The sequence below is a fragment of the Amblyraja radiata genome, chromosome 12 (assembly GCF_010909765.2).
Source record: "Amblyraja radiata isolate CabotCenter1 chromosome 12, sAmbRad1.1.pri, whole genome shotgun sequence".
NCBI classification, from domain to species: domain Eukaryota; kingdom Metazoa; phylum Chordata; class Chondrichthyes; order Rajiformes; family Rajidae; genus Amblyraja; species Amblyraja radiata.
In genome coordinates, this window is record NC_045967.1 from 1,362,891 (window position 1) to 1,507,069 (window position 144,179).

Below are 144,179 nucleotides of genomic sequence, written 5' to 3' on the forward strand. Positions count from 1 at the left end.
CTACAAGTTCCCCCTCTTGTTCCCTGGTGAAGTTATATGGCTTTACCTTCTGCCATCTTCCCTTTACATAAGCGTCTGTAGAGGCTATTCCTACAACGGCTACTGGGGAGGCAATCTGAATTGCACCTTGCTCACCCTCTCCCTGCTCCAAGGAGCCCACAGGCAGTGTTATCTGTGGCATCTCCTGTTGCCTCTCCACCTGTCTCTCTTGCTGCGTCTCCTCCTCATTCTCCTGCATGGCAAAAACATCTCTGACCCGCTTTTCCCCCTTCCTTTGAGATTTTCTGGGAGCCATCTCTGCAAGTGTTCCTGTTAAAAAGATTATCCAACAATGACAATTAGGTGGGACGTCCTCGAAGGACACATGTTCCCATGTGTCCTTTTGAGACCACCTTTTTTAATCACCTTCTGTCCCCTCTGTCCAGCTTCCGGGTTCACCGTTCGCAGGAGTTCCCACGGTACCCGCAAGAGTTATTACGGATATCGCACGGATATCGCACTGGCCACTACGTTCATATAATGTTGCAATACTCAACCACAAGTGTACAAGTCACTCTTGGAGAAATTCCAATTTTCTTGAATTTTCTCCCGAGTGACCAAGTTACACGATGACCTGCCGTTAGCGCTACGGTGGTCCACGGTGGTCCACGAATGCCGCACTGTTATCGCACGAGGTTCCCACGATGTTGAACTCTGGTTAACTCTTGCGTCAAGTCGCCTCGTCAGTTGCCCCGCGAAAGGAGGTGAGGCAGTCCCCTACCACACGAGGGCTGCACGGGTTTGTTAGGCCACCTGACAGATATGGCGACTTTGTGTCACATTGCCAGTGTAATCTTTATATTCCCCCATCATAGGCATATTTCAGGCACCATAGTTTCTTTATAAAGAAGAGATGTAGATCGGCTATTGCATGCTAGCCAATCATAGTGCTTGTCAGTAGAAGCCCACCCTATACATGCTTTATAATATCAGTACTCGCCTACGTCAGGCAGTAGATGTAGCAGCTAGAAATGTAACGTACTACAGATCCTGCACTGTAAGTGCTTCATAAAGATATGTTGTATCTTTACATGTGTTTGAGTCGTAGCAGTTATAGAAACCTTGAATCTTTCTCCTGGTCTGTTATGTGTCAGCCTTCACTGCCTTCACGTCCCAGACATGGAGCTCACGAGAAGCCAACACTGACAGTGCTTGTAACCAAAGGAGAACGTGATCTCCACTGAACCAGATGTTGGGAGGAGAAAACAATGGATGGATGGGACTAATAAACAAAGTGCTTGGGTAACTCAGCAAGACAGGCCGCATCTCTGGAGAGAAGGAATGGGTGACGTTTTGAGTCGAGACCCTTCTTCAGACATCTCAACCCGAAACGTCACCCATACCTTCTCTCCAGAGATGCTGCCTGTCCTGCTGAATTACTCCAGCATTCTGTGTCTATCTTCGGTTTAAACCAGCATCTGCAGCTCCTTCCTACACACAGTATCTGTGGAGGGAATGGATAGATGACATTTTGGTTTTGGACCCTTCTTCAGACTGATTGTATTGAGTGTGGTGAAACCTGTAATAGAGGTGTGGGCAAGACAAAGCTTGGCAAATGATAGGTGGATGCAGGTGATGGTGGATTGATTGGTAGATGGGACCACTGTGCTGATTCAATGTTAAGAGACAAAATATAACGTTATCCCCATGGTTCCTAATGAAGTCTGCACATTTTGTACTGTTTTTGGAGCCTAGCTGTGGCTTGATCAATATTAAATGGTAAAGAATAGTTAGCTTTCAGGATTAATTACAACTCCCATCAGCAACTGTTGCATATTACTATATTTCAAATGAGCCTGACAACAAGGAGATGTTTACTTGGAATAGAAAGAAAATACTGGAAATACTTTGAAGCTCGGGCTGCATCTGTGAGAAGAGAAACAGAGTTAATATTTCAGGTCAAAGACCCTTCATCAAAGTTTTATCTGCTTTTATTTTAGATTTCTTACCTCTGCAATGTGTTTTAATTTTTACTTCAATGTTTACTTGGAAAGGTATTCCCAGTCAGCAGAGCTAAATGTTTTATAAAGTACGACTGTACTCTGGAATGAATTTCAGAATCTAAGTGCAATGAAATGAAGCTACTTAACGTGTTTAGGTTTATTGTCCTGGGATGAACTGAGGCAAACGTCTTTCTAATGCACTGAAAAATAATGGCAAGCAATAATGTCCAGACCAGTATCATCCAGAGCCACTTGCCAAACCACTCCTTCAACTCTGTAGCATCAGACTTGTACATGTGTTCATTTCACTGTCCAAACATCATCTCAAGTGAAAGACATTTGAAACATTATCCAATGAAAGTACTGAGAAGATCACAATATTTATTCCTAAAGCAAATACTTTAAGTGAACTGACACAATCACGAAAATAACCTACCAGGGTTATTTTGGGGCGAGTGCTTTAAATATTTGTGTCTTTATTTTTGCACAAGGCATGTTGATATCCAAGCCTGTTCTGATCTGCCTCCAAAGAAAGTTAAAGGTTAGATTTTTGTAGGTGTTCCCCCATTAACTTCAACATTTGAACTAAGGAAACCTCAAAGACCTGCTGCAAAAGGCAATGCTGCCATTTGCTGGTGTTTCTTCTCTCCTTGTCTAAAGATCTGGTGAACAAGTTTGGTGGCATGGTGGCACAGCAGTAAAGTTGCTGCCTTCAGGGCCGGATTTACGTATAAGCTAAACAAGCTTAAGCTTAGGGCCTCAAGATCTAGGGGGGCCTCGGCCCGCTCCACCAAGGTGTATAAAACTTTTGACATAGGGGCGTTGTCACAAACCCTGCCATCAGTGACGCTGTGCTTGCGATTCCGGAGGCTTCGGAGTGGGGAGGAGGGGGAGGGATTAAAATGTAGGTGAGATTTATATTTGTTGTGGAGAGGACCTCCTACTCTTTGCCCGCTGACCCTGGCCACTCCACTGCCCTCCAGCAGCCCGCAGCCGTCACCTTACCTGCAGCCTGGACTCAGCACCGGGCCTGAAGCCTCCACGCTGCAGATTCCCACTCCCCTGGGTTTGACTGCACTGGGTCCTAGTGCTAGTCCCCCCAACCCTGGAACGTCAGTGGCTGTTCCACTGGGTCTTCCCCATTACCCTCAAAGTATGTGACCCCAGCTCTTCCCCACCCACACTACAGTCCTCATACCCCCCCCCCCCCACCCACCACCCCTCCACCATACATCGCCTTGGCCTCAGTCCACTCACCTGCCTTCCTCCGGCCCCAACCCCCATCCCTGCCATGTGTTCACCATCCCCCCTGACCTCCCCCTCTCAGATACCGAATGGTCTGCCCTCAGCAGAGGCCTCACCTTTGTCCCCCTCCATCCCCACCTCAATGAGTTCTGTGCCTGCTGCGATTTGGAGCTCTTCTTCCGTCACCTCCGCCTCACATTGTTCTTCCATGGGAACGAGTCCTCGTCCCCATTGATGATCCCTTTTCCCGTCTCCAACGGACCCCCTCCTCTTGGACCCCCCTCATGGCCATTGGTACAATTAAATTTGGGGGTCACCATCCGACGTCGGAACAGGAGAACATGCTCAGCGGCTTGGATTTCCGAATCGGCCACTTCCTACCGGAGATCGTGGCTCCTGAAGTCCACAGGCTGAGCTGGGCGGAGATTCACGCTGGCGGCTCTCGGTAAAGGGATCCCAGGGCTCCGCGATATTGAAGTCAGCGCGGCCCGAGGCTGGGAGCTCCGCAAACCACAGCTCCATGATGTTGAAGCAGCAGGCCCAACACTCCAGAGCTTCAAACGGCAATCCAGGTAATGCATCACCCCTCCGCGGTACAGTAGGATCTAAAAGTGTCACACTGTCACTGTCGGGTAGTCATGGTCCTCTAGTCGTGGGGGTGGGGGATTGGGGGGCTTACAAGTGAAATAGCTTAGGGCCTCTCTTCATCTAAATCTGGCACTGGCTGCCTTGGAGCGCCAGGGACCCAGGTTTGATCCCGACTAAGGGTGCACAGTGTGTACAGAGTTTGTTCTCCCCGTGACCTGTGTGTGTTTTCTCCGGTATCTCCGGTTTCCTCCCACACTCCAAAGACATGCAGGTTTCTAGGGTAAATTGTAAATCATCCCTAATGTGTGTAGGATATTGTTAGTGTGTGGAGATCACTGTTTGCATGGACTCAGTGGGCCAAAGGGCCTGTTTCTGCGCTGTATCTCTGAACTAAACAAAAATTGGAGTACGTACTCAGGGCTGTTATTGTACTCGTGGACATTTTTCATCATGCTGAAAAAGCATCCCGACTTACCTGATGCCCAGAGTACCTACAGCTGGCATAACGAGCTACTACGATGTATCCACAGACTCCTACGGACTCGTTACGAACATTCTGCGAGTTTGAAAACTCGGGAGAATTCGTGAATAACTCGGGAAAGTGGGACAGACCCTTAAGTGAATTGGTGTGGGCTGATACAGTGTACCAATAAGAAAGTGACCATGCAATCAATACAAATCAGTTAAGGCTGCAATGTTGGTGACATGATGTTTGAGACTGGATCGGCTGATCAATATTTTCAGATCCTTCTTGCCTCTTCAACCTTATAGCAGGTTGGTTCTGTGGGTCCTGACAAACTTACATGGGTTTGTCCATTTTTTAATGATCAATACTTTATGGCACAGGCTATTTAGCCGATCAAATCTAATACATTTGGCCCATTGAAAGCAATTCACTTCCTTTAGTCCAGCAAATTATTTCATTTTTTAAAGTCAGGACTGACTCAGTTTCCATGGTCTTTGCAAGCAATGAGTTCCAGATCCCAATAATTTTCTGCATAAAACGTTTTTCCCCACAACTCCCCTGTATCATTTATACATCACTTTAACGCTGGAGTTCCTGCTCTTCATAGTCAGTATCAATGACCTGCATGGGGTTCACAAGTTATAGGAGTAGAATTAGACCATTCGGCCCATCGAGTCCACTCCGCCATTCAATCATGGCTGATCTCTGCCTTCTCCCCAGTACCCTTGACATCTGTTCTAATCAAGAATTTATCTATCTCTGCCTTAAAAATATCCACCGACTTGGCCTCCACAGCCCTCTGTGACATTGAGTTCCACAGATTAACTACCCTCCGACTAAAGAAGTTCCTCCTCACCTCAAAAGAACAGCCTTTAATTCTGAGGATATGACCTCTGGTACTAGACTCACTCACAAGCAGAAACATCCTTTCCACATCCACTCTATCTATGCCTTTCATTTTCCTGTAAATTTCAATGAGGCCCACCCTCAACGTTCTAAACTCCAGCGAGTAGAGGCCCAGCGTTGTGAAACGTTAAACATATGCTAACCCTATGCTAAACGTATGACAATGATGGGCGGTGATGTTTAAGGTCTTTAAAATGATGAGAGGGATAGACAGAGTTGATGTGGATAAGCTTTTCCCTTTGAGAATAGGGAAGATTCAAACAAGAGGACATGACTTCAGAATTAAGGGACAGAAGTTTAGGGGTAACATGAGGGGGAACTTCTTTACTCAGAGAGTGGTAGCGGTGTGGAATGAGCTTCCAGTGGAAGTGGTGGAGGCAGGTTCGTTGGTATCATTTAAAAATAAATTGGGTAGGCATATGGATGAGAAGGGAATGGAGGGTTATGGTATGAGTGCAGGCAGGTGGGACTAAGGGAAAATAATTGTTCAGCGCGGACTTGTAGGGCCGAGATGGCCTGTTTCCGTGCTGTAATTGTTATATGGTTATATGGTTAAGATGCAGAGAGGACTCATGAGTATATGGACAGGATAACGGAAGGAAGTGAACATGGTTGATGAAAATAACGTTGAAAAATATGAGGTCAACCACATTGGTGGAGAAAAGTAGACAAAATTGTGTATGTTTTAAATGGAGAGCAATTAAAACATCTTAGTGTACAGGGAAAGCTGGTGTCATTGTACACAGATCACTGAAAGATAATGGGAAAGTGTAGGAATTAGGAAGGCAACCAAAGTGCTCACCATTATTGCAAGAGGTTATTTGTTAACAGTTTATTATTGTCATGTGTACAAAGATACAACAAAACACGTTGTTTTGCTTGCTATCCAGTCAAATCATGCCACACATGAGCACAATCAAGCCATTCACAACTATCACAGGTAGTGAGTGCAAAGAGAAACATCACCAGAGTACAGAATATAGAGCTGTAGTGTTACAGCTACAGAGAAAGTGCAGATAAAAACAAGTGAAAGGGCCGTAATGAGGTAGTTTGGGAGATAAACACCCTCAGTTTCTGAAATTCAGTCGTCCGCTAACACTGGGGAAGGAGCTGTTTCTGAATCTGGTGGTATGTGTTTAAGCCTTTATATCTTCTGCCCGACAGGAAAGGGGATAAGAGAGAATGACTAAGGTGTGAATCATCCTTGAATATATTGGCTGCTTTTCTGATCCAGTCTCGATGGTCTGTGTGATGGACTGGACTGCACAGCTCTCTGCAACTTCATGGGGTCTCAGGAAGAAACCACAATAAATTGTTGCCGAGATCAATAGATCAATAGTTGTTGAGATAGCAAGGGATTTGATAGATCTGCGATTTGTGCAGGAAAGTGGCTCTCAGCTGGAAGATTAGGGCTGATTTCATTCAATCAGGAAGCAGCAGCTTTGCCTGAAACAGCTTCTTTATCTAATGCTCTGAGATAACCTTTCACTGGTCCATCAATTACATAGAAACATAGACAATAGGTGCAGGAGGAGGCCATTCGGCCCTTCGAGCTAGCACCGCCATTCATTGGGATCATTGCCTGCCTTCTCCCCATATCCCTTGACTCCACTAGCCCCTAGAGCTCTATCTAACTCTCTCTTAAATCCATCCAGTGACTTGGCCTCCACTGCCCTCTGTGGCAGGGAATTCCATAAATTCACAATTCTCTGGGTGAAAACGTTTTTTCTCACCTCAGTCTTAAATGACCTCCCCTTTATTCTAAGACAGTGGCCCCTGGTTCTGGACTCGCCCAACATTGGGAACATTTTTCCTGCATCTAGCTTGTCCAGTCCTTTTATAATGTTATATGTTTTTATAAGATCTCCCCTCATCCTTCTAAACTCCAGTGAATACAAACCTAGTCTTTTCAATCTTTCCTCATATGACAGTCCCGCCATCCCAGGGATCAATCTCTTGAACCTACGCTGCATTGCCTCAAACATAAGGATGTCCTTCCTCAAATTAGGAGACCAAAACTGTACACAATACTCCAGATGTGGTCTCACCAGGGCCCTATACAACTGCAGAAGAACCTCTTTACTCCTGTACTGAAATCCTCTTGTTGTGAAGGCCAACATTCCATTAGCTTTCTTCACTGCCTGCTGTACCTGTAAGCCAACTTTCAGTGACCAGTGTACAAGGACGCCCAGGTCTCGCTGCACCTCCCCCTTACCTAACCTAACCCCATTGAGATAATAATCTGCCCCCTTGTTTTTGCCGCCAAAGTGGATAACCTCACATTTATCTATATTATACTGCATCTGCCACGCATCTGCCCACTCACTCAACCTGTCCAGGTCACCCTGCAACCTCCTAACATCCTCCTCACAGTTCACATTGCCACCCAGCTTTGTGTCATCCGCAAACTTGCTAGTGTTGCTCCTAATTCCCTCTTCCAAATCATTAATATATATGGTAAACAGTTGCGGCCTCAACACCGAGCCTTGCGGCACTCCACTCGCCACTGCCTGCCATTCTGAAAAGAACCCGTTCACTCCTACTCTTTGCTTCCGGTCTGCCAACCAATTTTCTATCCACGTCAACACCCTACCCCCAATACCTGTCAATGACCTGTCAATGGAAATTGCTCCCACCAATTTCCCTCTCTAAACCTACAAAGATCTCACCCATCTCTGCTCTCCTCTTCCATTGCTCCAAGAAGAACTGCCTCAACTTCTATGTTTAACCCAGCAGCTGAAGTCCCTCACGTAGACCACTGTAGACTCACCAGTCAACATTGCTATAAGCTGGAGACACAAGGAACTACAGATGCTGGTTAACAAAAAAAAAAAAAAGTGCTGGAGTAACTCAGAGGGCGGCATGGTGGCGCAGGGTTGGGTTGCTTCTTTACAGCGTAAGAGACCCAGGTTCGATCCTGACTACGGGTGCTGTCAGTACAGAGTTTGTATGCTCTCCCTGTGACTGCGTGGGTTTTCTCCGAGTGCTCAGGTTTCCTCCCACACTCCAAAGATGTACAAGGTTGTAAGTTAATTGGCTTCAGTAAAATAAATTATATATTGTCCCTAGTGGTAGTGCTTGCTGGTCGGCGTGGACTCGGTGGGCTGAAGGGCCTGTATCCGAGCTGTAATTCTAAAGGGTCAGACAGCATCTCTGGAGAACTTGAATAGGTGACGTTTCGGTTTGGGACCCTCGGGTTTGACGAAGGGTCCCGACCTGAAACGTCACGTCACCTATTCGCTGTTTATAAGCAGCAATGGTTTAATGATTATTTTTTCACTCTGAACGTTTTCAAATGCTGTACAATGTTGCCAAATATTACCCTGATTTCAATGGCATGAAAACTGAGCAGATTGCATATCATAGTCATTCTGCTCTTTTAGTGCTACTCATTTGAATTCATTCCTTTGATGCATTAACAATGGAACACATGCCTCTGCAGACTAAAGAGCTTAAATCTGAAGCTCAGCATCAAATGACTTTATTATGATTCAGCTCATTCTGTTCACCAACCTTTACTGCTCAATCTGACATCGCCAACTATAAAGTAAAATATCCCTGGGCACCATTTGCTTGTTACCAAACAAAACTTACCTTCCAGCCACATAGATTATATGAGGGCAGGTGATCATAAGCTAAATAAAAGAGTCATACAGCATGTAAACAGGCCCCACGGCCCAATATTCATGCCAACTGAGATGCCCTATCTAAACTAGCTCAACGTGCACATTTGGCTCATATCACTCTAAATCCTTCTGATAATAGACAATAGACAATAGACAATAGGTGCAGGAGTAGGCCATTCAGCCCTTTGAGCCTGCACCGCCATTCAATGTGATCATGGCTGATCATCCCCAATCAGTACCCCGTTCCTGCCTTCTCCCCATATCCCCTGACTCCGCTATTTTTATGAGCCCTATCTAGCTCTCTCTTGAAAGCATCCAGAGAACCGGCCTCCACTGCCCTCTGAGGCAGAGAATTCCACAGACTTACCACTCTCTGTGAGAAAAAGTGTTTCCTCGTCTCCGTTCTAAATGGCTTACTCCTTACCTCCTTACCAATCTACAAACCTCTCCAAGCGTCTTTTAAATGCTGCTATAATACCTGCTTCAACTACCTCCTCTGGCAGCTCGTTCCATACATCCACCATCCTGAGTGAAAAAGTTGCCCCTCAGTTTTGTGTTAAATCTTGCCCCTCTCACCTGAAACATCTCCTCTTGTTGTTTTCTCCCACTCACTGGGTCAAAGACTCCGTGCATTCACCCTGTGAATTCCCCTTGTGATTTTATACACCTCTATAAGATCCCTCCCTCAGCCTCTTGCTTTCCAAGGAATAAAGTTCTAGCCTGCGCAACTTCAGCCCGTCAAATCTTGGTAACATAAATCGTCTCCGTATTCTTCACAATTTAATGATATCCTTCCCATAACAGTGTCCAAAATTGAACACAATACTCCAAATATGGCCTCATCAACGTCTTATATAAATATCACATTTGTCCCAACCTCTATACTCTGACTGATGAAAGCCATTGAAACGAAAGTCTTCTTTACTACCATACCATCCTGTGACATGACTTTCAAAGAGACTGTGCTCTCCAATGCACTCCAGAGCCCTGACATTCACTGTGAAGGTTCTGCCCTGGTTTAACTTCCAAAAATGTAACACCTCGCACTTACCTGCATTGGACTCCATTACATCGAGTGATACAGCTGTTGTCCACAATACCAATCAACCACCCAATTTACATCCTACAATCATCACATTTTATCCCTCCCCACATTCTCATTAACACGCTGCAAGATTCTACCACTCACCTACATATGATGGGTAAGAATCTGGTAAGAATAATTAAGAATCATTAAGAAACATCATTCGTAGGGCGGCACAGTGGCACAATTGTAAGCTGCTGCCTCACTGCGCCAGAGACCTGGGTTCGATCCTGACCTCGGGTGCTGTCTGGGTGGGGTATGCGCATACTCTCTGTGACAGGGTAGGTTTCCTCCAGGTGCTCCCGTTTCCTCCCATATCCCAAAGACATGCAGGTTTGTAGGTTAATTGTTTTTTTTAAAATTTGCTCCTAGTATGTAGGGAGCAAGATACATAGAAACATAGAAACATAGAAATTAGGTGCAGGAGTAGGCCATTCGGCCCTTCGAGCCTGCACCGCCATTCAATATGACCATGGCTGATACATTGAACTCATGTGAATGGGTGATGGTCGGCATGGACTAAGTGGGCTGAAGGGCCTGATTCCATGCTGTATCCCTAAACTAATCTAAACTAGACACTAGACATTTTTCCATAATCTCAAGATCACTTCTTGGTGAAGGTAGATATTGATGATAAAATTCACCCCTGCTTTTAATGCATTAGTTGAGAAACAGGGTACTTGGAGATCACAACTTCAGACCTGGTGCTAAAACTTATGGTCTGCCTCTCTGCCCTCCTGTAAGCTTCTGAGACCATGACTACCTCAGGCGTACCAATTACTAGGTCTTTAATTGTGTAGGCGACGCCGCCTTTCGGGTAGGTGGCGTTTCGACAGAGCGGCCATTCGGTAAGTTTGCTTTTAGGCGACACAGCTTTTCGGTTTGTTTGCTTTTAGGCGTCCCGCCCTTTCTGTTAGTTTGCATTTAGGCATCCCATCCTTTCGGTTAGTAGGCGTTTCGTCTTCGTACTCTTTCGGTTTACTGGCGTTTCGGCCTCGTTTCCATTCGGTTCTTTGGCTTTGACTTCTTTGCTTCGGCCTCTCGTCTGTCAGCGCCACGTCCGGGTACCGCTAAATATAAGCTGATCTTGCACTCAAGAAAAATATTTTCAGTCATCAACAAACTAGAGAAGGTGCATTACTTTGTTTTGGAAGAACAACAAATCATACCTATAATTGTTCCAAAGAAGTGTACACAGTCTCTCCTCATAACTTTATTTCTCCAAGCCTGGTAAAGCCTTGATAAATTGTGCCCTCTCCTGTGTTGCATTGCCCTGTGGTGAAACATAATGACCACCACTCTTCACAGTACACTGGTTGTGGCCTGAATAATGCCTGACTAACATCCGAGATCTGTGTTTCATCATGCTGGTTATCATCAGTACACAGTGGCTGTCTTAATTTTAAGGGACTGTATGATTCCTATCCAGATGAGCCAGATGTTTGATTTGAGCATGAGAGCACAAGATGACCATTGATCTTGTTTTGAGCTGTTGGTACTGTGATGGCCGTTTTGCTTTTGATGGAGTAAGTAGGGGTAGACTCTGAGGTTGGGGGGGTGGGGGGGAGACACAAATTGATGGGAATGTGGAGAGGATAAAACAGGTGTAGTGCGAATGGGTGCTTGATGCTCAGCATGGACTTTACAGAAGGCTATGTTCAGGCTAGCAGAGAAGGGGGTGAAAGACCGATTCCCCCTTTATGGACACAATACCACCTGATGTAGTACTTTAGACTTTAGACATACAGTGCGGAAACAGCTGTGTCTACCTTTAATTTAAACCGGCATCTGCAGTTATTTCTTACACACAGGGAAGAAACGGTTGACTCCATTGATCTCTCAAGCTATTCACCAACAACATGGCTACAATGTTGAAGAAAATAATCACCGACCCGACTGGTACTCTTTAACAGATATTGTGAACTTCGCTGTATCACTGAATTACACTGGAGAGGTGAAAGGATGAACGAGGCATGGTTAGGGTGAATGTACACAATCTTTTTCCCAGGGCTGGAGAATCAAGAAGTAACGGTTCAAGGTGATGCGGCGGTACTGTGTACTGCATGACTCCATGATTCTCTAACTCTATATGGCTGTGTAGTGAAGTCTTATTCTGCTTCATTACTCTGTTACAGATGGCTTTACAGTACTTAATGGGCACTGTGAAGAGTTTTACTCCATGTCTAATATGCATGAGAGTGTCTGATGATGACAGTAGCCTAGAAATTACAATCCATTTGTTAACTGCATGTTGCTTAAGCATCAAGCTCATTAATCAATCATTTTGTCATTTATAGAAGTGCAGTAAAACTTGCGCTTTTAATGTCACTCAACAGACATCCAGTGAAAAAGCTCATTTACTGGCTTGGATTTTTACTTGCGCTCTCCAGTATGGCTGCCAGGACCTTAATTCATGTGTGTTTGGTTGCCCATTAAAACTGGCAGGACGTCTGACCATTGTTCCTAGACGGACTGGATGCACCCAAAGACACATTACAACCCTGGAGTTAAGCTTATCCATTTAGATTTAATGTAAAATATAGCATTCACAAACAGATTTTTCACTTATTTGTACAGATGCTGCATGGAAGCAGGTCCTATGGCTCACCGAGTCCACACTGACCAGCGATCACCCATTCACACTACGTCAGAGGAAAGGTCCCGACCCGAAACGTCACTTGTCCATTTTCACCAGAGATGCTGCCTGACCTGCTGAGTTACTGCAGCTTTTTGTGTCTTTCACATTAAATGTATGCTATCTTACTTTCTCATTCACTCCGTATACACCAGGGCCATTTACAGAGACCAATTAACCTACAAACCCACATTTCAGGACGGTGGGGGGGCTGCGAGACGGCTGCCTTGCCAGCAGCATGTCCGTTATTTATACTTTTTTGGTTTTTTTAGTGTGTCCAAATGTTTGTTTTCATGTCTCTCGGTGTGTCTTGGGTGGGGAGTGGTGAGGGGGGGCGAGGGGGGGCAAGGGGGGAACCGCTTTTGGTCACCTCCTCCACGGAGAGGCAACTTTTTCCATGTCGCCTCCCTTGCGGCCTAACACCATGGATTAGAGCGGCCTTTCCCGGAGTCGGGCGCAGCGTGGACTTTTCATCGCGGAGCGGGCGAGGCCTTGTCGGGGTCGCTAGAAGGGAGTGCTCCGATTGCTGGCCCGCGGACTGTTACATCCTGAAGCCGCAGTCTGCGGAGCTTCTAGCCACGGGTGCGGCGTCCGGAGCCTGGGATCCCTCATTGGGGATCCCTGGAGAAGAGCTCTGATTACCAACCCGTGGCCTATGACATCCTGAAGCCGCGGTCTGCGGAGCTTCTAGCCGCGGGTGCGGCGTGGACTCACTTGCCGGGGACAGCCAGAGAAGAGCTCCGACCGCCAGCCTGCGGCCTACAACATCCTGAAGCCGTGGTCTCCGGTAGGAAAACACCGATTCGGGACCTCCAAGTGTGTTCGACTGTCCCGACGAGAGGGCCTGTACATCGTGCCGTCCATAGCGGCGACTGAGGTTTATGGTCCCGACCACGTGTGAACAATGGAGTAGGACTGACTGTACTTTGTGCCTTCTACCATAGTGAAGAATGCAGTAGTGGATGTTTGTGTTACATTTTATTGTGAATTGTGTGTTTTTTTTTTGACTGCTGGCAAATTCATTTCACTGCACTTATATGTGTATGTGTTTGTGATTATTTGGGATGTGGAAGACCACCAGAGCCCCCGGAGGAAACCCATGTGGTCACAGGGAGTAAGGATAAATGAAGAGTGAGATGGCTTGAAGATGGCGGCTCAGTGGCTTTGCGCTCTCTGGACCAATTCAATTTGGAGCAGCCCAGTACCGAACGCAGCTGTGGAAACAAGGTACTTAAAACCCCTAGAAACCCCAGTAAGGGACTCACCACCAGGACGGGGAAATCCAGTACCCGCACCAAAATCCCCACAGGTTGCACATGGAGCAGAACGGAACTGCTCAACATCGGACGTGGCTGCGAGAAACTGGCTTGTGAGTACTACAGTACCCTCACCAAAATGCCGATGAAGCTTGGCATAACAGCCCCCTGGATCACCACTCAGGGGGGGAGGGGACGGCGCAAGCGCCGGGAGAGAAAGCAGTAACGAGGAAGGCGAGCGGGGGTGCAGGACAGGCTACGGAGGGCTCCACAAAGACCATCGCTACCAAGCGTCGTTCTCGCAAATGTCGGGTCACTCACCAACAAGCTGGATGAGGTAAGGCTGTGGATCAACACCCAGCGATCCCTGAAAGACTGCTGTGTGCTGATCTTCACAGAGACCTGGCTCAGCGCGCTAGTTCCCGATGGGGCTGTGGACCTAACCAACCATCGTGCTGATAGAACAAAGGACTCCGGTAAGAGCAAGGGTGGCGGGCTCTGTATCTACATCAACAATGACTGGTGCACCATCCACACTGCTGTAAAGAGCTACTGTTCCCCAGACCTGGAATACCTAGTGATTAAATGTAGGCCGTTTTACCTGCCTCGGGAGTTTACTGTGTGTAGCGCTTCTTTGCCCTCTACATGAGCTGCGCCCCAGGTTTGTAAACTTTAATTCCCTTATAGGTGTTAGTTAACCCTTAATTTAAGTATTTATGCACTCTTTTAATTTGGACAATAGGGCACCTTTAATTTCAATATTAAATGGTATACCTTACTGTAGAAACAGTTAAAATAAATCAACTGACAACTATGTTCCAATGAATTACCTTCACATTTATTCTATTAATTTAAATAAATGATATGTTGGTCAGGGAAATACAAAATAAAATATCAATAACCAAAAATATGGTGTTTTACTGGTATTTCTCACACAGATATTCAAACAACACCACTCAATAAATCAATCTTTTATAGTACCTTTAAGTATTAATTACTATGTGGGCCCACACACTCACTCACACAAGCCGGCAACATTAAAAACAAAACAAGAATAACCCCACGTTGCCTCAGGAAGGCCGTCAGCATCCACAAAGACGCCTTACACCCTTGCAATAGACTGTTTGAACTTCTACCATCCGACAGACGTTACAAGGCCTTCTACGCCTGCACCTCCAGACTCAGGAACAGCTTCATCCCCAGAGCTATAGCTGCTCTGAACCGGCCCTGCTGAGTGCCCCCCACCCCCATGAACTGTCTCCCTCGGATGGTCACGTCGCACATCGACCCGGCACAGACCTATTTGCACTGTTTTTTCTTTGTTTTTTTTTATAAATCATGTTTCTCTGGGTAACTAAATGTTTAGTTGTTTAAGTTATGATATTGGATGGAAGCTGCATACCAAATCTCGTTGCACCTATGTGCAATGACTATAAAAGATATTATTATTATTATTATTATTATTATTATTATTATTATTATTATGTGGGTCAAACACAAATGGAAGTAGCATAGATGGGCATCTAGGATAACATGGACGCAGTGGGCTGAAATGCCCATTTTCATTCTGTGTGATCTCATGATTCTGATTACTGCTTCATTATTTACAGTATCATCACTCACGAGCCTGCTGTTAACCCTCCATTTCACTGTCTAGTTTATTTTTTGTTTAGAGATACAGCACAGATACATGCCCTTCCCTCCACCGAGTTCGCACTGACCAGCAATCCCTGTACACTAGCACTATCTTACACACTAGGGATAATTTACAATCTTTACTGAAGCCAATTAACCTGCAAACCTGTACGTCCTTGGAGTGTGGGAGGAAACCAGAGCACCCGGAGAAAACCCACACAGTCACGGGGAGAACGTACAAATCATACAGACAGCATCCGTAGTCAGGATCGAACCCGGAACTCTGGCGCTGTAAGGCCGCATCTCTACTGCTGCACCACCATGCCTCCCTGTCTGGCAATTACAGCTCTGAAGTGCACTTTCATGCCTCGTACTCAGACCCACTATTGCAACCTTGACTCGCCCACAGTTCATTATCTTTATTGTAGAAAAAGTCTAAAGTATCTGATGTTCCGTTCACAGTTTTGGAAGGGTATACCATGAAAGTGTGGCTGTGAGTTGCAGAGCTAGTGACACACCAGCCCCTAACTGAGGCACATGTGTATTCCATAGCACAATGTCTTAAATAGAGTTTCCATACACATCTAGAGGACTTCCAAATGCAAGAAAACTTACTGACTTTGTTTCATGGGTTGTTCAATTAATAATAATGAAAGCATGAATTCAAGATATATTGTTACACACAAGATGCATTAAGGGCCTGTCCCACTTACTTGATTTTTTCGGTGACTTGCCGACACCCATCATAGTCGCAGCAGGTCGGTGAAAATCCAGCGGCGACCAGCAAAAGGTACGACTCTTTGGGCGACTACTCACGACCATACAGGCGCCACCCCGTGACATGTCCATACAGACAGCATCCGTGGTCTCTGTTGCTCTCAGGCAGCAACTCCACTGCTGTGCCACTGTGCCGCCCGTATGGTGTAGTAGGAAGTAGTACAGTAATAGGAAGATGACGTGACTTAAAATATTCTCTGCAGGTCATTATACAGAAAGAGCAAACAGTCAAAATCTTAGTGGGGGATGTAGATCAATCACTATTGCTGATTTGATCCATGTCTGGTTTTGCTATTTAGGACCCGATCCCTAATCCATGTCGGGTTTCCATCGTGCCATCCTGTGGAATATAAGCAACCATACTTCCAGTTTAGAGCTATGATTTTGAGCCTACAGTACCTGGTGTTATGGTCTCTGTATGTATTCTAAATAAAGTACTTATTATGAAGTTCTATGACTCAGTGTTAACAGTACTTTACACAGGGGAAATAATAGAGACCGTGGATCGATTGAAAACTAGAAACGAATAAGATCTGAAAATGCTGATTATGTTTAATATTAACGAGACACTTCATGGAGAAGGGATGCATCTCAGGTCATTGACAAACTGGGGTTGAGAAGGCAGGAAAACTGACTATAATCTTTCAGTGTTTCCGAACTTTGAGGGAGGTGCCAGAGCCTACAGAATGAGTGCAGCTCAAAAGGAGGTATAAGGATATACACATCTAACAACCTGCAGTTAGGCTTTTACCTTCAGTGCTGCTGATGCTCTTGGAAAGAACAATCATGGAAAGAGAATAAGAGGCACTTAGAGGTGAAGTTGAATAAAGGGCTTTTAGGATACAATAATCAGAATGCACCAGTGCTACAGTACAAAGTCAACAGCACATTCAACCTGTTGTGTTTATGTCCCACCTGATCTTCCACACTGTTAGCTTTGATGAAGATGGAGGTGACCAAGGGACACTGTCTGATTTGTGCTGCAACTCACGGTGAATTAGTGAAACTGAACCAGTAAAAGCTATTTTTAAAAAGATTTTGAAAAGAATGACAGTAACAAATTTCTTAAAGAAACGATTAATTGGGATCTTTGATGGAATGTTTTTCCACACAGAATGGTTGGAATCTGGAATGTGCTGGCCAAGTAAATGGAGGAAGCAGACACTCCCATGGCTTTTAAGAAGCATCTAAACAAGTATTTGAATTGCAAAGGCACAGAAAACTATAGGACAAATGCTGGTAAATAGGACTAGTACAATACTATCTGCTGTTGGGTCAGGTTGTGGAGGGACAGGGACAGGCAATGTTTAGGGTCAAGATCCTTCTTCATTCTGTCTATTTCCCTCCACCGATGCTGCCTGACCCGCTGAGTTCCCCCAACGATTTGCTTTTTACTCAAGATTTCAGCATCTGCAGTCTCTTGGTGTCTCCAGATAAGTACAATGTTCAGTCTGAACATGGTGGGCCATTTCTGCAGTGCATGGTTCACCAGAGAAAACTGAATGCAGAGCACATTTCCATTTAAATCTGTTGAAAACTGTTTTCAACCACTTGGGTCTAATTTGTAGCAGCATTGAGCAATCTACACATATGTTTGGAAGATGCAGAGCAAACTTAGCCCTGAATATAATCTGTGCTACCTGGGTATATTTGATTAGACAACACTGAATTACTAGCAACCTTGCATCTGACCCAAGAGTGATTGATGGTAAAGAAGTGTGGGAAAAAGGCAGGCTGCTTCCTCACCTTAATTCTTATGTCTTTTATTTCAGTTGGAGTAAAATAAGGCTTGGGGGCAGATCTGAACCTAATACATTACAAACAGGACCCTTGCATCTAGCAGCTAGACTTTCATCCCATGAAGTCTGCAGTCTGGTCCCAGTGGTTTCAATGTTCCCTGAAACCAGATTAAAAAGCACTGCTGCAGAACTTCACAAATCTGTGCCAGCCTGTTACTGAATAAAACAAATAGGCTGATGGCGAAAGATGCACGACTGAAAGAAAGGAAAACTACCCCTTATTTAAACAGCACATTTTGCACGTGCTGTCGAAGGAGTGATATGGTAAAAATCATTCATTATGCAAACATTGAGCACCAAAGAGATCAATGTTAGATCACTGAATCAAAGCCAAGAGGGCAAAGCGAGGGGAATGCTGGTACATTACAATGTGTTCAGATGCCATAGGAATGTCAAATAGTTTGGATATAGCCTTATGTCTTGTGTGTGCATAACCTTCATTTTAGAAACTAGTAGGAAAACATACAGGGCAAGATTAGCAAGTTTGCTGATGATACAAAAGTGGGTGGTTTTGCAGATAGTGAAGATGGTTGTGAAAGACTGCAGCAGGATCTTGATTGATTGGGCAGGTGGGCTGAGGAATGGTTGATGGAATTTAATACAGAGAGGTGTGAGGTGTTGCATTTTGGGACGTCTAACAAGGGCAGGACCTACACAGTGAATGGTAGGCCTCTGGGAGGTGTTGCAGAGCAGAGGGATCTAGGAGTGCAGGTGCATGGTTCCTTGAGTCGCAGGTAGATAAGGTGGTCAAAAAGGTATTTGGCACATTGGCCTTCATCAGTCAGAGTATTGAGTGTAGAAGGTGGGAGGTCATGTTGCAGTTGTATAAGACGTTGGTGAGACCATATTTAGAGTATTGTGTTCAGTTCTGGGCACCATGTTATAGGAAATATATTGTCAAGCTTGAAAGGGTTCAGAGAAGATTTACAAGAATGTTGTCAGAACTAGAGGGTGTGAGCTATAGGGAGAGGTTGATAGGCTGAGTCTCTATTCCTTGGAGCGCAGGAGGATGAGGGGTAATCTTATAGAGGTGTATAAAATCATGAGAGGAATAAATCGGGTAGATGCACAGAATCTCTTGCCCCGAGTAGGGGAATCGAGGACCACTGGACATAGGTTCAAGGTGAAGGGGAAAGGTTTTAATAGGAATCTGAGGGGTAACCTTTTCACACAAAGGGTGGTGGGTGGCTGGAACAAGCTTCCAGAGGAGGTTGTTGAGTCTAGTTAGACAGGTTTGGTGGGATATGGACCAAGCGCAGACAGGTGGGACTGGTGTAGCTGGGACATGTTGGCCGGTGTTGGTAATTTGGGCCGAAGGTCCTGTTTCCACACTGTACCACTCTATGACTCTATTCACAAATTTGGGACTTGGATCTATTGGGACCTGACCCTATAAGAACTCATCCTTAGTTATTTCATTAGTCTGCTTGCCTGTCTGCATAAACAGGCAGCATTGATCTGTAAAATGATATTTTGCTATATAATAAAAATGGATTTCACACACTTAAAAGGGACAGTGCTCTAATGCAGATTTCATGCCAGTTTCAGTAGTGCATATCTCCCACAATAAGCACATCTTCTGTTAAGTTTAGTTTAGGGATACAGCATGGAAGTAGGCTGAGTCCACGCCAACCATTGACCACCTGTTCACGATAGTTCTAGTAAACCCATTTCACATCTACTCATCTATATACGAGGGGCAATTTAGAGAGATCAATTAACTTACAAAGCCTCATGTATTTGGGATGTTGGAGGAAAATGGAGCACACAGAGGAAAAATTAACGCTATCACATGGAGAAAGTACACGCTCCACACGGACAGCACCCGAGGTCAGGATTGTTCCCGATTGCTCCCGATGTTGGGGGAGCCCAGCATCAGGGGCCACAGTTTAAGAATAAGGAGTAAGCCATTTAGAACGGAGACGAGGAAACACTTTTTCTCACAGAGATTTGTGAGTCTGTGGAATTCTTTGCCTCAGAGAGGCCGGTTCTCTGGATACTTTCAAGAGAGAGCTAGATCGGGCTCTTAAAGATAGCGGAGTCAGGGGATATGGGGAGAAGGCAGGAACAGGGTACTGATTGGGGATGATCAGCCATGATCACATTGAATGGCGGTGCTGGCTCGAAGGGCCGAATGGCCTACTCCTGCACCTATTGTCTATTGAACTTGGGTCTCTGGTGCTGTGAGGCAAATGACAAGGTGCTAAATGGTGAGCCATCTTATCATTTCAGTGCAACATTAAAGTCCCACTCTGTTTATTTACCATTGGTAAGGTAAAGATGCATCCTCAACAGTCTACCATTAACTCAAATATTCCCCGAAAACAGTGAGACATGCTGAAAAACAAAAGGCAGAAAGAAAGGAACGTGAGACAGAGGGAGGTTTGGAGGGCACATTATAACCTTGAAAATTATTACACGCGATATTACAATTGGTATAAATGATCCTCTCCATTTTAATAATTTATGTGTGTTAAAACATTCAATTAAAATATATAATATTAACCCAGAAAGTTCTAACCAAGCAAGCAAGAATGTAACAAAGCTAAAACAAGATAAAGTCCAAAGTAAATGAAAATCCAAAATAACCTGTAGTTGGTGGAAATCTGAACCAAATATAGAAAATATCTTTAGGCAGCATTTTTCATGGTCTTCAAAGTGATTTGTAACCACGATTCTCTTTCCACGGGTGCTGCTTGATCTGCTAAGTGTTCCCAGCAACAATATCTTAATTACAAGGCTAGAGTAAATGAAAATAAGGCAGAAATGAGATGGAGATGGAGATATATTTTGTGCAAGCAACTGACAAGAGATGACAGTCAAGGGAGTCAGGGTGAGAAGAAAATCTTCAGGTGTATTTTCATGCACTGTGTTTGTTGTTGGCCTCACAGGTGACACAGCTTCCAAATGTTAATTTGGTCCCTGAGCATAAATGCATAAGATTTGCAGGAAGCCTATATATATAAAAAATAAGTAGAAGGTTGATGCATGATCTTGACTTGAAATGTCGGGCCTCCTCTTCAGATTGATTGTAGGTGGGCAAAACCTGAACACTTGTGTTCAGTCCACCAAGACCTACTGAATCTCCCAGTTGCTAATCATTTTAACTCCTCTTCCCTTTCTGAGCTTGATGGCCTGGGCCTCCTCCATTGCCAAAGTGAGGCCACACTCAAACTAGAGGAACAACACCTCGCATTCCACTCGGGCAGTTTAGAAACATAGAAACATAGAAACATAGAAAATAGGTGCAGGAGTAGGCCATTCGGCCCTTCGAGCCTGCACCGCCATTTGATATGATCATGGCTGATCATCCAACTCAGTATCCCATCACATTTACAATCCAAAGGTTTTGTTTTAGTTTAGGGATACAGCACGGAAACAGGCCCTTCAGCCCACTGAGTCTGTACTGACCAGCGATCACCCAGTACACCAACACTACCCTACACACACTAGGAACAATTTTCAATTTTACCAATCCAATTAGCCTACAAACCTGTACATCTTTGGAGTGTGGGAGGAGACTGGAGCACCCGAAACATCACCTATTCTCCCCACAGGTCACGGGGAGAACGTGCAAACTCTGTCAGGACAGCACCGCATCAGGATTAAACCCAGGTCTCTGGCGCTGTAAGGCAGCAACTCTACTACTCTACCTGCTGGTATGAGCATTGAATTCTCCAATGTTAGGTAACAAAACCTCTTCCCTTTCTTCCTCCTCTCCTCCCTACCCTCCCTTTCCTCTTCCCCACCTGGCAACTATTTATTCCCCCTCCTCCTCCCCTTCCACCTTCATTCCTTCCTCTCACTTCACAATTTGCAATTTTTCAATCTTTTTGTCACAACTCCTGTCTTTTCATCTCCAGCCTTTTCAACCATCTCCCTATCAAAAACTCTCCTCACATGCATCTATCTATTTCCTGCCAGGATTTGGCCTGCTCTTTCTCTCTTCTAGCTTTCTCCCCTCATCCCCTACAATCAATCTGAAGAATGGTCCCGACCTGAAACATCACCTATTCACATTCTCCAGAGATGCTGCCTGACAGTTGAGTTACTCCAGCACTTTTTTTCTGCCATATTTTCTATTAATTCCTGAAAATGCATGCTTCACTAGCAAGACCAAAATTAAATGGACAATAACATTATTGCAGAATATTCCTCTTGACTGCCATTCTTCCTTCTCCTCCCTTCCTTCTCCTCCCTTCCTTGAATAAGTTAGGTCTTTATTCTCTGGAGTGCAGAAGGTTAAGGGGGGACTTGATAGAGGTCTTTAAAATGATGAGAGGGATAGACAGAGTTGATGTGGACAAGCTTTTCCCTTTGAGAATAGGGAAGATTCAAACAAGAGGAAATGACTTCAGAATTAAGGGACAGAAGTTTAGGGGTGACATGAGGGGGAACTTCTTTACTCAGAGAGTGGTGGCTGTGTGGAATGAGCTTCCAGTGGAAGTGGTGGAGGCAGGTTCGATGGTATCATTTAAAAATAAATTGGATAGGCATATGGATGAGAAGGGAATGGAGGGTTATGGCATGAGTGCGGGCAGGTGGGACTAAGGGAATATAATTGTTCGGCGCGGACTTGTAGGGCCGAGATGGCCTGTTTCCGTGCTGTAATTGTTATATGGTTATATGGTTATCCACCCACCATGTTGGTGGATCTGAAGTCATAGATAGGTCAGGTAAGAACACAGATATGCTTCCTTGAAGGACCTCGGTGAAGGAGATATGTTTTTGCAATAAGCCACTGTTACTGAGACTAGTTTTATTTGATTTCTTCAGGTTTTGTCCCAATTACTTTAACTTAAATCTCAAGCACGTCAATGAGATATAGACTTGTCTTTGAATCAGTGATCCAGAACTGTGCTTGTCTGGCGATTAAAGGATGGATATAGATTCAACACCAGAGGTGAATCTCCACCTGTGGACCACCAGATTAGATAAGAAGGGAGTCAGCAAGTTTTGCCGATCAGACATTTCTTCAATCTAGGTGTCCCTTCCCATAATATTGTAAAGCAGCTGGTGAAAGGGGCTGGAAATGATTACAGTCCCATTTCTGGAGGCTCACGCATATTGCGAGCCATGGAAACAATGTTCGGAAGAGAAAAGGAAAGCCTTATTCACTTCACCACTCAGACATGCGATTTCTTGCAATTTGGCAAATTCTGAGAAGACCTGGATAGCTTCAACACTATTAAAAACGTCTCCATGAAAAAAAAAACAGGAAACCAGTGAAGCATTTATTGGAAACATGCTGAACATTTTGAAATGAACTTGGGGGAAAATCAGTACACAACTTTCATTTTGAGTCCAGGAGGCTCTGCGAGTGATACATGTTAGCAGCAGTCTGTGATATAATACATGCCAAGACTTTTTGTAAATAGTGTGAAAGAGCATTGTATCTTCAGTATCTTGGTAAACAATTCCACAAATATTTATTTCCCAGTTACTATACAGTAATGATTTGTGGGTGACAAAAATAACTCAGCCGTCCTCTCTTTCATGTCCATAAACCCTAAGCCAAGGTAAAAATATGCTGAACTAAACTCGAAGGAACAAAACTATTTTTCTTCCAGCTTTGCTCTAACATGCCACGATGAATAAAACAAAAAGCTTGCCCTTATACAAGGAGCTGAGACATGCAAAGTTAGTTAGCCACCAAGGAAGTACTCTGCAAGTGTGGTCATTATTGAAATGCAGTCACTACTGTTAGTAACAGACCCACAAATAGCCATGTGATTAAAATGTGGATTCAACATTCCAGGGATGTGAGTTAAGGGATACAGATGTCAGGGGTTATGGGGAGAGGGCAGGCAAATGGGGTTAGGAGGAAGAGATAGATCAGCCATGATTGAAAGGTGGAGTAGACTTAATGGCCCGAATGGCCTATTCTTTCTGATAAATATTTGTTAAGTCAAGTTTATTTGTCACATACACATACAAGATGTGCAGTGAAATGAAAGTGACAATGCCTGCGGATTGTGCAAATAACTACAGAGCAGAATAGAACAGAATCAGTATTTACATATTAGAAACAAAAACAGCAATTTTAAAAAGACACCACACAACAGTAAATTAGTAAATTAGTTCCTGGTGAGATAAGAGTTTACAGTCCAGTTTCTTCCCACAGGCCATCAGGACTGTAAACTCTTATCTCACCAGGGCGTAATTTACTAATTTACTGTTGTGTGGTGTCTTTTTAAAATTGCTGTTTTTGTTTCTAATATGTAAATACTGATTCTGTTCTATTCTGTTCTGTTGTTTTTGCACAATCCGCAGGCATTGTCACTTTCATTTCACTGCACATCTTGTATGTGTATGTGACAAATAAACAAATATGTGACAAGGTGGTGTTGTCGTTAGTCGGCAGACCTGGGGTGATGTTGCCCGTTTCGAATCGTGCGTAGAAAGAGTTCAGGTCATCAGCTAGAGAGGTGCCGTCACTTCCAGTTGAGGGGGGGCTGCTCCGGTAGTTAGTTATAGTCCGTAGCCCCTGCCACAGGCGTCTGGTGTCCTGCTGCTCCATCTGTGACTCCATCTTGTCCCTGTACCTCCTTTTTGTGTCCTTCACCGCCCTTCGCAGTCGGTAGGACTCTACCTTGTGGACATCCATATTTCCGGATGCCAGGCCCGAGTTGTAAGCAGCGGTGCGAGCATTCAAGGCAACACGAATGGACCTGTCCACCCAGGGTTTTTGATTAGGAAAGATGCTTACCCTTACCGTGGGGACGATGTTGTCGGTTACTGTTGCGATGAAGCCCGTGACTGCTTCCGCGAACTCACTGACGTCACTGGAACTTGCTTGGAACATATTCCAGTCGACATCGCTCAGTGCATCTTGCAGCATGGCCTCTGACTGGTCGGACCACCGCGTTACATCCCTCGTCACTCCCGCTTCCCGAACTATCTGTTCTTTAGACTCCGGCAGCAGGAAAATGGCAGCGTGGTCAGATTTTCCAAAAGAATGGAGTGAAACGGCCTTGTAGGCTTTCCTGAACGGTGTGTAGCAGTGGTCCAAAGTTCTTTCCCCCCTGGTGGCACACGTGATGTGTTGGTAGATGTTAGGCATGACCTTTTTGAGATTTGATTTATTAAAATCTCCAGCCGCTTCAGGGTTCTTGTTTTGGTGCCGACATAACACATCGTGTAGGACCAATAGTGCCACGTCGGTGTCCGCATGCAGTGGAATGTAGACAGCTGCGATGATCACTGTAGATTGGTTATTGCATATGAACCAATCAGAGTAGTGTAGCATCATTAACTCCACCTTACTGTACACTTTATATTAACAGCCATTTCCTACATTAGTCAGTCATGTTCGCGGTAGCAATGAAATAACAACCTACTGGTACAGCAGGCGGCACTGGATTTGGAGCGCCGCGGAGCCTGGGATCGAGTTCGCCGGGGTCGGAGCCCCAACCGGCGCGGCCTGAGGACTACGAGTGCCCCGGTCTCCGGGCTCCGGGGAGGAGGCAGCCGCTCCAGACTTCCCAAGCCGCTGAGGAATGTTTCACCCGACGCGGTCTTGCCATCTTGCCATCTTCTCGGCAAGAGGGCCCTGAAAATTATCGGACTGGTTGCAAGGCCAAAAACGGGCCCCGACCTCGGGTGTTTCACAGAGGAAGAGGACTTAACTTTCTGGTGCCTTTCCCCACAGTGGAAAATGTTGATTCTGCTGTGGGGGGACGTTTGTGTTGAACTCTATAATGTGTTGTGTCCATTATTTTACTTTTTTTAACCTTTTTCTATGGTTTGTATGTAAACTTGTTATTTATTTTATGTAAAGCACTTTGGTGTCAATGCGAGTTGACTTAAAACGTGCTATATAAATAAAACTTACTTACTTATTTACTGTACCGCTCCTCTATATGTTATGATTAAAGATGATTTGAACTCCAGACCTGTGTCTGTTTAGTCATTTACAACCACTGAGCTGGACTCACAGGGAAGGTATAATGGACAGCATGAGATTGTCAGATGCAAAACACCCAGGATTAAATCTCAATCTGTCTGAAGAAGGGTCTCGACCCGAAACGTCACCCATTCCTTCTCTCCAGAGATGCTGCCAGTCCCGCAGAGTTACTCCAGCATTTTGTGTCTATCTTCGATTTAAACCAGCGTCTGCAGTTCTTTCCTGCACATTTTTCCCACCTGTCCTGACTCACATGCTTTTCACACTAAACCTCACAGTACTTGATGTGAATTAAGAGTGGAGATACCAACCAGCTTATCTCCTGCAATTCACTGTAACACCATATTCATTTGTAGGCATGATAATTCAGGTCAGCTAATTCAGCAAAAATCAGACACTGCATTCAGCCCATATGACTCAGTTGCACACTGATAAGTGGGTTTAGCAATTGTACAATCAAGAGAGAGCTATTAGCATCTAGTTTGGCAACTGATGGATATTTTCATATTGAGCTATTCTGAACTATCCTGAACCACCTGTCTGCAAAAGGCGTTCAGAAGTTAATGGACAGCAACTAATTCACTCCATCACCCTGACCTATTACATGTTATCTGCTAAAGTTTATTGTAAAAGCAATTCAGGTTCCTGCGCTTGTTTTCACTTGGAAGAAACTGACAGGAAATTGGAAAGTGATTTATAAGAAGCACAGATTGTAGAGAAAATTATATGATGCTGATTATGAACCGTATAGGGCTCTGGTGAGACCACATCTGGAGTGTTGTGTTTAAGAAGGAACTGCAGATGCTAGAAAATCGAAGGTACACAAAAAAGCTGGAGAAACTCAGCGGGTGCAGCAGCATCTATGGAGTGAAGGAAAAAGGCAACGTTTCGGGCCGAAACCCTTCTTCAGACTGATCGGGGGTGGGGGGGGCGGGGAGAAGAAAGGGAAAAGGAGGAGGAGCCCGAAGGCTGGGGGATGGGAGGAGACAGCAGGAGGGCTGAGGAAGGGGAGGAGACAGCAAGGACTAACAAAATTGGGAGAATTCAATGTTCATGCCCCCAGGATGCAGACTCCCCAAGTGGAATATGAGGTGCTGTTCCTTCAATTTCCGGTGTTGCTCGCTCTGGCCATGGAGGAGACCCAGGACAGAGAGGTCGGATTCGGAGTGGGAGGGGGAGTTGAAGTGCTAAGGAGTATTCTGGAGTATTGTGTACAGTTTTGGTCTCCTAATTTGAGAAAGGACATCTTTGTGATTGAGGCAGTGCAGCGTAGGTTCACGAGATTGATCCCTGGGATGGCTAGTCATATGAGGAAAGATTGAAAAGACTAGGCTTGTATTCACTGGAGTTTAGAAGGATGGGGGGGAACTTATAGAAACATATAAAATTATAAAAGGACTGGACAAGCAAGATGCAGGAAAAAAATTCCCAATGTTGGGCGAGTCCAGAACCAGGGTCCACGCTTAGAATAAAGGGGAGATCATTTAAGACAGAGGTGAGAAAAAACGTTTTCACCCAGAGAGTTGTGAAATTATGGAATTCCCTGCCACAGAGGGCAGAGGAGGCCAAATCACTGGATGGGCTTAAGAGAGAGTTAGATAGAGCTCTAGGGGCTAGTGGAGTCAAGAGATATGGGGAAAAGGCAGGCACGGGTTATTGATAGGGGACGATCAGCCATGATCACAATGAATGGCGGTGCTGGCTCGAAGGGCCGAATGGCCTCCTCCTGCACCTATTTTCTATGTTTCTATGAATCTGGAAGAGCCTTCCAGACCAGGAAGAATCTGGAAGAGCCTTCCAGACCAGGAAGAATCTGGAAGGATTATGATGTTATCACTGCTGCAATCTGCGCTGGGTTGATGTGCCAATATTCTTGCAGTCTTATTTACCGAACAGAGTACAATTTTTGTGATAATGTGCTCAACAAATGTTGTGTTGTTTGCAAGCACATATTGACACAAATCACATCAAAGTGAACAGCATCAAGTCACATGTATTTAACCACAGCTAGTCTCCCAGCCCCCTTCCAAATCTCTGCTACTACTATAAATAAGTAATGCATCAATCCTGATGCCCCAGTCACCCTACTCCTTTCCCCTCCTTTGTACACTCATCTCCCATCCAGGGTCTCCCATTTCTCTTTACTCCCCCTTTCCACTCCCCCTGTCCCTTTCTACCCTCATTGCTTTACATTTCATTCCTCTCCTTATCTGACATCCTTTTGTCTCCTTTTCATCTCCAGCCTTTGTCACTTACTCCACCCAACTGCTCATCATCCCCCAGCCACACTCAATGTATCTACCTATCGCTTGCCAGGCTTTGTCCTGCATTATCTTGGGCTGGCACGGTAGTGCAGCTGGTAGAGCTGCTGCCTCACAGCATCAGAGACCTGGGTTCAATCCTGACCTCAGGTGCTGTCTGTGTGTAGCTCGCACGCTCTCCCTATGACCGCTGGGTTTCCTCTGGGTGCTCCAGTTTCCTCCAAAACCTCAAAGATATGTTGTTAGTAGGTGTATTGGCTTCTGTAAAATTGGCCCTTGTGTGGAGGGAGTGGATGAAAAATTGGGATAACATATAACTAGTGTGAATAGATCATTGATGGTTGGTGTGGACTTCATGGGCCGTGGGGCCTGTTTCCATGTGGCGTCTCTAAACCAGATTACATTTCTGATGAACTGTTCCGGAGATGAAATATTATTTTTTTCTTTTGCCACAGACACTGCCTGACCTCCTGAGTGTTTCCAGCATTTTCCATTTTTGTTTCAGATTTTCTTCAGCTTTTTGAAATGATTTTCATTGTTAATCTGCAACGTCATATCTGTTGTTTCTCCTGGTCTCTATTGATTTTATGATCATGCCTCATCTTTCTAGATCCTGAAACCTCTGGCAAAATTTGCTTTTATTTACTTTGGCGAATTTCATCATTTTACACATCAGAATAACTCACGTTCGACCTTATTTAATAGCACCTACTTTCAACTTTGTACTGCCAGTCCTGACAATAGTCACTCATGATTTCATCCCACAGGGTTGAAACTATAGGGATAGTCAATACTTTTATTAGCATCTTCCAAAATTTTGTAGATTCTGGAATTATTCCTGCAGATTGGAAGGTTGAAAATATAACCGTAGAATTTAAGAATGTACGAAGAGGAGTTGTAGATTGGTTAGCCCAATGCCAGTGGTTGGGAAGTGCTGGAGCCTTTAAGTTAAGTTTAGTTTCGTTTAAAAAATACAGTGTAGAAACTGGCCCTTCAGCCCACCCAGTCCACACTGACCAACAAACCCCGTACACCAGCACTATCCTACACATTAGGGACAATTTGTTAGTTTTATCAAAGTCAAATTAACATACAAACCTGTACGTGTTTGGAGTGTGGGAGGAAACCGGAGCGCCCGGGAAAAACCCATGCGGTCACGGGGAGAACGTACAAACTCAGTACAGACAGCATCCATGTGACAATAAAAGACCTTTGAAAACTTTGACACTCATAGTCAGGATTGAACCCGGGTCTCTAGCACTAAGGCAGCAGCTCTACCATGCTTTAATGAAGGGTACAACATAAGAACACCTTGAAAAGAGTCATAGGATTGAACAGTGTCTGTATGGATTTATGAAAGGAAACTCATGTTTGACTTACTGGAGCTATTTTGGGGGATGTGACCATTGAAACATGTAACGAGGTGAATGTGGTATGATTAGTAAACGTGATATGACACGATAATTGGTGGTATGGATAGTTGCCTGAGGCTACAAGTAAGATATCGATCAGAATGAAAACTGGGCAGAGCATTGGAAGATGGAATTTAATGTGGAAAGTGCTATGTGAACATTTTTGACAAATCAAATAGGATAGGACATATACAGTAAAGGGTGCGGTATTGAAGATTGTTGCTGAACAGAGAGCCTAGGCAGCCTAAAGGGCCTGTCCCACTTGGCGATTTTTTAGGCGACTGCCGCCGACTGTCATAGTCAACGCAGGTCACCGAAAAACAGGCGACTGTACCCCACCTATGACAATGTCGATGACAAGCTACAACAACCTACCACCTAGTCGACGTCAAGCTACGGCAAGCTACCGACAACCGGCAACCCATTAGGACGTCCACCTACGACCACACCTACGACAACCTACGACCACACAGGCGACAAAATCCACCCGCTTTAAAAACAGTTTCTTCCCCTCAGCAATAAGAACACTCAACTCCCTCCAATAACAGTCAATATTAAGGACTTTTGATGTATACAGTGTCTTGTCTATGGTCTTTGTCTGTTCTTTTGCACTATGTATTGTTGGTGAGATTTGTGATTTGTGATGTGGTATGGATGCACTTTATTACTGTGATCTGTGTTGTTATTAGTGTTAATGTGACTAAAGCAATGTACCATCATGTACCGAACCCAAATACCACCAACCCTGGTCGTGTGGCAAATAAAGATTCTATCTATCTATCTATCTATCTATCTATCTATCTATCTATCTATCTATCTATCTATCTATCTATCTATCTATCTATCTATCTATCCATCCGCGACAAGTTACGACAAGCTACGACAAGCTACGACCCTGTCGGCGACAACTGAAGACAATTCAGTCGCTGGTACCTGTTGCCGGTTAACGTAGGTAGTTGCCAATGGAATTCACCAAAGTCAGCACCAGCGACAACCTACGTCACCTAGTGACAACGTACGTCAGGAGAAGTCAAGCTACGCTCATTGGCGTCAACCCACTGTTGCCAACATTTTTTGAACATGTTGAAAATCCAGCGGCGACCAGAAAGGCACTACGACTCTTTGGGCGACTGAGGAGATTACTCACGACCATACAGGCGACACCCCGCCGACCATGTGGTGACAGCCTAGTCGCCTGTAGTCGCCTAAAAAATAGCCTAAATAGCAGTCAGATAAAAAGTGAGATAGGCCCTTAAGTCCCTCGAACCCTGAAAGTTATCAACATAAGACGGCGGTCTAGGCATACACTTGTCCTTTTTTGACACAGACAAGTGTTGGGATTTATCTAACCATTCTATAAACCACTAGTTAGGCTGAGAGTATTGTGTACAGTGCTGGTCGCCACTCTATAGGAAGGATATGATTTTACTGGAGAGAATGCAGAGAAGAATCACTGGATCGTTGTCTGGATTGGGGGACTTCAGTTATGGAGAGAGGAGGTTGGATGAACTGGGCTGGGTTTCCCTGTAGCAGAGGAGGCTGGGTGGTGATCTGATAGACTTATGTAAGATCAGGAGAGGCATAGACAGTCAACATCTGTTTCCCATGATAGGTGTTGTGTATTTGGGTGCATTTGGGTGTATTTGGGTATCAAAATCAAGTTTTAAGGTGAGCAGAATGAACTTTCTAAGGGATCCAAGAGAAAATTGTTCAACATAAGAGTCGGTGATATCTGGAACATGTCGCCAGAGGAGATAGTGGAATTATTTATAATGATTACGTTCCAGAAGATTTTAGATAGACACATAAAAGTCATAGAGTGATACTGCACAGAAGCAGACACTTTGGCTGAAAGCAATTGACATGCTGGTTTTCTTCAGACTGAAGAAGGGTCTCGACCCAAAACGTCACCAATTCCTTCGCTCCATAGATGCTACTTCACCCGCTGAGTTTCTCCAGCAATTTTATCTACCTTCGATTTTTCCAGCATCTGCAGTTCCTTCTTAAACCCTCCATGTGGTGGTCGCCCCCTGGGTACCTTTTAGATTTCTCACCTCTCACCCTTACATTTTCATTCCCCTTCCCTGGGAAAAAACACTTTGTGTATTCACCTTATCTAAACCCCTCTTAATTTTGTACTGCTCTGTGAGATCGCCCCCTTAATCTCCTACTCTACAAGTAATGACATCTTAGCCTGCCAATCCTCTCCCTATAATTCAGGTCCATTAAGTTCTGGTGACATTCTTGTAAATCTTTTCAGCCTTTTATCCAACAAAACTGCACAATAAGCCAATGTGGCCTCTTGTAACATGTAACATAATGTCCCAATGCCTGTACTCATATGCACTCATTGATGAAAATCAGCATGCCAGTTGCCTTCTTCACCACCCTGTCCACCTGTGATGCTACTTTCAGGGAAGCATGTGCCTGTCCCTCTAGGTCCTTCTGTTCAACAACAGAAGAACAGAACAGTCTTCCTCTGGTTTGACGTCGTAGAATGCAACACCTTTCATTTTGTTAAATTGTGCGCCATTTGCCATTCTTTGGCCCACTTATCCAACTGATCAAGATCCTACTGCAATAGACACAAAATGCTGGAGTAGCTCAGCAGAACAGGCAGCATCTCCGGAAGGGTTGAGACCCTTCTTCAGACGGTAATTGTTGATTACCTTCGTAAATATCTATGATACCACCTGCTTCATTGTTACCTGCAAATCTATTAACCATGCCTTGTGCATTCTCACCTAAATAGTTGTTACAAATGGCGAGCAACAATGGGTCAGCTGAGAGCACATTGACTGGTGCTTCATGGCTGGATTTGGCCCCCAGCAACGAAGAAGATTACAAAAAGTGGTGAACGCTGGTAAATCCTGGGTAAAGCTTATGTCAATATTTCTGAAAGGGCCTCTAATTTCTTGCATAGCATCCCACGATGTCCAAGGATATACTTTTAGTTTAGAGGTACAGCACGGAAACAGGCCCTTCAGCCCACACCGACCCGCAAACTCCGCACATCAACACTATCCTATACACACTAGGGACAATTTACATTTATACCAAAGCAATTCACATACAAACCTGTACGTCTTTGGAGTGTAGGAGGAAACTGAAGATCTCAGAAAAACCCACGCAGGTCACAGGGAGAATATACAAATGCCGTACAGAGAGCGCCCGTAGTCAGGATTGAACCCGGGCCTCTGGTGCTGTAAGGCAGCAGCTCTACCACTATGCCACAGTACTGCCCTAAGCTACTTGGCCATGTCCTGGAGAATTATCTACCTCAATATGTATCATTTCTATATGGTTCAAGAAATCACAACTTATTTGCCTCAATTACTTAGTTTCCATGATCATCTTCTGGGTAAAATCTGATGAGAAGTATTCATCTTCCCTTAAAGCTGCAGCAGGTAGGAATGTTGTTGTGTGTCCCAGTGCATATGCTGATTAATCATAGGGAAATAAAAAACTGCAGATGCCGGCTTATACCAAACATGGACACAAATTGCTCAAGTAACTCCAGTCTGCAGAAGGATCCCAACCCGAAACGTCACCCATCCTTTTTCTCCAGAGATGCTGCCTGACTCGCTGAGTTACTCCAGCACTTTGTGTCTACATTTAACAATTAATCATGTTTGTCGCTTCACTGTCCCTGGACAGGAATAATCTCACCCGTCTCGACACATTGATGGCCATCTAATCTTTAAAGGGACCTATTCTCTCCCTAACTACTCTTTTATTCTAAATATACCCATAGAATCTCTTGTAATATTATTTTGCCTTGCCTGCCATATCCATCTCAAGTCTTCATTCTGCCCTCCTGATTTCCCTCTTAAATGTCCCACTACACTTCTTATACTCAGCAAGGGGTTTGCTTGGGCCTGACTGCCTAAATCTGATGTATACCGTCTTTTGTTTCCTAACCAGACCCCAACATATTCCATTAACCCTAAACATGCCTTCACTCTAACAGGAACATGCTGTCTCTGCTAATGCTCGGAGCCAATCGATCTCTGCAAGTTCCCACCTCATGTCTCTAAGATTGCCCTAACCTGATGTAGGACCTTAACTTGTGGACCAATTTGATATGAATCTATTGGTGTTTAAAACTAGCCCAGGGATTAAAGTTTACAGTCTGAATGTGGGAAAAATGAATCAGCGTAGATAGGCAAAATGATTGGCATGGACATGGAGGGCTGAAGTGTCTGTTGGGTTGTTATACGACTCAATGACTATAAGCTGTTACTGGTGCATGTAGTGTACATGGATACTCAGGAGGCTTGTGATGAGGCCCATCAGAACAGGTCAGCAAGGTAATAGCATGCAGAACTGGGGGTGATATCTTGACGTGGAGAAGGAATTGGTTATATCTGACGAAAAGTAACGAGATGGAATAAGTGGATTCTTTGCACACTAGGTTGTGACTGGAGTGTTTCCGCAGGATCGGTGCTTTGACCCAGTATTGACTTTAGAGATTACAGTGTGGAAACAGGCCCTTCGGCGCACTGAGTCCATGCCGATCAGCGATCACCCCTTACACCAGCACTATCCTACACACTCGGGACAATTTACAATTTACAGAAGCCAATTAACCTACAAACCTGTACGTCTTTGGAGTGTGTGGAGGAATCTGGAGCACCTGGAGAAAACCCAAGGGGTCACAGGGAGAACGTACAAACTCCATACAGACAGCAACACCCGTAGTCAGGATGGAACCCGGGTCTCTGGAACTACAGGGCAGCAACTCTTCCATTGACCACTGTGCCGCCTCAGTTATTCACAATGTATATTGGCAATTTGACTGAAGGGACCAAACATAACATTTCTAAGTTTGCTGATTATACAGAAGTGGTTGGAATGATGAGAAGCAAGGAAGCTGTAAAGGGGCTTAAAGAGATCATAGACGGGTTGAGTGTGTGTGGGGGAAGAACATGGAAGGTGCAACATAATGTGGAACAGTACAAAGTTATATATACTTTAATATACATAACAACAGAGTATTTTTTAAATGCCTACCCTCTTGAATGTAAAGTCCAGCACACTGTTGTTCTTCACAACATCCTGGCCAATTATTCGTGGTCTGCCATTAAAACCACTTTAACTGCTCACTATCATATCATTCGTGAGCCTTCCTGGGCACGAATTAGATATCATGGTCCACAAAGCGACTTTACTTCATAGTGAGGAAAGATTTAAGAGGGTTCTCGGGCACTTTGAGGATAGTCCACATCTGTAACAGACTGCGGGATGAAGCTATAAAAGTGAATACAACTACAACTTGTGGAAGACATTTGGACAAATATATGGATTGGGGTTTAGAAGGCATTTGTGTCAAATGCAGGAAAACAGGACTAGCCCAGAATGCAAACTTGGAGGTGAGTTGAAGTACCTGTTTCCACGCTGTATAGTTCTGCGGCTATATATCTTCAAAAACATATTGCTGGATTTAAGCCACTTTTGAGGTTGGGAAAGTGCTACAGAAGTGTATCAGTGAAGAATACTCTAGTGTCACAGCGCCAGAGGCCCGGGTTTCGTCCTGACCTCGGGGTGCTGTCTGTGTGGAGTATGCACATTCTCCCCATGACTTTCCTCTGGGTGCACTGTTTTCCTCGCACGTGGTTTGTAAGTTAGATAGATGGCAGTGTGAGTGTCAGAAGTTGGCACCGAACGGGGAAATGCGCAGTGTAGAATTTGGGTCGGTGCAGACGGTCATGAAAGGGTTAAAGGAGGGTTTCGCACTGTTCAGCCAGGAGAAGGGGCGGGGAGAATTACATGCAAGCACTCAGGAATAACTCAAACCCCGGCTCCAATAATTGCACGGTTCCTGGACTGAATGGCTACACTATCCTGCAAACTGAAAGGTAAATTAAAAACTAGGATCTAATGCACATCTCACTGCCGAATGAAAGGAACAGTGATTTAGTACAAATATATATATATATATATATGGTTAAATATTTCACTTGTTACCTGGCAGGGAGGTTAAACAAGCAAACACGCAGAACTAAGAGAGACCCTCTCTTGATGGAAGTTTTGCACAGGTATATAAATATTATTTCTTAAAGTTACGAAATTTTATTTTTTTGTGAAGTAATTCCGAGATAGCGGCCTGGATGGACAAGCCCGGGCATGTTGGAAATGGTGAAAGTGTACGCATCCTAACTTATTCCTGATGCACTTTAGTAACTGTCCAGCAGCACAGTCTGCAGATTGTCAAGATTTAAAAAAATGGAATATACCATTAATATACCATTAATCTCTCGCTGTTTTGCATAGCCGTGTGGTTTGTTAAATTACATACATGGTTAAATTACATGGTTTAATCCCCCCCCCCTTTCACTTTTCCACGAGTGCGGTGGACAAGTCAGGACATGTCCCAAGACAGGGAGGGCAAAGCTCGTCGCTTATCTCACTGGCTTCAGGCGCTGAGATGCAATTGATGTGCCGCGTTGTGGCTGGGTGGCTTCAATATTTCTGAAAACATGGGTCGAGCCACTGGATACCGCATGGAGAAGAGTGGAGCAGGTGCTACTTGACCTAACTCCTTCCAGTAAATGTATGTAACTCCTTTCGTTCAGCCGCACATCAGCATCCTTGCACATTATTTGGCAAGTGGTGTTTTACCCAGTTTGGTCTTTAAAATGATGTGGCTTTTCCCCTCTGCTCAAGTGTTGCCAATCTGTTTTTCATTTGTATAACAGCTAGCAATTATGTAGCATCTGTAACCTGGTGAAAGGTTTGGATGGAGGCTCTTAACAGCAGCTTTGGCAGGCAAGGTTTGATGCCAAAATGCATTAAGGGTCGCTAACTGAGGTGATCAAGAGTCTGGCTGGGAAGGTGCGTATTAAAGGAAGAACCAGATGCCAAGATGGTTGGTTTAGAGGGGCAATTTCACTGATTTTAAGGCTGATGTGAATTAAGTGAGTAATTCATCCGTTTCACATCACAACAGTAACTCCATCTCTGGAGACACAAGGAATTGTAGATGATGGACAGGTGAAGTTTCGGGTTGGGACAGATTGTGGTGGGGGGTGGGGTGGGGGGGGGGGGGAAAGAGAAGGTTGGAAGAAAGGTGGGGCAGGACAAAGCCTGGTGAGTGATGGGTGGAAACAGGTGAAGTATGTTTTTGATAGATGGCTGAAAGAAGGCCTAAAGCCACATGGTGCAAGGTAGCAGTGGAGGCAAGTGCTGAGGAAGTGCACGTGGCTGTGATAGTGAGTGTGGGTCAGAACATGGGCGTAGAGCAGGAGAGTAGCAGGTATCACAGGAGGAGGAGGAGGTGGTGGTGTGGGTGGGGGGGGGGGGGGTCTCAGAACTCCCAGAACTCCCAGCAAAGAGAGGAGAGCTTTGAACTTTTGTCAACCAGCACCTGCAGTTCCTTGCAACTGCTTTTTACTGCTCCTGCAAATCCTTGTATTTGCTTCACTGCTCCACTGCAAAATCTCCTCAAGCTACGCTTACTTTGAAGTTGGCATACCTTGAGGAGATCTTGCAGTGGAGCAGTCAAGCATAGATGCAAGATATTTGCAGGTGCTGGTTGACAAACAAAAGTCACAAAGTACTGGAGTAACTCGGTGGGTCTGGCAGCACCTCTGGAGACCATTGATTGACTGCCTATCAAATCCCTCCCTTCCTCCGTCACCTGTAGTTACTCCAACTCTTTGTGACTTTTTTTCCATCTGTGGAGATCGAGTGTCCCAGTCAAACCTTACAAGGAAATGCAATGGGTGAGTGGGAGCAGTATTTCGGGATGCAGGAGCCTGCAGCCATGATCCCAAGAGAACTGTTGCTGGGACTCACAAGTACTGGCTTACTAACTGGTGATTAGCAGGAAACGTTGCTGTCCTGTGGGATGCAGGAGAGGAACCTTGCTGCTCATAACTTGGGAGGAAACCCGAAAAAAAAAAGTTGATATTTTCTTGGCTTTCTTGATTGTTATCTGGCTATCAACTAGTCAGACATTTTAGTTTGGAGATGCAAGGAACTGCAGATGCTGGAATCATACCTGGGACACAAAGTGCTGGAGTAAATCAGGTGATCTGAAGAAGGGTCCCGACCCAAAACCTTGCCTAAGCATGTCCCCCAGAGATGCTGCCTGATGCGCTGAGTTACTCCAGCGCTTTGTGTCCCATGATTTTAATTTCTTGCTCTGTCACATCAGGCAGGTAGGGTTATAATTGACCAGTCTGACAGAGGAAAGGAACATTGGTTGGAATACAATGATGCTTGTTATTAAATTGCATTAAAGACCATAATCCATGAAATAGCTAAGCCAAGAAAACACAACTGGTATCTGTGTAGAAAGTGTGCACCAAAACAAATTCAAATGATGCAATAGTTTGAAACCTCTTTTTAGACTTTTTATTTTGGCTTCATTTCTAAGTGTAGGTAATGCTAGTTAACTGAAGCTAGTTCTCAGATATTTAACACAATGGGGTTGTTTCCACTGGAGCAGACAAGAGCGTAATCAGCGTTAACATTCTTTTTGGGTACATCCAAGTCTTGATGTTTTTTGTTTTGCATTTTCAATTACTCCAGGTGTATGTTTTAATATTTAGAAAATTTCAAAAATGTTCAAATTGCATCAATTTTCAATCTCATGAAAGCTCGACAATCAAAATAGGTAATAACAATGATTGCAGGCTAAAGTGTGGTGCTTAAATTACTGGATCTGTAAATGAGAGACTTGCATTTGCAGTACAGAGACCCGAGTTGAATTCCCATCATAGCAGATGTGGAATTTTAAATTGTGTTTATAATCTGGTATTAAAAACAAACGTAGTTAATAGTAACGACAATCAGAAAACTACAAAAGTTTAGAAAGAAACACCTTTCAAGAATGGAAATTGGCCATCATTTCTTAGGCCTAAATGGGCCTGCAGACTTGTCAAAGACACTTAAAACACAAAGTAAGTAAGGACAATTAGGATTGCCAATGTTTTCTGGTCTTACCATTGATGCTCAGGAACTAAAAGATGAATAAGTTTGTACCTGACCTTAATTATTTCTTCAGCCAAATCCTCATTTTGGTTCATGTACATCGTGCTTCTAGTTCCTATCTGCCTGCCCTTTTACCCCCCTTTTTTTACCATTACTACCTCACTGGCCAATGTCCCACAGGCAAATGGAATGTATAAGACCCAGTCTGTATGAGCATTTTGAAAGTTCCATACTGCATGTTAAATGAAATGAAAATTGAGTAATCAGCATGGAAACAGGCCCTTCAGCCCAACCCGTCCATGCTGATCAAGATACCCCATCAATGCTAATTCTATTTGGCCCATATCCCACTATATCTTTTCCATCCATGTTCCTGTCCAAGTGTATCTGCCTCAACTACCTTCTCTGACAGCTCGTTTCATATACCTACCGCCCTCTGAGTGGGAAAAAAACCCATCAGGTTTGCATTAAATCCTGCCCCTCTTATCTTGTTTTTGATTCACCCACCCTGGATTAAAGACTGCGCAGTCACCCTAAATATTCCCCTCATGGTTTTATGCACCTCTATACGATTCCCCCTCAGAATCCTGTGCTCCAAAGAGTAAAGTCCTAGCCTCGCCAACCTCTCCCTATAGCTCAGGTCCTCAACTCCTGGCAACACCACCCAAAAAATCCATGCACTCTTTCCAGATTCATGCCATCATTCCTACAGCATGGGTGATCAAAACTGAACACAGTACTCCACATTTGGCCTCACCAATGTCAATAGCTGTAACCCAATATCCAAATCAGTGCTGTGACTGATGAAGGCCAATGTACCAAAGGCCTTCTTGATCGCCCTACTTGTGATACCACTTTCAGGGAACAATGTACGAGTGCTCATAGATCCCTTTGCTCTACAACACTCCCTAGGGTCCTATCATTCACTGTGAAGAATAGTCCTTCCCTGGTTTGACTTCCCAAAATCCAACACCTGGCACTTATCTGCATTAAACTCCATAAGCCATTTCTCAGCACACTGACTCAGCTGATCAAGAAATGTTTGATAACCATCTTCACTATCTAATATATCACCAACTTTAGTGGTATCTGTGAACTTGGCAATCATGCCTTATACATTCTCATCCAAACCTCTCCCATCAGGCAAGATATACAGAAGTTTGAAAATAAATACCTCCAGTATCGGGGACAATTTCTTCCCAGATATTAACAGAGAATTAAACTGTTCTCACCAACTAGAGAGTGGTCCTGACCTCCCATCTACTCATTGGAGATCTTCAAACTATCTTTAATCGGATTTTACTGGACTTTGTTTTGTGCTAAAAGTTACACCCTTTAAACTGTATCTGATCACCAACTAGAGCACAGTCCTCATAGACCATCTTTTGAGACCTCAGACTATTTATTTGCACTTTACCGGAGGTTATCTTGCACTAAATGTTATTCTCTTTATCCTGTATCTGTACACTGTGGATGTCTTGATTGTAATCATGTATGTGTAGGAAAGAACTGCAGGTGATGGCTTAAATTGAAGGTAGACACAAAATAGTGGAGTAACTCAGTGGGACAGGCAGCATTTCTGGAGAGAAGGAATGGGTGATGTTTCGGGTCAGTCTGAAGAAGAGTCTCGTCCCGAAATGTCACCCATTCCTTCTCTCCAGAGATTAGGGTTGCCAACTTTCTCACTCCCAAATAAGGGACAAAAAAAAAGTCAAAATAAGGGACAAATTCCCGATGGCAATATGTTGACCGACTCGGCTGTGGCTGGGTGAATGATAAGTGGGCCCCGGGTGCTGGACTGCACATAAAGCCCAGCTGGCAGGCCAGCTGAGGAGTTTTGGCCCAGGCCGCGTGCAAAATCTGGCACCCCGTCTAACTCATGAACCGATGATCGGCCATGAGAAGGAGGTGTGGTGGGGTCAGCGGTAAGCGAAGGTCCAAAGGTCGGACAGCTGGCCGGGCTGCCGACCAATGGGGCCACGGGAGAGGCTGCTGCACTCCATGGGCTGCACTACGTCGGGACGGGTGAGATGGGGTCGGACGCGGCGCTCTGACCCGACAGTCCCCTCAGCCCGGGTAGTAGCAGTCAAATATGGGACAAGGACGGTCCCGTATGGGACAAACCAATTTAGCCCAATATATGGGAAGTCCCAGCTAATACAGAACAGTTGGCAACCCTACCAGAGATGCTGCCTGCCCTGCTGAGTCACTCCAGCATTATGTGTCTACCTTGTAAGCATGTATAGTCTTTTCGCTGACAGGATAGCACGAACCAAAAGCTTTTCACTGTACCTCAGTACATGTGACAATAATCCAAATGCCAATATATCGTGTCCATAAGAATCCTCTCCAGTAACTTGCCTACCACAGACGTTAGGCTCACTGATCCATACTTCCTTGGGTTATCCTTGTAATCCTTAAATAGAGGCGCAACTTTAGCCATCTTCCCGTCATCCGCCACCTCACTTTTGACAATATGGAAAAATTGTGAGCAAAACAATTTTCTAGGTTGCACTTTGGGTGAAATGATTCAGCTTTTATTGGTTTCGAGCAAAATTTTCAGGTCCTCGGTATTTGTGGAGGTAAATAAGATTTTTTTAGATTGATTTAGGTGATGGCAAATTATCAATTCAATATTTTCATTGAGTACAAGGGAATGTTTTAGGAGGAATTTCCTTAAACAGCAGGTTGTTGAGGCAAGGGATTACTTCGCTACACAGGGTGGTTAAGGCTGTGTGATCCGCTTCTTAAGGGAAAATTAGATAAATATTGAAAACGGGAACAAACAGCATGGGAAAAGAGACCAAGTGTATGTTAGTTTTGGAATGCTCTAGTTCTGTGTGAGAACTGACCAATGGATTAAAGGGCTTTTCCTTAGGAAATTCTTTGCAACCCCAATGTTTGTAAACCTAAATCTGTGCCATGGGCTAAAAATAAATGATCTGAGGCTACGTTTAGTTTGGGGAATCAGTGACAAATAATTTTTAAAAAGAACAGAATGGGAAGAGCTAATTTTAGGTAAGTTGGCAGTGTTTTTTTTCTTTTCTAACCATGGTTGGCACAGTGGCTCAGCTGATAGAGCTGCTGCCACACAGCGCAAGAGACCTGGTTTCAATCCTGGCCTTGGGTGGTGCTGTCTGTGTGGAGTTTGCACGTTCCCTCCTGCACTGCAAGGACGTGCGGGTTTGTAGGTTAATTGGCCACTGTAACTTGATCCTCAGGAGTAGATGAAAAATGTGGAACCAGTGTGAGCGGGCGATTGATGGTCAGCATGGATTTAGTGGGTCGAAGGGCCTGTTTCCATGTAGTATCTCCAGACGACACCATATTTTATGTACTACATTTAATTCAATTGGCAGCCATGTTCACCTGTAACAAATCTGCACAGAAAATGTACTTGAGTTTTCCTTTTGTCATGGGATTGAGTACTGTGGGTTAAATTCTACAGTGATGAATTTCTTTAGAAACGCCCAAAACAATGAAGTTTGCTTTCAAAATGTGTAGTTTGCAAAAGTATTGTATTTCCTTGTAGCCCTTCAAACGATGCCGTCATCCATCATCCACTCTATCGCAGATGTTGTTCTCTCCATCCTCTCCCCTTCTCTGCAAATTTAACCACACTTCATTTCCTGTTCTGAAGAATGGTCTTTGAGCCGAAATGTTAATTCTATTTCTCTGTTTCCAGCATTTTCATTTATTTTTATCAGCTGCGGTTGATTGTATGATCTGTTGTCAGAGTGGCTCGGGTGGTCGTGATTTCCCCTCTGAATGATTTATCCGTTCCCTATTTCAGAGGCTTGTGCACAAAAATCAATGTGAAGTTCTGAAGGAATTTTGCCCCCCCCCCCCCCGTCAGGTGATGCAAACCTATATTCTCTGTCCTCTCTTTATCTTTCAGCAATGTTGAGTTCTTGACTAAGAACCAGAGGAGAAATCTGTCTAGGAATCAAGAACTGGAGGACATAGGTTTAAGGTGAGAGGGGAAAGGTTCAAGGGAAGCCGAAGGGCAATATATATTTACACAAAGGGTGGTGGTTATATGGAATGAGCTACCGAGCTAGTTGAGGCAGGTACTAACATGACGTTTAAAAAGCATTTGGATAGGATAGATTTAGAGGGATATATATGGGCCAAATGCAGGCAGGTGGAACTAGCTTTGATGGGGCATGTTGATCAACATTGGCAAGTTGGGCTGAAGGGCCTGTTTCCATAGAGTATGAATCTATGACTAAGTTGAACTTTCTTTTCTTGTGATCTTTTTATTCAACATTCAGGGGGGACCACATTTTACAACCCCAGCCGGTTTCTCTGTGGGAGTGAGCCTCAAATAACCTCCATGATGGATTCCCAATGCTTGCACATTAATTTGTGCTGGAGCAGGTGTTTCCAGTATATCCTGCCAGGCAAGGGCTTCCTTGCAACAATTGGAAGCTTTAACTATTTCATCTGTCCTTTTCCAAAACTAACCTCAACTGTGCAATTATACTCAGTGCAATAATAATTAACTGAATTATAACCACTACCTGAAAGGTATTCTCCCACTGGTATTCCTTTTAGTAGCCCTGATTCATTTGGAGATACTGAATGCAGAATCCCCCACTCAGTTTCTTGATCCACCCATCTTACTGCATAGAACATAGAGTGCAGGACAAACTCAGTGAGTGAGGTAGCAATGGTGGAGGGATTGGACGCTTTGGGATGTCGGGTCCCTTCTTCATACCATGTTACAATTCTCTGCCATCTATGTATTTTGCATTGGTTAATATTAATGTAATTGAAATATCCCCACTCAGATAGAGACCTGGATATGTAGTGAATGGAGGGATGTGGATCATATGCAGGCAGAGGTGATTAGTTGAACTTGGCATCATCTTTGGCATGGTCTAGTGGGCTAAAGGCCTGTTGCTGTGCTGCATTATTTTGTGTTCTGTATTACACTATGTTGTTTTATGTGGAGGGGATTTATCCACAGTTTTTCTTTTTTTCCTCCTGTTTGAAGACTTGCAGTACAGTCCCTGCAGTGTCACAGACCGTCTTTTCTTTCATCTATTCAATTCATAAAGCCTCACACTTCACTGAACGATCCTTCTGACTATCATTTCGTGCAGCAACTCTCATACTTTTGAACCAATATTGCCTTTTAATCCCCTTTTGTCTGAAAACTCTGTAATCATGCTTGTTGCTTAGCTCTTCCTTCCCCACTTGAAATCATTATTCCATGAAGATTACGAAATCTCCTTATAACTTGTCTGTCAGTGCCTTCAGCTCATCTTCCTAATACACTATTCACTTTGCACAGACTCTAGAGTTCTAGTTGGTTTGATTTGCTTCACAAAATCGCAGGGCAGCAAAGGTTCTTCCATTGAATTTATTTCCCAAATCCCTGAAGTTTCAATCAATCAATCAAGCACTTTATTCATCCCTGAGGGGCAATTTAAAGGGCGCATTACAGTAGCTTTTAAAAAAAGAAAGGGACACAATCAATGAAGAGACAAACATTCAAAGCTACTCTCTGCACCAACCGGTCGACCGCACGAGCAGTGACCCGGCAAGGATTGGGTTGTCAGCAGCGATACAATAATAAACAACACACAAAATGTAACACAAACATCCACCACAGCATTCATCACTGTGGTGGAAGGCACAACAATTTGGCCAGTCCTCCTCCGTGGACAGGACCAGAGTCCAGAGTCAGTCCAGGATCGGCTCTTCCTCACCGGAGACCGCGGCTTCAGATTGTTGTAGGCCGCAGGCCGGCGGTCAAGATTTAAAGTCCCCGCCGCAGCCAGAAGCACCGTAGACTGCAGGGCCGGCGGTCGAAGCTCCCCTCCAGGGGTGATGGTAAGTCCATGCCGGACCTGCGGTAGAAGTTGGCCGCGGGCCGGCAGTGATGGCTTCTTCTTCCCCCGGGTCCCCCACGAGGGATCCCGAGCTGTAGACGCTGCACCAGCTGGAGCTCTGCAGACCGCGGCTTCAGGCTGCGACTTCAGGCTGCCGGCTGCCCTGGGCCAGCGAAACGGAGCGCTCCCCTCCAGCGAACCCCAGCGAGGGCTCGCCCGCTCCACGCCGAGAGTCCACGCTGCGCCCGCCGCTGAAGCCCCGGGCACGTCTCCGGGAAAGGCCGCGCCGATCCTTGATGTTAGGCCACGGGGGAGGCGACCTGGAAAAAGTCGCCTCTCCATGGAGGAGGCGACCGAAGCGGTTTCCCCCTTACCCCCCCACACCACCCCCACACAAAACACACAAAAAAACATTAAATACACACTTTAAAACATACTAAAGGGTTGTTGACCCTTTCATGAGGATGAAATAGGGAAGGGGGGGGAGGAGCGCGGTTGAGTGTAATTAATTGGATTGATCTGAGAGCTGACATAGACTTGATAAGCTGAATATCATGATAACCTCACAATAAAGTTCTATATCATGTGACAATGGGAGAATAATATGAGAAGAATATTCTGCAACTGCTCAGTGATAAGTTCATAAGTTATGGGAGCAGAATTTGGCCATTTGGCCCATCAAGTCTACTCCGCCATTCAATCATGCCTGATCTATCTTTCCATCTCAATCTCATTCTCCTGCTTTCTTCTCAAATTCTTCATTATTAAAGAACCTGCCAATCTCCGCTTTAAATATACTTGGGCATATAACAAGTACTGGAGGAGCTCAGAAGGTCAGGTAGCATCTATGGAGGGATTGGACAGGTGACACTAATACCTAATGATCTCCTTGACTCTGGCAGTTTGGAGGACAAGCCATCCTGGAATCATGCTAGCTGTTGTGGAAATGCAATAGAAATGCAAACCCCTCTTTCGCAATTGCCTTCAGTAATTCAATGAAAGAATCTTCTCTTACATTTTTAAGGTAAAACATTTCATGATGAACCTGCTCTATGATCAATAATGACTAAAAATGTTTTTTGAAGATTATAGAGTGGAATCATGGTTTACACAGTACAGGTATCCAGACTTCACTTAACTATTATGATCACTGATACTAGTGCGTGTCCACGATGCTCTTGGTAGATTAATGCTTGGCTATTACTGTGTGTGTACGTATATATGTACAAAAAAGTTCAATAACCCGGTGAAGGAGGGAAATAATCCAGTCAGCATCACAATACACCAAGGCTTCAAAGTTCTCCAATTATACATGAATAAAGAAATACCTGCTTAATACCAGGACGGATAGCAATGCTTTAGTGTACTTGCTTCATTTCCAATTCCAGATAAAACAATAATTGTGCTTGATTTGCAGGTTGAAAGACATAGAGATCAGGAAGGAGAGTTGGAGATGGGTCTGCTGTTCGAACTCCTTGTTTTCCTCAGTTTGGTACGTATTTGTAGTGTGCATATATCTAGAGCAACCTTCACCAACAGTGGGTATCAAAAGGTGCGAATAATGGTCATGATGGAAGATGGTGATTCACATGGGTGCAGATCACTGGTTAACGGGTTGCAACAATCATGGACAGTTGTTCCGAGTGATGAAAGAATGGGTCGACTGGGCTTATATTCACTGGATTTTCGAAGGATGAGAGGATATCTTATAAAAACATATAACATTTTTAAGGGATTGGACAGGCTAGATGCAGGAAAAATGTTCATGATGCTGGAAAAGTCCAGAACCAGGAGATCACAGTTTAAGAATAAGGGGGAGGCCATTTAGGACTGAGCTGAGAAACAACGTTCTCACCCAGAGAGTTGTGAATCTGTGGAACTCTCTGCCACAGAAGGCAGTGGAGGCCAATTCACTGTACGTTTTCAAGAGAGAGTTATATTTAGCGTTTTAGGGCTAACGGAATCAAGGGATATGGGGGGGGGGGGGAAAGCCAGAACGGGGTGCTGATTTTGGATCATCAGCCATGATTATAGTGAATGGTGGTGCTGGCACGAATGGCTGAATGGCCTACCCCAGCAACTATTTTCTATGATTCCATTAGTAAGTTTCAAAACCATGTCCACTCTGCAAGTTGATGGGATTCTGCAATGCATCAGATGACTAATACATATTTCACTGGCATTGTCCTTCAATATGACAGTGGCTAATCATCTGCACAGTCTCTGGCACCCCTTCAACTTGTATGGTATGGAGTTTGCATTTGACTGGGAGCTTGCTGTTTATTGTCAGATGGACCAAGATTCCTCTAAGTTGCAGATGGTGGAAAAACTGTGCAAATTGGAATAGAAAGGGATCTTGGTCATGTTCCAAAATGATTGACCAAATCCATTGGTTATGGTCCCAAAAACATACAGTCCAGGATAGAATGAAATGTGATTAAGTGGGGAGAATGATTGGTTTGAAAAAAAAGCTGAGAGCATTATCAGTTTCCCAAATTGGATTTATTTGCAGACTTGGCAAATAAATTTGACAGTTCAGCAAACTATCTGTAATTAATCCCCATGCACTGGGACTCAAGACTACCAGACCATGAATACGTACATGGCATTGTATGCTCGACACCAAGTTAGAAAGTCAGCCCTGAAGATGGGTGGCACAGCGGTAGAGTTGTTGCCTTACAATGCCATGGGCCCAGGTTTGATCCTAACGATATAATATAACCATATAACAATTACAGCACGGAAACAGGCCATCTCGGCCCTACAAGTCCGTGCCGAACAATGAGGGCTGTCTGTGTGGAGTTTGTGCATTCTCCTTGTGACAGCATTGGTTTTCTTTCAGGTATCCTACATTCCAAAGACTTGCAGGTTTCTAGGTAAATTAGCTTCTGTAAAATTGTCCCTAGTGTGTAGGATAGAATTAGTGGACGGGTGATCATTGGTCGGTATGGACTCGGAAAGCCAAAGGGCCTGTTTTCACATTGTATCTCTTTAACTAAACTAAAAGATCTTTCCGTCCTCATTGAGAAAATTACTTGAGTAAAGGTGTCTCCAGACTCAAGCTGATATCCTTTTCAACAAAGAGACCACATATTGGGAAATTACTCAGTAGGTTCCAGAGCCCAATACATAGCTGAAATGGAACGTACGTACATTTATGCAGCTCATTGTTGTCTATCTGGGATTCAGATCTAATCAATGACCTCTCCTATAGGGAAAGGTCAGTTCCATGCTGCCCACGGTTGGACGTGACCAGCTCGTCAGTCTACCTTGTGAATGTTCACCTGCAGTTGGGAATAGACCTCTTCCCCCTGCTGATTGATAGCCATTTGGCGTAATAGGTGAGGGTTAAGAGGGAAAGTGACACAGGTGGTAGAGCTGCTGCCTCACAGCGCCAGAGATGCGAGCTCCATCCTGACCTTGGGTACTGTCTGTGTGGAGTTTGCATATTCTCTCTGTGGTCAGATGGGTTTCCTCTGGATGCTCTGGTTTCCTCCCACATCCCAAAGATGTGCTGGTTTGTAGGTTAATTGGCCATGGAAAAATTGCCCCCAGGGGGTGGTTGAGAAAAAACGGGTGATCAATGGTCGATGTAGACTGGGTGTGCCGCAAGTCCTGTCTCCATGCTGTATCTCTAAAATTAAAACTAAGGTGTTGTCCTTTGGGTCATACTGAGTGGATAGACCATAGAATAGCACAGGTAGGCGCAAAATGCCAGAGTAACAGCGGGACAGGCGGCATCTGTGGAGAGAAGGTGACGTTTCGGGTCGAGTCCCTTCTTCAGACTCAATGGCACAGCATAGAGCATGCCCTCCAGCCCACAACATCCAGGCTGAACTAGATGCTAACTTAAACTAATCTCTGCCTGCATGTGATCCACATCTCTCCAGTTGCTACACATCCATGTGCCTACTACATCTCAAAGCTATGTAAGAAAAAGTACCAAACATCTCAAAGTGTTACAGTGACACGGGCCTTGCTACTCCCCAACCATGCGACCTACACTAGTCCCACCTGCCTCTATAACTATAACCACTAGGTTGTTATTATGTTAAGAGGCAAAAGTACACGCTACATCTCATAGAGTGTTACAGTGTGGAAACAGGCCCTTCAGCCCAACTTGCCCACACCAGCCAACCTGTCCCACCTACACTAGTCCCACCTGCCTACATTTGGCCCATTTCTCTCTAAGCCGGTCCTATCTATGTACCTGTCTAAATGTTTCTTAAACTTTGCGATAGTACCTGCCTCAACTGCCTCCTCTGGCAGCTTGTTCTGTACACCTGCATAGAAAAATTACCCCTCTGGTTCCTATCAAATCTTTTCCCCCTCACCTTAAACCTATGGTTTTCGATTTTACACTACATTGGGCGAGACACTCTGTGTCTGTGCATCTATTCGATCTATTCCTCTCATGATTTTGTGCTACATCTCTGTAAGATCACCCCTCATCCTCCTGTGCTCCAAGGAATGGAGTCCGAGACCTCTCAACCTCTCCCTACAGTTCAGTCCAGGCAACATCGTCGTAAGTCTTCACTGCACCCTTTCCATCTTGCCAACATTTTTCCTATAACATGGTGCCCAGAACTGAACACAATACTCTAAATATGGCCTCACCAATGTCTCATACAACTGCAACATGACCTCCCACCTTCTACACTCAAAGCCTTTTTGACCACCGTATCTACCTGTGATGCCTCTTTCAAGGAACTAGACATGTATTCCTAGATTCCTGTGTTCTACAACACTTCTCAGAGCCCTACCATTCACTGTGTAGATTCTGCCCACGTTAGACTTCCCAAACTACAACACTGTATTAGATTCCAACAACCATTCCTCGTCCCACCTGTCCAACCGATCAAGATCCGGTTGCAATCTTCACTAACTACAATACTGCCCACCATACCATTCCTTTAAACTTTGCAACTCTCACCTTAGAGTTATATCCTAGACACTTTCTCCATGGGGAAATGCTTCTGACTGTATACCCTATCTATGCCTCTCATCATTTTATATACTTCTATCCCGTCTCTCCTCTACATTTAACATTCCATCGGAAAAATATATATATTTGTCCAACCTCTCCATGAGGTAGGTAACATGCCCTGGTCCAGGCAGCATTCTGGTAAACCTCCACTGCACCCTCTCCAAAGCATCCATATCCTTCGTGTAATGGGGCAACCAGAGCTGCACGCTATGGATTGTAAATGCTGTGTGGTCAGCTTTCTCAACCCTTGAGTAAGTGATTTTCGAGTGCTCCTCAACTCGGGAAACACAGTTTGTCATATTCCTCTATTACATAGAAACATAGAAAATAGGTGCAGGAGGAGGCCCTTTGAACCTGCACCGCCAATCATTGTGATCATGGCTGATCATCCACAATCAGTAACCCGTGCCTGCCTTCTCCCCCTATCCCTTGATTCCGCTAGCCCCGAGAGCTCTATCTAACTCTACTGTGGCAGAGAATTCCACAAATTCACAACTCTCTGGGTGAAAACGTTTTTTCTCATCTCAGTTTTAAATGGCCTCCCCTTTATTCTTAGTCTGGTCCCTGGTTCTGGACTCCCCAATCATTGGGAACATTTTTCATGCATCTAGCTTGTCCAGTCCTTTTATAATTTTATACGTTTCTATAAGATCTCTCATCCTTCTAAATTCCAGTGAATACAAGCCCACTCTTTCCAATCTTTCCTCATATGACAGTCCCGCCATCCCAGGGATCAATCTCGTGAACCTACGCTGCACTGCCTCAATCACAAGGATGTCCTTCCTCAAATTAGGAGACTCAAACTGCACACAATACTCTTGGATGTGGTCTCACCAGGAGAACTGTTAGATTCTAACAGAATCTAACAGTTTTACACCCCACATACTATTGAGTCTCATAGGAAGGTTGAATGATTGGTCCATGTGGTGAAATGGTTATGGTAACTGATGCTCTACAATACTGCACTATATTCTGCACTCTGTATCTTCCCCTTTACTTAATCTTTTGTGCTTGAGCTTCACTTTTTTGTATTTATGTTTACTATTATCAGATTGGATAGCTTTCAAAACAAAGCTTTTCATTGTACCCTGGTACATGTGACTATAATAAGCCCAAAGATAGCACCAGTGCCACCCGAGCTGAGAATATCAAGTGCAAAAGTGGCTCAATGGGTCAAGCAGCATCTCTAGAGGACATGGATCGGCAATGTTTTGGATATCCTTGTCCTCAAGAGATGCTGCCTGACCCGCTGAGTTAGATTAGCACTTTGTGTTGTCCAGATTCCAGCATCTTCAGTTTCTTGTATCTCTTGGTCGGGAATGGCATTCCAAGTATTCCCCAGCCATGTTACACCCAGGCCTCATTTTATTCTACCTGTACTATATCCTACTAGTGATAAGGTTTAGCAATGGAACACATTCCACAAAGTTTAAATGTAGACAAGGACTGGCTCCAGCATCTGTGACAAGTGTGCTGGATGACCCCAAAGAGCCAGGATTTAAAATGGGGAGAACAGATGGGTTGTAAACTCACAATCCCAGGAGTGAAATCAGACTGTAAGCACTAAAAGAGAAGATGTTCCATAAAGCATAAAACCGTGAAGAGAGCAAAAGATGGGATACTGAGTGCCAATTCTTCTTAGTAAATCATCAGTAAGGTTTGCTCAAAAAGGTTTACAGTGGTGTAAAACACAAATAACCTTGAACAACTGCCCAGTAACAGCTGGAGCCAGACTTTGTCTACATTTAAACGGTGTGGATTGTATCCCATTGCTAAGTCATAGCACTAGTAGGATATAGTGCAGGTAAAACAGATGTGGCCTGGGTGTAAATTGGCTGGGAATACCTAAAAACGCACACCTCCAGATTTATGAACAGTTTCTTCTCGGCTGTTATCAGGTAACTGATCCATCCTACCACAACTAGAGAGCAGTCCTAAACTACTATCTACCTCATTGAAGACCCTCTGAGCATTTTTCATCGGACTTTACTGGACTTTATCTTGCACTAAACATCATTCAAGTTTTTCCCCTTATCATGTATCTGTACACAGTGGGTGGCTTGATTGTAATCAGGTATTGTCTTTCCACTGACTGGTTAGCACACAACAAAAGCTTTTCACTGTGTCTCGGTACACGTGCCAATAAACTAAACTAAAACTAAAAACTAACATTAGTATTTGCAGATGCAGTGCCAGTCGGTCCATGAGCTGAATGATCACCCTTCCAGCCCACTACAATACAGTCAATAGCATGAACTAGTCTTTGTAGAACAATACTGCAGTGTCTGTAAGCCTATTCATGTTGTTGCTTGCAAAGACAAATAACAAAGGGAGAGCTAGCAACGGAACATTCTTCATTGACGGTAGTAACTCTCAACCAAGCAGCAGTGTCTAATACAACAATGTATCATGCCAAACACAACACAAAAAGCTGGAGTAACTCAGTGGATCAGGCAGTATCTCTGGAGTAAAGGAATAGGTGATGTTGCGGGTCAAGACCCTTCTTCAGACTGAGAGTCAGGGGAGAGGGAACCGAGAGATATGAAAAGGTACATACGTAGAACAAATTAATGACATGCAAAAAGACGGATGAAAGCCAGCAACCGTGATCAAGGAAAGGTGGAGCCCACAGTGGTCTATTGTTGGCTGTAGGAAAGGTGATAGCGGGTAATACAAACAGTGGAACTCAGCAGGACGACAGTGAAACAAGTACAACGGCTAGGTGGAGGAGGGACGGAGAGAGAGGGGAATGCAAGGGTTACTTGTGGCTAGAGAATTCAATATTTATACCGCTGGCCAAACTAAATATGAGGTGCTGTTCCTCCAATTTGTATTTGGCCTCATTCCTGACAGTGGAGAGGCCCAGGACAGAAAGATCCATGTGGGAATGGGGGGAGTTAAAGTGTTTGGCAACTGGGAGATTTGCGGTGGCCAAGGTACAGGCTAGTACATGCTCTTCAAAGTACCCCATATACCCTTCACTGCATCCATTATCGAAGGAAACAAATCCACTCAAACCATGAATAATTTCAACCAGTATAAATATTTAACATGTGCAACATCTCATGTATACACAGTTGAAATGGTTTTCTTCCAAGATTTACTCAACCGCAATGGTGGACGAGCTATCCCCCGCATTCACTATGGAAGCTTTCAATTCTGGGACATCACCTCCTCTTGTAGGCTGTGATCTACTCAGTGAGAGTTCCCCAGTGCCTCCCAACCAGCAATGACTGTATGTCAGAACCAATGGTACACAGTAAATAGACACAAAAAGCTGGAGTAACTCAGCAGGTCAGGCAGAATATCTGGAGAAAAGGAATAGGTGACGTTTTGGGTCGAGACCCTTCTTCAGTAAATTCTGTTCTTCCAGAACATGTTCTTGATTACCATCTTCATGAGAATCGGGTACACAAGTTGGGAGGGCATGTTGTTGTTGTACAAGACATTGGTGAGGCCACATGTAGAGTATTGTTCAATCTTGGTCGCCCTGTTATGGGAAAGATGGTGTTAAGCTGGAAGGGGTGCAGAGAAGATTTACGAGGATGTTGCCAGGAGTCTAGGGCCTGAGCTATAGGGAGTGGTTGAGCAGACTGGGACTTTATTCCTTGGAGTGCAGGAGGATGATGGGTGATCTTATAGCGTTGTATAAGATCACAAGAGGAATATATTGGGTAAATGCACAATCTTTTTCCCAGAGTAGGGAAATCAAGAACCAGAGGATATATGTTTAAGGTGAGGGGGGGAGGGGGGGGAAAGATTTAATAGGAATCCGAGGGGCAACTTTTTTACACAAAGGGGGATGGGCATATGGAACAAGCTGCCAGAGGAATCGTTGAGGCAAGTACCACAATGTCATTAAAAATATATATTTGGATAGGTACATAGATATGATAGGTTTAAAGAGATATGGGTCAAACACATGCAGGTGAGACTAGCGTAGATGGGGCATGCTAGTCAATGCGGGCAAGTTGGGCCAAAGAGCCTGTATCTGTGCGGTATGACTCTTAAGTTAAATGGTCCACATAAATCTTTTTGCTTCTGTTGTCCCAACTCATAATGTAGTTCCCAGCTCCCGGTTCTTCTACTATAGCTCCACGCTGTCATGTTGATGGTGCTGCATACTGAGGTGATGACAGCACACTCACAGTGTCTCCCCATCATCGCCATTTTTCCCAACCCGGTAACCTGAGCCACCTCTTCTGGCTTCTTTTCCTTCTCCAATCCTTCTGTATTGGACCAAACCAAGCACTGCCTACCCACAGGCATCAACCCAGCTGTCCTTCAGTAGGGGCAAATTGTGCAGTGAAGTTTGATCTTGTACATTAACAATGCCACAGACAATCTGGACCCCTTTAGGTGTAGGTTTATTATTGTCATGTGTTCCGAGGTACAATGGAAAGCCTTGCTTTGCCTGCTATCCAAACGGATCAGCTGTGCTACTGTTGCCGCCAGTAAATCTGGTCCTGGGCCCAATCTAAGCAAAGGAATGCCTCGTGTTAGTTTAGTGCCCCACACAATCGTTAGGTTTAGGTTTATTACTTTTTTTGTGTACAGTCTTGGGTAGAGCAGTTCCCAAAACAAGCTCTGATACAACCTGTCAGTATGCCTACTATGGTGCATCTGAAGAAGCTTGCAAGAGTCGGTGAAGACATGCCGATTTTCCTCTGTCTCCCAAGGAAGAAGAGGTGTTGGTCGGCCTTCCCGGCTGTTGCATCATTGTGGTTTGTCCACGACAGATTGTTAATATTAATGCTGAGGAACTTGAAACTTTTAACCATTTTCACTTCAGCACCATTGATGCTGACCGGGTCATGTACTCCACCATGCTTGAAGTCGATAACTAGTTCCTTCATCTTGCTAATATTGATGGAGTGGTTATTGACCTGACACTGTGTTATTAGTTCTCTCTCTCTCTCTCTCTCCCCCTGTAGTCTGTCTTGTCATTGTTCGTGATCTGGTCCACTACAGTGGTGTAGTTTGCAAACTTGTAGATTGAGTCAGAGCCAAATTGGGCCCTATAGTTGTGAATGTAAAAGGAGTATAGAAGGGGACTGAGAACACATCCTTGTGGGGACATTGGGAATTATTGTGGAGGAGGTGTTATCACCTATCCTCGCTGACTGTGTTCTTTGGGTCAGAAAGTTGACGATCCAGTGGCTGAGGGACGTGCTGGTTCCTATGTCCAGGAGTTTGGAGATGAGTTTGGATGCGATTATGCAAGATAACCCTGGAGCATGATGACTCTCTGTGTGGTCTTCCCAAAGAAGAATCTGCTAAAATGTTAGCTCCAGCATATTGCTCATTTATTTTTCATGCCCAGGATGGTGATTATTGCAACCTAGCTCGAATTGAGTTGGGAGTGATGGGCAGTAGATCCCTAAATGTATATGCTTAAGAGTTTGGTCACAATCATTCTAAATGTATAATGTGTTGGCTATGCATTGAACCGGTGAATCACAAAATCCATGCCTGAAACAACTTCTCCCATGTGTTGAGGTCAGGTATTACAGAGGAGACTGAATATGTATCTGCTGAATGAAAGTACAAAAAAATCTGTGACCCATGACTCTCAAAATGTAAACTGACATTTACAAAGGAAGGAACAAGCACAATTTTATTGATCCTTTCGATGACATGGGAGAGGACTTCAATATATTGTCCATCTCTGGTCATCTCTGAACTGAGGAGGCTGATTAAGAGTTACGCACATTGGTGGGACTGGATCACGGGTCTGGCTGCGGAAGGGCAGCAGATATCCTTTCCTGAAGGACATCAGTGAGCTAGATGGATTTTAATGCCAACCCCAGAGGTCCATGCTTTGCAATACATGCATTCCCCACCTCGCATAATAGGTGACTTGCGCAAAGGTGCACATGTGTAGGGCAAGTAGTTTAGTTTAGAGATAGAGCGCGTAAACGGGCACTTCGGCCTGCTGAGTCCGCACTGACCAGTGATCCTTGCACTGTCCTACACACACTAGGGACAATTTACATTTATACCAGGCCAATTGACCTACAAACCTGTACCTTTGGAGTGTGGGAGGAAACTTCAGATCTTGGAGAAAACCCACGTAGGTCACGGGGAGAACGAACAGACAAGCACCTGTAGTCAGGATCGAACCCGGTTCTCTGGTGGTGTGAGGCAGTAGCTCTACCGCTACGCCACTGTGCCGCCCTAATTCTTTAAGCTCACTGCTTTATTTTCGAGTTATACATCCCAGTAGTCTCGACAACTGTACGCTACTGCGTATGCAGCCGTTTCCAAAGACCAGTCAGCTGTTCGTGTGCGTTTCCACGTCAAAGCTCCCACATGGTCTGCACACTTCACTACTTGAATTGAATTCCCTCAGTTACAATTGGTGGAACACGCAGTCCTTTATCTGGATCGATGGTCTAGAACTTGGCCGGTAGTCCATGAGCTATGCCTCTGTGTTATAAATGGAGCTGTCATCACTGGTCTTGACCTGCGATTGAATATGGCAGGATTGGGGCAGGGGGCTGTTGTTTTGTGATGACAGAGACACATCGACATCTGGTTGTCATTTTGATCTTCCCGGTGCACAGAGTTCCTGTTAAGCACATAAATTTAAAATTGGATCATGAGTTTCATTAAATTCTCAACCTTGCCAAAATATCCTATTGGAGCTGGAAATGTATGCATCATGCTAGGTGCAGGCCTGAATTGTTAGATTTCCCCAAATTGATCGATAGGACAGCTATATTTGAGTCCGTCCAGAATATTTAGTTAGACTTTTACTTAAGAAACTTTATTCCATTGAGGTCTTGTCGGTATTGCTTATATTTTCCGCACAGTATCAAAACTGCCAGTATTTCTCTATATTTCTCTAATTGGAGCTGTCATCATCTCAAAGAATTGTTTCAATTTTTTTATATATAGTTCCGGTGAAAATTTTTATAACAACATTAAAAAAAAAAACCAAAGAAACAATCAGACTCTTGCCTCAGGAGTACTGACTGTGTGCTGAGGAAGTACCTATACAACTGTAGAAAGTCATGCATCCATAATTTATCTTTTCTGACTTCTCCTTCAGCGACTCGATATCTTTGCCATCGCGAGGGATTGTCGGGAGAATGAGTTTCTGGATGCCGACGGAAACTGCAAGTTCTGCAAAGAGTGTGGACCTGGACTGGAACTGACTAAGGTATGCAACTGTGGAGGGTGCCAGCAATCAGTCCACTCTGCAAGGGACACAAAAAACACTGCAGAAACTGGAAGTCTAAAACAAAGGACAGAAAATGCCAGAAATGCTCACAGGGTCAGACAGCAAGTGGAGCGAGATAAACAGTGGAAAATTCAGGTCAACTATTTCAAATGTTTGCTGTTATCAATTCTAGTCAAAGGTCATTAGCTCGAACTGTTAACTATTTCTGTCTCTGAAGCCTGAATGATGGATACTGAGAGAATCCCTTGGAGGTCATCTTCTGTCTTTTAGTGCTTTGAGCTGAAGAATTCTAAAGTTTTTCTAAGAGCATATAATATAAATTGGTGACACAAGCAACTTCAGATGCTGGTTTAGAAAAGAAAATGACACAAAGTGATGGTGTAACTCAGTGGGTCAGATGACATCATGTTCTCTGACCTAATATAAACTGGTGCCTTGGCAGAATATCCTTGCAGTGGCTAGAGGTTTGCCTATGTTATGGAGGTGCTGCAATAAGAATTTCCTTGGTGTGTTTTGGTGCGTGGCCATATTATAACTCATCTATAAACAAAATGAGAGAAAACTTTTTCACACAAAGGGTGATGAGTGTATGGAACGAGCTGCCAGAGGAGGTAGTTGAGGCTGGGACTTTCCCCTCGTTTAAGAAACTGTTAAACAGGTACATGGATAGGACGGGTTTGGAGCAATATCGGCAAACGCAGGCAGGTTTGACTAGTGTAGCTGGGACATGTTGGCTGGTGTGGGCAAGTTTGGCCAAGGGTTTCCACTCTATGACTGTACATGAAGTGAAACTTGCTTCTCTCCCCCATCAATAGACAATAGGTGCACGAGTAGGCCATTCTGCCCTTCGAGCCAGCACCGCCATTCAATGTGATCATGGCTGATCATCCCCAATCAGTACCCCGTTCCTGCCTTTACCCCGTATCCCCTGACTCCGCTATCTTTAGGAGCCCTATCCAGCTCTCTCTTGAAAGCATCCAGGGAACCTGCCTCCACCGCCCTCTGAGGCAGAGAATTCCACACACTCAACAACTCTCTGTGAGAAAAAGTGTTTCCTCGTCTCCGTTCTAAATGGCTTACCCCTTATTCTTAAACTGTGGCCCCTGGTTCTGGACTCCCCCAACATCGGGAACATATTTCCTGCCTCCAGCGTGTCCAAACCCTTAACAATCTTATATATTTCAATAAGATATCCTCTCATCCTTCTAAACTCCAGAGTGTACAAGCCCAGCTGCTCCATTCTCTCAGCATATGACAGTCCCGCCATCCCGGGAATTAACCTTGTAAACCTACATTGCACTCCCTCAATAGCAAGAATGTTCTTCCTCAAATTAGGGGACCAAAACTGCACACAATACTCCAGGTGTGGTCTCACTAGGGCTCTGTACAACTGCAGAAGGACCTCTTTACTCCTATACTCAACTCCTCTTGTTATAAAGGCCAACAAGCTATTCGCTTTCTACACTTCCTGCTGTACCTCCATGTCCCCTCCATGTACTGGTGTTGCTGACTTTGCAACCATTGAACCTGGTGTGTGTGTGCTGGGTTTGAAGGAAATGTGTGCTTCGCAGTTGAAAATTGGGGCACAGATTGGGGCACAGCACTTGGCTGCGGAAAAGGTTAAAATATCTTCAACTGCACATATGTTTACTTGTGTCGCAAACTCACTCACGGCTGAGGAGGTAAATACCGGCAACTAATATAAATTGTTGACACAAAGAACTGCAGGTGCTAGTTTAGTGCTGGAGTAGTTTAGCGGGTCAGGCAGCATCAATATGAACTGGTGCATTAGCTTAGAATCTCCTTGAAGCGGCTCGGTGCTTGCTGTGTTATGGAGGTGCTGCAATGAGAATGTTCTTGAAGCATTTTGGTGTGTGGCCATGTTGTAGAGATGCTGGATGAACATCTTGAGGAGAGAAAGCAATGACTTGACCAGTGAGATCATGTGAAGTAGGGGCCATCTGATTGTAGATCCCTCACTGATAGGTGTTGCTGACTTTGCAACTGTTGAATCTGTGCTCTGTGGGGAAGTTTTGAGCCATGTGCAGATCCTGTGCAGAGTATTGCCAGAATCCTAATGACACCCAGATGCAACTTGCAAATATTAACTTGACACTTGCTTCTGTTTTACAACAGTGCAAATGGCCTGATGGTATCTGCAGCACATTTGTAAGGATTATGACTTGAGCACCAAAGGATTGCTTCTGTGTTTTAATGGGATGCTGTGCTTATTGAGAGCCTGGGCCCAGGAAGAAAGGGCCTTCCTTTCTCTCTATGTTGATGTGCAATGAATACAAATTATGTACGATCATCCTAGAAGGATGGAATCCAACCAGAAGTCTGCTACTAATCAACACTTCTTCAATTGCTGCCTTTCCTGTGAGAGTGTGGATTCCCTCAAGTTCCAGATTTTCTGATTTGCTTGCCAAGTTTACTTTAGGAAAAACTTTTCTTTAGGGAGTCACAGTGGCGCAGCGGTAGAGTTGCTACCTTACAGCGCCAGAGATCTGGGTTCAATCCTGACCTCAGGTGCTATCTGTATGGAATTTGTACGTTCTCCCTGTGACCGTGTGGGTTTTCTTTGGGTGCTCTGTTTCCTCCCACACTCCAAAGACATGTAGGTTTGTAGGTTAATTGACTTTGGTAAAAATAGTAATTGTCCCTAGTGTGTAGGATTGTGCTGGTGTACAAGGTGATTGATGGTCGAAGTTGACTCGGTGGGTCGAAGGGCCTATTTCTACTCTATATCTAAACTAAACTCTTGGAGGCCTCGGAGAAGGTGCAGAAAAGATTTATTAGAATTATTTCAGGGAGGAAGAACTTATTTATGTAGTTAGATTGGAAAAAGTTGGCTTATTCTCCATCGAACAGAGGTAGGAAGCAGATCTAATCAAGGGATTTAAAGTCATGAAGAGTCAAGGGAGAGTAGATTGGGAGAAAACAGAAGGATCAAAAACCAGAGGATACAGAATGAATGCAATCGGCAAAGGAACCATAAAATATATGAGATTACATTTTTTGATGCAATGAGCACTTGGGATATTGAAAGAAGTAACTCAGCGGGTCAAGCAGCATCCCTGGAGAACATAGGATTGGTGACATTTTGGGTCAGGACCCCTCATCAGACTAGTCTGAAGAAGATTCTTAAACTGAAACGTCACCTATCCATGTTCTGCAGGGATGCTGCCTGACCTGCTGAGTTACTCCAGTATTTGGTGACTTTCTAGCATCTGCAGTTCCTTGTTTCCTAGGATATAGAAGACACTGGGAGGGGGCGTAGGGGAGCTGATGCATTTCTGGAATTCAATAATGGATCAGTATTTGAAAAGAGAAAAAAATTAATTGCAGAGTTGCGAGGCGAGTGTGGGGAGTGGGACAAGCGCAGAGCCAACACGGGTCAATGGGCTGAATGACCACAAGACCATCGGTTAGCAAAGGTTTTGAGGGATGTGGGTCAAACACAGATAGATGGGTCTAGCTTAAGTTGGGCATCTTGGTCTCCATGAACAAGTTGAGGGATGGCCCTGTCAACGTGCTCTATGACCTTGACCCATGTTATAACCTTTCCATGATTGTCGACCTATTGTTGCAGGACTGCGGTTTTGGAGTTGGGGCTGATGCCGAGTGCCTGCCCTGCAGATCCAACAGGTACAAGGATGCTTGGGGACCACAGAAATGCAAGCGGTGTCTCGTTTGCCCCCTGGTGAATCGGTTTCGGGGAATGAATTGCACCGTGTCTAGCAATGCTGTGTGCGGGAAATGCTTGCCAGGGTAAGTGTGAGCACAGTGACGATCTATCATGCCATTCCTTGAAATTCATGTTGCCTGGGTCACTAATGTTGGCAAAACATTTCTCAAAAGTAGATAGTAAGAGTTCAAGACCAGCATGTTCCAGTGAGGGGTTCTCATGCTTGGGGCTTCATCAATGAAAACCAACACTGACCTGCTCCACATTATTCATATGACCAACCTGAACTCACTATCTACAATGTCCTCCTCCTTGATGAATAGAGATAAAGAAGTATCCATTTTGGACCTTGTCCACATTAACTCCACACTTAGATTATTCATTTGGTGTCTAAAGGGCCTGTCCCACTTTCACGACCAAATTCACGACCTTTTTTACTTGTGGACATTTTTCATCATGCTAGAAAAACGCCCCGACCTACTTAGAAACATAGAAAATAGGTGCAGGTGGAGGCCATTCGGCTCTTCGAGACAGCAGCGCCATTCATTGTGATCATGGCTGATCGTCCCCAATCAATAACCCGTGCCTGCCTTGATTCCACTAGCTCTTAGAGCTCTATCTAACTCTCTCTTAATTCCATCCAGTGATTTGACCTCCACTGCCCTCTTGATGCCACGAGTACCTACGACTAGCATCACGGCCTACTACGACCTCCCTATGACCTCCTACGACCTCGTGACGACCATGCTGCGAGTATGAGTCAAGGGCAAACTCGGCAGAGGTCGTGAATTAGGTTGTGAAAGTGGGACAGGCCCTTAAGGAGACCCAGTCATTCCTTGGTTACCCTCTTATTCCTGATTTTCCTAAAGCGCCTTGAGTATTCTAGAAAGGCGCTATATAAATCCCATCCATTATTATTATTATTAAGGACATTTTGCGTCTCTTTGCCCTTCAAAATTCTTTTAAGTTCTCCATTACACTCCACTTTCCGCAAAAGATTCCCTTGATCCTCGTTAGCTTTGTGCACCGTACAATTATATTTTCTTCCCGATTGCAATCTTTGGGGCCCCGGATGAGTCGGGTCGATTAAACTCTGTGCAACAAGAAATTATTAATTTTACATCTTTAATAGCCAGACGTCGCCTACTCCTACAGTGGGAGCTGTAGCCCACCCTCTGTGTCACAGTGGCTCAAAGATGTGGTGGGGTTTTTTAAACTTGAGAAAATTAAATATCCATTGAGGGGATGTACTGATACATTTTTTTCATAAATGGCAACCTTTTTTTTAATCATATTTTACCGACTTGCTGGTTCTGCCAGACTAAGGGTTTGTTACATTTTGTTATGTGTAGGTGCACTCTTCACTCTTAATTAGCCAGGTGGGTGGGTGTGTGACATGGGATGGTTGTATTATATACATTTATTATTTTTTTATTATTTCTTTTATGTTTCTGTATATTTTTGTATTTTCCCTTTTGTGTTGTATTTCAGTGTTTCTTATTAACATGTCCTTTTTTTTGTGTTGATGTATTTAAAATGAAAAAATATTTTAAAAATAAATATTTTCTTCCTGAGAACCTTCAACATCCATTATCGTTCAAGGTTCTCTGACCTTGCCAGCTTTGCCTTTCGCCCTTATTCAAACATGTGTGATGGTAGATGTTGAGATGTTTCCACTTGCTGACCAGCGATCACCCCGTACACCAGCACTATCCTACGCACTAGGGACAATTTACAACGTTACCAAAGCCAGTTAACCGACAAACCTGTATGCCTTTGGATTGTGGGAGGAAACCAAAGCACCTGGAGAAAACTCATACGGTCACAGGGAGAACGTACAAACTCTGTACAGACAGCACCCGTAGTCAGGATTGAACCTGGGTCTGTAAGGCAGCAAATCTACATATTAAATGGCAGGACAGGCTTGAAGGGCGGAGTGGCCCAGTCCTGTTCCTATTTACTGATGCCCTTGTGTTTTCCTTGAAGTGTAGGAGTTGTAGAAGTTTACAACATCATAAAAGGCACAGAGTGGGCAGATAATCAGAATCTTTTCTCATGCTAGTGATATCAAAAACAAGAGGGGGTAGGCTTAAGGTAAGGAAATTAGTTTTAAAGGGGATAAGAGTTTTAACACAGATTAATTGATAACTGGAACTTAGTCAGCATGGACATGGTGGGCCGAAGGGACTATTTCTGTGCTTGCTACGATTCTGAGGATTATATGGGTTAAAATATCATTATTTTATTGGGAACAAAATTACAGATAACAAATAGAAGATGTACACATCGTGATCAGTGAATTTCATCGGGTGTTTATGCACATTGGAGGTGATCAATCTTTACTCAAAGCCTGTTGCAAGACAGCTATTGCATGGGATATATATGTTGATGGTTATCCTGGTGTGGAATGCCTTTCCTGTAGGATTCTATCTTTGGACACACAGCCTCTGTGTTCAGTTCTTTCCCAGGATCAGGTTGCTACTGGGTACTCCTGGCTGTGGATTAGCTAAATCATAAATGTTTTTTTATTGGAGCTGCTTTTAGATTGCTGGTTGGTGTCGTGTAGTCATAATTCCTCTTGTGTTTTCTTCTGCAGTCCTTTTTTGATATAGGGCTTCCGAAGGTTCCTCAATAAAACGTTGTCTTAAACGACAGAAGCACATGGTAGAAGGGAGATAAGAAAGACAAACCTGAAAGCTTTGTGCCTTAATGCGAGGAGCATTCGTAATAACGTGGATTAATTGAATGTGCAGTTAGTAGTTAAGGAATATGATATAGTTGGAATTACGGAGACATGTCTCCAGGGTGACCAAGGCTGGGAGCTGAACATGCAGGGGTATTCAATATTCAGGAAGGATGGACAGAAAGGAAGAGGAGGTGGGGTGGCATTGCTGGTTAATGCAATAGCAAGGAGAGACATTAGCTTGGATGCTGTAGAATCGGTATGGGTAGAACTGCGAAATAGTCAAGGGCAGCAAACGCATGTTGGAGTTGTATACAGACCATCAAGCAGCAGTAGGGAGGTTGGGGATAGCATCAAGCAGGAAATTAGGGATGCATGTAGCAAAGGTACAGCAGTTATCATGGGTGACTTTAATCTACATATAGATGGAGCCAACCAAATTGGTTACAGTGCTGAGGAGGAGGATTTCCTGGAATGTATACGGGATGGGTTTTTAAACCAATATGTAGAGGAATCGACTAGAAGGCAGGCCATCCTAGACTGGGTATTGTGTAATGAGGAAGGATTAGTTAGCGATCTTGTGCAAGGCCCCTTGGGCAACAGTGACCATAATATGGTGGAATTCTGCAATAGGATGGCGAATGACACGGTTAATTCAAACACTAGGGTCCTGAACTTAAAGAAAGGAAACTTTGAAGGTATGAGATGGGAATTGGCTCGGATAGACGGGCAAATTATACTTAAAGGGTTGACGGTGGAAATGCAACGGCAAAGATTTAAAGACCGCATGGATGAACTTCAAAAATTGGTCATCCCTGTGGCAAAAAAATAAAACGGGGAAGGCGGCTCAACCGTGGCTAATGAGGGAAATCAACGATAGTGTTAAATCCAGGGAAAAGGCACATAAATTGGCCAGAGGAAACAGCAAACTGGAGGAGACATTTAGAACTCAACAGAGGGGGACAGAGGTGTTAATTAAGAGGGGAAAAAGAACATGAAAGAAAGCTGGCGGGGAATATAAAACCTGAGTGTAAAAGCTTCTGTAGATATGTAAAAAGGAAAAGATCAGTGACGACAAATGTAGATTCCTTACAGTCAGACAGGTGAATTTATAATGAGAAACAAGGAAATGGCAGAACGGTTAAACGAGTACTTTGGTTCTGTCTTCACTAAGGAAGACATAAACAATCTCACAGAAATGCTAGCGGACCGAGGATCTAGTGGGAGGGAAGAACTGAAGGGAATCCACATTAGTCAGAAAATGGTGTTAGGTAAACTGTTGGGACTGAAGGCAGATAAATCCCCAGGGCCTGATGGTCTGCACCCCAGAGTACTCAAGGAGGTGACCATAGAAATCATCGATGCATTGGTCATCATGTTCCAATGTTCTCTCGACTTTGGATCAGTTCCTGTGGACTGGAGAGAGAGAGAAAACGGGGAATTATAGACCAGTTAGCCTGACATCAGTAGTGGAGAGGATGCTGGAGTCGATTATTAAAGTTGTTATATTGAATTGAATTGAATTGAATTGAATGCCTTTATTGTCATTCAAACCTTACGGTCTGAACAAAATTTCGTGCCTGCAGTCATACATACAATCATGCAATAATAACAACAATAAACACAAATTAACATCCACCACAGTGAGTTCTCCAAACACCTCACTGTGGTGGAGGCAAAAATCTTAGGGCTCCAGTCTCTTCCCTCCTCTTCTCCCTCTGCGCTGAGGCGATACCCCACCGGGCGATGGTAAATCGGTCCCGCGGCTCACCGAACCCCGCAACGGGCCAGCTCAAACACCCGGGGCGGTCGTAGCTGCCGCCCTCCAGTCCAGCGGACGCAGCCACTTATAGCAGTGCATTTGGAAAGCAGTGACAGGATCGGTCAAAGTCACCATGGATTTATGAAGGGGAAATCATGCTTGATTAATCCGGCATTTTTTGATGTTGTAACAAGTAGAATGGATAAGGGAGAGCCAGTGGATGTGGTGTATCTGGCTTTTCAAAAAGCCTTTGACAGGTCCCACACAAGAGATTAGTGTGCAATATTAGAGTACATGGTATTGGCGGCAGGGTAATGACATGGATAGAGAACTGGTTGGCAGACAGGAAGCAAAGAGTAGGAATTAACAGGTCCTTTTCAGAATGGCAGGCAGTAACTCCTGGGGTGCCACAAGACTTGATGCTGGGATCCCAGTTATTTACAATATATATTAACGATTTAGACAAGGGAATTGAACATGACATCTCCAAGTTTGCGGATGACACAAAGCTGGGTGGCCGTGTGAGCTCTGATGAGGATGCTATGAGGCTGCCGGGTGATTTGGATAGGTTGGGTGAGTGAGCAGAAGCATGGCTGTTGCAGTATAATGTGGATAAATGTGAGGTTATCCACTTTGGTAGCGAGAACAGGAAGGCAGATTATTATCTGAATGGTGTCAGATTAGGAAAAGGGGAGATGCAACGAGACCTGGGTGTGCTTGTACATCAGTCACTGAAAGCAAGCATGCGAGTGCAGCAGGCAGTGAAGAAAGCTAATGGCATGTTGGCCTTCATTGCAAGAGGATTTGTTTCGGAGCAAGGGGGTCGTACTGCATTTGTACAGGGCCCTGATGAGACAGCAAATGGAGTATTATGTGCAATTTTGGTCTAATTTGAGGAAAAACATTATTGCTATTGAGGAAGTGCAGCGTAGGTTCACCAGGTTAATTCCTAGGATGGCGGGACTGACGTCTTGATGAAAGAATGAGTCGATTGTGCTTGTATTCACTGGAATTTAGAAGGATGAGAGGAGATCTTATAGAAACATATAAAATTCTTAAAGGATTGGACAGGTTAGATGCAGGGAATATGTTCCCAATATTGGGGGAGTTCAGAACCAGGGGTCACAGTTTAAGAATAAGCGGTAGACTATTTAGGACTGAGATGAGGAAAAACCTTTTCACTGAAAGAGTTGCGAATCTGCGGAATTCTCTGCCACAGAAGGCAGTGGAGGCCAATTCACTGGATGTTTACAAGAGGGAGTTAGATTTAGCTCTTACGGCTAAAGGAATCAAGGGATATGGGGGAAAAAGCAGGAACGGGGTACTGATTTTAGATAATCAGCCATGATCATATTGAATGGCAGGGCTGGCTCGAAGGGCCGAATGGCCTCCTGCACCTATTTTTCTATGTTTCTGTCTTTTTTCTTTCAGATTCTACAGGAAGACCCGACTTGGAGGAATACTGGACATGGAGTGTATTCCCTGCAGTGATCCAGTGGGTCCCAATCAATCCCAGTGTAAGTGCCAGCTCCTCTCCACATTTTATACAGGATTGTGAATGTGCATAGACCTTAGTGTTTAGTTCAGAGATACAGCGTGCAAACAGGCCCTTCGGCCCTCCAAGTCTGCACCGACGAGCGATACCCGCGCACTAACACTGCCCTACACAAGCTAAGGACAAAGTTTCATTTATACCAAGACAATTAACCTACAAACCTGTACGTCTTTGGAGTGTGGGAGGAAACAAAGATCTCGGAGAAAACCCACGCAGGTCACGGGGAGAACGTACAAACTCCATTCAGACATGCATCCATAGTCAGGATTGAACCCATGTCTCTGGCATTGTAAGGCAGTAGCTCTACCACTGCACCACCATGCTGCCCTGGATCACCCATTCATATTAGTTCTATGTTATCCTGCTTTCTCATCCTCTCCTTTCACACTACGGGCAATTTACAGAGGCCAATTAACCTACAAACCTGCACATCTTTGGGATGTGGGAGGAAACTGGAGCACCCAGAAGAAACCCATACAGTCACAGGGAGAACATGCAAGCTCCACACAGAGTGCTGACAACATCAGGCGACACTTTGCGTGCTGGAGCTAGAAATGAATCTGCTATCATTCATTATAATTGCTCCACTCTTTTAAATCTTCGTTTCCCTTTTTCCGAAATCTGAACATGGTGAACGGCTTGACTTTATGCTGACTGGATAGCACGCAACAAAAAAGCTTTTCACTTTTCAAGCCAGCACTCGAAGTCAGTATCGAACCCGGGTCTCTGATGTACGAGGCAGCAGTGCTACCAGCTGCGCTACTGGGTCGCACTTATAAAGGAGTAAACAAGTGATTGGCACCCGGTATTTCCAGGAATTCTCCCATCCAGGTACTGAGCAAACCTCAGCCTGCAAACCTCAGCCAGCCGGTATCATGTTATGAAGCAATGTGTTGCCTCTGCCTCCGTGCCTCTCTGCCTCCGTGCCTCTCCCCCGCTCTCCGCTCTCTCCCTGCTCTCTCCTCCGCTCTCCGCTCTCTCCCCCGCTCTCCGCTCTCTCCCTGCTCTCTCCTCCGCTCTCCGCTCTCTCCCCCGCTCTTTGCTCTCTCACCCGCTCTCCGCTCTCGAAAACTCGATGATGTATTTTGGGAGGTATTTTGGAGAAAGGAGATGCATGAAATGTGCACATTGAAAAAATCAGGGTTCAGATATACAAACCTTCAAAAGCAAATGATATGCTACATTTTCAAATGGGAAATAATGCTTAAGAAGCTAATAGAAAACTTGTATAAATCATTGGCTGTGCCATAGTTAGAATATTGTGTTCAATTTTTCTGGAACGATATTTCCTTCAGCTAACAAAAATAATGAATAATTAGTCTGAGTTAGTCAATTAGTTAATGGTGCAGTAACGCTTGGCTAGCAGTCACTGTTGAACGGTATTCGATATACTAGTTTAGAGGGAGAAGGATGAGTCAGAAAACAAGACTCTAAATGTAAGTAAACTTTGGGAAAGTGAGGCAGAAGAGTAGACTATGCAGATCATTGACAAACATTGTGAAATGTTCCAAGATCTTCTTGGTAATAGACCTGTACATTTTGAATTGAATTGAAATTATTTGTCATTCAAAAAAGAATGAAAATAAATGAATGTTATCCCTAATAACCAAGTTCAGGTAGACAGTAACATGGATAAGGGAGAGCCAGTGGATGTAGTGTACCTGGACTTTCAGAAAGCCTTTGATAAGGTCCCACACAGGAGATTAGTGGGCAAAATCAGAGCACATGGTATTGGGGGTAGGGTATTGACATGGATAGAAAATTGGTTGGCAGACAGGAAACAAAGAGAAGGAATTAACGGTTCCCTTTCAGAATGGCAGGCAGTGACTAGTGGGGTGCCTCAAGGCTCGGTGCTGGGACCGCAGCTATTTACAATATATATTAATGATTTAGATGAAGGAATTAAAAGTAACATTAGCAAATTTGCAGATGACACAAAGCTGGATGGCAGTGTGAACTGTGAAGAGGATGCTATGAGGATGCAGGGTGACTTGGATAGGTTGGGTGAGTGGGAAGATGCATGGCAGATGCAGTATACTGTGGAGAAATGTGAGGTTATCCACTTTAGTGGCAAGAACAAGAGGCAGATTATCATCTGAATGGCAGGTAGACACAATGCTGGAGTAACTCAGCGGGTCAGGCAGCATTTCTGGAGCAAAGGAATGGGTGACGTTTCAGGTCAAGATCCTTCTTCTGTATGGTGTCAGATTAGGAAAAGGGGAAGTGCAACGATACCTGGATGTACTTGTACATCAGTTACTGAAAGTAAGCATGCAAGAAACAGCAGGCAATGAAGAAAACTAATGGCATGTTGGCCTTCATAATGATAGGATTTGAGTATAGGAGCAAAGAGGTCCTTCTGCAGTTGTACACTGCCCTGGTGAGACCTCACCTGGAGTATTGTATGCAGTTTTGGTCTCCTAATTTGAGGAAGGACATTCTTGCTATTGAGGGAGTGCAACGTAGGTTCACGAGGTTAATTCCCGGGATGGCAGAAATGTCATATGATGAAAGAATGGAACGACTGGGCTTGTATCCAATGGAATTTAGAAGGATGATCTTATAGAAATATAAAATTATTAAGGGAGTGGACACGCTAGATGCAGGAAATATGGTCCCGATGTTGGAGGAGTCCAGAACCAAGGGCCACAGTTTAAGAATACGGGGTAGGCCATTTAGAACTGAGATGAGGAAAAACCTTTTCACCCAGAGTGTTGTGAATTTGTGGAATTATCTGCCTCGGAAGGCAGTGGAGGCCAACTCATTGGATGCATTCAAAGGAGAGTTAGATAGAGCTCTTAGGGCTAGTGGAATCAAGGGATATGGGGAGAAGGCAGGAATGGGGTACTGATTGTGGATGATCAGCCATGATCACATTAAATGGCTCAAAGGGCTGAATGGCCTACTCCTGTACCTATTTTTCTATATATCTATGTAAAATGCTGGAATAACTCAACGGAACAGGCAGCATCTCTGGAGAGAAGGAATGGGTGACATTTTGGGTCGAGACCCTTTTTCATACTGATGTCAGGGGTGAGTGGGACAGAGATAGAATGCAGTCGGAGACAGTAAGACTGGTAGGAGAACTGGGAAGGGGGAGGGGATGGAGAGAGGGAAAGCAAGGGCTATTTGAAGTTAGTTCAATGTTCATACCACTGGGGTGCAAGCTACCCAAGCGAAATATGAGGTGCTGTTCCTCCAATTTGCGCTGGGCCTCACTCTGACAATGGAGGAGGCCCAGAACAAAAAGGTCAGATTGGGAATGGGAGGGAAATGGCGTGAATTCGCAGCTTTATCCTGTGCTACTTAATCCAAGGGCGAGCGGACAGATGGACGAAAGCAACGATCATAGTGGAATAGATGACATTTCAGGTCAAGATCCTTCTTCAGACTGAGTCAGGGGAAAGAGGAACAAGAGATATAGACGGTACTAAGGACAAATGAATGGAAGATATGACTATATCTCCGGTTTCCCTTTCCCTTGACTGTCAGTCTGAAGAAGGGTCTCGACCCGAAATGTCATCTATTCCACCATATGATCATTGCTTTCGTCTGTCTGAGAGAGAGCCTGATGCAAGAAAGCAGCTATGACATATAATACACAATAAACTATATTATAAATACACAATAAACAAGTTGTGCTTTCTTGTACTGGGTATGACTGCACATAAACCCTCCTTCCTTCCCAATCCCAGCTTCAAGGACCTAAAGGGCCTGTCCCACTTACGTGTCCTTGGCACGCAAATTACGCGACCTCGTGGTCGCGTTGAGGCGCACGGGCATGGTATGGCTGCGCGGAGCCGGTCCCACTTAGAAGCGCGGAGGGGTATGTAGTTGTGCGCGACATTGTGCGGGGCTCAGAAATTTTTGTAGTGAACGAAATCTTCGCGCGCCAACGGCCTGTCGCGGAACTGACGGCCAAAGTGGGACAGGCCCAAGACCCTGGCGCGACGCAACTTCTCACCTTCAACAGCGGCAGAAGCAGGCAAACGATCACCGAGCTCGGCCTGGGGCTCACGGCCGTTGCGGATCCGGATCTGCCCCCACTTCTATTCCCAGAGCGGGGCCAAGAAAATTGAAGATAGACACAAAATGCAGGAGTAACTCAGCAGGACTGGCAGCATCTCTGGAGAGAAGCAATGGATGACGTTTCGGGTCAAGACCCTTCTTTTCAAACTGAAGAAGAGTCTCGACACGAAACATCACCCATTGCTTCTCTCCAGAGATGCTGCCGGTCCCGCTGAGTTACTCCAGCTTTGTGTCCATCTTCAAATGACGTCCCGCACTCCAGACGGCTGTGCGTGCACATGTAATCGCGCCCGACCTTCGCGGAACCATCGCGGCTCAACGCGACCACAAGGTCGCATAATTTGCGTGCCAAGGACACGTAAGTGGGACAGGCCCTTTAGAGTACTCCTAGTTCCGAAAACCCATTTCCATCACTGCAACAATACCATATAAAATGAGTTGTGATCTGATCTCCAATATTTTCATACCTTATGAGTAGCATTGGCTGGTGTACCTGCTGCCTCACAGTGCCAGAGACTCGGTTTCAAGCCTGACTCGGGTGCTGTCTATGTGGAGTTTGCGTGTTCTCCCTGTTCCACATGTGTTTGCTCCGGTTTCCTTCCACAACCCAATGACGTGCGGAGTTGTAGATTAACTGACCTCTGTCAGTTGCCCACAGTATGTAGGGTGGATGAGAAAGTGGGATAACATGGAACTGGTGATTGGTGTGGGCTCAGTGGGCTGAAGGGCTTGTTTCCATGGTGTATGTTTATGCAGAACTCTTAACTTGGTACATGAGTATGACCAAGTCGTATACAAGTAGAACATGTAGTGCAGAGAGTAAAATATCAGAGTGCAGAAGAAAGTGTGTCCGCATTATGGTCAAGTGTTTTATTGTCATATGGCCCAGGTAGAACAATGAAATTCTTACTTGCAGCAGCACAACAGAATATGTAATCATACTACACTGTAAACAATATAATAATGAGAGAGTAAAAAAAAAAGCTCAGTGTGTGTGTATATATACACGTACTAACACACACACACACACACACACACACACACACACACACACACACACACACACACACACACACACGTAGAAATAAATATATTTAAAAATTAGAGCTTTAAAAATAATGTTACAGTTGCAGAGAAAGTGCTGATAATAGGTGCAAGGTCTACAATGAGATAGGTTGGAACATCGGGACTGCGGCCTGCATAAATTGTCAAAAAGTAGAGGAAAGGAAATAAAAGGAATGAATGTGCTCCTGTGTGGCTGGGCGTAGTATCATGGGGGAATCATCTTGGAACACTTGGAGACTTCAGACGAGACTTGGAAGCCATGCCCGGTGGCATCATCTGCTGGGAGACATAGTCTGGATGATGGAAGAGTGGAACACGGGATCAGAGTCTACAGTTGCCCCCTACCCATCTGCCTTCTGATGTCAGTACTTATTTTAGGGAAGTGTGAAGCACAGGTCAGGTCGTAACCCTCTAGGCTGGAGCTGAAAATCGCTATCATATGTTTCGCCAATGACTATTAATAGAAAGGTATTGGCAGAGGCCTGGGAACAGGTTGTACAGTCACTCTCCCAGCCAGAGATAATATGTGACAGTGGAAGAGAAAAAAATATATATGTAAAGTAGATAATACCCAGACAGACAGCAAATATTGAAGGTTGTTATCATTGAGGATCATTTTTGCCAAAATTGAAGCTTTAGTTTTTTTTAGTTTAGAGATACACCGCGAAAACAGGCCCTTTGGCCCATCGAGTCCGTGCTGACCAGCGATCCCCGCACATTAACACCGAGTCCGTGCTGACCAGCGATCCCCGCACATTAACACCGAGTCCGTGCTGACCAGCGATCCCCGCACATTAACACCGAGTCCGTGCTGACCAGCGATCCCCGCACATTAACACCGAGTCCGTGCTGACCAGCGATCCCCGCACATTAACATCGAGTCCGTGCTGACCAGCGATCCCCGCACATTAACACCGAGTCCGTGCTGACCAGCGATCCCCACACATTAACATCGAGTCCGTGCTGACCAGCGATCCCCGCACATTAACACCGAGTCCGTGCTGACCAGCGATCCCCGCACATTAACACCGAGTCCGTGCTGACCAGCGATCCCCGCACATTAACACTATCCTACACGCACTAGGGACAATCTTTACATTTACCCAGCCAATGTACGTACTTATCTGTGCGTCTTAATGGAGTGCGGGAGGAAACTGAAGATCTCGGAGAAAATCCACGCAGGTCACGGGGAGAATGTACAAACTCTGTACAGACAGCACCCGTAGTTGGGATAGAACCCGGGTCCCCAGCGCTGCATTCGCTGTAAGGCAGCAACTCTATCGCTGTGCCACCGTGATCGTGTTGGGATCGTGTTGCTTCTGAACCATATTGTCGAGGTGTGGAAAGTCCAGTGCACTGCCAGGGGTGGAGTGGAAGGGTTTGATGTGACGGGATAATGACAGTTTTGCTTGGGAAGGCGTGCAGTGTGATTCTCTCTCTGCCCAGTCATACGTGTTGAGAGGGTGAGGCTGGAATATCGCAGAAAACAGATGATGAGCGGTGGGATTGGAGGCTGGGCCAGTTGGTGTGAGGACTGTGGCCGATCTGGGGCGGCACGGTGGTGCAGAGACCCGGGTTCGATCCTGACTACGGGCGCTGTCTGTACGGACTCGGTAGGCTGAAGGGCCTGTTTCCGCGCTGTATCTCTAAACTAAACTAAAGGACACTAATTTGGGAGACGGGGCCTGTCTGACAATGAGAGATGAGGGTAAGGAGTGGACATTGGGCAATGATTACTCAAACCTTTCAATGGTTCTTTATTATTACATGTACAGATAGATATACAGTGAAATTATTTTTTTGCATACCCTATTGCCATTCCTAAACATGTCCCCGATTAAATCAAAGTGTACACACTAATACACTTTGTACTAATGCAAGCGTTAGCAGCTTTGGAGCCATTTTCAGAGTCCAGTCCGCTTGCTCGGTCTTGTGGAGTGGTGCCCGATGCAGGCGAGCCCCAGGATGCTGCAGGGCCTCCAGCCGTCACCTACATCCAGATTGTCCAGTGAACAGACGTCCCCCCCCATCGCCCGGCCTCCTTCAGACTTCGTATCCCTGGAACGCCTCCCGCAGCCAACATTCAGGGCACGGAATGTAAGACCCAAGATCGCCCTCTTGCTAGCCCTTGCTCTTGCGTCTGCCTTTGCTGGCTTGCTCCATCCTCCTCTCCGGTTCTCTGGGACGAGCAGGAGCCTGTCCTTCCCTTCCGGTCCTTCTGCCTCTCGATCCAGTATGGTCCTAGTTAACCCGGAGCGTGACATGGGGAATGGAGAATGGCCTGGACCTGGCTGGGTGTGAACTGTCCAGTTTACACTAGCCTCACCTCTCTCAGATGCCTCTGAAAACCATCCTCCTGCACTATTTCATTTTCTCATTCCTTCTGCCTCCACAACCAGATGCTGAGACTAGCCCAGAGATACATACCTTTTGAGGTTCTTATCTCCTAACTGCCTATGGTTAAGCTTGCAGGATCTCATCCCACCTTTCTCCTGCATGGTTGGCACCACCATGTATCATGACCATGGTCATTCAACCTCTCCTTCCACAAGGCCAGCAAATGCACCCTGCCATTCTGGCCTCGGCACCAGAAAGTGAACACATTGTCCCAGAAGCAGGGTTGTAGCTGGAGAATCACCTATTGGTTCCCTTTAGACTGGAGACTCCTTGATACTGTGATACTCCCACTCTTCTTCCTCCCCACCTGTGCAGCTGAACCACCTGTGGTGTTGCAGACTTGGCTCCTGATCCACTCTCCTCGGAAGCCATCTCCCTCAATAAGGCCGAGAACAGAAGATCTATTTGAGAAGGGGGGGATGTGCTACAGTTCAGTACAAGTAACAAGATACATATGAGCACTTAGATCCATTTTAGAACAGCATCTCAACTACAGTACAAGTGTATAGCAGTAGTACACTGAGACAGTACACAGAGTCACTAGTTTGGCCCCATTTTCAAGTCCCAGTTGTTATAACTGCAGGATTCTTGATCTGACCATGAAGGCCTGTTGTCCTGGCGGCATTACAGGGTCGGCCTGGCCAAAAGTAGTTGTTGGTGTTCTCCGCTGCTCCATGGGATGTCCTACACTCTGCTAACGTCTGCTCTGCCCTGCGGTCTCCTGTTCCATAAGGTCATAAATAATAGGAGTAGAATTAGGCCATTCGGCCCATCGAGTCTACTCCACCATTCAATCATGTCTGATCCATCTCTCCCTCCTTACCCCCATTCTCCTGCCTTCTCCCCACAACCTCTGACACCCGTACTAATCAAGAAGTACATGGGAGAAGTTCCCTTTCTCCCTGCACAGTCTCAACTACCTCTCCAGAAGTGACATCATTGAAGACCTGAGCAGCACAGCTACATTTGATCATACATTGACTCCAGCTCTAAAGTATAGACTCTGCACCTGCAGCCGAAAACTCTTCCCGAATTCATGTTCACCCTGGACATTAGAAGCACCCCTAGCTTTCTGTGTTGCACAGAGAGCATTCAGGACTGTGCTGCAGTAACTTCCCTTTTATTTCTTCCTTTTCTCTAAATTAAAGTGGAATATTTAAACTCTGGCAGTACTTTCTTCAATCAAGCATCTTTTAACTATCAAGCCTTTGTAATATTGGAGATACTTATCTGACGCTGTTTACCAACTCAACTGCCTCTCTTTCTACTTATCATTATTTGCAGCCTGGCATCCACCTTGGAACTCCAGGTGCAGTCACGGGTAAGGTTGAATTGAGTTTAAAGATACAACATGGCACCAGGCCCTTCAGCCCACCGAGCCCACACTGGCCATTGATCACCATTCACACCAGCTCCAGTATTCCAACTTTCTCATCCACTCCCTGCACACTGGAAGCAATTTACAGAAGCCAATTAACCTACAAACCCGCATGTCTTTGGGATGTGGTTGGGGGGGGGGGGGGGGGGGGGGGGGGGGGGGCAGGGCTGGATTAACCATTAAGCAAAATAAGCACGTGATTAGGGCATCAAGGGAAGGGGGGCACCACAGAAATGGTAAATGGTTTACGGCACAAAAGAAATCACTTTAAACTTGCTAAAATAATATTCAAAGTGGTTTATATGATTTTATATGTGTTACGTAAGATTAATTTTGAGATCTGATCAAAGACTTTGCAATTAAAAAAAGTAGAAAACTTTTCAAATATAAATAAAGTGGAAGTATACAAAAATAAACATTATTTTCCATCTTACTGTTAGTTTTGTTTCATTTTGATAAAAAATAAAAATATTTTATGGTTTATTTCTGTTTATATTTTGAATTACATATATATGGGGGCACCAAAATCTTTTAAGTGCTTAGGGCCTCTATGGGTCTTAATCCGGCCCTGGAGGGGGGGGGGAAGGAAACCGGAGCACCCGAATGAAAACCATGTGGTCACAGGGAGCAGGTGTAAACTCCCCACAGACAGCACCCGAGGTCAGGATCGACCCTGGATCTCTGTCGCTGTGAGGCAGTGGCTCTACCAGCTGTGTCATTCATCTGCTGTGCAGATTCGTTAAGCATTCTCTGCGCTTTATTAACCCGCCACCATCTTATTCAATTCCCTCACTTCCAATTTCCCACACTCGGTGCAAAGTTACAGTCGATTTAGAGCTGATTCTTCGAGCTTCTGTCCACACTGTTTTTAAATGCTTGGTTGTGGTTTATTATTGTCCTGCATACCACAGTACAATGAAAAACGTGTTGGGCCTCTGCTCTGAATTTTCCATATAGCACAATAGGAAAATGGCAGCGCATGGAAAATGGGAAATTTGTTTTTTCAATTGCATGACCACGAAAATAATGCATTGTGCAAATGAATTCTTAACCAATAGAAATTCATGCCATGACATGAGCCAGTGAGCCTCTGTATTCATGAAAGACTAAAAGATCCCGTTTCCCAGCTTTTATGATATGATGCCCATCAAGTGCACCTTGCAGGTATATTTTAACTGGGAAGAGAAACTGCCCCCAAATACCTGTTAATACTTGAATGAAACTGTGTTCTCTCTAATCCTTTAAGGAGAGAGAATGGTGTAAAAATCTGAGTGAGATTATAGAAAGCACAATGATTTGTGGTGTGTTGTGCTGGCTCACCTATAAATAATGATCAAATCATAATAAAGGTTAGTTCACTGCATAATCATGCACTGTGTTCTACCTCGCTGCTGCTGTTTACTGAAGCTTACCAGTTCCTAACAAAAACACAAAACACTTCGGACGTAGCTTCTGTGAGTTTTTTTGCTTTTCACTCCAGAACTTGGTTGTGTGACTCAGACTGTCAAGAAGAATATTCATGTGACCTCGCGTATGTTTACATGATGTTTCCAGGATGAAATTGTGGGCATAATGAGAGCTCTGCTGTTCTTAGACTATAGTATCAATTACAGTTCTTTTTACATGCTGTCAGCTGTAGTTCATTTTCTCTCGCATTCACTTTAGGTTCTGGCTGTGAGATCCTGCTTGAGATTTGAGCATGTCATCCCAGGTTCACATTCGGGGAATGCTGCATAAGATCATGTGATAGGAGCAGAATTAGGCTATTCCGCCCATCAAATCTACTCCGCCATTCAATCTGGGCTGGTCTATCTCCCCCTCCTAACCCCACCCTTCTGCCTTCTCCCTTTAACCTGTGACATCTGTACTAATCAGAAATCTATCTATCTCTGCCTTAAATATATCCACTAGCTTGGCCTCCACAGCCTTCTGTGGCAAAGAATTCCACTATGGTAGGACATCTTTTTGGTAGGTGGTGGAGGTTAGCTGATAAACTGATTCCTTGTCAGTTCTCTCTGGTAAACGTATAGTATTTCTAAGAACAAATGTTGTTATGTGTGTTGTGGCCAATATTTAACTCCTCAACCGTGAGTTAAGGACTGCACAGTGGCGCAATGGTAATGATGCTACCTACAGCGCCAGAGACCCGGGTTTAACCCTGTTTACGGGTGGCCTCAGCATGGAGAACATTGTATGTTCTCCCTGTGTCTACGTAGGTTTTCTTTGGGCTCTCTGATTTCCTCCCACACTCCAAAGATGTGCAAGTTTCATATGTCAATTGGCCTCGAAAATCACCCCTCGTGTGTAGGAAGCAAAAGTGGGATAACAGAACTCGTGCAAGCCTGATCCATGGTTGGGGAAAACATTGTAAATTGGCCGTAGTGTAGGATAGAGCTAGTGTATGGGGATTGTTGGTCAGCGCAGACTCGGAGGGCAAAGGGCCTGTTTCTGTGCTGTATCCCTGAACTAATCTAAAACAACTAAACTAAACACTGAGTCATTTCTGTGACTCGTACTTCAGTTGCAAAAGCTCCAGTCTCGTGAACTTTACCCGTGTACCACTAGACACCCTGTTAATCCTGGCTAAATTGGAGTAGCCATGGTATTAAAATTGAGTAAGGGCTGATGTAGTGCTAGGCCATTTTGGTCAAGTTAAATGTGCCTCTAACCCTCCGACCACACTCCATTGGTACTCTGAAACGATATCATGTTTAAATTTAGAAAAAATCAGGAGTGACATTGTTGAACCCTTGGTTAAATTTGATAAGACTTGGAGAAGATTTATTCAACATTTTCACACAACATAAATTGTCCCCTCTCCAACCATTATAAAAATTATTTTACCTTTATACGGTGGAACGGACTTGACGACAAACAGGGACTTAAATTGTTGACATTCTTTGCAGCCCAGATTCTGTTTTGCTTTTTTTTTCTAGTTTAGGGGGTTTTGTTTTTTCATTTTTCTCTTTTTTCCTTTTTTTTCTTTTTATCTTTTTGATTTTTTAAAATATATATGTTTTCTTTTAAACATTTAACTATACATAGAGACCTGGAGGTCTATATTAAATGTGCATTTTGATACCTGGTTATACCTGTTATTAATGTAATCCTGATCCCTATGTATCAATATCATTGTTATGTTTATCATTATTCTTTTTGTTTTGTTTTTGTTTTTGGAAAAAAAAGCTAATAAAAAGATTTTAAAAGAAAGAAATGTGCTTTTGCAGAACTGGGACAAACTGCTGAAGGGTGCCAGTTTGTCTGTGGCCTAGATAAAAGCTGCAGAGAAAGAATGGAACATCTGCAGAAGTCTTACGATGAGGTGTAAAATGCATTGAACTGATTGGGTCAATGCAAACCAGATATGCATAGTTTAAATAATGTTGCAAAGCCTTATTTGGATAGTTGTTGATTGGTTGAAATGTTAAACTTTGTCTGGGTTGCCTGAATCTCAGGGCACATGTTGCATTATTCATCTGTTAACTTCTTTCTAGAAGCTCCTTTCGAATACGATGTATTAGTTACTATGTTATTGGGTTGGGGAACTGTCCATCATGTACTGTTGTAATCGATATGTGTTATTGGACTGTACAGAGAACACCCCCATTTGGTTCAGCCCCTCAAAGTTTGGGGACCTATAAAAGGTAGTTCTGATGTCGATCTTCTGGAAAACGCTTGGGACTGTGTGACCTTTTGGAGTGTCTCTGCTTGCACGAGGCTGAAAGGGCTTGGCCAAGCAGATACAAGGATCGAACCCGCGATGGTTAGGTATTGTATAGGGGAAATGTTACTGTGTTATCCAAAATAAAGTGTAGTTGCTCAAGTGCTTGATTCAGTATTTTATTGACTGAAACTAGACTGGGGGGAGCTTAGAAGGGGCTATTTACATTGGGGACTTGTCCGGGATCTCAACGGACCCCCAACCACAAGTTTGCGATCAAGGGTGTTGAGCTGTCCCGATAGCGAGTGCAGAAATCGGCGCCACGGTGCGGTTTTTGCATTGATTTCCGGCACTTCGCTAATTGGAGCAGATCAATCATTCGCGGGCTTGGGAAAGGGACCCAACGAGATTGTAGAACAGAGTCTAGGAAGCACGGGGGAGTGATAGCACTCCTTTGGGTTAGAGGCCCTTAAAACTAAGGTGGGGTTAGAAGCCCTACTACTTAGTTGTAGTTGGTAGACTGCAGCTGCTGGCAAAGCCAAGATAACGCGCAGATTTGTGTTTGAAACACTACCCAGAATTGGTATCTGATTGGCGGGATATTGAAAACAAGTCTGGTTTACGTGCTAAGTGATGAAGCATTTGACCTGTCGTTGCTGCGAGCGCTGATTGGAAAGGTGCTTTCCGAAAATTGGCATCGACTGCCAGCGTGAAGAGGCTAGGCGCTGACACTTGGTGCCAAGCAGGTGAGAGGGAAAGCCTTTTGAAGAGGTAAAACCTAGGTTTGTTAGAGGCCACGCCTGTGTGAAGATATTCAAATCCCTCCCTGAAGTGACGGAGGAGAACTCTCGCAAAGGCACCGGGCTCGGTGGCTAGAGTATAGATTGGCTGGGAATAATTTAGTCCATTCGAGATTTCATTATTCGAGTCAATTTGAATTTGAACCCGCGTACGTTGAGTGGTACGCACCAAAACTGATTGGTCCGAACAAAGCAAACTTAAATTTGAAGAATTAAAGTATCTAAATACAGAAGTTCATATTCGAATTCTGTGTATATAGAATTTCTGAGTTTGTATCGCGTGTTTGAGATCGATCCCGAATAGCAGCTGATCAACCAGGAGTTCGTACCCCCTCTGATCGATTGTTGATTAGTACCTGATAGCGAAGAGTAACTGAGAGAAGGGAAATTGATTTTCTTTGGTGAAAAGTACCCAGACGGGAAAGAGTACCCCTAATTCTGGGAACTTAGAGTGGAGGGATAGAGGTCCCCCAATAGAAGTCCAGTCTTAGCAGGAGGAAAAGTATCTGAAGGAGGAAAGGTAGTCAATTAAGAAGTAGTATCCCTCAGCAAAGAGTACCCTAGGAAGGGGAGGTCATTTAAGACTGAGGTGAGAAAAAAGTTTTTCACCCAGAGAGTTGTGAATTTATGGAATTCCCTGCCACAGAGGGCAGTGGAAGCCAAGTCACTGGATGGATTTAAGAGAGAGTTAGATAGAGCTCTAGGGACTAGTGGAGTCAAGGGATATGGGGAGAAGGCAGGCACTGGTTATTGATAGGGGACGATCAGCCATGATCACAATGAATGGCGGTGCTGGCTCGAAGGGCCGAATGGCCTCCTGCACCTATTTTCTATGTTTCTATGAAGGGGAAAATCTTCGGTTTCAGAGGAAGAGGCTCACTGGTTGATAACAGTGCGACGTGGAATAAAATCAAGTGTTTGTGAATTGTGCGCTAGTGTGTTGTGACTATAGTGTGTTGTGACTATAGTGTGTTGTGACTATAGTGTGTTGTGACTATAGTGTGTTGTGACTATAGTGTGTTGTGACTATAGTGTGTTGTGACTATAGTGTGTTGTGACTATAGTGTGTTGTGACTATAGTGTGTTGTGACTATAGTGTGTTGTGACTATAGTGTGTTGTGACTATAGTGTGTTGTGACTATAGTGTATTGTGACTATAGTGTGTTGTGACTATAGTGTGTTGTGACTATAGTGTATTGTGAGTATAGTGTGTTGTGACTATAGTGTGTTGTGCGCTAGTGTGTTGTGACTATAGTGTATTGTGACTATAGTGTGTTGTGACTATAGTGTGTTGTGACTATAGTGTATTGTGAGTATAGTGTGTTGTGACTATAGTGTGTTGTGCGCTAGTGTGTTGTGACTATAGTGTGTTGTGCGCTAGTGTGTTGTGACTATAGTGTGTTGTGACTATAGTGTATTGTGACTATAGTGTATTGTGAGTATAGTGTGTTGTGACTATAGTGTATTGTGAGTATAGTGTGTTGTGACTATAGTGTGTTGTGCGCTAGTGTGTTGTGACTATAGTGTGTTGTGACTATTTTAGTGTGTTGTGACTATAGTGTGTTGTGACTATAGTGTGTTGTGACTATAGTGTGTTGTGACTATTTTAGTGTGTTGTGACTATAGTGAATTGTGACTATAGTGTATTGTGACTATAGTGTGTTGTGACTATAGTGTATTGTAAATTTCCAGTGCATATCTTTTATCGGATCCGAACTGTATAAATACTTTGTAACGTGTAAAATATATTGGGAATGTGTTCAGATCGCGAACCGCTACTTGTATTGGCTGTGTGGGTGTTGGATAATTGGGATAAAAGTGCCTTTAAACTGAATATATGGGATTTGTTTAAATTGGGATTGTCAGTATTGTTGGGCTCCAATTCGTGGTGGTTCGATCAGGGTTCGTATTCTTTCGATCGCTGTGTCGAGGGATGGATCGTTCCGTTGACCGAGCACACCACGAGAAGGGATTAAAATATACTGCGATTTAATTTTGAGACTGCATGGTTAACAAATGCTCTATTAGACGAATGATTGTGGTCTATGTAGGAGTGTGGTTGTGCATGATAATAATAAGCGGTGTAATTTCTTGCCTGTGTACGGTGTTGCATGCGCGTTTGGAGCTTATTTTCATGCATTTGGATTGAGGGCTAAACGAGTTGCGGGAAAGTGTTTGTGCTTGAGTGTGTTTGAGTTGAGAGTGTGTGGTCTTGTGGGAGATGGGAGAGGAATTTTAATATGAGAGTAGGATTGTTTGAGCTAAGGAGTAAAGAAGTGCGAGGCTGTGAAAGCTTCGGAGCCGTTAGCCACGGTTCAAGAGTGAGCTTGATAACTTTAGGGATTAAAAGAAAGGAGTGAAGGATTTAGGAATTCCAAATCGGTTGTTCGGAGGCATGGGGAACAGCATAGACCGAGATATGACAGAAGATGTTAGGAGCCCATTGCAAATAATGTGCAATTAGTTCCATCACAAGGCAGAGAACTTAAGAGATTTGGCAGGAGCGGTAAATTAAAAATTAGGAAACAAGCTATGGCTGCCGGGGGGCATTAGAACAGTAAAAGGGATAAAGTACATAGAGCGAATCATTTGGCAGCTTTGTAATAGTGAGAGTGCAAAGGAATTAATGGTATTATGGAAGAAATATTATGAGGAACGAAAGGCGAATAAAGAGGTTAGGAGGATGGCGAGTTAGGAAAAAGCTTTTTCTAAACTTGGAATAGAACTGAAAGAAGGTGAAGTAGATCGACCTCCAGGCAGTAGGAGTGGAGATGAAGAAAGAAACATGGAAAAGGGAAGAGGTAGATCTCCTGGGGGGAAACTATTCTCTGTAAATTTAAAGTTTAGGGATCCGATGGTTGGTGTTGACTTCGAGGGGGGAGGGGATGAATATTGGGAGGAATGGACAAATGTTAACGTCAGTGGAAATTCACAGCTCCCACCATGTTCCTTTGGCGTTTCCCAGTCTTCACTTCATCCTTGTATGACTTGTGTCCATAATAAATATTTTAGGTCTGCAGAATCTATAACAACTCCTGCAGAGTCTACAACTGAGCATACTCTACCGATTGCAGAGACTGGGGTGCCAGATTCTTTGACTCTATCCACTCCACCATTAATAGATCGTCCAGTAGCTTATGGCACCCGGGGTAGAACGAAAAGGTTAGCCCTGTTATTTAAAGAAAAGGAAGGTAGGATATAGTACAACTGCCAGATTATTTATGTGAGCCACAACCTAGACAGATTATACGAGTAGTGTGAAAGAGGACCGACTTATTTGTACCGTATCGAGAACCTAGTGAACGGGAAGTTTCATCTGAGGGTGAGACAGTGATTGAAGATACCGAGGTAGGTTTTGATGTAACCGAAAGTTTACAAATTGAACAGATATCCCATAGACAGTTCCCAGTGAGGGAAGTGCTGAGTACAGCCTTTGATTCGACCAGCGCAGTAGGTATAAACAATCCCCGTACCACAGATGTCCATACCCCGTGGAAGCCCCATGAAATAATGGCAGTACTAAACAAAATCCCTGGTAGAAAGAAGTGACCTGCTGCTTTTATAGATTATTTACGAACCACAATGCGTGTATATCATGCAGGTATATCATCCAACACATGATTACTACAGCTGAAAACACCAAATTTCTAGTAGCCCTAGGACATCCAACATATGAAGCCTTGGCAAACATAATAGTGGATGATAGTGCAAGAGAAAAGGCTGCTTTAACAGCCCTTGCAAACACTTTTCAAAAGGCAAGTGATTTAACACAAATTCTGGAGACAACCAGAAAAGGGAGAAGGAGCAGCTAAATTTTTAGAATGATTCTCAAAATTATACATGGACCAATCAGGTGACTTAAACTATCAACATGGAGCAAGTTCCCCGCAGTATTGTGCCATCTTATTGAATTGTCTCCCCACTACAGTAGTTGACACAATTAAGACTGATAACAGGGACTGGTCTGAGAACCGCACCAGTCAAATGGCCAGAGCTGTGAGGCACTATTGGAAGGATGGTAGGAAACAGGAAGATTATCCTGTAACTAAAAGAGAAACTGAACGTATGGTCAAGAAGGAGGAACCAAGCTCTGGCTCAGGACCATGGAACCCCCAAATGTTAGCAAGGAATGGAATGGGAGAAATTAGTGTCCCAGACTACCCAGATTATTATTACAAATATACTCCCAATTTAGAACCCATTCCACTGGAACTAAGGGGTAGAAGAAACTTAACCACATTACCTAATCAATGTTACACTTGTGGGGGAGAATGGGACACTGGGGTCGAGCCTGTGAATACGGAGAGGGCTGATTAGTGTTGATCCAAGGATAGGAAAGATTAATAGAATAGCGATAGTAAATAGAAAAAGGACTTGTGAATGACAGAATAGTAATGTATGGGAAAGCATTAGTGCATGAATGGTAACTTGCTTTGTCCCAAGTTTTTCAGGAATTATAGGTTATAGGTTCAATCATGGATAGAGTACAGAGGGATTGACAACGCAGATGGATGGGATTTGCGCCCACAAAAACTCGGGAGGTGAAGACTCATCAGACGGAAATTGTGAAGCTACACCCACAGAAACTCGGGAAGCTTGATTAGATTAGATTAGATTAGATTAGATTCGTTTTATTGTCATTCAGACCTTTCGGTCTGAACGAAATTTTGTTTCCCTGCAGTCATACATATAATTTTTAAAAATGGCAAAAACACACAATCAACACAAATTTAACATCCACCACAGTGAGTTCACCAAACACCTCCTCACTGTGGTGGAAGGCAAAATCTTAAAGTCTCTGTCTCTTCCCCCTTTGTTCTCCCTCTGCGCCGAGGCGACGGTTCAAACTCCGCGGGTGGTTGCTGCCTCCGCCGCAACTCCAGGGCCGAGTCGGGTCTCCGCCGCTGCTGCTGCTGCTGCCGCCACTGCAGCTTCTGTGCCGAGCCGGGTCTCCGCTGCTGCTGCTGCCGCCGCTAGAGCTTCGGGGCCGAGTCAGGTCTCCGCTGCTGCTGCTGCCGCCGCCACAGCCTCGGGGCCGAGTCAGGTCTCCGCTGCCGCTGCTGTTGCTGCTACAGCCCCAGGGCCGAGCCGGGTCTCCGCTGCCGCTGCTGCCGCCGCCACAGCTTCGGTGACGAGTCCGGTCTCCGCTGCCGCTGCTGCCGCCGCCACAGTTTCGGGGCCGAGTCAGGTCTCCGCTGCTGCCGCCGCCGCCGCCACAGTTTCGGGGCCGAGTCAGGTCTCCGCTGCTGCCGCCGCCGCCGCCACAGTTTCGGGGCCGAGTCAGGTCTCCGCTGCCGCCGCTGTTGCTGCTACAGCTCCGATGTCGCCAGCTCCGCCATTAGGCCTCGGCGCAGACGGAGACGGGGAATACGACCGAAGAAAAAGTCGCATCCCCCGAAGGAAGAGACCAAAACATGTTTCTCCCACCCCACCCACACACATACACAACTTAATAAAACAAAATTAACTAAAACATGACAATGAACAAAACGAAAGAAAAAAAACAGACGGACTGCAGGTGGGCCGCAGCTGTTAAGCCAGCACCGCCATCTTAGCCCATTGAAGCCCATGAGATTCTGGGAAGAGACATCATCTTGTCGTTGTTAATAGATTGATAATTCAATAGTCACCCATGTATATCTGGTTATCTAATTATTGGGTTATCATAAATGATGGTTTATCATATATGATAAAAGGAAGGAATGTTAATCCTGGCTAAATTGGAGCAGCCATGGTATTAAAATTGAGTACGGGCTGATGTACTGCTAGGCAATTTTGGTCAAGTTAAATGTGCCTTTGCAGAACTCAGACAAGCTGTTGAAGGGTGCCAGTTTGTCTGTGCCCTAGATAAGAGCTGCAGAGAAAGAATGGAACATCTGCAGAAGTCTTACAATGAGGTGTAAAATGCATTGAACTGATTGGGTCAATGCAAACCAGATATACATAGTTTAAATAATGTTGCAAAGCCTTATTTGGATAGTTGATTGGTTGAAATGTTAAGGGCCTGTCCCACCAGCATGCGATTGCATGCGTCTAGCGCGACCGAACAGAAGCGGAGTTCGCGCTAAGTTTGCGGTAAGTACGCACAAAGTTCGCGCGTGATGTAATTTACGTCAAACCAATCAGCTGGGCAGGAGGCGGGCCGACTGAATTTGGACGTCACACGGCGTCGGGCGGTAACGTCATCGCGCAACGGCACGCCAGGCGGTGACGTCATCGCGCAACGCCACGTGCTAGGCGTACGCCGTCAAGACGCTGCGTACTACGTCCAGACGCTGCATACGAAGTCGAGACGCTGCGTACATCCTCAATTCGGCTGCGGGCCGACAGGCCGTTGGCGCGCGGAGTTTTCGAACAGTGCAAGATTTTTGGAGCCCCGCGCGATGTCGGGACCAGCCCCACACAACTCCATATGCCTCCGCCGATCGAAGTGGGACCGGCCCCGAGAAGCCGTATGCCTCAAGCGACCACGTTTGACGCATGCTGGTGGGACAGGCCCTTTAAGCTTTGTCTGGGTTGCCTGAATCTCAGGGCACATGTTGCATTATTCATCTGTGTTAGCTTATTTCTAGAAGCTCCTTTCGAATACAATGTATTAGTTACTATGTTATTGGGTTGGGGTACTGTCCATCATGTACTGTTGTAATCGATATGTGTTATTGGACTGTACTGAGAACACCCCCATTTAGTTCGGCCCCTCAAGGTTCGGGGACCTAAAAAAGGTAGTTCCCACGAGGTCCTTTGTCGATCTTCTGGAAAACGCTTGGGACTGTGTGACCTTTTGGAGTGTCTCTGCTTGCACAAGGCTGAAAGGGCTTGGCCAAGCAGATACAAGGATCGAACCCGCGGTGGTTAGGTATTGTATAGGGGAAATGTTACTGTGTTTTCCAAAATAAAGTGTAGTTGCTGAAGTGCTTGACTCAGTATTTTATTGACTGAAACTAGACTGTGTCGAGCTTAGAACGAGCTATTTACAACCCTAAAAGGGTCCAGTTTATTAGGAATGCACCTCCCGCTGTTCCATGGGCAAGGTAGTGGAAGAGCTGGTGAACTGCTCACTGGCTGTGCTGAGATGGATCGCCATCCAGGAATAAAATGCCTGCAGTGTATTCCTTTCTCCGTCTTACAATTTCCTCTTATTCCGTTTGCTTTACAGGTATCTCCAGAACGAATATGGTGCGTGTTCCGAGCACTGACGCTCCTGCAGTTGACACTGCGCTTGTAGCCGTCATCTGCAGTGCCCTGACAACAATCCTACTGGCCGTCCTTCTTCTCTGTTTCATCCACTGCAAACGGCTGATTGCAGAAAAGCAGAGCAATGGTAATGCTGCATAGTTGCCTGTGCTGCTGTAATGCCTTATCTGATCTGGCATTAGCTGCTTGCATCTTGCTGCTGCATCCATCTCGGGAACTGTAGAGTACACCACCAGGCTGCCCCACCACTCAATATCATCACGGCTGATCTATGCTGAACTCAACTCCTCTTCTCTGCCTGTCCTTGCCGCCCTCAAATTCCTCTATCTTTCATCTATCTCCTCCATGTATATTTCCGCCCTCCACCCCTCGAGAAAATTCCAGAGATTTACTTCCCGCTGTGAGAACAAATTTTCTCCACACCCCAGTTTCACATCTGATGCGTTCCCTCATTGCAGAGTGGGCTCTCTGCTGATGTTCATTTCTAATGTACATCTTCCTTAGACAGAGATGCAGCCAATCCTTCTTCCCACCACCTATAATGTAGAGGCTATTAAAAGTCAGCCTCACACTACTCATTGTTTGTATATTTAATCTTGTTTTCGGCTATGAACGGTTTATGGGCAGAGCAGCCACTATATTTCAAATATATCTTATTACGAGGAACGCAATAGAACTGTCAGGTGTGGCGTAGGCATTTTATATATGGGTGGTCATTTCTCCTTTATGAAACATTAAACTTCACTTAAGCTTCTTAAAGTTAATGTAAAGTAATTAAAACAAAAATAATAACTTTCCCTTTCAGTTTGTGCATATTGAAGTTTCCACTGAATCCATCTTAGCAATGTCCCTCCTGAAATAGAGTTCATTCATTCCGATTTCTCCTTTTAGGACACCAGAGGCCACCAGTGAATGAGAGAGTCAGAGTGGACTCTTCATCTTCAGCGGGACAGATGGGTGACACCAGCACAGAAGCTTTGATGAAATACAGCCAGAATATCAATGTTGTGAATAATTCAGCACAGCCTTCAGGTAAGAGGGACCTGAATGAAAAAAACATGACTGCAATGGTGCAAGAAAGTGACCTACATCATCTTAAGGGGGTGGGAAAGAGAGGAACAATGAATGTTGATTTTTTCCAGCATTGCTCAAATCCACCCCACTCTGCAACAAAATGTGAAATTCTTTTTATTTTAAAGTTACAAAAGGTTGAAAAGTTATGACGTTTTCAGCCTGTTCCCATTCACTAAAATAATGGATGATGGCCTTGTCCAATTTTCTGCCCAGTTCCCAGACCCCTTTATCCACAAGAGAAATCTCTGCCTTGAATAAGCTCAATGACAGAGGATTGTATTGTAGAGAATTCTAAAGCTTCACCACACTATAGGTGTAGAAGTGTCCCTTCAAGCCCTGATTCGGTAATGGGGCTGTCCCACTGTACGAGCTAATTCAAGAGTTCTCCCGAGTCTCCCCTGATTCGAACTCGGAGAATTACGGTAATAGCCGCTCGTAGGTACTCGGGGCTCTCGTGGTCGTTTTTCAACATGTTGAAAAATCTTCACAAGTCTTCACGAGCTTACCGCGTTTCCCCGAGTACCTGCCGTTAGCGTTACGAGCCGCTAAGAGACTTCCCGAGCTCCGACGTAGCCGCTACGTACATTCTACGTGCTTACCACGAGTTTGATTTTTTTTTTAAACTCGGGAGAGCTCTTGAATTGCCTCGTACAGTGGGACAGGCCCTTAACTCTGATCCCAGGTTTTTGCCTTTCCAGCAGAGAAACGACTGTCAAGCCTTTTTAGAATCTTGTACAATGAAATCATTTATTGATAAAAATGTATTTTTACACAAGATGAATGGGAATTTATATTCAATGAGGCACAATAACATTCTGTGTGGTTATTATGCTTGAACTATCACTGGAGACGTACATATATTTAGAATAACATGCAAACAGAAGAAATAATTTAGCATTTATCCGATCTAGGTTGTCATGCATTTCTCAACTGCTGGCCTGCACCCAAACAGATACTATGTTTAAACTGTGTGCAGTGTTGTCCTAATTAATAGAAAATTAAACGAATGGTCAGCTAATTCCTCTTTACCTGCTTTTCTTTAGCGTGGAAACAGGCCCATCGACCTACCAAATCCGCGCCGACCAGTGATCACCCCCGTACACTAGCACTATCCTACACAATAGGGGCAATTTACAATTTACAGAAGCCATTAAACCTACAAATCTGTCTTTGGAAGGTGGGAGGAAACCGGAGCACCCGGTGAAAATTCACAGTCACGGGGAGAATGTGCTATCTCCGCACAGACTGCGGCCACAGTCAGGATCGAACCCGTGTCTCTGGCGCTGTAAGGCAGCATCTCTACTGCTGCGCCACTGGGCCGCCCTTAATCTGTTCTTGAAGGAAGATGGTTTTTGATTAGTACTTGAGAAATATCCACTGTCATCAAGTAATGTTACAGGGTCTTAATATTCCTTGGAAGCTTAATTGAACATTTTGTTCTTTGGCTGGCACCTCCAAACTGCAGCACCTCTTGCTACACTAAATAACATGATCTAAGGCTGAGGTCTGGTCCCGAGTACCTCAAGTACAATTATTTGCATCAGATGATGAAATGCACTCTCAGATGAACCAAACTAATCATAGATGTTACAAAGAAACATACAAAATAGATGCAGGAGGAGGCCATTCGGCCCTTTGAGCCAGCACCGTCATTCATTGTGATCATGGCTGATCGTCCCCAATCAATAACCCGTGCCTGCCTTCTCCCCATATCCCTTGATTCCACTAGCCCCTAGAGCTCTATCTAACTCTCTCTTAAATCCATCCAGTGACTTGGCCTCCATTGCCCTCTGTGGCAGGGAATTCCACAAATTCACAATTCTCTGGGTGAAAACTTTTTTTTCTCACCTCAGTCTTAAATGGCCTCCCCTTTATTCTAAGACTGTGGCCCTTGGTTCTGGACTTGCCCAACATTGGGAACATCTTTCCTGCATCTAGCTTGTCCAGTCCTTTTATAATTTTATATGTTTCTATAAGATTTGCCCCTCATCCTTCTAAACTCCAGTGAATACAAGCCTAGTCTTTTCAATCTTTCCTTATATGACAGTCCCGCCATCCCAGGGATCAATTTCGTGAACCTACGCTACACTCACTCAACCCGTCCAGGTCACCCTGCAACCTCCGAACATCCTCTTCACAGTTCACACTGCCACCCAGCTTTGTGTCATCCGCAAACTTGCTTGTGTTTCTCCTAATTCCCTCTTCCAAATCATTAATATATATGGTAAACAGTTGCGGCCCCAACACCGAGCCTTGTGGCACTCCAATCGCCATTGCCTGCCATTCTGAAAAGGACCAGTTCACTTCTACTCTTTGCTTCCTGTCTGCCAACCAATTTTCTATCCATGTCAACACCCTACAATACAATACAATACAATACAATTCAATTTATTGTCATTTGGACCCCTTGAGGTCCAAACGAAATGTCGTTTCTGCAGCCATACATTACAAACAAATAGACCCAAGACACAACATAATTTACATAAACATCCATCACATTGCTGTGATGGAAGGCCAAAAAAACGTATCTCTCCACTGCACTCTCCCCCCCTACCCCCAATACCATGTGCTCTCATTTTAGTCACCAGTCTCCCGTGCGGGACGTTATCAAAGGCTTTCTGAAAGTCTAGATACACTACATCCACTGGCACCACTTCATCCATTTTACTTGTCACATCCTCAAAAAATTCCAGAAGATTAGTCAAGCATGATTTTCCTTTCATGAATCCATGCTGACTTGGACTAATCCTTTTCCTGCTATCCAAATGCCCCATTATTACCTCTTTAATAATTGACTCCAGCATCTTTCTCACCACCCAAGTCAGGCTAACTGGTCTGTAATTCCCCGTTTTCTCTCTCGCTCCTTTCTTGAAAAGTGGGATAACATTAGCTATCCTCCAATCCACAGGAACTGATCCTGAATCTATTGAAAATTGGAAAATGATCACCAATGCGTCCACTATTTCTAGAGCCACCTCTCTGAGGACCCTGGGATGCAGACCATCAGGCCCAGGGGATTTATCATCCTTCAGTCCCATTAGCCTACCCAATACTATTTCTCGGCTAATGAAAATTTCTTTCAGTTCCTCTACCCCCTTAGATCCTCTGTCCTCCAGTACTTCTGGGAGATTGTTTGTGTCATAGTGACGACAGATCTGAAGTATCTGTTCAACTCTTCTGCCATTTCCTTGTTCCCCATAATAATTTCACCCGTGTCTGCCTTCAAGGGACCCACATACAATACAATACAATACATTTATTTGTCATTTGGACCCCGTTGAGGTCCAAACGAAATGCCGTTTCTGCGGCCATACATACAAAACAAAATAGACCCAAGACCCAACACAATTTACACAAACATCTTTCACAGCGCATCTTCTCCTCGCTGTGAAGGAAGGCAAAAAAAACATATCTCTCATTTGACTTTGCTATTCTTTTTCCCTTAACATATCTAAAGAAGCTTTTACTGTCCTTTACATTCCTGGCCAGCTTCCCTTCGTACTTCATCTTTTCATCCCGTATTGCCCGTTTTGTTTCCTTCTGTTGTCCTATGAAAGTTTCCCAATCCTCTGGCTTCCGGCTACTGTTTGCAGTGTTATACATCTTTTCTTTTAGTTTTATTCTATCCCTAACTGTTCTTGTCAGCCACGGTTGCCTCCTACTCCCCTTAGAATATTTCTTCCTTTTTGGATTGAAATTATCCTGCGTCTTCTGGATTATGCTCAGAAATTCCTGCCATTGCTGTTCCACCGTCATTCCTGCTAGGATCCCTTTCCAGTCTACCTTGGCCAGCTCCCCTCTCATGCCTTCATAGTCCCCTTTGTTCAACTGCATCACTGACACTTCCGATTTAACCTTCTCCTTCTCAAAATGCAGATTAAAACTAATCATATTATGATCACTAACTCCAAGCGGTTCCTTTACCTCGAGTTCTCTTATCATATCTGGTTCATTGGACAACACTAAATCCAGAATTGCCTTTTCTCTGGTCGGCTCCATTACAAGCTACTCTAAGAATCCATCTCGGAGGCATTCTACAAACTCTCTTTCTTGGGGTCCTGAACCAACCTGATTTTCCCAGTCTACCTGCATATTGAAATCCCCCATCACCACAGTGGCATTACCTTTGTTACATGTCAGTTTTAACTCCTGCTGCAACTTACACCCTACATCCGGGCTACTATTTGGGGGTCTGTAGATAACACCAATTAGTGTCTTCTTGCCTGTGCAATTCCTCAACTCAATCCACAGTGACTCTACCTCGTCAGTCCCTATGTCTTCCCTCGCAAGGGACTGAATTCCATCCCTCACCAACAGAGCTACCCCCCTCCTCTGCCCACCTGCCTGTCCTTTCTATAGGATGTATAACCCTGAATATTAAGCTCCCAGGCCCGATCCTCCTGCAGCCACATCTTGGTAATCCCCACAATGTCATATCTACCAACCTCTAACTGAGCCTCAAGCTCATCTACTTTACTTCTTATACTTCACGCATTCATATACAATACTTTTAATTCCTTACATATCTCACCTTTCACATCGATCCGTATTACACTTGGCCATACTCTCCTATCCCTTTGTGAGCTTCCTTTCCCGTTAATTCTGGGGTCATTAACCATCCCTTTACTGTTTCCCTTTAACTCCGTCCTTGACTATCCCATTTGACACCGCCCCCCCTTGTTCAGTTTAAAACCACCCGTGTAGCAGTGGCAAACCTGCCTGCCAGAATGCCAGTCCCCCGCCTGTTAAGGTGTAATCCGTCCCTTTTGTACAGTTCCCCCTTACCCCAAAACAGATCCCAGTGATCTAAGAATCTAAATCCCTGCCCCGTGCACCAGTTCCTCAGCCACACGTTCAGGTCCCGTATCTTCCTGTTCCTGCTCTCGCCAGCACGAGGAACTGGAAGCAAACCGGAGATAACAACCCTGGAGGTCCTGCTTTTCAGTACTTTTCCGAGCTCCCTAAAGTCACGCTTCAGAATATTCATCCCCTTCTTTCCAACATCGTTTGTGCCGACATGCACTACCACTTCCGGCTGTTCACCTTCGCCCTTGAGGATTTTCTGCACTCTGTCCGTGATATCCTGGATCCTGGCACCAGGAAGGCAGCACACCATCCTCGCATCCCGTCTGTTGCTGCAGAAACCCCTGTCCGTACCTCTCATAATGGAGTCTCCAACTACCATGGCGTTGCCTGACGTCGGCCTCTTTGGTTTTGGCTCAACAACACTTTTTGCTTCGCAACCCATTGCGCTGCTCTGTGCGTCAACGTCTTCTGTCCAGACCCAGCTTCTAAGTGGGTGAACCTGTTCACAAGAGGTACAACACCCGGGGACCTGTGCATTCCATGTTTCCAACCCTTTCTCACCGTCACCCACCTTCTCTCTTCCAGTACGTTAGGTGTAACAATCTTACTGTAGGACTCGTCGAGGAACGACTCCGTTTCTCGGACGAACCGGAGGTCATCCACTTGCTTCTCCATTTCCCCAACACGGTCCTTCAGGAGCTGTACCTGGATGCACTTCTCACATTTGTATCAGCCAGAGGCACCAGCGGTGTCCTTGACCTCCCACATACTGCAAGCATCACACTGAATCAGCTCCCCGTCCAGCGTTTTGCGTAGCCTCCTCAGCGAAGACTCTCGAGCCAAAGACTCACACCTCCCTCACAAGACCGTTCCCTCACAAGGCCGCTCTCTTAAACCCCTGTCCCACTGTACGAGTTCATTCCAAGAGTTCTCCCGAGTTTGCCCTGATTCGAGCTCAGAGATTTACGGTAATGGCCACTCGTCGGTACTCGGGGCTCCCGGGGAAATTTTTCATCATGTTGAAAAATCTTCACGAGTCTTCCCGTGCTTACCTGCCATTAGCGAGTCTTCCCGAGTACCTACCGTTAGCGTTACGAGCCGCTAAGCGACATCCCCGAACTCCGAAGTACCCGCTATGTTCATTCTCCGTGCTTACCACGAGTTTGATTTTTTTTTAACTCGGAGAGCACTTGGAATGAACTCGTACGGTGGGACAGGGCTATTAGAGCAGCCTTGCTTATATTGACTGATAAATTGCCTAATTTACCAATTTACAAACCAAATGACTCAGTTTTAAACTGTTTTTTCTTCTGTGACTTACTCACCTTTCCCAAGGGCTTCAGCCAATCAGTTCTTCTCCCTGCATCTCTTTGTTGCTGCTCGTTCAAAATCCACGTAAGCTCTGGGCTAAGGAAAGTCAAAAGTAAGTTTGATACTCTGTGCCCTATCATTTAGTAGTATGTCTGAGATGTTGGAGTATGCTATATCATTCTGAAACTACAGGCCCAAACTCCGAGCTTTATACCACTGAACGGCAATAAAAATCGGATAATCACCGTGAAGGTCAGAATGTCTGAGCGGAGCAGTGGCGCAGTGTTAAGGGCCTGTCCCACGGGCATGCGACCTGCATGCAGCAAGCGCAACCTAAAAGGCCGGTCCCACCAGCATGCGCCTGCATGCGGCAAGCGCGACCTAACGAGGTCGCTTGAGCCGTACGGCCTCGCGGGGCCAGTCCCACTTCGATCGCAGGAGCCGTATGGAGTTGTGCGGAGCTGGTCCCGACAGCGCGCGGGGCTCCGAAAAACTGATCGTGTTTAAAAATTCTGCGCGGCAACGGCCTGCCGGCCCGCAGCCTCCTCGACGCCGTGTCTCTCACTCGACCTCCGCTTCTGGTTTGGTCGCACTTGCCGCATGCCGTACGGCTCAAGCGACCACGTTAGGTCACGCTTGCCGCATGCAGGCGCATGCTGGTGGGACCGGCCCTTTAGGTCGCGCTTGCCGCATGCAGGTCGCATGCCCGTGGGACAGGCCCTTTAGAGTTGCTGCCTTACGCATCACAGAACCGAGTTCAATCGTGACTATGGGTGCTCTCTGTACGGAGTTTGTACGTTCTCCCTGTGACAGCGTGGATTGTCACCGGGTGCTCCGGTGTCCACCCACCTCCTCTTCACACAAAGACGTGATTATTAACTAGCTTTTATAAATTGTCCCTAATGTGTAGGATTGAACTAGTTTGTAAGGATCGTTGTTTGCCATGAACATGGTGGGCTGAATGATCTGTTTCCATGCTGTATTTCTAATCTAAACTTAAACTAAAGCATACTCCAACATCTCATACATACTACTGAATGATAGGGCGCATTTTTGTCAAGCTGGAAAGGGTGCATAGAAAATTTATGAGGATATTGCCAAGACACGAGGGCCTAAGCTACAGGGAGAGTTTGAGCAGATTAGGGTTTCATTCTTTGGAGCACAGGAGGATGAGGTGTGATCTTATAGAGGCATATAAAATCATGAGAGGAATAGAACTGGTAAACGCACAGTCTTTTGGCCAGAATAGGGGAATTGAGAACCAGAGGACATAGGTTTGAGGAGGGAACGATTAGGTAGGAACCTGAGGGGTAACTTTTTTAGCAAAGGGTGGTGGGTATATGGAATGAGCTGCCAGAGGTTATACTTGAGGCAGATTTATCACAACATCTAAGAAAACATTTGAACAGATACAAGAATAGGATAGGTTTAGAGGGAAACATAGGCAGGTGCGACTAGTGTAGATGGGACATGTTGATCGACGTTGGCAAGCTGGGTTGCAGGGCTAGTTTCCACGCTGTATGACACTCTGACTAAACTAAACATTTAATTGATGGTCCTTTCCCTTTTCGGACTATTAAAAATAAACTTCTAAAACATCAAACATCAAAGTATAAATATCAATACGTAGAAAAAAAAATCCTTTATATTTTAAAAAGTCTTCCCTGAAAGCAACAGCATGGTATTAGATAGGAAAATGGATCTGGTGAGATACTGCAGCACTTTGTGATTGGCTCAAGATTCCCAGCATCTGCAGTTCCACGGGGCCTACGCAAATGGATGTTGGCATTTATTGTAAGGACCTGGAGAATGAAACTCAAGATTTTTTGCTGTGACTGTCTAGGGCTTGGGTGTAAACACTTTGAGTTTGTTATTCAAGGGAGGCTGCATGTGACTTGGAGGCACAGCAGAGGAGGCTCACTGCATGATTTCCGATATTAAGTTAAGGCCAACTTTGAGGGTATGAGAGAAGGTCTCGCTCAAGTTGACTGCAGCAGGTTATTAGAGTGGAAAGGAACATTGGCCAAGTGGGATGTTTTTAAAAGTGTACTGAAGAAAGCTCAGGATGTGTACGTCCCCGTTAGAATGAAGGGCAAAGCAGGTAAATGTAAAAAAGTTTGGCTGACGAGGGAAATTGAGACATTTGTCAAAAACAAGAAGAATGCAAAGGACAGGTATAGGCAGCTGGGATCAAGAGCATCCATGGAGGAGTTTCGGGAACTAAGGAGTAAACTAAAAAAGGAAATCTGAAAGGGAAAATGGGGCCAGGAGATAGCATGAAGGGCAATCCCAAAATATTTTATAAATATATACGGGGGGAAAAGGGTGAGAGAGAGTGGAGACCTCTCAGGAATCAAAACAGTCACCTCAGTGCCGAAGCCACAGGAGACGGGCAAGGTCCTGAATGAGTATTTCTCCTCTGTATTTACCGAGGAGAAAGAAAAAGTAGAATGGAGGAAATTGGAGCAGGCACTGGAAGTGTCTTGAGAGCAGTGAGGGTTACTGTGGAAGAAGGACTGAAGGTACTGTCGTGTTTGAAGGTAGACAAATCTCCAGGGCCTGATCTGATCTATCCGAGGACATTGTGGAATACTAGAGAGGAAATTGCGGGAACCCTGGTTGTCATTAAATACAGGAGAGGTGCTGGAAGACTGGAGGGTGGCAAATGTTGTACCTCTATTCACGAAGGGGTGCAGGGAAAATGCTGGGAGCTATAGGCCGGTGAGCTTAACAGCTGTAGTTGGTAAGTTACTGGAGAGTATTCTGAGGGATAGGATATACAGACATTTGGATGGGCAAGGGCTGATTAGGGTGATTGATTTTTTGAAAACGTGACCAAAACGGTTGATGAGGGCAGAGCTGTAGATGTTGTGTACATGGACTTCAGTAAGGTGTTCGACATGGTACCGCATGGTACGCTGCTCGGGAAGGTTAGATTGCATGGGATCCAATGGAAGATAGCTGAATGGATAGCAAATTGGCTCCATGGAAGGAAGCCGAGGGTAATGGTGGAAGGTTGCTTCTCATACTATATGCCTGTGAATAGTGGTGTGCCTCAGGGTTCGGTGCAGGGCCCATTACTGTTTGGCATCTACATCAATGATTTAGATGAGAACATACAGGGCAAGATTAGCAAATTTGCTGATTATACAAAAGTGGGTGGTTTTGCAGATAGTGAAGATGGTTGTGAAAGATGGCAACAGGATCTGGATCGATTGGCCAGGTGGGCGGAAGAATGGTTGATGGAATACCGAGAGGTGTGAGGTATTGCATTTTGAATGTCAAACAAGGGCAGGACCTACACAGTAAATGGTAGGCCTCTGGGTAGTGTTGTCGAGCAGAGGGATCTAAGAGTACAGATGCATGGTTCCTTGAAAGTTGAGTTGCAGCTAGATAAGGTGGTCATGAAAGTATTTTGGCACTTTGGCCTTCATCAGTCAGTGTATTGAGTATAGATGTTGGGAGGCCATGTTGCAGCTATATATGATGTTGATGAGACCACATTTAGAATATTGTGTTCAGTTCTGGGCACCATGTTGTAGGAAAGATACTGTCAAGCTTGAAAGGGTTCAGGAAAGATTTACGAGGATGTTGCCAGGACTGAAAGTGTGAGCTGTAGAGAGAGGTTGTGTAGGCTGGGTGTCTATTCCATGGAGGACGAGGGGAGGTATTATAGGGGTATACAAGATCATGAGAGAAATAGATCGGGTAGTTGCACAGTCTTTTGCCCAGAGTAGGGGAATCGAGGACCAGAGGACATAGGTTCAAGGTGAAGGGGAAAAGATTTAATAGGAATCCGAGGGGTAACTTTTTCACACAAAGGGCGGTGGATGTACGGAACAAGCTGCCAGATGAGGTAGTTGAGGCTGGGACTATGCCATCGTTTAAGAAACAGACAGGTACATGGATAGGACAGGTTTGGAGAGATATGGATCAAGTGCAGGCAAGTGTGAATAGTGTAGCTGGGAAATTGTTGGCCGGTGTGGGCGAGTTGGGCCGAAGGGCCTGTTTCCACACTGTATCACTATGACTCTAAGGGTTGTTGTCTGAGGAAGGAGGAAGGAAATTAATCTATGATCTCTCAAACAGAAGAATGAAAGGTGACCTCATTAAAATAAGATGTCTGAACAGGATGGAATCTGTGTGGATGTCTCCTTCATGGAGGAGTGTCCATCATGGGGACATTGTCTCTGGATGAATGAACAGTTGTTTAAGACTGCGATGAAGAGCAAATTCTCTTGGGGTTGTAAATCTTCGAAATTCTCTTACCAAGAGAGCTTAGGATACCGAGTGATTGAGATATATCAATGTTGATAGATAGATTTTAGTCTTCAGTGGAGTTCACAAGTTACAGGAGTAGAGTTAAGCCATTCGGCCCAACAAGTCTACTCCGCCATCCAATCATGGCTGATCTCTGCCTCCTAATCCCATTTTCCTGCCTTCTCCCCATGACCTTTGACACCCGTTCTGTTCAAGAATTTGTCTATCCCTGCCTTAAAAATATCCACTGCCTTGGCCTCCACCCTCTCTGGCTATGAGTTCCACAGATTAACTACCGTTCAACCTCACCTTTCTAAAAGAGCACCCTTTAATTCTGAGGCTATGCCCTCTGGTCTTACACTCTCCCACCAGTGGAAGCATCCTTTCCACACCCACTCTGTCTACGCCTTTCATATAACCATATAACCATATAACAATTACAGCACGGAAACAGGCCATCTCGGCCCTACAAGTCCGCGCCGAACAATTTTTTTTTTTCCCTTAGTCCCACCTGCCTGCACTCATACCATAACCCTCCATTCCCTTCTCATCCATATGCCTATCCAATTTATTCTTAAATGATACCAACGAACCTGCCGCCACCACTTCCACTGGAAGCTCATTCCACACCGCTACCACTCTCTGAGTAAAGAAGTTCCCCCTCATGTTACCCCTAAACTTCTGTCCCTTAATTCTGAAGTCATGTCCTCTGGTTTGAATCTTCCCTATTCTCAAAGGGAAAAGCTTGATCACATCAACTCTGTCTATCCCTCTCATCATTTTAAAGACCTCTATCAAGTCCCCCCTTAACCTTCTGCGCTCCAGAGAATAAAGACCTAACTTATTCAACCTATCTCTGTAACTTAGTTGTTGAAACCCAGGCAACATTCTAGTAAATCTCCTCTGTACTCTCTCTATTTTGTTGACATCCTTCCTATAATTGGGCGACCAAAATTGTACACCATACTCCAGATTTGGTCTCACCAATGCCTTGTACAATTTTAACATTACATCCCAGCTTCTATACTCAATGCTCTGATTTATAAAGGCTAGCATACCAAAAGCTTTCTTTACCACCCTATCTATATGAGATTCCACCTTCAAGGAACTATGCACGGCTATTCCCAGATCCCTCTGTTCAACTGTATTCTTCAATTCCCTACCATTTATCATGTACGTCCTATTTTGATTTGTCCTGCCAAGGTGTAACACCTCACATTTATCAGCATTAAACTCCATCTGCCATCTTTCAGCCCATTTTTCCAAATGGCCTAAATCACTCTGTAGACTTTGGAAATCCTCTTCATTATCCACAACACCCCCTATCTTGGTATCATCTGCATACTTACTAATCCAATTTACCACACCTTCATCCAGATCATTGATGTACATGACAAACAACAAAGGACCCAACACAGATCCCTTTCATTATTCTGTAAGTTTCAATGAGATCCCCCCCTCAACCTTCTAAACTTCAGCGAGTGGAGGCCCAGTGCTGTCAAGTTGGGAGTGAACAGGAAAGTAGAAACTGACACCAAACATGAGACTGGGCGACATGATGGAGCAACGGCAGAGCTGCTGCCTTATAGCGCCAGAGACCAGGGTACGATCCTGACAACTGGCGCTGTTTCTACAGAGTTTGTACCTTCTTCTCGTGACTGCGTGGGTTTTCTCCAAGATCTTCGGTTTCCTCCCACACCCCAAAGACAGACAGGCATGTACAAGAACGGAACTCAATACCAAAACATGGAGGGGACGGGGGACACAATTTTTTGGCGGCCACGCGCGCACGCGCACACTCACACACACGTGCGGGGCTTCGGAGGCTCAATCCAGCGCAAAAAACGGCGATTTTAAAATCGGGATCACAAAAACTTGGGGGGGATGTCCCCCACCTCTCAAAACATGGGGGGGACGTGTCCCCTCTGCCCCCCCCCCCCCCCCCCCCCCCCCGGGTTTTCCGCCCCAAGGCATGTAGGGTTATTTGGCTTGGTATAAATGTAAATTGTCTCTCGTGTGTGTAGGGTAGTGTTAGTGTGCTGGGATCGCTGGTCAGTTCCGACTCAGTGGGCCGAAGGGTCTGTTTCTGCGCTGTATCTCTAAACTAAACAAAAAATCTTATTTAATTGCAGAACTGGATTGAGGGGCAATAGAGGCTGCTTCTATTTCTTATGCTCTGTGGTGGAAATGTTCTTGCATGTAAAATCATGCTTTAGATCAGCACTGTCCTCAACAAGTTTCTTGCAAAGCTCTGGGCAAAATGATATTTTAATGCACATAATGCATGATGCATTATGAATACTAAAATGATGAGCTGGGACCTTCTGTGTGAAACGTGCTTGCAGAACATTTGCAGCATCATGTCTCGCTGTGGTCTTAAAGTAGCAGTTTCCTTTGAAACCAACACTTAAATTAGTGGGAGGTACACAAAATTGCTGGGGAAACTCAGCGGGTGCAGCAGCATCTATGGAGCGAAGGAAATAGGCGACGTTTCGGGCCGAAACCCACTTAAATTAGTGGTGCTTCTTTGGTACAGATTTGGCTCCAGGTGGTAGATTGTAATAGAAAAGGGCAGCAGGCACCTCCAATGGCTAGTGGGGTGTTGGTTATCAGGAGAAGCTAAATCACCTCTTTGTACCAGGAGTTGGAATGTCCCTCTCAGTAGTGCAGGAGAAACCCTCAGTCATGTAGATGGCGTATCCTTCCGTTGTCATGGGCCATGCCAGTCTTTAAGTGCGTTTATGCTGTATAATTTCACAATAGCAATGCAGTGCAGGATACATCTATCAATATTGTTCCAATAAACCTAGTGGCCACCACATATTACTGGATTGTACCTACAAGGAGCAGTTGTAATCTTTTCCAAAACACCTTTCGCCCAAATGGAGTTTTCATTCACACGCAGTAAACAGTTTCCAGATTATAGTCCATTGTGACATGGTTGTAAATATGGCACTATACTATAAACATTCTAATCCGGAGGAAATTTTCAGGGGGGAATGAAAAAAGTTTACTTTCTTCTGAAAATAAACAAAAATAAATTGTGTCAGTGGTTACCAGAAGCAGATAAAACCACAGACAGTCACTTCACCTTCACAAGCCCTTGTGTTCTGTTCTTACATTTAGGTTCAACAGATGTGGTTCAGCCGAAAGAAGCACCATTTACATTAAGATCTTGTTTTGTAACCTATCTGTGTCCCTCAGGATTTGATGACCAGGACAGAAGGTAAGCTTGGGAAAGTTCATTTGCCTTTTAATAGGTATCAGAGTGGTCACATTATATGTGTAGGGATCAGTGGCAATGTTGTGAACCAAAGTGGCTGGTGGAATATCATCTTATTCCATTCAAGGAGGTAGGCGGTGATAAATGACATTTCAAAAGCCTTGTTTGCCCAGTTAGACAAGTGGCATGATAACATTTCTAAAAAACGTTTCTCAGGTTATTGGAATGCTAATCTTCCAGTGTTACTTTTATTATGTCATTCTATCAATAAATAGCTGGTTTAGTGATAAGTAAATTATTAAATTTAGTGATAATTGATTGTACTGCTGTTGCAAAATTCATTTCACTTTATTGTGTATGTGATGAATAAATTGATTGATTGATTGATTGAATTACTTTGTGATGCGTCTCATTGTGCATGCATTCTGGCACGTGATGGACTCTGAGTGTGTGGTTAGGTATCGCTATGGTATAGTTGTCTTCTACCAGAAGCTCCTGTAAGTTACTGATGGAGAGCAGGAGGAAACCTCTTTACAACAGACCCCCCCCACTCTCTTGTCTTGTAAGCGACAGAACCTAGCCTTTCAGGTCATGTATTTTCAGGTCATGTATGTTCAAGGGGAAAGAGCTGGTTCAACAATTCCCAGTGACCGGCACACTCACCTCAGCACTTCCTGGCATGTTCATGGAGGATAGACACATAGTGCTAGAGTAACTCAACGTGTCAGGCTTCTTCAGGCTAGAGAAATGTACGGACCCGAAATGTCGCCCATCCTTTTTCTCCAGAGATGCCGCCTGACCCATCGAGTTACTCCAGCACTCTGTGTCTATCTTTGGTATAAAGCAGCATCTGCAGTTCCTTCCTACACACATTCATGGAGGATGTTGTATGAAGAGTGGGGAGATGGATGCCAGCCTCGCGGTGCAGCAGCTGGGTGAAGCCATTCCTTTTGTACAACTGCAGATGAGGATGAGGTTGGGAAGCCTTGAGGTACCCTCTTCAGAAGCTGGTGGAGGTTGAAGTTTACACTACCAGGTCACTGTGTGTGTGTGTACAGCATTGTCCCACCAATTCTGATCTGATGTCTCTCACTGACCACAGATTATGCTGAGATTAGCACTGGAAGATAACTATGTGAGTAGTTGCCGTTATTGTCAAGATCGTATTCTGAAGAGTTCTGCCTCCATATTTTAGCTCAATGTTCACCAGCAAGTTTTGTTTCTTACTGAAGGCACTAACTCAGTTTGTGATCGAGGTTCTATTGATCAGTCATCCTCGAGCATTAGAGGCGAACTTGAATATCAAAACGTGGGTGAGCTTGGTTTAGTTTATTGATACAGTGGAATTCCCTATACCCTCCCCCCTTGACTCCGTCCATGGACACCAACAGTATTTTCAGGTGAGGCAAAGGTTCAGTGGCACCTCCTCCAACCTCATCTACCGCATCCGCTGTTCCAGGTGTGGACTCCTATATATCGGCGAGACCAAACGCAGGCTCGGCGATTGTTTCGCTGAACGCCTCCACTCAGTCCGCCTAAACCTACCTGATCTCCCGGTTGCAAAACACTTTGACTCCCCCTCCCATTCCCACACTGACCTTTCTGTCCTGGGCCTCCTACATTGTCAGAGTGCGGCCCAGTGCAAATTGGAGGAACAATACCTCATTTCGCTTGAGCAACTTACACCCCAACGGTATGAATTTTGACTTCTCTAACTTCAAATGACCCTTGCCTTCCCTCTCTCTCCATCCCACCCGCCCTTCCCAGTTCTCCGACTAGTCTGACTGTCCTTGATTATATTGAATCTCTGCTTTGTCATTACCTTCTCCCAGCTAACAATGATCTATTCTACATTTTCTTTGATCTCCACCCCCTTTGTCTCGTTTTTACACCTCACACTTGCTTATCTCTATCTCCCTCTCTCCCGAGAGTCTGAAGAAGGGTCTCAACCCGAAATGTCACCCATTCCTCCTATCCAGAGATGCTGCCTGTCCCGCTGAGTTACTCCAGCATTTTTTGTCTATCTTCAGTGAAATTCCTGATCTGCATGCTACCCGGTGAAAATATTGTACCCAAAATGGGTGCAATAGATCCTCTTCTGAAGCACATGCAGACAGCCTCCATATTCCGACACCATCTTGCAACTTCCAGGTCTCTATAATGTCCAGTCTTGGTGCGAAGAAATATGCGATTTCTTTCCATATAACCATATAACAATTACAGCACGGAAACAGGCCATCTCGGCTCTTCAAGTCCGTGCCGAACAATTATTTTCCCTTAGTCCCACCTGCCTGCACTCATACCATAACCCTCCATTCCCTTCTCATCCATATGCCTATCCAATTTATTTTAAAATGATACCAACGAACCAGCCTCCATCACTTCCACTGGAAGCTCATTCCACACCGCTACCACTCTCTGAGTAAAGAAGTTCCCCCTCATGTTACCCCTAAACTTCTGTCCCTTAATTCTGAAGTCATGTCCTCTTGTTTGAATCTTCCCTATTCTCAAAGGGAAAAGCTTGTCCACATCAACTCTGTCTATCCCTCTCATCATTTTAAAAACCTCTATCAAGTCCCCCCTTAACCTTCTGCGCTCCAGAGAATAAAGACCTAACTTATTCAACCTTTCTCTGTAACTTAGTTGTTGAAACCCAGGCAACATTCTAGTAAATCTCCTCTGTACTCTCTCTATTTTGTTGACATCCTTCCTATAATTGGGCGACCAAAATTGTACCCCATACTCCAGATTTGGCCTCACCAATGCCTTGTACAATTTTAAATATAAATTACAAATTTAACATTACAATTGTTCATTCATACTTAAGATCCAGTGTCCTGGCAACATTGATTCAATGAAAGTATGGGGCATCACTGCTGAATACAATCACTTACCTGCTGACCCATATGCAGAGTCCATCAGGACCAATTTACACCGTGCTTTCATTTGGTCATTGTCACCATTTCCCCACTTAGCCAAGCGACTAAAGGTGATGGCAGCCCCCCATTATGTTAACCTCTTAGAATAGAACGAATGGATCGACTGGGTTTATATTTACTGGAATTTAGAATGAGAGGGGAACTTCTTGAAACATATAAAATTCTTAAGGGATTGGACAGGCTAGATGCAGGAATAATGTTCCCGATGTTGGGGGAGTCCAGAACCAGAGGTCACAGTTTAAGAATAAGGGGAAGGCCATTTAGGATTGAGATGAGGAAAAACTTTTTCTGCCAGAGAGTTGTGAATCTGTGGAATTCTCTGCCACAGAAAGCAATGGAGACCAATTCACTGGATGTATTCACAACAGAGTTCAGGGGCTGTCCCACTTGGGCGACCGAATCCGCGAGTTCTGGCCAGTTTGCCCTCGACTCATACTGGCAGCATGGTCGACACGAGGTCGTAGGAGGTCTTTGTAACTCTCCTTCATGCTCGAGAGTGGTCTCCGCCTACTCGAGGCCTCAGCTAGGTCGCGGCCTATTTTTCAACATGTTGAAAAATGCCCGCAAATAAAAAAAGGTCGCCATGGAAAAAAATCAATACTTTTTTTACTCGTAGGTTTACTCGTGGTAGGTTGGCATGTTAGTCGTAGGCAATTGAGGGTAGTCGAAGGTAGTCATAGATAGTCTTCATCATAATCAAAGGGAGGTCGAAGGAGATCGAAGGAGGTCGTCTTCACTCTCCACTATTCGGTGTCCAATTTTCCCGAAGTTAGTTGTAGCTAGTTGTAGTTAGTCGAAGCTGGTCTTCAACATAGTCGAAGGAGGTCGACGGAGGTCTTCTTCATAGTCGAAGGAGGTCTTCAACCTGACATTTTTTTTCAAACTCCTAAACTCTTCTAAACTCGCCAATTAGGTCACCCAAGTGGGATTGCCCCTTTAGATATCGCTCTTAGAGCTAATTAAGTCAAATGATATGAGGGAAAAAGCAGGAACGGGGGACTGATTCTGGATGATCAACCATGATCATATTGAATGGCAGTGCTGGCTCGAAGGGCTGAATGGCCTACTCCTGCACCTACATTCTATGTTTCTGTTTCTGAAGGTTGGAAGAGTTACTTCAGCAATCATGGAATTTGTGGAGCTCCCTATATTGTTATAGGTCATCAGGGCAAATCAGGAAGAAAGGATTTTTCTATTGAAGAGACCTAGATGGAGTCACACAACATTGCAACAGGCCATTCAGCCCACCTTTTCATGCTAACCATCAAGTACCCATGTACTAACCCCATTTATCAACACTAAGTCCCTATCCTTCTATGTCTTCATGATTCTTCATTAAAACAAGAATGAAGTTGACGTACTTCTGGACATTGTTTTCAGATATGTCACAAAAGCCACGAAGAATTAACAGGTGGTATTTACCTTTTGATTAACTTCAATCAAACAGACACTGGCAATAAATATTCAGGTTGTTTCATCAGACGGAATGAAACTATTGTTGACCTTTGGTTGCCCTGCTTTAAATGTTATTCAACAACAGATTAACTGGTCTGAGCATGTGGTTAATAGAATGTTCCTTTTGTGTGTAACCTCGGGATACTTAATACAGATACGATGTGAACCTTTTGGAATGTCCAGCCCCTTGGGTTCTGGCCATCATCTTAGAGCCTGTTCTCATCTAAAATAATGTTTTCCTAGTAGTCGTCTAATGCTGTACTGCAGGTACAGAAGGCAAAAGCGTAGTGTTAGCTCTACGGAGCACTCCATGATGCCACGATTGTTTTTAATGGTATTGCAGTATCATAACTCCGCAACTGTATCTTTCCGAGCTTCAGATTCATTGTCTTAAATACTCCTTGCCTCACTTTAGTGGAACCAAGATTTTTTTTCCAAATCTCCTTTGGAATCTTAAAATGGTGGATATCCACTTGTGTTCCAGGCAGCATGCATATCTTTGGAAGAATGGAGGTGATTTTAACCACCTAATTTTATGACATCCCATTTCCCACCCCCGCCGTGTCTTAACATTTTCTTTCAAATGTAGGATCAATGCAAGGGAAATGTAAACTGGCTAACCCACACATTGCGATGGTGATCAGATCTTCCATTTTCTGGATGTCAGTTGAAGGAGCAACATTGGCCAGGATAAATCTGCTATTGCTCTTTGAAACACATCTGTCAGTCTTGGAGATGAGGCCTTCTCCATGATGCGTTCAGTCCATGCTGACCATTGATCACCCATACACTAGTTCTATGTTAAAGAAGGAACTGCAGATGCTGGAACAATCGAAGGTAGACAAAAATGTTGGAGAAACTCAGCGGGTGAATCTATGGAGCGAAGGAATGGGTGACGTTTCGGGTTTAGACCTTTCTTCAGACCGTTCTAGTTCTATGTTATCTCGCTTACGCGAACTACACACTAGGAACAATTTGCAGAAGCCGATTAACCTACAAACCAGCACGTTCTTGGAATGAGGGAGGAAACTGGAGCCCCAGGAGAAAACACATGTGTCACAGAGAGAATGTACAAACTCCACACAGACAGCAACCCTAGCCAGGATTGAACCCAGGTCTCTGTCACTGTGAAGCAGCAGCTGTGCCACTGTTTTAACCAGGTAGAAATTCCCTTTTGAAAGATGTTACCTCAAATTTCCTCAGTAATGAATTTAATCTCTTGCAAAGGTAGACAAGAATGCTGGAGAAACTCAGCGGGTGAGGCAGCATCTATGGAGCGAAGGAATAGGTGACGTTTCGAGTCGAGATTTTTCTTCAGACTGATGTAGGGGTGGGGGGGGTGGGAAGAAGAAAGGAAGAGGTGGAGACAGTAGGCTGTGGGAGAGCTGGGGAGGGGGGGGGGGAAGGAGGGAGAAAGCAAGGACTACCTGAAAATCAATGTTCATACCTCTGGGGTGTAGACTACCCAAGCAAAATATGAGGTGCTGCTCCTCCAATTTGCAGTGGGCCTCGCTCTGGCCATGGAGGAGGCCCAGGACAGAAAGGTCGGATTCGGGATGGGAGAGGGAGTTGAAGTGCTGAGCCACCGGAAGATCAGGTTGGTTATTGCGACCTGAGCGGAGGTGTTGGGCGAAGCGATTGCCATGCCTGCGCCTCGTCTCACCGATGTAGAGCAGTTGACACTGAGAGCATTGGATGCAATAGATGAGGTTGGAGGAGGTGCAGGTGAACCTCTGCCTCACCTGGAACGACTGCTTGGGTCCTTGGATGAAGTCAAGGGGGGAGGTAAAGCGACAAGTGTAGCATTTCCTGCGGTCGCAAGGGAAAGTACCAGGGGAGGGGGTGGTTTGGATGGGAAGGGACGAATTGACCACGGAGTTACGGAGGGAGCGGTCTCTGTGGAAAGCCTAACGGGGAGGAGATGGGAAGATGTGGCAAGTGGTGGGATCCCGTTGGAGGTGGCAAAAATGTTGGAGGATTATCTGTTGTATGTAACGGTTGGAAGGGTGGAAGGTGAGGACAATGGGGACTCTGCCCTTGTTACGTGGGGGGATGGGGAGTGAGAGCCCCCTAAGGGGTACAGAGGAGACCCTGGTGAGAGCCTCGACGAGGGGAACCCACGTTCCCTAAAGAATGAGGACATCTCTGATGCCCTGGTTTAGAACACCTCATCCTGGGAGCAGATGCGGTTTAGATGGAGGAATTGGGAGTAGGGGATGGAGTCCTTGCAGGAAGCAGTGTGGGAAGAAGTGCAGTCCAGTCCCACCGTAAATTGGAGGAGCAGCACCTCATATTTTGTTTGGGTAGTTTACATTATCTTCCCCAATTTCAGGTAGTCCTCGCATTCTCCCTCCTTCCCCTCCCCTTCCCAGCTCTCCCACAGCCGACTGTCTCCACCTCTTCCTTTCTTCTTCCCGCCCCACCCCTGACCCCCATATCAGTCTGAAAAAGGGTCTCGACCTGAAACGTCACCTATTCCTTCGCTCCATAGTTGCTGCTAAGTTTCTCCAGCATTCTTGTCTACCTTCAATTTTTCCAGCATCTGCAGTTCTTTCTTAAACATTTAATCTTTTGCAAAGGTTCTTCATTCTATAGCCTTTTGCTTCAGGGGTAAGTGCACTGCCACTATGCCACACCTGATACCTGTACATGGTCAAGTTAGGAAGGATTCATTGATTTATGCCACTTCCTTCATTTTTTATCAAAGTTGATGCATTTTGCAATCTTGGCGGTTCCTTTAGATATCTGGCCACTGAACCTCCAACCGAAGATCAGATTCAATGCCAAACACGAATATGTCAATGTACTGTAAATTTTCCATTGCTTGATTGTGACAGGTAACTCGGTTTAACTGGAATGGCTTTAATAGATGACTTTAGGTAGGTTAATTGATTAGTTATGGGCCTGTCCCACTTAGGCGACTCTTTAGGCGACTGCCAGGGACTAATTTTAATGGAATCCACTTACGACACCTGGCAACAACCTCCGACAGCACCTACGCCAACCTCCGCCAACCTACGACCGCAAAATTGTTACCATTGTCATCTGTCGAAAATGTTGCGGAAGTCACCTGTAGTCGCCCAAAAAAATCACCTAAGTGGGACAGGCCCATAAAGGTGTCAGGGGTAATGGGGTGAAGGCAGGAGAATGGGGTTGGAAGGGAAAGATAGATCAGCCATGATTGAATGGCGGAATAGACTTGATGGGCTAAATGGCCCAATTCTGCTCCTGGAACTTATGAATTAACAAACACGTGATTTTCCTCCTTGCGCCTGTGCAGTATCAGATAGAAGAAAATCTCAATTGGAGTGCAGCAGTAAATTGATCTTCAATTGCTTAATTAGTAAATTACTGTTTGCATAAATATGATCTAAAAATAACATACAGTATTACAAATTATGTTCATCATTTTCTAAAGATAAATCACTTAAGATTAGACATGGGTGTCGGAAATTTCGAACTTCTGAAATATGAAATATTTTGGGTTGGTGATGGTTTGCCAGTCTTGGATTTTCTTCTCTGGAATGCCGGAGGATGAGGAAAGAACTGACAGAAGTATATAAAATTATAAGAAGCATTGATTGGGTAGACAGACAAAACCTTATTTACCAGGATAGAAATATCAAATAGTCGAGGGCATAGCTTTAAGGTGAGAAGGGCATAGTTTAAAGGTGAGGGGCGTTTTTTAACAGAGGGTAGTGGGTGCCTGGATTGCGTTTCCAGGTGTGGTGGTGGAGGTAGATACAATGGGGACGACAGATGGCACAATGGGCTAAGTGTTCGGCTGGCAACCGGAAGGTAGCCGGTTCGAATCCCGCTTGGAGTGCATACTGTCGTTGTGTCCTTGGGCAAGACACTTCACCCACCTTTGCCTGTGTGTGAATGTGTGTGAGTGATTGGTGGTGGTCGGAGGGGCCGTAGGCGCAGATTGGCAGCCACGCTTCCGTCAGTCTGCCCCAGGGCAGCTGTGGCTACAGAAGTAGCTTACCACCACCGAGTGTGACTGAGGAGTGAATGAATAATGCGATGTAAAGCGCCTTGAGTATTAGAAAGGCGCTATATAAAATCCCATCCATTATTATTATTATTAATAGTGGCATTTAAGAACCTGTTGGATAGCACATTGATTTGCAGGGAATGGAGGGATATGGATTATGTGCAGGCAGATAAGAGTTGTTCTTGGCATCATGTTCAGCACAGACATTGTGGGCTGAAGGGCTTTTTCCTGTGCTGCAATACATAGAAACATGGAAACATAGAAAATAGCTGCAGGTGGAGGCCATTCGGCCATTCGAGCCAGTACCGCCATTCATTGTGATCATGGCTGACCGTCCCCTATCAATAACCCGTGCCTGCCTTCTCCCCATATCCCTTGACTCCACTAGTCCCTAGAGCTCTATCTAACTCTCTCTTAAATCCATCCAGTGACTTGGCCTCCACTGCCCTCTGTGGCAGGGAATTCCATAAATTCACAACTCTGGGTGAAAAAGTTTTTTCTCACCTCAGTCTTAAATGACCTCCCCTTTATTCTAAGACTGTGGCCCCTGGTTTCCTCCCTCATTCCAACATTGGGAAATTTTTCCTGCATCGAGCTTGTCCAGTCCTTTTATAATTTTATATGTTTCTAAACTCCAGTGAATACAAGCCTAGTCTTTTCAATCTTTCCTCATATGACAGTCCCGCCATCCCAGGGATCAATCTCGTGAACCTACGCTACACTGTTTCAATCACAAGGATGTCCTTCCTCAAATTAGGAGATCAAAACTGTACACAATTTTGCATGTTCTATGAAGTGATGCTTGATGTACAATTCTGGAAGTAATTCTTTAGTAATTGTAATACATTCTGTTTTTTCCAGCACTGTTACCTGCCCTGCATTTTCCAGCTCCCTTCCACGTGGCTCCACTGAGTGCCAACCACTGGTTCAAGCAATTGGCTGCAGTGATTGCTCAATTCCGAGTTCTTCGGAGGGTGGAACGGTGGGCAAGCTCCTTGGGGATTGTGGTGAACGTGCCCGCGTTGTGCCAGGAGGAGATCCCTGCAACGCCGCCATGGTGCACTGCGCCTCGGGCTGCCAGCGCAGACCGCAACACCTTCCCATTGAGTGCACCGAGCTGGACCTGGAAGGGTATCTGTCGGATGTGCAGTCTGATTGCATTGTCATGGCCCAGGAGACGGCAGCACACTACCAACCCTCAAGACCACAAGAAAGGCCAGCTCTAACGTCCGGTAGTGTTGGACCTGATCCTTGTGTAAAGCAGTCATGGATGAGGGAACATGTAGAGGGCAGATCAGAGGAATGCCACTGCATTAGATGTGGTAACACTCAGCTTTACAATCAACCCACTGTGAATCAGTGGGTAAACAATTGCTTCCATTAAAATGAAAATGATGTGCTATTTGATGTCTAGCACATTTGGAAATAATTGGAAACTTGTTTCTTTAGGTCCTTTTATCTTCCCTTTTAACAGGCATCATTCTACGATGAGAAATTGGTACATTGTATTTGGTTCTCATAGCCATGGGGGTAGGAGTACAGACAAAATAACTTCACTGGTGCCATTAAGGTCCTCTCCGATGTGGCCAGTACAAATAAAAACAAATATGTTATGTTCAAAAAGCATTAATATGCATTAATAGCACATTAAAACATTTTAAAACCTCAAAGGAGAAGGGGCACTAGTTGATTAGCATTTTGGCATTCTTAACAGCAAATTACCACTATAAAATACCAAATTTGATTAGCTAGAGACAAGACAGTATGTTGTGGTTGCTGATATGAGACAGCATGGGATGTGCATGTAGGAATAAATCTGCATGCATTTCCGCACTTGTATTTATAATGCTGAATGCTTCAGAAAGCTGTACGAGATGGAGTACAACTCTTCCAAGTGCTTGGATCAACAGTTAACGAAGTGGCAATAACAAGGACTGAGTGTAATCACCATTTATGTTTGAAAAGTTTTATTTATTGTGGGTTTCTCCTTTCTCCAATGAAGCATCTTCATTTCCCCTTGCGCATATCTCCCCCATTACTATGACCAGAGTGAGTCTGCTCTTCATTGATCATGTTTCCACAGTCGAGTTTCTATAGTTGTTTAGGCATGTAGAGGACATGATAGTAGCGGACCTGGTCTGGGATAAATTACAAACCTACTGACTTCCTTAGCTACCTGAACTACACTTCTTCCCACCCTGCTTCCTGTAAAGACTCTATCCTGTACTCCCAATTCCTCTATCTACGCCGCATCTGCGCCCAGGATGAGATGTTCCATACATTAAAGATGTCCTCATTCCTTAGGAAATGGGGGTCCCCCTCTTCCATTATAGATGAGGCTCTCACTTGGGTCTCCTCCACATCCTGCAGCTCCGCACTTACGCCCCCTCCCCCCCATTCGTAACAAGGACAGAGTCCCCATTGTCCTCGCCTTCCACCCCTTCAGCCATTATAATCCACCAACATTTTCGCCACCTCCAACGGGACCCCACTACTCGCCACATCTTCCCATCTCCACCCCTTTCTGCTTTCCGCAGAGACCGTTCCCTCCACAACTCCCTGGTCAACTCGTCCCTTCCCACCCAAACCACCACTCTCCAGGTACTTTCCCCTGCAACAGCAGGAGATGCATCACCTGTCCCTTTACCTCCCCCACTCGACTCCATCCAAGGACCCAAACAGTAATTCCAGGTGAGGCAGAGGTCCACTTGCATCTCCTCCAACCTCCTCTACTGTATCCGCTGTTCCAGGTGTCAACTTCTCTACATCAGTGAGACCAAGCGCAGGCTCGGCGATCGTTTCACTGAACACCTCTGCTCAGCCTGTCTTAACCTACCTAATCTCCCGGTTGCTCAGCACTTCAACTCCCTCTCCCATTCTTAATCTGACCTTTCCATCCTGGGCTTCCTCCATTGCCGGAGTGAGGCCCAGCGCAAATTGGAGGAACAGCACCTCATATTGGGTAGTTTACACTCCAGCAGTATGAACATTGACTTCTCTAACTTCAGATAGCCCTTGCTTTCTCTCTCCATCCCCTTCCCAGTTCTTCTACTGGTCTTACTGTCTCCGCCTACATACTATCTTTGTCCCACCCCCTCCCCTGACATCAGTTTCGACCCGAAACGCCGCCCATTCCTTCTCTCCAGAGATGCTGCCTCACCCACTGAGTTACTCCAGCATTTTGTATCTACCTGATAGTAACACATTGATCTCAGACGAATTTATCATTAAATGGAATATTTATTTGTTGGCTAAGCAATCCTACCACACCGTTCAACCCGTGGTCCTTATCTTCACCAGTAGATGATTTCTTGCTATGGAAAGATCTTTACTTAAAGTCAGCTAATGGTGAAGCAATCAACTCCTTTAATAAGGAGTTACTCCAGTACTATGTGTCTTCTTATGTAAACCCGCATTTGCAGTTCCTTTTGTCTCCAGTTATTTTATAACTAAGGCCATTGGTTAATGGTCAATCAAAGAAACTGAAGTTTATAGAAAGTGGCAATTATTAGGATGATTAAATATGGAGAGGCTATTTTTAAGGGGACAAAGAAGAAGATCAAATTGCATGAAAATTTGCTCCTTGGGAAACAACTTTCCCTGATTTTAGTTATTTATAATAAGACACAAAGTGCTGGAGTAAGTCAGTGGGTCAGGCAGCACGTCACCTATCCACGTTCTCCAGACATGAAACATTGCCTATCCATGTTCCCCAGTGATGCTATTTCACCCGCTGAGTTACTCCTGCACTGTGTGTCTTTTGTAAACCAGCATCTGCAGTTCCTTGTGTCTCCAGTTATTTATAACATTGGTTAATGGTTAATTCAAAGATTTAACACAAAGAAACTGAGTTTAGAGTAATTCTTGTTTTGATGATTACTTGCTGTGATTTTTGTTCTCTCTGGAAGGGCTGTATCTCAATTGGCTTTGAGAATATCAATTAAATATAGAGCTCAGTTTATTCCTATTTTATTTGGAACATAAAAACATCATTTGAAGTGTTCAATGGAATAGGATCAAATGGTGTTACTTAAAGACCCTTGAGTCTTTAATGCTCTGTTGCTTAAGATTAATTCTGAGTTTTCTTTTCTTGGCTTGGTTACCTGAAGTAGGATAGCCAATGACAACCCACAACTCTTGGAAAGAATGGTTCAATTGAAAAACAATGTTTTTTTACTTTGTTCTTATATGTTGCATCAGGATACAGTGCTCTCCATAATGTTTGGGACAAAGACCCATCATTTAATTTATTTGCTTCTGTACTTCACAATTTGAGAATTGTAATAGAAAAAAATCACACATGGTTAAAGTGCACATTGTCAGATTTTTTTACAGGGTATTTTTATACATTTTGTTGTCACCATGTAGAAATTACAGCTGTGTTTTTACATCGTCCCCCCATTTCAGGGCACCAGAATGTTTGGAACACATGACTTCACAGTGTTTGTAATTGCACAGTTGTGTTTAATTGCCTCCTTAATGCAGGTGTAAGAGAGCTCTCAGCACCTAGTCTTTCCTCCAGTCTTTCCATCACCTTCTGAAACTTTTATTGCTGTTTATCAACATGAGGACCCAAGTTGTGCCAATGAAAGTCAAAGAAGCCATTGTGAGACCGAGAAAAAAGAATAAAACTGTTAGAGGCATCAGCCAAACATTAGGCTTACCAAAATCAATTGTTTGGAACATCATTAAGAAGAAAGAGAGCACTTGTGAGCTTACTAATAGCAAAGGGACTGGCAGGCCACCTCTACAGCTGATGACAGAATAATTCTCTCTATAATAAAGAAAAATCCCCAAACACCCCAGACAGATCAGAGACACTCTTCAGGAGTCTGATGTGGATTTGTCAATGACCATTGTCCGCAGAAGACTTTATGAACAGAAATACAGAGGCCACACTGCAAGATGCAAACCATTGGTTAGCCGCAAAAAAAAGGATGGCCAGGTTACAGTTTGCCAAGAAGTACTTAAAAGAGCAACCACAGTTCAGGAAAAAGGTCTTGTGGACAGATGAGATGAAGATTAACTTATCAGAGTGATGGCAAGAGCAAAGTATGGAGGAGAGAAGGAACTGCCCAAGATCCAAAGCATTCCACCTCATCTGTGAAACACGGTGATGGGGGTGTAATGGCCAGGGCATGTATGGCTGCTGAAGGTACTAGCTCACTTATCTTCATTGATGATACAACTGCTGATGGTAGTATCATAATGAATTCTGAAATGTATAGACACATCCTATCTGCTCAAGTTCAAACAAATGCTTCAAAACTAATTCTACAACAAGACAGTGATCCCAAACATATTGGTAAAGCAATAAAGGAGTTTTTCAAAGCTAAAAAATGATCAATTCTTGATCATTGGCCATGTCAATCTCCCGATCTGAACCCAAATGCGCATGCCTTTTATATGCTGAAGAGGAAACTGAAGGGGACTAGCCCCCAAAACAAGCATAAGCTAAAGATGGCTGCAACACAGGCCTGCAGAGCATCACCAGAGAAGACACCCAGCAACTGGTGATGTCCATGAATTGCAGACTTCAAGCAGTCATTGCATGCAAAGGATATGCAACAAAATACTAAACATGACTACTTTCATTTACGTGACATTGCTGTGTCCCAAACATTATGGTGCCCTGAAATAGGGGGAACTATGTATAAACACTGCTGTAATTTCTACATGGTGAAAGCAAAATGTATAAAAATGGCCTTTATTAAAATCTGACAATGTGCACTTTAACCACATGTGATTTTTTACTATTACAAATCTCAAATTGTGAAGTACAGATGCAAATAAATAAATGATGGGTGTTTGTCCCAAAGATCATGGAGGGCACTGTAGGATGTTTCCTTTCACATAGTCCTTTGTCCTTGCCGTGCTCTGAGTCATGCTACCATGAAACTTGGTTGACAGCCCAAACTTGTTACATTAGGAAACTGTTGATCGGGAGATTTATGTTCAGTAGGGGTGGTACTCATTCCAAGCCCTTCAAAGTATATGGAACTGAACTCGTTGTTGGCAGTGACCTGTGCTGAGAGTAAAAATAAGACAAACTGGCTTTGTGTGTGATATATGGGAGATCAGCAAAAGTCATGCCCTTGTCGGCGTCTAAGTGACTAGACATCGGCAATCATCATCCAGTGGGAAAACATACAAGCAAAAACCTGCTCATTGAGAGTTCTCTCCCCTCCGACTATAAATTATTATTTTTTCTCTTTCATTATTTCCTTTTTATTTTCACTGTTTTATTTAACTGACTGCTACAATCATTGTTTCTCTGATTTTAGTTTGTGTTTCTCGTCATCTTAACTACTGGACGGCCGGGACATGTTGAGCCTTCTGATTCATACTTCTAGTCCACGGTAGTTGTGGCACGGCTTTCTCTTGTGTTCCTTAATGTGCACTGGGTGGACTCTACACCTCGGCAAGGCCACCAGCATCATCGACGAGTCTCACCCCCCCCCCCCCGGTCACTCCCACTTATCTCCTCTCCCATCAGACAAAAGGTATAGAAGTGAGAAAAGTCCACATTCAGGGACAGTTTCTTCCCAGCAGTTATCAGGCAACTGAATCATCCTACCAACAACTAGAGAGCAGTCCTGAGCTACAATGCACTTCATTGAAGACCCTTGGACTATCTTTGATCAGACTTTACTGGACTTTATCTTGCACTAAACATAGTTCACATTATTCCCTTTATGTATCTGTACAATGTAAACGGCTCGATTGTAATCATGTATTGTCATTCCGCTGACTGGTTAGCATGCAACAAAGGTTTTTCACTGTACCTCGGTACACGTGACATTAAACTAAACTGGGCTAAAATGCGATTGAGACAGGCCCTATCCAAGAATATCCCACCTTCCCCAAGCTCACCATTCTAACAGGCTGCCTTTCCATTCCAACAGCTGGTTAGAATGATTGCAGATGTGCAGCTTGGAATATAGCCATTGACTTCATCAATTTCTGCTCCCACTTTGAGTCAGTGAGCTTTCTTTATAAACACCGCCTGGTCATTAATTATTTATTTGCGGGGTTGTTTTCACTATTTGTTTCAACATCAGTGCAGTAACAAACTTGTTTTATTTTACCCAATTAGTTACTTCTGCAGAATTTCAAAAGTTTTGCGTGAGAATCTGTCACTTTGTCTTCTGCAGTATATCATTTTGTATTGCTTTTGCTCCTAGTTTCTCGGCTCTCCTGTTATAAGCCACTAGTTGTAGATGTTGAAAGAGATTGTCATTCTTTTGACATCGGGGGATGCTAAAGTGCTTTATCAGCATTTAAGCATCTCTGAAGTGTAGACACTCTGGGAGCAAGGTAGCTAAATGTTCACAGTAAGGCTCCACAAATAAAAAGGTGTTAAACACCAGGCGGGCTGTTATTTAAGATTATTTGAACATTAAGTATCAGCCTGGATGCTGAACAGAATGTCCCTATTAGTAATAAAGTGTGAATATATTGCTCCCAATGGATCTACTGACTTTAATGGAACCAAATGTGTGGAGCTGGATGAACCAACAAACAAAATCTAGGCAAGCATTCAATGCTGGAAACAGAAAGGATTTTTCTTTCTTAACAGTGAAGCTCACAAATAGAATTGCAAATCTTCCTGAATTCTGCACTCTGGATCTTCCCTTTTCTTCTACACATTGTACTCTAATTTGACTGAATTTGTATTTATGTAGAGTATTATCTGATATGATTAGATAGCATGCAAAACAAAGCTTTTCACTGTACTACAGTGCATGTGACAATAATATACCTAAACCTAATTGATTGAGTTAGGCACTTGAGGATATTAATTCATCCGCTTTCTGTTAAACCACAAGGTAACATTTATTTTCTTAGGTTAGGCCCAGAACCAAGTTGATGAACAAAGATCCTGGGTATATCAGCCTCATCTCCTGCTGTTTCTCAGGCATTAGACGCTAATTTGGAGCTCAAATTAATGTTGCTTTAGGATTCCATTCTTCAGCTCAGCCATCACCTGGGCTAAAGATAGAGTCGCCTTGTGCTGCCAACTCGCGGCTCTAGAATATTTCGGGATGTCGTGGCGCAACGGTCGAGTTACTGCCTTACGACGGCAGAGACCCGGTTTTGGTCCTAACTACGACTGCTGTCTGCACAGAGTTTGTACATTCTCCCTGTGACTGTGGGATGCTGCGGTTTCCTCCCAGGTTTGTCAGTTAATTGGCTTTGGTAAAATTGCAAATTGTCTCAAGTGTGCAGGATAGTGCTGGCGTGTGGGATGATCGCTGGTCGGCGTGGACTCGGTGGGCCGAAGGGCCTGTTTCTGCTCTGCATCTCTAAAGTCTAAATTATAGATTGTGCATGTGCATCCTTTTGTCACCCATTGCCTTCTGATTAGTGCATGGAGCTAGATGAGCCTGCATTTTAAGCTAATTTACTGAATATCTTTCTGTATCAGGTTCCTGAGTTGAAAAAACCCAGTCACAGAAGCCTGTGAATCAACTCGAGGTTAGTTTTTTTTTCTCCATCCCCATTCCCCCAATACCACCACCACTTTTGACCTCTTGGGTGGATTCCTTTCTGAACCGATAGTTTTGCAAGTCGACAGAGGGAACTATTAGAGACTGCTGCCTGCACAAAAAACAATGTGCACTTGCTTTTTACTACCAATGAACTATGCTGAGCCCCTAGCATGGTTGGTGCTGTCACATTTAATTGAGGTCGGATGGTTAATCTCCTCTTCATGGCCCTTCGTTTCTCCCACATCCATAAAAATAATGACCACCATTTCACTGGCAGTATGAGCAGTGACCTACAAGCCACTTTGAGGCAGTCATTTGCTGTGCTGCTATTGAAGGTTGATATTGTTTTACCTGAATTATTATTCCTTATACCTAATTACTGGAAGCACACCACTGCATCCCCCATCACAACATTCTTGCCCTCACACAAATTTCACCCATCTCTTTGTCCAAGTTTTCAGAATCTTCGCGATCGATTCTCTGACCTTCTATCCTAGTCAGGTTGAACTTTGCTCACTTCCACCAACCTAACAATGCCTCACTCTGCCCATAACTCAGCCTGTCTAGACCTGAAAAGTTTAATCCAGACGTTTTGTTTGTTTTAGAAGTAAATTACATCAACAATCGCCTGACCAGCACCCATCCTCAGTCCAAAGTAAACTTCACTCCATTCAAAATGCTACTGGTTGCGTCTTGCATCACACAAGCCCCACACATCCATCATTCCTGTCATCTCCAGAATATTTTTCTTTATGTTTAAAATTCCTCACAGATACTGTTTAACCTCCATCTTATTCTGGATGTGCTTTCAACTCTCTGACAACATACTCTATACTTCCTTATCCAGACTGCTTTGTTTTTCCACTTCCCTTTGTTCCATTATGACATTTCTTAAAACCACCACTTCTCCCAACTTTTGATCTATTGTCTTTCATCCTTAAATGAAAGCTACTTTCATTAAATCAAGAGGCGTGTAATGTGTGCAGTATTCATGCAGAACTCCTCCTTACTTCAGCAATGAGAGTTTTCAGTAAGATTTATTGTTATTTGGTGATGTATATATCACACAAAACTTAATAGGGTATTTCCAATTGCTCCTGACTTTTGTGTTGAAACACCGTATGAATTAAATGTCCGACACGTAATGAATTATTGGTTTAGAATCAAGTAATTTCATATTAATTTCTACGTGAACCAGTGAAACAGGATTGTTTTAAAGTATTTTCTGCAAAACTGAACATCCCAGTTCTGTGTTGGAATGTCAATTTAACTTGAGTTCAAATCCTGAAAGTGATATCAATTATCATATTTATAATTGTGGTTATGTTTTGGTGAGCCTTGCCCCAGCACACCCAGGAAACATGTCAGGGCAGCACCACTTTGGGTAGAGATTTGGGCCAGTTTAATGAGGCCTCCGTGAGAAATTGCATGATGGAGTACATGGTACCATGCACCAAATGTAGGCTTTGCACATATGCTGCCCTATCTATCACGCAAGATACATTGCACTTCATTTAGTTTTGTTCAGTTTAGTTTATTGACATGTGTACCGAGGTACAGTAAAAAGCTTTCGTATAAAATGCATGTTCCACTTGACTCATGCCATCAAACTTCATTACTTGTGCTCAACAACCTCCCTGTATGTGGTATGAATATACATTTAAAACATTCTATTGATGAGCACATCGATTCATTGCCCAATGGCAAATGACTGCCTGCTCCTAGCAGAGTCAGATTGATCTACTTTAGCATTACAAATTGTAAAATATTTCTAAATCTAACTGCACTGACACCCGCTGCGTGATCTTTTCCAGAAGCAGCTCTGGTTCAGTTGACCTTACATAAGTGATAATGGGCAAGTGGTTTGACATGAAAATATCTCTGGGGGATTTTCACAATGGTAGTTATTAGAGCTGGTGCAGGAGGTGGTAGTTATTAGAGCTGGTGCAGGAGAAGGAAACAGTGGTAGCAGAGGCAGAATGTATGTGGCGAAGGCCACCTCTGTTAATGTGGGAGTGACCAAATGAGACGTAGTCAATGAAACACAAAGAAAGTAATAAGAAGGAACTGCAGATGCTGGTTTACACCAAAGATGGATGCAAAACGCTGGAGTAGCTCAGCTAGTCAGGCAGCATCTCTGGAGAACATGGAGATGTTTTCAGCAAAGGAAGGATGGTTGCCGCATTCCAGTGTCAGGACAACAAGATCAGATTGCATTTGATTATATTGCTTTATGCTCCTCTTTATTATTGTGTTTATTATTTCTGAATCTCTATCCCTAGTGTAAATTTATCACCATTTTTCTGTTGTTGCAGGTGTGCACATTTAGCTACTGCAGAGCCAGTGGGAAGCTTGGACATTAGAGCTGGATTTCTCCCCACTGAGCGAGCAGGGAAAGAGGCATTTTGAAAATGGGAGTTGTGCACAGATGGAGGATGACAGGAAGATTTGAAACTACCTTGGCTTTTGTACCTTAACATTGGTGCAATCTGCCAGTGCGGTTATTTGATGTCTTGAGCCATCGTGGAATTCCCATCAGTGGAAAAGCTAGTCGAATTTATGGCGTGATGGACATGGATACAAACAATTAATCTTTTGCATTCAGGGCTTGAGTTAAACTATTCTCTGGTATGTTCGGGTAATGGGTTTTGGGACCAATTGATGCTAAGGGATTCAAAAACTTGTCGCTGTCTTAAATTACAAGGGTCATGCTGACCATTTAAGCAATCTGATTTTGTTACAGAGGAACATATTTTGCCTGTTCTATTCCTGTGATACTTTTCAGTAATGAGTTTCCCCTGTGGGAGATGCGCAACTTCAGTTCTCTGCATATTGCTGATATCCATTATCAGTAGCTCAGTAGTATTACATTATGTGTAACTGTCAACGCAGCAGCTAAGCAAGGGCTCAAGAAACAATCAAAGTGCCACCAGAATACTATTATTCCCACTAGCCTTAAGGTGACAATGCAAGATGAGATATCTTCTGGGTGAAATTGTGAAGAACACTCTCCATTAATGCAGATATCTGAAATATCTGGCTGTGCACTCAGGCAGAAGTGAACTTAATACTGTGAGTTTAAACCTGTGGAATTTTATATTCTGTCATTTTCTCTGTTTTTGGGATTAATTTGTTAGCATTGAATTTTTGTAAATTATTTTTGTAACTTTATGCTAACATTTAAGATTAAAAAAAATCTCATTTGGTTGTTAATTCAACATTTTAAATAAACTATAATTGGTGATGCCTCCAAGAGGAAGATATTTTATGTGTTTTAATTTTCTTGTAAGTGAAGAAAAGGGAGGCTGAAAAATCAGCCACAAGGAAGAACCAACTGCTTAATAAAGTATTCAGCACGTAATATCATAGAAACATAGAAAATAGGTGCAGGAGTAGGCCATTCGGCCCTTCGAGCCTGCACCGCCATTCAATATGATCATGGCTGATCATCCAACTCAGTATCCTGTACCTGCCTTCTCTCCATACCCCCTGATCCCTTTAGCCACAAGGGCCACATCTAACTCCCTCTTAAATATAGCCAACAAACTGGCCTCAACTACCTTCTGTGGCAGAGAATTCCAGAGATTCACCACTCTCTGTGTGAAAAATGTTTTCCTCATCTCGATCCTAAAAGATTTACCCCTTATCCTTAAACTGTGACCGCTTGTTCTGGACTTCCCCAACATCAGGAACAATCTTCCTGCATCTAGCCTGTCCAACCCCTTAAGAATTTTGTAAGTTTCTATAAGATCCCCCCTCAATCTTCTAAATTCTAGCAAGTACAAGCCAAGTCTATCTAGTCTTTCTTCATATGAAAGTCCTGACATCCCAGGAATCAGTCTGGTGAACCTTCTCTGTACTCCCTCTATGGCAAGAATATCTTTCCTCAGATTAGGAGACCAAAACTGTACGCAATACTCCAGGTGTGGTCTCACCAAGACCCTGTACAACTGCAGTAGAACCTCCCTGCTCCTATACTCAAATCCTTTTGCTATGAATGCTAACATACCATTCGCTTTCTTCACTGCCTGCTGCACCTGCATGCTTACTTTCAATGACTGGTGTACCGTGACACCCAGGTCTCGTTACATCTCCCCCTTTCCTAATCGGCCACCATTCAGATAATAGTCTACTTCCCTGTTTTTGCCGCCAAAGTGGATAACCTCACATTTATCCACATTATACTGCATCTGCCATGCATTTGCCCACTCACCCAGCCTATCCAAGTCACCTTGCAGCCTCCTAGCATCCTCTGCATCATGCTTCTGAAAAGTGTGAAAAGTCTAAGAAATTTGGCACATCAAGGAATACTCAAACAAATTTCTACAGATGCACTGCATAACAGGGAACTGCATATGCTGATTTCCAAAAAAAACTGCTGGAGTAGCTCAACAGGTCAGGCAGCATCTCTGGAGAACATGTATAGGCGACGTTACGGGTTGTGACCTAAAACGTCATCTATCCACTAGATTAAGTGGGACCCGTTGGGTCCCTGTCACACAGGAGGCTTGGGCCTCCAAAGCAATATTCCACCACTTACCCATAGCCCCCAACTGCACAAGCACGGCTCATTTCCCCTCATTCCTAACACTCTCTCCCCCTCCTCTTCACCCTCCCTCTTCTTTCCCCTCTCCTCCTCCCCTCCCCTATCACTCCCTCACCTCTCTCTCCCTATCCTTTCCCCCACCCCTCACTCCCCCCTATCCCCCCACTATCCCTCTTCACCTCCTCCACTGCCATCCTCTCCCTCTATTCCCCACTCCCTACCTCCCCCATTCCTCCCCCCCACTCTCCCTCCTCACCATTTCCCTCTCCTACCCTCCCCCAATCCTTCCCTCATCTCTCCTTTCCCCTACACTCAGCCACTCCCTCCATAACTCTTCTCCCCTCCCTACTCTCCCACTCTCCCTCCCCAGGATCTCGAGGTTGCCGCTCCTCTCCCTTCTTGCGTTCCCCGCCATCAGCGCCCTTAGAGCCAGGCCTCAGATCCTCGGCTCGGCCCGGAAGTACCAGCAGCTACGGGCGTGTGGGCGGGGGGGGAGAGCTCGGAGAAAAGACGAGGGAAGAGCTATGGGGGAGAGGGGGGTATCACAACGCCCCGGGCTGGAGCTGCGGGGCGTTGAGATGGCAGTGCGTTTGGGACTCACAGTGGGCGCTGGACGCTCTCCGCCGCTGGGGTCAGACTCTCCGCTTTTCTTTTGGCGACAACTCCGACTCCGGGCCGGGCCACTTCCGGTCCCTCCGAAAACTGCGTCCGGTTGGAGACTTCAGCCGGCCACCCGCAACGTCCCTCAGCTCCAGTAAAGGCGCGATGGCGCTAGAAGGGGCGGACTTTCCCGGGGAGTGACAGGGGAAGAGACCAATCCGCGCGGCGCTGACTGGCAGGAGAGGAGATCGATCTGCGCAGGTTTTTACGATTTTTAAACCTTGCTAACTTTTACAATATACTACCAATCGGAACAAAACTTCTTGCACTCACAGCATAGGAGAATGGTGAATGTGCTGGCAAAAAATCATAGCACTATAACATACTGTTTTTGCGCAAATAGAAAAACTGCAAACCGGAAGAGCACAAGATCAGAGTTTTAGTTATGGATAGATGGATGAATGGATGTATGTATGTTCTCAAGAGATGCTGCCTGACCCACTGAGTTACTCCAGCACTTTGTGTCTTTGTTTACTGTACATCATGGCTATGACCTGGATCATTGGAATTGCAGTTTAATGACTGGAATATTTAAATGCAAGTGGATCAGATTTTTTTCAAATAAAGATCACGTCAGTGAATGGCAACTGTGAAATAAAAAGAAAAGTGAAAGGCCTGGATAGAGTGAATGCGGAGAGGATGTTTCCATTAGTGGGAGAGACTAGGACCAGAGGCCATACCCTCATAATAAAAGGATGTACCTTTAGAAAGGATGTACCTTTAGAAAGAAGAATTTATTTAGCCAGAGGGTGGTGAATCTGTGGAATCCATTGCTCTGGAGGCCGTCTATAGATATTTTTAAAGCGGAGATTGAAAGATTCTTGATTAGTACGGGTGTCGGGGCTTATGGGGAGAAGGCAGGAGAACGAGGTTGAGAGGGAAAGATAGATCAGCCATGATTGAATGGCAGAGTAGACTTGATGGGCTGAATGGCCTAATTCTGCTCCTTGGACCTATGAACATGACCGGTTTGGTGTAAAATAAATGACTCTAGAGCCGCCATAGACAAGTAGCAGTCCATCTCATTGGAGTCTCTTCCGTCATTTATTCACACCAATTTCACAGTTTCCATTCACTGATGTGACCTTTATTTTGAAAATAAAAATCAGATTTCAGGAAATGGCCACAGATGTTGGTATTAATGGCAATACCCACATCCCTTAAATAAGTACTTAAAAAATAAAAAAAAAAATTGATTCAAAAAGCAGATAGCTGTTTCTCATCAGTAAGCTTGGATGGCGTGAGAGGAGAGAAATGAGTTCAGTCATTAAGCATCCGTAGAAATGAACTCAATCCTCTTCTGGACTAATATCCGCACAGATGTAGGTCCATATGTGCACAGCTCCAAGAGGGTAACTTGCTTAATGTTTCCACTTCTGACACTTAGCCATATAAATGCTCAGCCAAACCAGAGATCAAATCCAAACACTGTGGCGTGCTACTGAACAATAATTTTCCATTGTGACATTTGTATTCTTTTGAACATATGTGAAGACCAAAGTGGTTTCCTGCAATTGCTATATTTTTTTTTAATTGTCAACCCAATTCACTAGAATGTAAACCATGGACACCTTGAAATAGGCAGAGATATATATGGATTTCCTAGATAGGATCAAACTAAAATCTTAACTATTGTTTATCTTGTAATCACTTCTCAATTTTGTTAACTTTGTAAGTCTTTATAATCCAATATGGTTCTGAAAATATGAATAACACTTTGAACAGTTGACAGCACCATAAAATGTTATGAATTCATTGTACACTCTTGACTTGACTCTTGCCACTTGATTACACATTTTAGTAAGTCAGCTGCCCACAAATAAATAAATAAGCTTCCTCAGGATGTTTTAAAGTTGTAAGATTTTGCAAATTCAAAGGATGATGCGATCCTGAATTCACAAGTTATAGGAGTAGAATTAGGCCATTCAGCCCATTGAGTCCACTCCGCCATTCATGGCTGATCTTTGCCTCCTAGTCCCATTTTCCTGCCTTCTCCCCATAACCGTTGACACCCGTTCTAATCAAGAATTGGTAACAAACTATATTTGCAGAAGTTCTTCTCTGAAAGCAATTGTCGGCAGTAGTCTATGTCTGTGAGTAGGAGTGGCTTGGTTGTATTTTACCATGTTGACCATGCCTCGGGTACAAACCAAGAGTCTGGAGGATAAAGTAAATGAGTTGATAATGGAAAGCATCTTTGATCAGCCAGAATTCGCCCCCGCCTGGCTGATTTTATTTCATTTCTTGAGGGATGAAACGTATTATTGCACATCAATTGTCTCTGGAGCCGATAACTGTTAATCCAGGTCCTGAATGAAATAGCTGTGAGGCACAATAGTTGTTTGATCTTTGCAACAAGTTCTTCAGCAGATTTGCACCATCTCCCATTCCTGAGTTTTCGCTTAATTACCTTCTGATGAGGACTTAATTCTATCTGATCAGCATTCTAAGCTGTTGTGCACTTAAACCAATTTCTCCTTGGAATTGAAGCTCCTGAAACACACAGCTGTCTAAAACCATTGGACTAATGCTATTCTGTGAAACCTTGCTTGACCAATGTATAAGTAGATTAAACAAAACTCTGGAAATGCTTAGCAGGTCAGGTGGCATCTGTGAAGGATTAGTGTTTCAGCACCAAGTGTTACCTCAGTTAGTCTCTCTGCAGATGCTGTCTGCCCTTTTGAGAATTTCCAGCAAACCTTGGATTACTAGCGTGTCTAAGTATTGCATCTGCTGCATATTTGCTCCATCAAATGTCTGGTAGCATTGGGTATAATGAAACCGTGTACAAATTAAATGAGTATCAGGATGTACCAGGATGATTGGATTACCTTTTTTTCTCTACAGATCGGTTAGATTAACCTGTGTCACAAGGAAGATGTCAGAAATTGTTAATCAAGACTTTGTAATGTGGTACTTAGAAAAATTCAAGCTATTCGGGCATAGTCAACATGGTTTAGTGATGACGGCATCATGTTTGAATAATTTATTGGCAATCTTTGAAATAATACCGTGCTTGTAGATAAAGGTGAACTGGTGTGTGTATACTATATTTTGATTACCAGAAAGTCTTTGAAAGGTGTTACATCGACCCGACACAGCCACATTTGTCACACATCGACCCGACACAGACCCATTTGCACTTTAGACTGTTTTACTGTTCTTTTTATAAATCATGTTTCTCGGGGTATCTACATCTAAATGTTATTAGTTGTTTAAGTTATGACATGGGATGGAAGCTGCATACCAAATCTTGTTGCACATATGTGCAATGACAATAAAATATATTATTATTATTATTATTATCTAAGTTTGCTGCAGAGAACAAAAGTGTATGATTTAAGGGGTAACACGTGTTGGTGTGGATAGATGATTATTTGTCTGACAGGAGTCAGAGAGTGGGCATAATTGCTTCATTTTATGGTTGTTGCCATGTTAGCAGAGGTGAGATGTAGGAATGAATGCTTGGGCCTCCACCTTTTGAAATGTATAATTACCTATGTGAAGCACTGAAGATATGATTGCTAAATTAGTTGATGATATGTAGGGATGCATGCCATGAAGTGATTATAAGGAGGCAACAAGGGAACATGGTTTGGTTAGGTGTATATGGGACTAGAGTGGATGGGTGTCATGATCAACATGGATGAGAGATCAACGGATCTACTGTGTATAACTCTGTTTTAAAGTCAGTGAACGAAGATGTGTGAAATTAAGTAAAATGTGGAAAAAAAATAAATGGTTTGTTTTGGAAAGGAAAAATGGAAAAAAATCAGATTATGTAAATAATGAGACAATGGGGAGTTTTGAGATACAGAAGGTTCGAAGTATCATAATATCTGATTTTCCAAAGGTTAGTACACATGTAGGGAAATGAATAAGAAAAGGGAGGGGTTGGAAGAGTGAACAGTGTCAATCTCGTTCGGTATGGAGCCGTGTTCATGAGCTGGAAGCATTTTAGAGAAGGTTTACCAGCTTGGTGTCAGAAATGTTATATGACAGTAGACAATATGAAAATAGATTTGTCTCTGCTGGTGTCCAGAGGAATGAGAGTGAAATTGATTGCATACAGACAGAGAGATCTAGGAATACACGTCTCTGTAAGTGACAGTTTAGTGAAGAAGATGTTTGGTGTCCTTGTCTTCACTGGCAACTATAGTTGGGACATCATAATAATACAAGTCATTGATGAGACCACATTACGAGTACCGTGTGCAATTCCAATCACCCAGCTTGACCTTAGACTTTACTTTAGACTTTAGAGATACAGCGCGGAAACAGCACGTCTCTGGATTATGGGAGGAAACTGGAGCCCCTGGGGAAAGCCCATGTGGTCGCAGAGAGAACACGGCAATGGCCAAGAAAGCACACCATTGCCTCGTTTTCCTGAGAAGGCTTAGGAAGTTCGGTATGTCCCCACCAATCCTCATCAATTTTAGCAAACGTGCCTTAGAAAGCATTTTATCAGGATGATTCACAGCATGGTTTGGGAACAGCTCCATCCAAGATCGCAAGAAATTGCAGAGAATTGTGGAAGCAGCCCAGATCATCGCACAAACTATCCTCCCTCCCATTGACTCCATTTACACTTCATGCTGCCTCAGCAAGGCCACCAGCATAATCAGGGATGAGTCTCATCCTGGTCACTCACTCTCTCCCCTCTATCATCAGGCAAGAGGGACAGAAGTGTGAAAACACACAGCTGCAGATTCAGGGACAGTTTTTTCCCCAGCTGTTATCAGGCAACTGAATCATCCTATCAAGAGAGCAGTCCTGAGCTACTTTCTACCTCACTGGAGACCCTTAGACCATATTTAATCAGACTTTACTGGAATTTCTCTTGCTCGAAAAGCTATTCCCTTTATCATGTATATGCTGTGAGTTGTCTGAGTGTACGTGCCTGTGATGCTGCTGCAAGATTTTCATTGTACCTCATTCCAATAAGCTTGACTAGAAAACAACAAAATGGAAGGAAGGATTTAATTAACAGACAATTACAGGGCAATGTGTGAAACTTCATGGAAATGGGACATAGGATTGCTTGTGTAAACCTAATGGGCTGAATGTCCTCTTTTTGTGCTGCAACTTGCTTCTAAGAAAGCTTCATTGGATGTGGTCTCAAACTGTGGAGCATCCTGTACAATACAGCTCACCCCCTCCATGACACACTGGTCAACCTGAGGAGCACCTTCAGCAACAGACTGGCTCCACCAAGGTGCACCACAGAACACCACAGGGGATCCCTTTTCCCTGTGGCTATCAAACTGCACAACTGCTCCCACTCTGGCGTGTGGCCGACCGACACCCCCCCCCCCCCTCCCCATCTTTGCACATCTCTCATCCTGGACTTTTCCACTCAATAATTTAATTTCATGTTTGTGCAATATTACACGTACTGTGCAATAACTGGTCATTAAATGTCATTATTATTATAATGCACATAACACTTTCAATGCCTTGTAACTTTGTCTTTTGACTGGTGGCAGGCCAAATTCTCTCTGGGATAAATAAAGTTGTATCGTATCATATTGTATCGTATGAAAGACATCATGTATAGTTTTTCGCTGACTGATTAGCAGCAACAAAAGCTTTTCACTGTACCTCGGTACAACATGACACTACACTAAATGTACAAACTCCGTACTGACAACACTCATAGTCAGGATCGAACCCAGGTCTCTGGTGCTGTAAGGCAGCAACTCTACCGCTGTGCTACAGTGCCACTATTATTTTACATTATACTTATGGGCGCCTCTCAAGGACGCTTTACAAAATTTAGTAAGCAGATTACAAAACATATAAGCGGAATGAAACAAAACCAAAAAAATTAGTAAGGAAATCAACAAAACACAATTCAAAGGGAGAGCAGCGGTAGCTAATCACGCCAGCGTTCACTCTCCCTTCCGGCAGCCATCTTGAAAACGGAACAAGCAAAACACATTTTAACATTGAACAACCACCACAGTGACTCCTACACACTCCTCACTGTGGTGGAAGGCGAAATAAAGTTAATTTCCTTCCCCTAGCTCTTCCTCGGTCGTGGGCCTCGAGCCCCCGTTGACGGGATGGTCTTGACACCCGTAGCCGGCGTTCGGGCCCTCCGCGTCGAGGCGATCCGCTCCCGCATCGGGGGGATGTCAGCTCCCTCGCGCCGGGCGATCGTACCTCACGTCAGGGCTAGTCTATAGGAAAGATGTAATTAGATTGGGAAGAGTTTAGAAGAGATCCCCTTACTGTTTTCTGGGCTTGCGTTATAGGGAGGCACTGGATAGGCTGCACTTTTTCCTTTGGAGAGTAAGAGGCCGATGGTTGACTTTTTGAAGTGTACAAAATCATGAAGTGCATGGATAAAGTGAACACTCAGTCTTTTCCCCAGACTAGAGAATACTTAAACTCAAAGCCATGGGCTTAAAGTGAGAGGGGTGAGATTTACAAGGGTCCTCGGTGGCAACTTTTCACTCTGAGGGTAGTCCGTATCTGGAACAAGCTAACAGAGGAATTATAGAAGCAGATACAATTACAGCTTTCAAAAGTAATTTGGACAGATAGATGGATAGGAAGGGATTAGAGATTAATTGACCAAATGCAAGCAAATGGGACCAGCCCAGAATGCTAACTTGGTCAGCATAGACAAGTTGGACTGAAGGGCCTATTTCTATGTTGTACAGCTTTATGACTATACTAGACCAACTGGGACCCGTTGGGTCCCTGTCACACAGGACACCTGGTTCCCCAACGCAACCAGTTCCCAAACGCAATATTCCACCACTCACCCGTTCCCCCATATTCCAGCACTCACCCATAGCCCCCAACTGTGCAGGACTGAGTGTTGCTCAATTGCAACTTTGTTACAAGCTGGGCCAGCAAGGAACTATATGACTATATGAGGTGTAGCATTGTTTTCTCCCAACTTGGCTTTTTGTACATTCCAGGGTCTTTGGATATTATTAAGAGAGGTAGATAGATTCTTGAAATGCAAGTGGTGAACATTTACCACAGTTTGCAAGGAATTGAACTTTGGTTTTGATCAGAGCAGACATGATTTAATTAAACGGTAAATTAAACTTGAGGGGGCAGGGTCTAACGCTGCTTCTAATTCCTATGCGTGTGTGCTCAATTATTGCTTATGCTAACAAAAAGCATGGATTGGAGCAAAAGCCTTTCCACCTGTCGATGCCGTCCATGATCCCAGGAGCCAAGAGTCATTACATTCTACTTAACATTTGATATCTGCACTTGTTCTTGTAAACCGCAGCCCTGCCCCAAACCAGATATTCACCCATGCCTATTTTTAAAGGTGCTAATTGACATAGATGTAACCAATTCATCGACTGTGGACAAAATCTGTTGCTTGAAACATTAGAGTTCGTTAATTCTGAACCTACCACCCAATCTGCGGTGAACAAATCAGTTCATGCATATCTTTTAATTTTTTTCCCCAGTTAAAAAAAATCAGGAACAGGCTTTTTTTCCCCATTAAAAAGAAGCTCAGTTCTACAATTCTCTATTGCTATTATCAGTTTTAAGATGTGTGATTGTTTGCTCTTGGATGCTTTTTCAGCACTATGGGTTTTTTTCTAGAAAAGTAGAGAAATGCTGATGATTCTGGCTGGTAAAGTATGCGTGAGCTGGCTTTGTTTGCAATGATGAATTAATGTGTGCAGTAAAAAAAATGGGCTGCCAAATCGATTCTGACAAACTTGTACTTTGGATAAACATGCAATAATTTAGGAAAGTAGATAGGGTTTTTTGTTCACAAAGGTGCTGCCTATGTCTATCAGCCTTGAGGACAGCACTAGATGTCTTCAGATTCACCCTGAGAGATGTCAAATCGGAGAACACGGCTTCATACAAATGTCTTTCATACGATACAATACGATACGATACAACTTTATTTATCCCAGAGAGAATTTGGTCTGCCACCAGTCAAAAGATGAAGTTACAAGGCATTGAAAGTGTTATGTGCGTCATAATAAAAATGAAATTTAAAAGACCAGTTATTGCACAGCACATATGTAATATTGCACAAACATGAAATTAAATTATTGAGTGGAAAAGTCCAGGATGAGAGATGTGTAAAGATGGGGGGGGGGGGGGAGCAGTCTACCACAAGCCAGAGTGGGAGCAGTTGTACAGTTTGATAGTGACAGGGGAAAGGGTCCTCCTGTGGCATTCTGTGGTGCACCTTGGTGGGGCCAGTCTGTTGCTGAAGGTGCTCCTCAGGTTGACCAGTGTGTCATGGTAGGGATGAGCTGTATTGTCCAGGATGCTCCGCAGTTTGAGGAGTATCCTCCTTTCTGAGACCACATCCAATGAAGCTTTCACAGAAGCAAATTTCAACACAAAACTACATTCAGCCGATTAGGTTTACAGTGATTCACACGAGCAATCCTATGTTCCATTTCCATGAAGTTTCACACATTGCCCTATAATTGTCTGTTAATTAAACCCTTCCTTCCATTTTGTTGTTTTCTAGTCAAGATTATTGGCATATGAGGTACAATGAAAATCTTGCAGCAGCATCACAGGCACATACACTTAGACAACTCACAGAATATAATTTATACATAAATTCTGCAAGACTGTGCAAAATAAAGAGCACAAAAATACACAATTAGAAAACATATAGGCAGCATGAAGTAAATGAGGTGCTTGAGGAGTATAAGGAATGTAAAAAGAATCTTAAGAAAGAAATTAGAAAAGCTAAAAGAAGATATGAGGTTGCTTTGGCAAGTAAGGTGAAAGTAAATCCAAAGGGTTTCTACAGCTATATTAATAGCAAAAGGATAACGAGGGATAAAATTGGTCCATTGGAGAAACAGAGTGGGCAGCTATCTGCAGAGCCAAAAGAGATGGGGGAGATATTGAACAATTTCTTTTCTTCGGTATTCACCAAGGAGAAGGATATTGAATTATGTGAGGTAAGGGAAACGAGTAGAGTAGTTATGGATACTATGAGTTTCAAAGTAAAAGAAGTACTGACACTTTTGAAAAATATAAAAGTGGATAAGTCTCCAGGTCCTGACAGGATATTCCCTAGGACATTGAGGGAAGTTAGTGGAGAAATAGCCGGGGCTATGACAGAAATATTTCAAATGTCATTAGAAACGGGAATAGTCCCCGAGGATTGGCGTACTGCGCATGTTGTTCCATTGTTTTAAAAGGGTTCTAAGAGTAAACCTAGCAATTATAGACCTGTTAGTTTGACTTCAGTGGTGGGCAAATTAATGGAAAAGATACTTAGAGATAATATATATAAGCATCTGGATAAACAGGGTCTGATTAGGAACAGTCAACATGGATTTGTGCCTGGAAGGTCATGTTTGACTAATCTTCTTGAATTTTTTGAAGAGGTTACTAGGGAAATTGACGAGGGTAAAGCAGTGGATGTTGTCTATATGGACTTTAGTAAGGCCTTTGACAAGGTTCCTCATGGAAGATTGGTTAAGAAGGTTAAACTGTTGGGTATAAATGCAGGAATAGGAAGATGGATTCAGCAGTGGCTGAATGGTAGAAGCCAGAGGGTAATGGTGGATGGCTGTTTGTCGGGTTGGAGGCAGGTGACTAGTGGGGTGCCTCAGGGATCTGTGTTGGGTCCTTTGTTGTTTGTCATGTACATCAATGATCTGGATGAAGGGGTGGTAAATTGGATTAGTAAGTATGCAGATGATACCAAGATAGGGGGTGTTGTGGATAATGAAGAGGATTTCCAAAGTCTACAGAGTGATTTAGGCCATTTGGAAAAATGGGCTGAAAGATGGCAGATGGAGTTTAATGCTGATAAATGTGAGGTGTTACACCTTGGCAGGACAAATCAAAATAGGACGTACATGATAAATGGTAGGGAATTGAAGAATACAGTTGAACAGAGGGATCTGGGAATAACCGTGCATAGTTCCTTGAAGGTGGAATCTCATATAGATAGGGTGGTAAAGAAAGCTTTTGGTATGCTAGCCTTTATAAATCAGAGTATTGAGTATAGAAGCTGGGATGTAATGTTAAAATTGTACAAGGCATTGGTGAGACCAAATCTGGAGTATGGTGTACAATTTTGATCGCCCAATTATAGGAAGGATGTCAACAAAATAGAGAGAGTACAGAGGAGATTTACTAGAATGTTGCCTGGGTTTCAACAACCAAGTTACAGAGATAGGTTGAATAAGTTAGGTCTTTATTCTCTGGAGCACAGAAGGTTAAGGGGGGACTTGATAGAGGTCTTTAAAATGATGAGAGGGATAGACAGAGTTGATGTGATCAAGCTTTTCCCTTTGAGAATAGGGAAGATTCAAACAAGAGGACATGACATCAGAATTAAGGGACAGAAGTTTAGTGGTAACATGAGGGGGAACTTCTTTACTCAGAGAGTGGTAGTAGTGTGGAATGAGCTTCCAGTGGAAGTGGTGGCGGCAGGTTCGTTGGTATCATCTAAAAAAAAAAAATTGGATAGGCATATGGATGAGAAGGGAATGGAGGGTTATGGTATGAGTGCAGGCAGATGGGACTAAGGGAAAAAAGTTGTTCGGCACGGACTTGTATGGCCGAGATGGCCTGTTTCCGTGCTGTAATTGTTATATGGTTATATGGTTATATCCATGGTCACACAATATGTGGTCTGCAGTGTTCCATTGCAGAGATAGGATTGGTATTGTGCAGGTCTGGTCAACAATTTGGTGGTTATAGGAAAATAACTGTTCCTGAACCTGGTAGTGAGGGACTTCAGGCTTCTGTACCCCTTGTCGATGGTAGCAGTGAGAAGAGGGTACTAGCCAAGCATGATGCTTTTATTGTCATGTGTACAGACACACGGTGAAATTATTTTCTTACGTACAGTCCAATACAGTATTTCCAAGCCTAAGCACATTGTTGATTAGCAAGTGTATACAGGAATAGTCAACTGAGCCTGCAGGCATGAGGCACTACGCTTTGGTGCCATTTTGGGGATGGTGGGGATCCTTGGTGTTTGATGCCAACTTCTCAAGGCAGCATCTCGTGTTGATACTTGTGATGGTAGGGAGGACTATGCCAGCGATGGACAGGGAGCGCTATGCCAGTGATGAACCAGGCTGAGTCCACCACTTTCTGCAGCCCCTAGCATTGGAATTGCCATACCAGACCAGATCAGGATAATTTCTTCAGTGTAATCTGTGGTCGTTTGTTAGAGTATTCGGTGACATGCCAAACCTCTTTCAACTTCTGAGAAAGTACTGCAGATAAAATGTACTGCTGATTTGATCTCTAGCAATGATTGCCAGCCAAGGACACACCAGAGGGATCTATACACAACAGATCTGCAAGTTGGATCGCAGAAGCTACAAGTGTCCATCCTGCAACCCCGTTGCCTGGGAGGACCAAAATAACTGGTCCACAGAGGCACCACTAAATACGGTGCTGACCAGAGCACTGCTTTCTGACTTGGCATTGTTACTTCATCGAACTGCGGATGCTGAAAATCTGAAATTAAAGCAGAGAATGTCTGAAATGCTCGACAGCTTGGGCAGGGGTCTGACTCAAAAGCAGAGAAGGTGCTAGGTGAGAGGAGAAAGGGAGAACCTCAGGTAGACACAAAATGCTGGAGTTACTCAGCGGGCCAGGCAGCATCTCTAGAGAAAATGGATACTGACATTTAGGGTCACGACCCTTCTTCAAACAGAAGAATGGTCCCAACCTGAAACATCAACTGTCAACTTTGGTATAAACCAGCATCTGCAGTTCCTTGTTATTACGTAAGGAGAAACTTATCTCCTCTCACCCAGAGCAATAATAAGGTTCCTCATCCTCACCTTCCACCAATCCAACTTCCACATTCATTATGTAAATTCCTTCAGCTTCAGTGAGAAGCCACGATCAGGTATATCTTGCCCATCCAAATGGACCATTGCTTGTGTGGCTGTCTCGTATACTCTTCATATTGCCAGCATCCCTGCAACTGCAGGAGATACAATCCCTACCAGTCCAGGATCTCTCCCATTCCCACCACCCAGTCACCTGAGCGATCCTGCCATGAAGGAATAATTTACCTGTTTGGTGTACTGCATTCCGCGCAAAAAATCTGTTCTCCTCCACAATGGAGATTTAAAAAAAGGTTGATTGGGTGAGTGGTTTACTGTCTACCTCTGTTCAATATGCAAGGGTGAACATGGACTTCCTGGGGCCTATCACTTACATTCTCCATCCCACACTCTGATCTCTCTGCCCTTGATATCTTACACTCTTGCAATGAAGAACAATGGAAGTCTTAGAAATGCATCTTATCTGCCCCTCTGCTGTTCTGCTTTCATTCATCTTCTTCTGTTTACAACATAAACCATCAATATTTGATGCAGGAATTGGCCAATCAGCCCTTTAAACCTATTATTCACCTATTCCTTCGCTCCATAGATGCTGCCTCACCCGCTGAGTGTATCTACCTTCGATTTTACCAGCATCTGCAGTTCCTTTTTAAACCTGTTGTGTCATTTGATAAGGTTGCGCCTGTTGCGACTGTAACTTCAACCCCACATTCTCATGTTATGTGGTTAAGTTCCTTTGCAATAAATGCTGACATTCTGTTAGCTTTCCTCCTGGTTTGCAGCACTGCATACTAATGTGAGCCATGCATTGCGTTCCCCCACAACCTCTTAATCCTCAATCTCTGATCATTGACATAATATCGTGTTTTTTATGTTGCTCCCCAAAATAGATGATTTCACATTTTCCTACCTTGTATTCTTTTCTCCAGATCTTTGCCCACTTGTCTACCTATCTAAATCCCCCCTTGCATCAGATGAATCTGCTGTAATTACCAAACCTTCAGCCCCCTTCCACAGCTGATGCTAGACTCCGCCAGCTCCTGTATAGTTAAAACTGCAGTCATCAACAACCCATCACAGTTAATCCCTTTGTTCTCTCCAACCCTCCCACATCTGCAATTTAAAATAACATTGATTTCTACCTTTTCCCAATCACGAATAGAAGTCTTCGACATGAAACATCAATGCTATTTCTCTATTCACAGACGTTATATGACCAGCTGAGTATTGGTAGTATTTTTATTTTTTATTTTTGTTTCCATTTATTTGCTGAACTCCCAAGCCATCAACACTGCAGATGTACCCACCACAAAAGACAGGCTCAACGGACATCTCTCTTTGCTGACTCTCGCTCGCAGCCCACTAAAGAATAAGGTGAACCAGTATGGTTCTACAGACAGTTGCTCATACGAGCCTTTAGTTAGAAGTTTGAAAATGCCGTGGATGTCACTGTCTTAACCTTTGGTTTGCGTTTCAGGTGTTCCAACTGTTTCCCCATTACACCCAGAGACAGTAAACTAGTGTTGAATGAAGTAGTGCATGTGCCAGCAGGCTTTCCAATTGTTAGCTGAAGTGTTGTTCTTTCTGTTTGCAAAGTGAGTGAAATGAAGTCACTTCACTGTGAATGCATTGCAACGAGCCCTGTAAGTTGCTGTTTCTGACATCCTTAGGCATTCTCGATAACATTGAGGTGTAGGGACTTACTCAAATGTAGACCTATCAGTTGGTTCCATCTTTCATTTGGCATTAGTTAACCTGGCAGTCACGGTGGCGCAGCGGTAGAGTTGTTGCCTTACAGCGAATGCAGCGCCAGAGATCCGGGTTCGATCCTGACTACGGGTGCTGTCATATAACCATATAACAATTACAGCACGGAAACAGGCCATCTCGACCCTTCTAGTCCGTGCCGAACACGTATTCTCCCCTAGTCCCATATACCTGCGCTCAGACCATAACCCTCCATTCCTTTCCCGTCCATATAACTATCCAATTTATTTTTAAATGATAAAAACGAACCTGCCTCCACCACCTTCACTGGAAGCTCATTCCACACAGCCACCACTCTCTGAGTAAAGAAGTTCTCCCTCATGTTACCCCTAAACTTCTGTCCCTTAATTCTCAAGTCATGTCCCCTTGTTTGAATCTTCCCTACTCTCAGTGGGAAAAGCTTATCCACGTCAACTCTGTCTATCCCTCTCATCATTTTAAAGACCTCTATCATGTCCCCCCTTAACCTTCTGCGCTCCAAAGAATAAAGCCCTAACTTGTTCAACCTTTCTCTGTAACTTAGTTGCTGAAACCCAGGCAACATTCTAGTAAATCTCCTCTGTACTCTCTCTATTTTGTTGACATCCTTCCTATAATTAGGCGACCAGAATTGTACCCCATACTCCAGAATTGGCCTCACCAATGCCTTGTACAATTTTAACATTACATCCCAACTTCTATACTCAATGCTCTGATTTATAAAGGCCAGCACACCAAAAGCTTTCTTTACCACCCTATCTACATGAGATTCCACTTTCAGGGAACTGTGCACACTGTGGAACTGTCTGTACGGAGTTTGTACGTTCTCCCCGTGATCTGAGTGGGTTTTCTCTGTGATCTTCGGTTTCCTCCCACACTCCAAAGACGTACAGGTTTGTAGGTTAATTGGCTTGGTAAATGTAAAAGAAAAAAAAAATCCCTAGTGGGTGTAGGATGGTGTTAATGTGCGGGGATCACTAGTTGGCACGGACCAGCTGTATCTCTAAACTAAACTAATCTAATCTAATCATGGAATTTTAGCAATCTTTACAAGTGTGTGAGAACTGTATGAGCTAAATCACTGTTGAAGTTTATAATTTAACACTTTTTCAGGGTTTTTTTTTGTTAGGTGGGTCCACATTGGATGATAGTGTAATTTTGCAAATGTACATTCTTTGCAGCACCTCATTATAAAGGAACTGAAGTGGCAACACTTAACAGGTCTTCCATCTGCCAGAAAGCACTGGAACTAAGCTAACATAGTTCAGGTGCCAAGTCCAATCCAGATGGAATTGCCATTCCAGAAGGTTACGATATACAAACACTCTAATTTCATCCAATTTGATTATTAAATATTTTATTATTTCTCTTGAAAAAAAAAAATCACTTGGTAGTAGGGAGAATTTCACTTTCTCTCTGAAATATCCCGAGGACATTGATTCTCACAGTGAAGCAATGAAGTGATCGTTCGCAGAGGACTACTTGCAGTTGGATAATGGGAAATGTGTTCATCAGAGCACAGTGGCAAATGGTACAATATAGTTGCTGCTGTTCCTTGAAGGCTCAATGCTAAGTGTACTTGGCTACACGTGATGGACATCTCCAGACCAGTTTTTTTTCTCAGGTAATGATTGGTGTTGTGAGGGTTTAGGGGTAAGTGACGTTTTCTATCCCTAGATCTTCTGAGGATGAGTTGGATGTTTAAACTCTACTGGGTGGATAGCTGCTTAACCAACAAACTTGCTTCTAACTTCTTGACTTCCACTGTTTCCTATTATAACCTGCTGAGGTAAAGATATCCTCTGGACCCTTTCTAACTTTGCAGGTCAGAGGCCAATGATACCTGGACATGATTGCAATTCTAACTTTGGTCTGAGCAGCCAAGAGAATCAAAAAGTAGAAGTCTGCTTAGTGGAGGACTGCTTCTTCTGCACCAAAATAAAACGCTGACTTCCTACGAAGGTCTACCTTTCCCACAATCAAACGTGATTGCTCCTTGATTTAATCCCTTGTCCAATTGAAAGACATTCCTACCCACGAATCCATCCATAGTTTTTTGTTTTCCTGGCAAATCCATCTTACATATAACAAGCTAAATGTTAGCTTTGGTTCAATCTCAGTACAATCAATAGAACAACTGAGAGCTTGTGCTGGTGACTGAGTGATTGCAAGCTTGTGGATGTACAAGATATATCATCCTTTTTTTTTGAAATGCAGCCTCTATGTAGTAAGTGGCAAATTTAAATGTACTTCTCTGGCTCAAGAGATGGTTAACACATCATAAGAATGTTTAAAGTGGCAGGAAAATACCAGCCTATTTTTCTCTACAGAGGGAAAATGAAAGTTGACATGTCCAAAAACAAATGTATTTTTCTGCTGGACATGATTTCTCGAAACACTGTATAAATAAGGAGTGTATTGATGGGTGCAGTGCAACACAACATATTTTATTATGTTGACTTCATGCTACCTTCTATGGCCTCTGAGTTAGTGCTTTCTGTGTTTGAAGTAAATGTCATAATCATTGCAAAAACCTACAGCTTTCTGATATCTGATATAAAATTGGAAATGTAATGTTTGGTAAATTTGTGATAATGCAGTGGGAGATGTTGCTGCCTTACAACACCACAGGTGCTGTCTGTACAGAGTTTGTACGGTCTCCCCGTGACCACGTGGGTTTTCTCTGGGAGCTCTGGTTTCCTCCCACACTCCAGACATACAGGTTTGTAGGTTAATTGCCTTCAGTAAAATTGTAAATTGCCCCTAGTGTGTAGGATAGTGTTAGCGTGTGGTTAGCTGGTCGGTGGGTCGAAGGGCCTGTTTCTGCGCTGTATCTCTAAACTAAACTAAACTAAACTAATCTAAAATAAATTCTATACACGCTGTATAGATGTTTATTTTATGAAAATCTAAAGGACCACATTTAGTATTATGAAAGCGGACGACTTATTTGAGATCCTTCCAAGTCTACAGGGCAGCACAGTGGCACAGCGGTACAGCACCAGAGACACGGGTTCGATCCTGACTATGGATGCTGTCCGTACAGAGCTTGTACGTTCTCCCCGTGACCTGCGTGAGTTGTCTCCGAGATCTTCGGTTTCCTCATTCACACTCCAAAGACGTACAGGTTTGTAGGTTAATTGGCTTGCTATAAATGTAACAAAAATTGTTGCATGTGTGTGTAGGGTAGTGTTAATGTGCAGGGATGACTGGTCGGTGCGGACTAGATGGGGCTGTTTCTGCGCTGTATATCTCTAAACTAAACTAAACCAAACCAACGGCCGTGCGATGCCTAAGCATGAATGGTGTCCCTTAGTCCATTTATCACGTTTATTCCAATGTTCTCAGTGGCATCTCAGTTTCTTCCTGCACCTCCAGAAGCACCTCAGTCAATAAAACATCTATAGTCTGAGTGAAGCTTCTCAGTTAAATTGTCAGACCTTCCCCCTCCTATCTGCTGAGGTATGGTCTGTGAGTGTTAGTTAATGGCTTCTTAAAAAATAACATGACTGTTTCACTCAAAATTATTCCTGTATTTTCAATGTCACGATGATTGCCCCATCAGTATAAAATGATAATTTGGAATGGAGGTGATTCCATTCCTTTAGAAAATGTCGTTCTTGGTTACCCGTTGAAATTGTTTCTTAATTAAATTTACTCATGCGAAAATTTAAATGTTCAGGCAACCTGTAGATAGGTTTTGTGCGTATGTGTTTATGTGACAATTATCTCTGAGAATAGAAATGGGTGTTTTCAGAAGTCTTTGCAACAATCTACCTACCTTTTAAGGTGCGGGACAGATAATAATTTAGCCTGGGAGAAACATTTTTGTGGTTGATTCCCTGGTAGTAAGATGGACAGAGCTACATGTAGTGCTGAGGCAGAAGATTTTAATTTAGTTTAGTTTAGAGATACACCGTGGAAACAGGCCCATTTCGCCTACTGAGCCCACGCTGACCATCGATCCCCGTACACTAGCACTATCCAACCCACTAGGGACAATTTACAATTTTACCAAAGCCAAATAGCCTACAAGTCTGTACCTCTTTGTAGTGTGGGAAGAAACCGGTGCACCCGTGCAGGCCAGGGAGCGAACATACAAACTCTGTACAGACAGCACCTAAGGTCAGTATAAACTGTGCCGCCAAATAATTTTCTATTCTGTATAACTTTCTATAATCTTGATGAATGACAGGGCAGGCTGGAAGGGCTGAATGGCCTGATATCGCTCCTATTGTTGAGTGTATTTTTAGGTATGTTCACTGTCTCTCTCGCAGGCAGAGTGATGAAGACTGGACTCTTTTGTGGTGAAGGGGTAACGGACTGTTATGAGATGGTACATACTTCATGGTGCCACGCCAAGTTGTATGGTAATGTCCAACCTCCTTGGCTCTGTAATCAATGGCGTCAAAGTGGTCTCAATTGTTAAGGAATGTACCGCGCAGTATGTTCTAACCATTTGAAAAGTATCAGTTTTAATTTAGTGCTAAATATGATACCATATTTTTTTAAATGCATGAGCGCTGTGTTGGTGGATCATGCTACAATAGTGCTGCCAAGTCTTTAATGACTCGCAGATATCCTGTAGAGTGCTGGATGAATCCCTGATCCATGAGGAGATTGATCTAGAAATCGGCAAGCGTTAATGTTGTGTAAGAACAAGGTCGACACTACTGGTCCATGGCGTCTAACATGGACTCACGTTGAGCATTGGCACAGAACAGTCAGAACCACTCTTGTTGACACCTTTACTGCTTGCCGAAGATTCAGAATGATTAAAGCCAATGGAAGTGTGATTTGGGTGGGATGTACCACAGGTGATTAATGCAATAACATTTGACTTGCTTTACTCCAACCATGCCTAACCTATGGTGTGTAGAATTGTCATGAGCTTGTGGGGGATGCCCGGCCAGTTGTGGGCTTTTGCGTAGGAAGGAACTGCAGATGCTGGTTTGCACCGAAGATAGACACAAAATGCTGGAGCACCTGTCATTGCTGGAAGGTGGGAAAATAAATGATGGGGCTGGAAGGTTTGAGATTTGCAGGTATTTGAGAAGTGCTTTTTGTTTGCTGTACATCTGGTGCACTTCAAGTTGTAATGCATCATTACCTTGCAAAAATGCTATATTGTTGCTATGGAGTAAGACTTTGTTCTGCTTTTCTCATTACACTGCTGACGGAAGCAACATTGCCGCCAGGAAAGTAAAGTATTTGTTTTCACAATGGAGAACGATACCTGATAAATTCTGGCAGTGAGGTATGACCCAGAAGAGAAAAGTTCCATGCTGACAATGGTGTTGCATTCTCTCCATGGGAATCTTGCTGGCAGTGGTGGCTGGCTCATATACTGGTTGCAATTGCTCTGGAAGCTAGCTCAAGAGAAAATTCAAAGGCACTCCTTTCTCAGAGCTGATCCAATGAAGTGCCAAAGTAAATTAGCATTGCCTTGAGAAAGGTTGTTCAACTTCCCTGGTAACTGCTGCACTGGCACCACCCAGTGGAGACCAACAGGAAGGGTGTGTGTGTGTGTGTGTGTGTGTGTGTGTGTGTGTGTGTGTGTGTGTGTGTGTGTGTGTGTGTGTGTGTGTGTGTGTGTGTGTGTGTGTGTGTGTGTGTGTGTGTGTGTGTGTGTGTGTGTGTGTGTGTGTGTGTGTGTGTGTGTGCGCGCATGTATGTATGTTTGTGTGTGTGAGACTGTGTGTGTGAGACTGTGTGCATGAACATAGAACATAGATCAATAAAGTGCAGGAACAGACCCTCCGGCCAACCCTGTCTGTGCCTACCACAATGCCAGCCGAACTAATCCCATCAGCCTACGCAATGCCCATATCCCTCTATTACCTGGAATAACTCCACGGGTCAAGTAACATCTCCGAAGAACAAGGATAGGCGCTGTTTTGGGTCAGTTCCATTCATCTGAAGAAGGTCCCCAACTGAAGATATCGATGCTGCCTGTTTCGTTGAGTTACCCCGGCGCTTTGTGTCTATGTTTGTAAACCACTATCTGTAGTTCCTAGTGTCTCCCGCTGTTACCTACTTCTTCATTTGCTCAAATACCTTTTAAAGATTGGTAACACATATATATTTCTTCCACCTCCCCATGCATCACTTTCTACCACTCTGTTATAAATCTTGCCTGCGCATCAACACCCCAGTTATTCCCTCTTCTCCTCCATCCCAATAAGCAAAAGGTACACAATCTTGAAAGCAGGTACCCCATCAGATTCTTCCCAACTGTTAGCAGACTATGCAATGGTCCTCTCATAAGCTAAGGGTGTAGTCCCGATCTCTCAATCTACCTTATCGCAGTCCTTGCATGTTTTTTAACCTGCACTATCTCTGTAACTGTAACACTATGATAGTGTAACATGGTAGGACCCTGTGAAGTGTTGTAGAGCAGAAGGATGTAAGAGTATAGAACATAGTTCCCTGAAAGTGGTAGATTGGGTGGTACATACTTTTCATATATTGGCCTTCATCAGTCAGGATATTGAGTATAGAAGTTCAGATGTTATGTTACAATTGTACAAGACATTGGTGATGCCACATTTGGAGTATTGTGTTCAGTTTTGGTCACCCTGATATAGGAAACATGCTATTAAGCCGGAAAGAGTACAGAGAAGATTTACGAGGATGTTGCCAAGTCTTGAGGGGCTGAGCTATAGGAAGTGATTGGGCAGGATATGACTGTATTCCTTGGAGCACAGGAGGCTGAGGGGTAATCTGAGGGAAATAGATAGGTTGAATGCACAAATGTTTTTATGCAAAGTGTTGGTATCAACAACCACAGGACAAAGGTTAGAGGGGCAAGATTTAACAGGAACCTGAGAGGTAACTAATCCACCCAGAGGGTGGTGGGTAAATGGAACAAGCTGACAGAGGAGGTAGTTGAGGCAGGGACTGTAACATTAAGCAGTTAGAACATCCATCGACAGGTACATGGATAGGAAATGTTCAGAGGGATATGGGTGAAACACAAGCAAAGAGGAAGAGCTTAACTGGGACACGTTGGTCAGCATGGACAACTTGTTCCGAAGGACCTATTTCCATGCTGTATGAGACTCACTCTATGACTAAATTCTGTCCTTTGGTATTTCTCTCTTTGCACCATCTGTTGCACGTGTAATGAGTTGAATGTACT

At 44.2% G+C, this 144,179-nt stretch overlaps 1 protein-coding gene across 3 annotated transcripts; it reads left to right on the forward strand.

Moving 5' to 3' along the window:
* The first annotated feature begins 35,334 nt into the window (after positions 1–35,334).
* Positions 35,335–121,550, forward strand: LOC116978854 (tumor necrosis factor receptor superfamily member 27-like). 3 transcript variants are annotated; one of them, XM_033030097.1, is made up of 10 exons: positions 35,335–35,436; positions 45,773–45,847; positions 56,397–56,507; positions 60,121–60,299; positions 66,093–66,178; positions 86,703–86,867; positions 87,632–87,772; positions 101,318–101,417; positions 110,667–111,127; positions 120,613–121,550. In XM_033030097.1, the coding sequence occupies exons 2-10, from the start codon at positions 45,809–45,811 to the stop codon at positions 120,624–120,626; spliced, it is 1,296 nt and encodes a 431-aa protein (XP_032885988.1). In that variant the 5' UTR covers positions 35,335–35,436; positions 45,773–45,808; the 3' UTR covers positions 120,627–121,550. The 3 variants fall into 3 exon arrangements, with proteins under 3 accessions (XP_032885988.1, XP_032885991.1, XP_032885990.1); XM_033030100.1 differs by having other exon boundaries at positions 110,667–111,037; XM_033030099.1 differs by lacking the exon at positions 35,335–35,436 and adding an exon at positions 35,990–36,131.
* The last annotated feature ends 22,629 nt before the right edge of the window (positions 121,551–144,179 follow it).

Bases quoted from the DNA above. Each gene is read 5' to 3' on its own strand.
- LOC116978854 (XM_033030097.1), top strand. From the start codon at position 45,809: ATGGGTCTGCTGTTCGAACTCCTTGTTTTCCTCAGTTTG. The intron at 66,179-86,702 runs GTAAGTGCCAGC...TTTGCTTTACAG, and splicing joins GGGTCCCAATCAATCCCAGT to GTATCTCCAGAACGAATATG. The intron at 101,418-110,666 runs GTAAGCTTGGGA...TGTTTTTTCCAG, and splicing joins TTTGATGACCAGGACAGAAG to CACTGTTACCTGCCCTGCAT.